Genomic DNA, 144,179 nt, shown 5'->3' with positions numbered 1-144,179 from the left:
AAGGAATTACTTGTATATCAACAGAGGCGAAGGGTAACGTAAGGGGTTTTAACATTAAACAACGATACATAAGTGGAGGAATAAACAACGTATATTTCAGTTGTTTCTCCATGATTGGAATTTCTGGTGGACAACAGGAAGTGTCACTTGGACCTGGGTGTGTTTACGTTGGCGTCGTGGTTCATGAACTCATGCACGCTACTGGTTTCTTTCATGAACAGTCGAGAGCTGACCGAGACGATTACGTAGTAGTTAACTGGGGGAATATCATTGATGGTATTAAAGCTAAATGACACGTGGAGCATAATTCTTTCTTAACTAATTTTAATCGCATCGCAGGAATGCAGTTTAACTTTCTCAAAATGTCCCTTGACGTCATGAATCATCTCAATACTAAGTACGACTATTCCTCGATCATGCATTACGGTCCAACTTCGTTTTCTAAGGACGATGTCCAGCCTACCATTTTGCCCAAACAAAGAGGGGCAGTTATTGGTCAACGTGAAGGTTTTAGTCCGACTGATATTATTAAAATCAACAAGTTATACAAATGCAGCACCGCTCCTGGTGAAATAACCAAGGAAACGGACATCGACAATGAAATACCTGATGGTTAGTGTAAAAGAAACAGTTTCCTTGAAATATATCTTGAATTCATATTGATGTTGGGTTCAAGGCGTTTCCTGTTCCGATTCGGACAAGCATTGCGCAGCGTGGGCGTCAATGGGGGAATGCGCGAAAAATCCGGAATGGATGTTATCACATTGCGTTAAATCTTGCAAACAATGCGGTATGTTTGAATCATACCGATTAAGCTTTGACATGAATATTGAGAAAGATACTCAATTTCAGGAGGTACTTGCTTGGACGATAATCCATACTGCGGATATTGGGCTGAAAAAAATGAATGTTCAGCAAATCCCAGCTACATGCTGATAAATTGCCAGAAATCTTGCGGTACCTGTAAAAGTAAGTTTTAAAAATGACTTAAGGATAATGATTTACTTATAATAATATTTTTATAAGAAAAATCTGGTAGCTGCAAGGACACAAACTCCAATTGCCAAGAATGGGCATCGAAAGGAAAATGTCAAACACAAGCACCGTATATGCGCGAGTTTTGTTCCAGATCTTGCAAGATGTGCTGAAATGAAATTGGAAATTTACTGAAAATAAAGTCTTTTTTAAAAACAAGTTTCCTAACAACGCTTTATTTACACATACTATCATTGCCTAGCGTCTCTTTTACTACTACTTAAGCTCGTTGGGTCAGTTTTTCTTTGGTCAACTGGTAGCAAAAAATTAACGTCTTGAGGAGCGATGCTTAACTTTTTAGGTTTACTACGACTAACTCCGAACATTTCACCAAATATATTTTCGAGTCGACAGTCGCAAGTACCGTTTATTTCTTCAGGTAAGCTTCTGCGCGGAGTTACGTACCGAGACGAAATAAGTGGACTCATTGAGGAATCCAGAGACAAACCTCGTCGTCGCCTACGTTTTGCGGAAAAAGAACAGCAGAAGGTGGTTTGCGGTGGACTGAAGATCATAATCGGTGCTTTAGTTGAGGAAGCACTCTGGTCCGGTTTGAACGGACAAGACGGGAAGAACGTTCTAGGACTTGGTAAGTCGTCCGTGGGACTCGGACTCGCTGGATGTACAACGCACGTCGGGGTTATGGATAAGGGAGTAGGTACCATTGACTGACACATATCTGGGATTTCTTCGCCAGAATCGTATCGTTCTAGAGTACTGGGACGGCGGTGGTAGGGACTGGAAGCGTGCTCGGAAAAGAAACCGAACTCGGAGTTAAGTGTAGGTGACAATTGAAACCTTTGTCGAACGCACTCGTCCGACGATGAAGAACTCGATGATTTCGCGTCAAAATATCTGGATGAATTCTATAGTAACAAAAGACCCAAGTTTAATGATAGTTGTTTTGAATATTTAAACACTCGTTAACACTTACCACATCTAATTCGGCGTTGTGAGATTCGCTGGATAACGGAGATCGAGGTTCTTCGCCGTCCAAATCGCGCGAACCCTCACCACCAACGCGAGTAGCGGGAGAACCCGTTGGAGAACGGAAATGTCCACCGGAAGTGTTTAAAATAGGAAGCACAACGCGTAAGTAGTCGGTCAAGTCAGTGTCCACCAAAGAACTCACTAAGAAACTTTTAACCGATAATAATTCCGAAGACGGGTGATCTTCGAAAACGAACTTCCCCGTTCTTAAGTGACTGCGAATAAGTTTAGGTTCCAGTTTATTTATAATTCGAGAATTCTTGAATAATTCATTACCTTTTTGTTATTTCGCTGATAGTGACTCGTCCCGGAAGACTGTGTGTTTCGAGTAAATTGGTAATGTTAACTGTGCTGCCAAAAAGACAGTACCTCGGCATTTTAACTCCGACAACTCCAGCTATAACGGGTCCTGTATGAATTCCAATGCGAATCTGGAATAAATGTTTACCATACGCGATTAACGAGCCAGTTTTCCGAGTGACTTTTTTCATAAATAACTAATGCGCTCCTTTGGGAAATGAATTTTGGTGGCTAAAAAGTAAATGTCTAGGGAAATTGAACAAAGAGAGCTTATTTCTACGCTTTATTTTAAAAAACCAAATCCAATAAATTTAAAATTCTCAGAACTAGTCTTTTTCTACAATATTCGATTTCAGCTCAAACAAAGACAACAGAAAGAAAAGCGCTTACAGAATAAATAAAAAGGGCAAAACGTACGTCGCTTTAGGACAAACTTCAAATATATTCTTCAATTATTTATGATTCCTACTTTATTGGCCCATACCACTTATTTATGCAAATAGATAAATCTTACCTGAATAGGTTGAGAGTCCACGGGTGAATGTACATGCTTAGTTACACCAATCATACCAAGCCCCTAAATGTTACATTAATTAGTAACCAGAAACCTTTGTTGCTCGACGAGATTCTCAATCGTCAGAAAAATGCTTTACCATTTCAACCATTCTGTCAGCGTGGTCCTCGATGTAATTAGGTATGCCCGCTACGGCGATATAGGCGTCTCCGATTGTTTCCAACTGATTACGTTGAAGCATTAGAAAGAAAAATCAATGACGGAAATCACTTTGTTTCTAGAATGGAATTTCGTTTATTGTTCGTCCGCGGAGAGTCAGTGAATAAAGCAGAAACGACCAATAGAAAATTCGCTTCTATTTCTAGACAATTACTATTATCATACGTTTATAAGAGACGTTCCATAAGTATACTTCGATTGCTAGAGACTAACTGTGAGCTTAATCGAGTACGACAAGCGAGAATTGACTACACCAGGCGTCGCTTTACTAGAATCTATGATGAAAAGTTCTCAGTAACCAGTGACAAACTTATGGAACATATCTTATGAACTTATGCTATTATTATCATCGGGTTCTAGTGGTATTCATCGTACCTTCGCGGATGACGCAAATGCAATTTGAGATAAAGGAAGAACAATATGTGGGTGGTATAGCGCCAAGACATTGTTCGTACCTTAAACATTACCACACCTTTTCAAGTGTTTTAGATACTGACAACTCAAACGGTACAACGGTTGTCACTTGTCACTGGCGAGAGACACATTTTCCTTCGGTTTACTAGGCTTATTAAACTAGAAAACTTGACACGATGAACATAAAGGCTTAAAACGTCTCCGCTTCATAATGGTATATTGTTTTCTTTGCCCGACGCAAATTTTAATGAACCAATAATGAGGAGTATCCGCTTTCTTTTAGCTGGTCGGAGTGCTTTATAGCAACTGCCCTTTTTCAAGTACCATTTTAAAGTGCCATGGACAAGAGCCCACTCAAAACCAGTATTAAATCCAATAAACTATTCTATGAAAACCGTTTTTAGACGTAGTCAAGTAAAAGTGCGACAGTAAAAACTACAAAGGAACTATAGAAATGATGATAAAAAGTATAATTACCTTATAAACTTCGTGAAAATTGCACAGAGCGTCAAACTGTATGTAAAGTCTATTGAGTAATCTCACAATATCCATAGGATAAACGTTTTCATTCCCGCACATAGCCGTAAACCCGACAATGTCCGAATATAGGCACGTTACTAATTCAAAGTGTTCCGTATCAACCGGTATATCCTTACATAGACACCGAGCAACTTTGGGTGGAAATATGGAGGCCAAGACGGCTTCCGTCCGTCTCTTATCCTCGCGCCGTTTTGCTTCTAAAACTTTCAAGTTATTCGACGTTTCATCCAACTTTTGAAGCAAGGCTCTTTCCCCCTTTCGCTGATGGGTCATCAATAGAAGATCTCTGGTACGGTCGTACAGAGGAAAATCGCTCAAATGTAGACCGAGTTGTTCCATTTCGTCAAAGTCCGCCACGCGAGGAGAACCCAAAAACAGTAAAGAGTCCGATTCGGACATGTAAATCATTTGACCTTTTAAACGTAGGCAGGGTTTGATGTCCTGTAAAGAATTAAAAAAAAAACGAAATCTGGCTATTATTTATAACTTAAAATAATACGGATTTGAGAAGATTTTGAGGGCAAAGTTCGAAACCTTAAACTTGTAATTGAATCAAAACCTTTCGCTTGACTAACTGAAAAAAAGATCTCAGGTTTCCTCGAGCGTTAAACTCTGTACTTTCTTAAATCGACGAAGTTTTGGGAAACATTTCCAGTGTCAAGAACCTTGTTAGACTTATAACCTAAAGGGTAGACTGAGACGATTGTCTTTAAAATAATAGCTTCCTCATTTAATGGGAGCTAGCAGCTAGCCACTGTGGCTGTCTTTGGCGCCACCACAAATTGGAGGGAGAAACCGAGAGAGAACCCTAACCTCGCAATGGACAGTTTCGCTATCCTATATAACCCTTAATTGGACTTACGGCGTCGAGGCCGAAGAAAAATCGATCTTACCGCTTGCTCCTCGTATCTTAGCACCCCGTCTTTCGTTCGGAGGACAAAAACCATATTGCTTAGTTGTTGATAGGCCTGAAAATAAAGTTTAAGAAATTATACGGATATAAAGCTATAATCAAAACTAGTTTGGACAACGAAGTTACCTCGAAGCTACACTCCACTATGGGTCGGCTATTAAGGAAAACGCTATTAAATAAGACGCCACCTTCTTCGGTCTTTTGTTCTTTCCACAAATGACCGACGAAGCGAGCCAGGCCTCGTCCGAGCTGAGTTATAACGAAGTTACTGTTAATGACAAAATGGAAAGGAAAGGCCGTCGCCAAGGTCGAGACGCTGAGTGGCAAATCATCCGGCGAGGTGCTTATATCCACCCCTAGGGTCAAAGGGGTGATGGACTGTCTTCGCCGACGCACTTTGGAGCCTTGGAGAAATTGACACGGACGGATTTCTAAAATAACATGTTCCCGTTCGCATTGACGAGAAAATTCTATGGCCTTTATCGTTATAGGAGTATCGAACAAGTCCAAAGCGACGGCTCGTACCTGTTAACCGAAGAAAACGAGACACGTTACAAAGACAACCAGGGTAATATCTTCTTTTCTCGAGTCTTCTACCGAGACGAAACTTAACTTTCCATTAGGGTTAAATATATTTTAGTATATGTTCGAGCTTAATATAGTTCCAAATCTTTTATACTGTAAGGCTTACGGTAGATTGTCCTAAATTTCAAATCAGACTTTACGTATTTTTAGCGCTATTGATTTACCTAAAACCATTGATTTATAAGCGTATAAGGCAATACTCGAATGACAGCTCCTAATTTTGGTTGTCTGGCTTAACCCTAACAAATAAACACCGTATAATCACGTAATTGTTAGAAAGATAATCGATTGAGGATTTAAGCAGAATTTTGGTAAGTTGAGGGACGTTCCGGGAGAAGACGCTTTGGAGAAATGAACGTTGAAAGATAATTCGCTCACTAAACCGCGCACTATGGGGTGTAATCCTTTCCGACTACTATAATAGTGCAGGTGAAGGAGGTCCTCGCCAACGGCGTTGACACGGAAAGACGGAGCATTCATTCCGGGATACAGCGACGCTAAATGATCGTGTAGGTTGTCCAAATTCATTAGGAAATCATACAAGTTGCTACCCAGAGCCTTCAGCAACTGATCGAATCCATTTTGGCTGCAGTAAGTTAAAAAATGACTGCCAAATTCCTCCAAACACTTGTCCAAATCGACACCTAAGCAAATAGAGTAATTCGAATCCAATGATTAAAGTCTTAGAGATTTTTTAATGTCTATTTATTTTAATTCCATTATGTCCTGTTATTATATACCTTAAAATATTCACTATTATGTTTTACGTAACGGTACTGTGAAACGATTCCACAAATAAAGGCAATGAGAATCATTTCTTTTTCGAAAGTTATTACTTGTTATCTGTGCCTTCTTCTTATAATTTCACCTAAGAATGTCACAAACCCTACAGCTTGGACCCAATCACAGTTTGTTAATTATCATCTAATTTCACGTATAGGCTGCTGGGATTTATTAAACTCGATTGATAACGTTCACGAAAATCATAAAAATACGATCAAGGGATCCGGGATTACTTAGATTCTAGGCAGTAAGAAAATGGCTCACGGTCCCCGTTTTCATTTAACACGCTTGACCAGATGAAATTTATGAGCAAAGCCTAATTCGGACCCTTTTTTTCCGGAAGACTGGACGCGAACCGATAGCCACTCGCGTCGCTGGACATAAATCAGACATTAATACCTTACCTAGAGTTTCCCTGGTAGATTCGAAGAGTTTCATCGAAAGCTCGTCGCTGTAGACACGGTGAATCAAGAAAGAACCTCCACGTAGTTTGATACCGCATTGGTTTCTAACAAAATAAGAACGAAGATAGCAAAACTACGTTCATTAAATCTCACTTTCTGAGATGAAGACAATCAAAAATGCTGAACTTCGTTAAAGTCAACTTTGTTAAAGTGTGTATAGAAAATCGATTTCTGTTTGTCGTAATTACTTATCAATGGTTTTTCGGGATGTTCAGAATCTTTCAAAAAGTAATTTATTTGTAGTTGTAATCTATTTTGTTTCGCTCTAAAGTTAGGTATTTACTTTGAAAACTAACTATATATAACATTACCCAAACTTTATTAATAAAATTGTCCAAAACTTTATTTTATATTATTAAATATTTTGTTGCTTGTTCAAAACCATAGTACTTTCCAAAAAACAATTGCTTTTGTAGAAAATATAGTTTTTACAAAAGCAATCTCTAAAAGGATTCTACCCTAATTCAAGGATGTAGTCCAACAAGTTCAGTCTAAAACAAACCTTACACGATTTTTTGCCAAGCCTCCACTCCGTACTTCTTGACAACCAGGTCTTCGAGAGCGCAGTGCAGAAAACCGTACTGTCAGAAAAGAAGAAGAGAGAGTAGAAACAAGAGAATTACTTTGCTTCGTTGTATTATACATAAGTTAAGCTCATTTCACGGAAAGTCTAGCGTGTTTTCCTCCGAAGCGACACGTGTTACGGTATATATACATTTTCTTCTACAAAACTGTATACTAATTTGTAAGAAAACCCCAAAACGAAAAGTACACGGAAAGAAATTGAAAAAAGACCAATTGAATAGGTTAGACTCATAACAAGAGTGGATTAAAAAGACAGAGTACGTCTTGATGCAATTATTTTCCTGCAACAATACGTCTACTATAGCAACGAATTTAACAACCCTAAAGCCAATATTATTATTAACATTGCAATAAAACCCAGTTAATTAGAGTTATTAATGACATAATAATTGCTAGTGATACAACGTTTTGCTCATTTAGATGAGTCAACTTGAGTTGAGTAAACTACTTGGGTCGTGTGAACAGAAGTTGGACAAGTTGAACGACCAAATTATAAATTGATCACCGACAAATTTTTGCGTACTCAACTTTTTAACCCAACTAGTTAAGTCAAAAGTTGTATCGTCTGAAAAGGCCTTTAGCTTGCCATTTAAAAAAAAACTCGACAAACGTGGTCGGTCGTTCATTAATTATCTTTTTTAATCCCAAGATCGACTTAGCAATTAGCAGGATTCCAATTTTAGCTAAAAAAGGGGAATAAATCCCTCAGATGAAAGGCGATAACCTTATTAAAAGAGTGCCAAAAAGCGGGTCGGGTCATTTGGGGAGGTTTTCGTAGTACCCTAAAAAAACCCGAAGTGATGCAGATTCTTTTAGAACGTCCATCTAATCCAAAAAGAAAGAGAACGAAAGTCTAGTACCGAGAGAAAAGCGTAGAGTAAGCAAAGGTTAAGAATTTGATGACAAAATATCCAATGAAAAGAAACTTTGAAACTGTCTAGTCATCGTTTTACCGTATGGTACGTCGCGGTTGAAAGGAAAGTTAACTGGAAAACCCTGATACGAGAAAACGGGCTTAAAGCGAGGCCCAAAACGAAAAAAAAATACTCTTGTGTTGATTATTTATAAATGTCGTACGCGTTTAGATACCAATAATTATCAAAATTTGGTTATCATCTCTCTTGTCTATAAAGGATTATGGAAACCAGATACATCTAATCAAATTCAGGGATTTTAAATGGGTAATTTGATAAGTAACGCTGAATATTTATTGAGCAGTTTTATTTAGTATACAGGGTGTTTCTGAATAACTTTGACACAAATTATGGGAAGGGGGCTGTTCTTTGGGCGATACCGAGTCGAAAATGTAACTTCTAAGACATTTTGTCCTAAGTTAAGATTGAAGTGTTTTAAGGATGACCCCTTAATTAGATTAAGAACTGATAGTAAATGCTGAATAAATTGAAAGCTATCATACGAATAATACCCCAATCATAACTTGAAAACAGTAACCCGGACAACAAAATGTCAAGGAAAATTTTCGACACCCCGCATTTTTGACAGACGTTTCACAAACACCCTGTGTATATCGCGTGCATTTTTATAAAATAAAGTGTAGCGTATCATACTTTATATACAGTAAAGTATCATGGCTTTTATTATATAACATAATCTCTCGTGATTTACTCTCTTCTAGCTACTTTAGTGAAGGAATGGAGTTACTAAGTTCTAAAGATAAAGAAGGAAGTAGTTTATCTAAGGGATTTAAAAGAGGGTTAAAAATATTTCAAAAGTCCTCATTGACTGAACGCTGGTTTTGATTGAAAATGAGTGATTGAGGGCTCAAGAGTGACTCGTGATGGATACGGAATAAACTTAAGTGACTTCGTATGTCTTGACCTTGAACTTGGGGTTTCAGGAAGTATGTAACTTTCAACAATACTCTCATGTTAATCTGTAATCGTCAACATTTTTCCCCATTGAAGAAAAAATCGGTCCATTTGAATATAGGTGCAATATTTGTTTCCAATACACAATTTAATTTTTGAAATAAAACATGCATTTGCGTCAAAATTTGAAAAATATCTGTCTCATCGCAAACCTAAACATATCTATAGTGAAAATTTCTTAACAAACTATCCTTGTGCAACCATCCCAATGCTCTAACCATCTGAGCTACAAAGACTCAGATGGTTATAGCAACAGTTCACCTCACGGTTATATAAAGAAAACTAATAATGAAGGACATCTATGTTAAGTAACTCTTGATATGAATGCAAAAGCCAATACCGGACAAATAACCAGGTGCTCACTTAACCTGAGATGATAAGGCTAACCTTGTGGTATCTCAATGATGTTAATGTTGATGCTTCATAATAAATCTCAGTAGATAAGATGGTTAGAGCGTTGGAAAGGTGACCTAAGTGGTTAAAATCTACTGTGGGGTGTTGATTAATTTTCACCTCAGGTTTGTGTAAACAAAACTACTAATGGCGGGTATTTATGTCTAGTAACTCTTGACTTGAGCTAAAAGTATCTGCATTTAATTAATATACCAATTAAAAATAAATAATAATAAATTTCAACTCCTGTAATATTCTAACAGTGATCGTTATAATATTTCATAACTTCTCCCAAAACATTAACTTTCATAATCCATTACTTTCACAGTATATACCATCATTTTTAATACACTTGAAGGGAATCAATAAGCCATTATCTGATACGAGCACAAGCCACCACAAATGGCATTACCGAGATCAAGAGTAGGTTTTAAGGAGATAGACCGAGATTGTCATTTATAGACAACTCTAAAAAGAAAATGATTTTTTTATTACCTATCATAATATAGACGTTGGGACCGACCCATATAAATAATGATTTTGATTCCACTATTTTTAGTGAGTGACCCTTTACGCGATTATTGATCTTAACAGGAAGTGACCAGCGTCCAGTGGGATTACAAGTTTGTTTTTCTAAGAATTTTGGGCTAAAATATCAGAGGTTGTTCTAAAATAAAAATTGGACGAGATAAAAATCTTAAAATGCTCGTTACGCGATGTTAGTCCGCAATTTACCAACTACTACCCATTTATTTTATCTTTTATTTCGCATAAGCACTTCAAACTGTGTTACTATAGTGTTTTTAGAGAAACTTTACTTCAAAGTGGATATACTTAGTAGGATAAGGTAAATTTCACTTTTTAATGTATGTTGGGGAAAGCCAACATTTAGGGTTTATGAAGCTAATGTATTTCCAATACGCGCCTGTAGAAATGTTTACACTGCTGAACTCCGCTGCTCAGGGAAAAGCGCACCTACAGGGGTCATAACAAAAGTTTAGTTTTATTTCCATAGAATGTATTTTAATTAAGAATTCTTTCCACATCAGCGTAATATTTTTGTACCTGTTAGTGAACTTATTTTAGATTTATGCTCGTACTGTTTTGTTACCTGTTGTCTTTAAGGGACTAAAAGTTTTGACAGTTCTATCTGGGCTATCACAGTACAACGATTTTGGGTTAAAGAAAACGTGCAGACAATACCTTATGTAACATATAAATTAATCAATAAATTTAAATCGAGTAATTCTTAAAACGAAGTGTTTAAACCGACGCGACACTTCGCGTCAAATATGAAGAGAAAAATATTTTGGTTGTCAAGACGTTATAGTCAAGATAAATCTGGGGGAGAAGTAAATTGTTTCGCGACAATATAAAATCATACCGAGTAAAGAAATGAAAAAAGAAAAAGGAATTCAATCATCAACTCACCATTTCGTTCACCGTGGTGAAAACGAGAGACAAAAATAGGCCGCGAAATTTTCGCGCGCTGACTTTTCTTAACGTTCATCCGAGTCTAAAAGGACTCACTCCTGCCTGGCAAGCCAGCGTGTGTTTACCACGGGAACCCCAATCCTGTCTCTTAACGTCCGTTCGTATAGTTCCCAGTCTCTCTCTCTCTCGAAACTCCCCTAGCGGTGAGAAGCGGAAACATGGGGAATCACGAGTAGGATTACGACCTAGGGACCCCGAATCCGTCACTGACGGGTTACGCACGTGCGACTCTCTTTCGTCCTAGCTACCTAGCTAGGTATATATTTTTAGAATACTCCTATCCACAGCGAGGCTGGCAAAGGAAAAAGAAAGAAAAAAGAAACGAAACGAAAACTGTATGAGAAAACAATTTTTGAAATATCGTTTTGCGGTTACGCGGAGCCCCAATAGAAAGGGGTGACACACCTATCAAAATATTGGCAAACTTTCTACGGAATATCATCACAAATCATTAACTTCAACATCGTAATAGTATCCTACTCCTCCGTTCCTTTTTGGCCCCCTTCATTCTCAAGAGTCATTTTCTTTACGGTGATTTACAACGTATAGTAGCAGAAGCTTCTATCTGAAGGGGCCCCCTAACCTTTTATCGACATAAAAAATATATATACAGGTTAGATTCTTCATTCTGTTTTCTTTTCCAAAATTGAACTTTTTAAGGTCGACGTAAAATTTATATTTCATATTTATTTTATATTCTTCTTTTATTGGTCTGCGAAAATGGTGGAAAGAAGAACGTGCAATTGAATATCAATGTTTATTGAAGAAATGATAAAATATTGGTCACCGTGATGCGATTCTGATAGGAATTTTGGTTAAGGGCATGAAATAGGTTGAAAGCTGCCCTGAAAGTAAAATACAGTTTGTTTTGTAGGAAAAAAATTAAATTACAAACATATCCAGTTCTCAAATAATTGGAATAAATTTCCACTTAGAGACGACCATCACAAAACCATGAGCTATAGGTTCATAAGATATGTTCCATAAGTTTGTCACTGGTTACTGAGAGTTTGTCATGAAGTGACGTAAGTCATAGATTCTCGTAAAGCGACGCCTGGTGAGGCGCCGTTCAAGGCTTAATATAGACTAAATAGAAAGATGAACTGCAAAACCGAATGTAGTCAATTCTCGCGTCGTAAGTCTCTAGCATTACAAAGTATAGGTAGTTTCATACTTATGGAACATATCTTATAAACTTAAAAGCATGAAATAAACCCATCAATAAATGCCACCCAAAAATGCGTAAATTCCTATCCTGAAATCTGAAGAAATAAATATTCATGCAGGGATTCTAGTTTTAATATTAAAAGTCGATGATGACAAAAAATGAATTCGAAGAAAGAAAAAGATTTTCATTTTCGAATAAATTTTTTTTATCAAATTACGAAGGGGGTAAAGAATTACGAGTGTTTTTAATAAGGAAGAATGGAAGGGACATTCTTCGTTGAAAGGTTTAAAATAAAAAAGAGAATACAGCACGGAGCTGTACCCCTGCAGGATCTGGCGGGAAGAAAAGGGCGCTTAGCGAACTACGCGTACTAGGAAAAGTGAAGAGGGTGCATGGGATGAGCTCTTTTAGGTTATACGTTGGAAGGAGCGAAGGAATCCTTTGAAAAGCTAGTCAATAGGCATTTTCTTGGCCAGCTAGGCCTTATGTAAAAATCACTCTCTCGGAGCTGAGCTGCCGCGGGCTGCCTTTATTGAAAATTCCACGTTCCGAGCCTCGAACGCGCGTTTTTGCTTCTCCCACCCGATTAAGGGATAGCGCTGGAACAACGGGGGTTCCGTGGAAATTCAGTTTATCTTGATCGAGTGCTCGAGCGACTGGGTGAATAAGAATAGGTAGAGAACCATATATATCTATACGCATACCCGTTATACCGAGCCTTAGGGTATCTCGGCTCGTCTATTGACGTGTGGTGGTGGTGCAAAACAATTCTAACTACAACAATCCGTAGATCTTTTTTGTTGGGGTAGGTATCGACGATGTAACCTCCTGCTTGGTGTGTCTGAAGAGTTAGATAAGTTTAAATTTCATATGAAGTTCAACGAGTTAAGCCTAATTTAAATGACAATTGAAAAACACGTGTGGCCTTTCTTGGAGTAAACCCGGAAGATCAAGAAGAAGTTCTAGACTTTTCTTTGGTCAATTTATATAGCTCGAAGGATAAGGGTTAAGTCAAAACTCTTCATTGATTGGATGGTGTATGGAGGCGTTTGTCATGGAATGAAAGGGTCAAAGGTTATAAATGGGAGAGGAGGCACAGTGAGTGGTTACTTTGAAAGAAAAAACCACCAGCTTCATTCCATAGTCGGTTATTGTATGATATAAAATTCAAAAAATTGGAATTATTACAATTTGGGTCCAAGTATCCCTTACTTTAAAAAATACTTGGCGAACCGCTAGAAATAAATCCATCGAGACTATATCTACACCTATAGAAGAATGAAATTTCATCTCAATTTGTAAAGAGGGGAAAAATGTTCTTGCACATATCTGAACGTATACTTCGAATTTACCTTCAAAAATAACCCTTTTCTCTTAAACTAAAGCCAGATAAAGTTCTTTTTCTCATCTTTTTCTTCTATCTAGAAGCACTTTGGAAAATATATCTCTTTCGATTATTGGTTATCGAGGCTAAAAAAGGCGCGGGAATTCCAGGGAATCGTGATATCAATCCAAAATGAAATTCGCTTATAATGTTGTACGTTCCGCATTCTTATGGTTCTCCTAAACTATATAAGTACTCGGAGTGATTGGCCATGATTGCGATTGTAATTCCGGATCAAAGACCGTACTATATACCAAGATGTAATCTACAGACCACGATCTCTAAATGGAATTGCCATTAGGGAACGTGGTACAAAAGTTGCATTAAGGCTCTCTGAAGTCAATATATTAAACTGTAATTGAATTGGGTGCATGGGTACTTTGGGGTATTAGTCTGGATTGAAAATGTAGTGTTATTGTAGGTCAGAGTTCAAGGACAGTGATTTATTTTAAAAGACTTGTTAAAGCAAACCACTTGTTTGTAAATCCATTCCCTTTAGAAATAAATTTGCAAAGGCTTAAACGTAGCTAAGACTCTAGACGTCTTTGCTTGACATATTGACACTTTTCAAGGTCTGGCGTGTAACCACGGTGTTATTCCGGACGTTGACTTAATTTACTAAAGTATCACTTCGAATTTAGACGAGGAATAAGTTGAAATACTTCTCGGTTTTTCAGGAAAACGTGTGGGTAGTTTAACAAGATTAAAATATCCATAGTACGAAAATACATTAATTTAAATGCAGTGGATAGAATTTTAAATGGCTTCCAAAAATAACACCTCTACTTGTAACCCCGCTTAACCTTTAATTCAAAACCACTAGACTATAATTTAAATCTAAATTAAACCTGGAAAGGCTTTCGATTATGGTTTCGGGCTTAAAAGGCTATCCATGTTTCTCCTTTTAAGAGAATCCACCGCACTCGTGAGGATGCTGTTTAATTATTCACAAAGATGAGGCGATAGGACTTGACGATCGAAGTTCAAAAACTTTCCTCTCAGCTCAAAGTACCCAAAGTCCTTTAAATTTTCAGGGCCATTGGTTTTATTATATACTTTGAACAATCATTTCGCTAAACATAACGTACCTAACACCCTGGAAAAATCTGACACCCATTTGCGAGAGAAAAGGTGAACTAAACGTATTCTTTCGAATGTGTGAGGACGGACACTTTTCCGTCGAAGATATTTCAGAAACGAAAATAAAACGAGGCCCTTGGAAGATCTCGGAAAGGGTGATGTCGGCTTAGAGAACAGACTTTTATGAATTATTCATGAACAAAGAGAGAAAGATAGAGAAGAAGGCTGAGAGAATACCGTTTTCCTAACACGAAGAGACTAAAATTAAATCCTTAAAAGCTCTTTCCTGTTCAGAGGATACCCCCACGTCTAATTAGACTCGTCAAACTGGCAACTGCACCCTTATCTATGAAAGAAACGTCTATACTCTGCCGTTCAAAGGAACTTCCAAAGGCCCATAACCACAGTCTATTACCAAGTCCGAATTGGCTTAACCTTAAAGGATTTATACGCGCTATTTAACAAAGCTTTGGCATTGGCCTCGTTGAATAGTCATACTGAAATGCACCATCCGACTGAGAGATAAGACCATTACCTGACACAGAAATACCCAGCCGTAGTTAATTGACGTTTGCAGGAAATTATTAGATTAATGACGTTTGCTAAATAATAATTTCATAGTCGACCAGTTCAACCAAACCTTGTTCCAAATTATCATGGATGACCTCGTTTTTCTTTGAGAATTATGGTCCCTTCTTAGAATGAATCTGATTGGATCATGTAACAAGGGGAAACAATTTAAGTATTCATAAGGGTTCCTAATTGATTTTTACTAAAAATTAAAAATAAATTCATTAACAAAAAATCTCCGATATCAAAATTTTCCCAGAAACTGAACTTAGGACTTCCGATAACTCTTCAATCAATCATTCTCGCTATCAGGACGTTTAGAAGTACTGCACTTAAGATTACTAGAGTTATAAACACTGTTTTAAAGTTCAGTTATTTTCTTATCTGTTTTTCACTCCATATTTAGCCTCGCTACAATTTAGTCGTCTAATTTTAGTACGCGGTTTATTTCAAAACATGCGTCTAGCACCCAGAGAAGTTGACGCTTTGCTGACACACCAAGTTGGATTTGTAAGTCAGAAGCGACTTGCGCGTGGATTACGTCTAAATTACCCGGAAACCGTAGCTCTTATCGCCACTCAAGTAAGTCGTATACACGTTTTCCGATTATGTAAATAGTTTTCGCTTTGGAAATTGTTCTAAGGTTCAAGAACTAGCCAGGGATGGAGAGAGCGTGGCTAGACTTATGGATTTGGGCAGACAACTACTTGGTAAGTGAGAGAATTTCGTGGAATCAATTACTGTACAACTTAAGCTCTCCTAGTACAGAATGATTAAAATTCCACGACTCGTTTTTAAATTTATTAAATATATTAAATAATTTGTAAATGGGTTCTCTCTGAGGGATTCAAATTTATTGCAATCCCGTATGATAATTTTCTAGAATTAAAAATAATCATTTCCCTGCATGTCCTGTTTAATTCAGGTAGGAGACAAGTTATGGCTGGAATAGCGGAAACGATAGAGGAAGTACAAGTAGAGGCGACATTTACTGATGGAACGAAATTAGTGAGTGAAATTTTAAATTACTTCCTAAACTCTAGTCTATATTTACTTAACAGAACGTTTCTCACTCAATTCCTTAAAGGTAACGGTTCACAGTCCAATCTCAAGGGAAAACGGAGATTTGAAACTGGCCCTGCACGGGAGTTTTCTGCCAATACCTGATCTCTCACTCTTCGATAAATACGTGAGTTTGATTACAGATATAATGGGGGTAATATTATTGGGCAAACAACCATTTCGGAGTAGTCTCGATTTCGTCGAGCAGCTGTTATCGGTTTGTTTTATTTTCTTTGCCCTTTCTCACCCTCATCCTTCCAAAAAAATAAAAAATAAAAAACCGAATCGCATGGCATCGAAAAGGATCGAACTTGGGATAAAAGAGAACAAGATTCGTTCAATGACCTAGTTCACAAAGATTCTTCCCCTCCGGGAGATCTATTTCCGAGTTCCTCCGGACCAATCACCCTGAACCAAGGACGCCGGACTCTTACTTTGGACGTTACCAGTATTTGCGACAGACCAATTCAGGTTAGCTCGAAAAATCTTTTCTTTTAAGTTCCAGGAAGTTGAATGATTCTTTCGGGGTTAAATAAGAGTTTTAAAACTTAAGTTCTTTCGATTGGAAAATACTATTAGATTCTGATAAACATCCAAGTAATTGGACAAGGGATTTAATCATCGTCTTATAGCTTTAATGAAAAGATTTCCAGGAAATTACTTTCTTTAGAAGTTCTAATTTATAAATAAAGGCGTTTTATATTTGGGATTAGCCCCTTCTCTAAGCACCATTCTGGTGTTTTCCACAGAGCGTAACGATAGACATACGTTGCAACGTATACTCGAAAACTTAAACAGAGGCCCTGAAATTTGTTTAAATCGTACTTTAATTAAACCAACGCTTTCTAACAAATATGGTTTGAAATTGAACAAAAACAATATAAAATAAATACTCTTTTTAACGACAAAACAAGAGATATTAAGGCACTTCATCACTGATAAATGAGACCCGAATAGGACCAGATCTAGTATATTACCAGCTGCGGTATTCGTTCATTTCGCTTTTGATTAAGAGGGAGTTTGGGGGTGACGAGAGAAAATATCTGGATTGAATCTAGGGGAAAAATTTCCATCCATGTACTCTGTGTTCCCTAGTGTCTCCATCGATTCGTGAAAGCATTTTTAATCAAGCCAAATGAAAGTTCGCCTCCCAAAACGTAGCTTTGGGAGGTACTGCGTGAAGGTTGGGCCCATAGGGAGGGATAAACTTAGTTGTATATTTTAACGGTACTCGATACATATATACTTCTACCTTTTATTACAGGTCGGTAGTCATTATCACTTTATAGAGACGAACAAGGCATTAATCTTCGACAGGGAAAAGGCTTACGGCACGAGATTAGTAAGAGATCTTTCCATATATTCGTTTATGTTAAGGTTAAGGTTCGGGGGCCCAATATTATATGGCCTGGAAACTCCCAAAAATTTATACTGGACTATTTTAATAATAAATACGTCTTTCAGAACATTCCGGCGGGGATGGCAATTCGACTAGAACCAGGGGAAACAAAAAGGGTTCCGCTTGTAGAAATATCGGGAAATAGGTAACGATATATTGCTTTATTTTTCCGTATCTAGTTTGTTGCATTCCTAAACATGAGGGGTAGAAACTTTTGAAATACATCTCTAGATGATCGCTTTGAGAGCTAAGTATAGCACCTCCGATGTACCCAAGTTGTCTGGTCAATTCTCCTACTTCCAATAAAGTTTTTTTTAAGGAATGTTCTTTCTTTTATATTTGTAAAAGTCAATAAAAGCTAGGCAGAGATGAGGGTAACGTTATGGAATTGACCATCTCGTTCTCATCTTTTTTCCCGCCCTACAACTTTCTATTTGACCTACAGGGCAGCGTACAATATAACAGGCCTTTATCCACCCCTCCACCCCTCCACACCTCCAGTATCGTCTCTCGCGGGAAATCAATAAAATTCTTAGTTTTCTTTTTCCTTCCGAAAAACAGAAAAGTGTTTGGAGGAAATGGCCTATGCGACGGAGCCATCAATAATACAAATCTGACCCTAGCCATGGAAAAAATCCGGGCAAAAGGCTTCGGACACAAACGCCAAGAAGTAAAATAAGGGCATATCTCTCTTAAAATATTTCCCAGACACCGTTCTCCCTTAACTTACGAGCTCAACCGACTAAGCTAACTTTAAAATTTATCGCAGGAAGTTCCGGAAGGATCGCCCTACTTAATGCAACGGTTCTTGTACGCTAGAAGTTACGGACCCACTGTGGGTGATAGGGTAGGTTTTGTGGCTTCCTTAAGCTCTAAGTCCACGAACCAGATTGGCCTTAATAACCAAATATTTTTTATTAACATTACTTTCTTGTTTCCTATCATTTATCATAACGAAGGAAGGACATTTAATCTTTAACATCTTAGTTTGATCCAATTAAGAGACCTAATTTCTTTTACGGAACATAAAATTATAGATTTATAACAAAATATCTCCATTTTTATTTTACTTTTAAAGGTTAGATTGGGTGATACTTCGCTAATAATAGAAGTTGAAAAGGACTTCAGTATTTACGGAGATGAGTGCAAATTTGGTGGAGGAAAGGTAAGAGTTAATATTGTTAACTTTTGAAAAGGTTTCGGTCGGAGTGCGTGCTTAGGCTTTGGGAAGGGTCCTCTTGGGGAAATCTATCCTGGAACTCGGCTGAGTTAATCGAATTTCAGGTAATAAGAGAAGGGATGGGTCAACAAAGCCAAGTATCTTGCCACGATGCTTTGGACACGGTCATCACGAACGCCCTCATCGTGGACGCCGTTTTGGGCATCGTTAAAGCTGACGTTGGAATTAAAGTAAAGTGCACTTTTCCACTAATCGAAAGGCAAGACGTAAGAGGGCGACCTTTTCATTCCTCATCGTGTAATTAAAAGGGAAACAAAATTGCTGGTATTGGCAAAGCGGGGAATCCTGACGTCATGGATGGTGTTGACCCTAACTTGGTAGTGGGAGCTGGAACGGAGGTTATCGCCGGCGAAAATATGATATTGACTGCGGGAGCCATCGACGCCCATGTCCATTTTATCTGCCCGCAGTTAGCGAGAGAAGCCATCACTTCGGGTATCACCACTATGTTTGGCGGGGGAACGGGACCGGCAGTGGGTACTTGCGCGACTACTTGTTCTCCAGGACCGAATCATATCAAGTAATTTGACGATTTCTCATACGATATTTAGATACAAAACTAACCGTTAAACTCCTCCCAATTTTTGAACTACTTTATCCTAACACGTAGAAGGGAAATGAATCGTTAAAATAAAAAACCCTTGCCGTAAATTGCGCATAATCTAATTCAGTTCCATTAATCCAAATTATTTAGGTACATGATACAAAGCACGGACGCATTTCCTCTGAACTTTGCCTTTACCGGTAAGATGCGTTTGGAAAATAATCCTAAAAGGCATACCAGGCGTTAAGGAAAAAAAAATAAAAATATTTTAGCCTTAAGGCCTCGGGCAAGGCGGCCAGGTCTTAAAAACTTTTTCTTTTACTCACGGAAAAGATCTTAACCGTCTATCCTCTTCCCTTACCAATTTCAGTGAATAAGCTAGAATTCGAAATTGATTTCAGGTAAAGGGAACACGTCTCAGTCCAGCGGACTCAGCCGCGAATTGGTTGAACAAATAGAAGCCGGCGCTATTGGGTTCGTATATTCCCTCTTTGATATAACCCGAGCCCCTTTTAACTTTTGATTAAACTTTTCCAAATCTTGAGATATGGATATAGAGTTCAAATGGAGAAAACTTTCGTCTGAAAGTTTTGAAGGACGTAAAACAAAAACCGAATTAAGTTTCATATATACTGATTTCTTTTTTTAAGAAACGTGCCAGCGGAAGTAATGGTCACGAAGAATTTAAATTCAGCTTAATTCTATTTAAATGAATATGTGTTTCGTCGGATTTCTAGTTTGTTATGTAGTTATTTCTTTGAAGTATATTCTAAAATAATATTCGAGGAAAGTCCTTGACAGTCCAATAAGTTCGGCACAAGAAAATTTTAGGAAATATGTCTAATCTTGTTAAGATGCCCGAAATACTAACCTTAACCATGATATTTTTCTGGATCATATTCTCGGAATTTAAAAACTATTTTGTCACAGGTTAAAATTGCACGAGGACTGGGGAACTACACCAGCGGCGATCGATTGCGCTTTGAGAGTAGCCGACGAGCACGACGTTCAGGTAATACCGCGGGATTAAATAATATTAACGCTTCCCACTACTTCCTCCATCACAACTCTATACATACCTTCCGCTCGAATCTCATCCGGCGAACCGAGAATCTCTTCACAGTCCCAAATTACGCGTTTCATCTTCCAAGGACCATGAGTGAGTTTTGAGCTTCATTTCCACGCTGTCCCTTTATGGTAGTCGGAACGTATATCGCCTTTATTTCTACCTCATTTTCGAGGAAAGCAATTTATGAGCAAATTTTCCAAATATATATGGGGAATCTTAAATTACGCACACGTTTCACTGTAATTTTGATTTTAAATACCATTAAATTAAATTGGGTGATTTATCTAAAGACGCTAGCCATTCTCAAACTAAAGCGTGTAACCTTATCAATGAAGGCATACTGCTAGCGATCATTTTCCTAGATTGAAAATAGCTTCAATTTGACCCTTATCGCGTTGACCTTTTGTGGTTTTCTAAGACTTACATAAAAACCACGCCTAGGATAGTAAAACTTTACCGCCAGTAATTTCTATCTAAGAGCTGGCTAGGACGGGCTAAGAATAACTTTGGCAACCCAACCAAATTACCGGGTGGGATCTCTTCAAAGGGTGCTAAACCTAGGGACCAACGACCAATCTATTATAGGTAATGATTCACACGGACACGTTAAACGAATCTGGTTGCGTGGAGGAAACGGTAGAAGCCATAGCGGGAAGGACATTACACACCTACCACACAGAAGGGGCCGGAGGTGGTCACGCGCCCGATATACTAAAGATATGCGGCGAATCTAACGTACTTCCTTCATCCACAAACCCGACAAGACCCTACACTTATAACACCGTCGAGGAACACGTGGATATGCTGATGGTCTGCCATCATTTAGATAAGTAAGGGGAAACATTTGATTTTTGTAAAAGTTGAAGATGTTCATTGTTTAAAAATAAGGGGTCCAAACACGCGATGGGCTTGTCCAAGACTATAAATAGCCATTAAATTACGTACTATGGATTGACAATATCGTAAATATTAATGCACCTGGTGTAGTCACAAGAAATATATTGAACCAAAAAAACCCTTAATAACATCATAAGATTATAAGATATGTTCCATAAGTACGACCAAAGGCTTACTGAGAGCTAGTTCGAGAATTGACTACACTCGGTTTTCCAGTCCATATTCCTATTTAGTCTGTACTAAGCCTTTGACAGCGCCTCACCAGGCGTTGTTTTACAAGAATCTGGGACGTTTCACTAACGTCACTTCATGGCAAGCTCACAATAACTAGTGACACACTTATGGAACATATCTTACGAACTTATGATAACATCGATGTATCTGTAACATGTCAACAGGAATCTTAAAGAAGACGTTGCTTTTGCGGAGTCCAGAATACGGGCAGAAACTATATCGGCTGAAGATATCTTACATGATATGGGTGCTATTAGTATGATCGCGTCTGATTCTCAGGTAAGCAATCGATATACGCCTAGAACCCAGGGACCAAACCATCCATCCTGTCTCAGAAAAAGGAAATAAATCTATATACTTATTTTGGGCTTCGATAAACTCTGCAAACGCCGCCGCACCGCGGACATGTAGGGTTAAGGCAGCCTCAAGGGGTGTATCAACGTAAAGGCAATGTCACTTACTATGTTACTACATACGGAGATGAATTAGTTTAACCCTCTCACGAATATTTTCGACCACATACCGCTGTTTACCCATGATTGTCAAGGATGGTTTTATCAGAAGCATATGCACTGTACAATATTAATTGGTGAAATGAAAACATTCTTGACTAAAGGTACACACAAGGTATCCAAGTATAGCATCGGCTAATAAATCTGGAGTCTCTCAACCGTCGAACGAACTTGGATAAAAAAGATAAGGTCTACTACTCCGTAACCATTAGGAGAGTGGCGTGCTTCCGCTCAATAAAGAAACACGAAAGAGAAACTCTCTCTTTCTCCCTCCTTTTTGTTTCCCCTTAGGGTTCCTCCATCATTTAAAACTAAGGGATCATATCTTTAGCGAAAGGAACCACACCAAAAAAATCGACAGTTGATAGAATGGAGTCCCGTTTTACAAACTAAAATCATCGCGCTAGCATTTCGCCCCAACCGTCCTCCCAGTTTAATTCCGGGGCTTTTACCTTTTACCTTTTGTTTTAAAACGTACTTTCAACTTTTCATTTCTTTTTTTTCCAATCCCATTTTCTTTTTCTTACCTTCCATCAAAAAAAACCAAGGCAATGGGTAGAATTGGAGAAGTAATAACTAGAACGTGGCAAACCGCCGATAAAATGAAAAAGGTCAGAGGTCAACTTCCAGAAGAGAATGGTCAGAATGACAATTTAAGGGTACGACGTTACGTGGCTAAGTACACCGTCAACGTAGCAATTAGCAATGGGATGTCCGATCTAATTGGATCAGTAAACGTAAGATATAAGATCTTTCTATTATTATTTCATATTTGCTCGCGCCTCTTATAATAACGAAGGACCTTGCGTTAAATTCTATGCTAGTCTGTTTGTTAGTCCAACTTCCTATACTTCGTAATGCTACTAAGAGACTTACTGAGAGCTAGTTCGAGAACGACATGCGAGAATTGACTACACTCGGTTTTGTTGTCCATCTTAATATTCAGTCTGTACTTACCCTTTGACAGCGCCTCACCAGGCGTCGCTTTACGAGATTCTATGAGCTACGTTTTCACTTCATGACAAGCTCCAGTTTGTAACCAGTGACAAACTTATGGAACATATCTAATTAACTTATGGTTTCTTAGATTTATCTGCACTGCTCCAAATAAATTCACGTTATACGTACCAAATAAGTGTAAATGTTTAATTTAACATAGTGCAAGGCTTTCTAATCTTAACATGGCCTACAACATGTGAGAGTAGATTGCCTACATCTTATCTAAAATCCTGATTGGTTTTATGCTGTTATAGCTTTTGATCTAGGTTTCTCTCACCTTTCCCCGCTCTAATATGTTATGTACTTCAATCTCTTGAATTGAACAGTAAATTAATGCACTTTAAAATCACTTAAATACAGACAGGGAAGATGGCCGACTTAGTTTTATGGAAACCAGCGTTCTTCGGAGCCAAACCGGAACTAGTCATTAAAGGAGGACAAATTGCCTGGTCTCAGATGGGTACGTATATATCCATCCATAAAAATAACCATATTTCACGATAACAAGCTTTGGGGGAGTGTAATTCAGTTTCAAATACCATGTACGGCTAAAAAATTCGATTTTTAGTAATATTTCTTTCAAAATTGCCTGGACTTTTACCCGATCTGATAAATTGAATATTCGAAAGTTGGTTTCGAAATTGTGCAAGTTTGACAGTTTTCTCGCGAATATAAATCGGACACGGATTTAAATGGCAATATTTGATATTTATCTAACGCCTATATTAGTTAGAATTTCAAATCTAATTTCTCAAGTGACCCTTACAACCTCTCCATTATTTCGTAAACTTAGTACCACCTTTTGTTAGATGGGTTGTGTTATTCGATACCTAAGCTATACACTAAGCGCTACCTGTAATATTTATCGTCTTAAGGAAAGCTGGTTTCCAGTTCCCAGTGACCTTTTCTCCCCTTTAAACCCGAGCTCTCTCTCTCTATCGATTAGGTAATAAAAGTTGTATTTTTCTTTTCTTACCACTTACGGTTTGATCCTCTTTGGCACTCGATGGTACTTGGACGCTGTTAGGTATGGCCAACGCGTCTGTTCCAACTCCTCAACCGGTGAAACAGCGCAAAATGTTCGGAGCCTACGGGAAATGCGTCGGCAACAATTCCGTCATTTTCGTCTCTAAAGTAACTAAGTTGAAACGAACCGAAAAATTTACTCTTTTTGGGGGTTTCTTTTTGTACCGCACTACAATCCGGACTTCATTCTATTTCCGTTTTTTCTTTTGCTCTTGTTACAGTTAGCGGTTGAGAAAAAGACCGTCGAAACGTATGGAATCTCTAAAAGGATAGTGCCCGTTACCGGATGTCGGAATATTACAAAAAAGGATATGATTCTCAACGATTTCTTGCCTAAACTGCACGGTACGGAGGCTTACATTCAACTGATTTTAATTGGTTATAAAAAATAGGCCTAATTTTTTAGTAAGAGACTATAAAACGTTCAAAGTCTACTAAAACCATGAGCAGGTGGGAGGGGGCTGTAGGAACTTTAATAGCGGAACATTTATGCCGTTTTCCATTGGCTGCCAGAAATATTACGGGAGCCATAGACAAATTTAATGCAATTTTAAAAGGAACTTTCCTTCACACTTCGTGAAAATTTCTCCATGGAAAATGCCAATGGATTATAAGAGACTGCGGTCCATTAATAACAAAAACTAATCCCCTCTCTAAAAACAAACTACAAGATGGCGTAGCTTAATACTTGATATAAACGTAAGGGTGGAATCGCGTAAAACCATGAGGGTAATTAAGCATACCTCCTACGTAAAACATCTTTTGTCATCTTTCAATAACAATGGTTCCGGCAAAGCGTTTTATCTTAAAAAGCCTAGGCTAAATCGTTCGAAAACCTTTTTCAATATGTCTTGGTCCTAAACGAGGCTTAAAAGAATTTCTCTTGGTTAATTAGGAACATCTCCGAATACCCAGAAGGTGGCGCCTAAAATCCGATTAACTAGTTTGGCGTAATTAATTTTTTTTTTCGTTCATCAACTCCCCATTTTCAATTTCTAGTCGATCCGGAAACGTACCGTGTAACAATCGAACGAGTCAAAGAGGATGGGCAAAAGGAAGAAATTCATTTGACGTGCCCTCCAGCCAAGTGTCTTTCGTTGGCTCAACGTTACTTTCTTTTTTAATATAATATAATAATAATTTAATAAAGTTTGTTTGAATTATGGAAAGTAAACTGAGTAATTTATTTATAAATTAAATTGTGACGTTAAGTCCCAACCAAGACCGAGGCTTAATTCTGTTAAATTTAAAGTGTTTTGAATGCAACTAATTAAGAGTTGTTAAATATTAATTTTTCTGTTACGTTCACTTCATTATATCTCACGTGGGCCTGGCGAATCACGTGGTGCTATGTTCTCATTCAATGAAGACTGGAAACCTAACCCATCTTTTTTGATCTAGCATGAGATCAAACATTGCTGTACCGTTCAAGCCGGTAATTAAATTCATTTTTAATACAACTTATTAAAGAAATAATAGAAATATTTTAATACATATAAATGGACGCTTATTTACAACACTTTTTCCTTGATGTAAAAAAACTAACAAAAAAAAATTATAAAACGTTCGGTTAGCTTAATTTTTGTTTGAAATCTCGCAACACTCGCGAAATTTAATGGTAGTCTTGTGTCCATAGTGGGAACTTTGTGCCCATTGCTACCTACCATAACACGTATAGTTAATTAATTTTTAATTCATAAAAACACTCTAAAATTAATTGTCTCTTCAGTTGAATGCAAAAACATTTTTCTTTGTGGGTTGGTTTTTTTTTTTCAATTGGCGATTGAGCAATTCCGAGAACTGGTTTAACTATTTACGTTCTTTTTCGCATTTGTAACGTAAGTAATGACGATAGTAGTTCTTGAGATAATGATAAAATAACAGAAACGTGGCCACTTGATTAAATTATTATATAGAAAAAGAGGCTCTCACGCACACACCGGGATTATGGGGAATCTAGATTCCTATCGTCTTTGTTAATTAAGTTAATTATTTAGGGAATAAAATGTCTTATTTCTCCTGGGGGCTGAGGGAATGGGGGTTTTCTAAAACAAAATTAAGGAGGCTCATGTTGATTAAAGCTCCGTGACTGGTTTCCTTCTGGAATGACGCGATGACCAACTGGTGAAAGCGGAACTCTTGGAAAATCCAGTTCCACTGTTCATATGAAAATGTTTATTAAGTATCATAAACCGATTGTGTCATACAACTTCCACAGTACATCCATAATTGATATGGACATAGTTTTACTTACATGGAGTCGACTCCATCCCGCATATCGTACCAATTATTGGTCTCGTTTTTATTGTACCTCTCAAACTGCGAAGCTCTGGAAGCGTTGATGGATGAAGCACCATCAGGTGCCATCATATGACGAGCTTTCTTATTGTTCTTCTTCAAAGAACCGTCATCATTCAGACTATCGCTATATTCCCCACTACTGTTAGGGGTAATTATTGTTAATTTGTAAGAAGATCAACTTAATTAACCGAGTACTTACCCAGGGACTTCTCCATTGGCGTACGTGGCGCTAATATGAGATATGGAACCATTTTGTTTTCGACTTCCATAAGGGTTGCCCACGGTTTTACCCATTAAGGGATTTTTAATGTTGTAAAGACGTTGTTGTTCCCAAGTCTTTTGGTGACGTCTTTGTCTCCTGCAATGAAATCGAGGCATTAAAAATGAATTCTAATTTCGAACTGTTTTTTTGTGTGCAACAAGTACCTCTTCTTGCAAGTAGTGCACAGTAATGTGATACCCAAAACAGCGCCTAGGAAGATGACACTACTAAGGGCGATGATAGCCATTTCAGTGGCACCCATTTGGCTGATTTTTTCTTGGACGGAAACGCCTTGTATACGAAGGATACGGAAGGCTTCGAGTTTTTCAACGATGACTTGCGAGTTTTCACGGAACATGCTGAGCAATACTTCTGTGTCGACTATTTCGTTAGTGTCTTCATCAACAGCGTAAAGGAACAAATCGGTTCTGAAACAATTTCATTTTACGTTTATGATATGTTTCATTCACAGTTGTCAATTGATAAAGAAGCTTACGATTCAGGATCCTCGGAGTCCCCTTCATGATGAGGTTCCAATTTGGCAGCCATAACTTTGTATCCTGTTAAAGTACTTAAAAACCCGACAATTTCTTTGATGTGGCGTTCGATTATAAGTGGTTCGCGACCAGCTACGAAAAGGACTAAGCGAGTTTCTGGCAGGACGTAAACCTAAAGAGGAACTCGTTTTAATTTCCCTCACAAGAAATACTGTACTTTAAAAAATACTTACGAAAACATTCGATACTGCAGTATTGCCATTATCGCTTCCCTCCCTATCTGTAGCCTTGACATCGAAACTGTACACGTGACCACCATCCAAAGAGAAGGTGATCATGGATCTAATAACACCATTAACTGGATCAATATGGAACTTAGATGAAGCGTCGTCGTCTTTGCGGATAATGTCGTATCTCAAAGCGGCGTTCAAACCAATGTCCGAATCGGCCGCGCTAACCTTGGATACCCTGTAACCGAAAGTCGCTTCCAAGGGGACTGCAGCTACAACAGGTTTTCCATGATTCTCAAATACAGGTGGATTATCATTTTCATCCGCGACATTTATAAGAACCAAGGCTTCATCAAAGGCCAATGGTTGGTCGGTAAGGTTACGTTTGGCTTGCTCAAGATCGCGACCATATCGTTTCCTGCTCAGGTTTTCTACGCGAACCTTGAGGGAATATTTGTCTTTCTTTTCACGGTCTAAACTAGCGGTGACGGAGATGCGTCCGCTTTCCGGTTCAACAATGAAAAGACCATTATAATCAGATCCAACAATGCTGTAAGCCACTCTACGATGGGCTGTCTCATCAGTCGCATTCAAGTCCAAAACTACCAATGGAGCAAGTTGGTTTTCGGCTACGTTGACCTCGTACATTCGTACAGGGAATAATCGAACTCCATGTCCAGTTCCGATAAGGATATTAACTTCGGCAGTATCGGACCTCGGAGGATCACTATCGTCGACGGCTTTCACCATCAAACGGTAATGACTCTTTTGTAAACTGTCCAATGGTTTTATTAACCTGACTTGACCGGTACCCCGTTCAATTTCGAAAGTGTCTACTTGATCTGTGTCTAAAAAATTGAAAGTTAAGTTTAGTAAAACGTCAATAAAACGGTTTGAACTTTGGTACTTACTGGTTAAGAAGTATTTGAAGTTTCCTTCTCCTGCGTCTAATGTGTACACAGATTCACCAACATGGGTATTTTCAGCTAGCTCAATGGTATATACTGATTTTGGGAAATCAGGTAAAGCGTCGTTGGTATCAGCTACAGTAACCCATAGTTTGGCTGTAGCACTGAGACTCGGAGAGCCGTGATCGTAAGCTATTACAGTCATATTGTAGAAAGCTTGTTCTTCATAATCCAACGTGGATAGAGTCCAAACAGTTCCGTCTTTACTATCAATATAGAATTTGTTTTGATGTCCGTTTCCTAATCGGTAAAACACTTGTCCATTTGCTCCGGAATCGGGGTCAAAGGCCGTAATTTGAGTAACTTTGTGTCCAGGGTCAAGATTTTCAGGGACATGAGCCAAATAAGGATCGGTGAAGAACTTTGGTACTTCGTCATTAATGTCCTCAACATCAATTCGAACCTCAACTGTCGAATTCAAAGGCGGTTCGCCATTATCCAAAGCCATAACCTTAAACCTAAATGCTGCGAATTTTTCTCTATCTACAACCCCTGTTGCAAATAGCTCTCCAGTATGGACATCAATGCTGAATGGGAATTCTGTAAGTAACGAAAAATTATGGCCACTGTCATTTAAATAAAATAAATATAGCTTTGGTCATACTTTTGTCCGAGGCGGATGTTACGATAGTGGCGTAGTCAATCTTTCCATTACGTCCAGTATCTTCATCAATGGCATGGACTACACCAACTTTGTATCTTCCACCTTGCGAATAATTTCCTTCTTGAACGCTGAACCTATAGTCAGCCCGTTCAAACTTGGGTCTATGGTCGTTTATATCAACAACTGTGACGTTTACGGATGTAAAACTAGCCAATCCGTGTCCATCAACAGCCGATATGTTAAGCAAATGCCAGATACTGGGTTGTAATGTCGCCACAACAAAGATTTCACCAGTTTCTCTGTCTATTCTGATGTCTCCTGTACGTCTACCCACAATATTATATTGAATCTTCGAATTTGGTCCCGGTGCGTCACGATCAATGGCTTTAACTTCCGCTATCCTTGTTCCGGGTCGTGCCGTCTCTGGCAACAATACGTGTAGAGGTCCGTGTTGGAACAAAGGCGCGTTATCATTTTCGTCTTCAATAGTAATGGTTAAATCGGCAGTCGAACTGAGGTTTCCTCTATCGGTAGCTACAACCTATGGAGAAACACATAAAAAATAGATCTTAATTTAACTCATTTTGTAATATGAATTTTTAAAACATACCTTTAGTTTGTAAGTTTCTTTAGATTCTCTGTCTAAAATTAGAGAAGGTTCTCGCGGGGTATAGACTACAACACCCGAGTCGAAAACGGAGAAAATTTCGCTACCGGGTCCTATAAGCGAATATCGAATAATCGAATTATTTCCGCTGTCGTTGTCGACGGCCGAGACAGCCGGAACCTAAAGGGGAAGACCAAGTTTCCTAAGAATTTGACACTTTCTACAAAGTATAACGCCAGACAATTTTTTTAAAGAAAAATCTATCTTACAACTGTCACTGCTGATCCTGATGGTGAATTTTCCTTAATGTTGCCTTTAAAGTTTTGCATAAATTTAGGGATTTCATCGTTAACGTCCAAAACTTCGACTGTCACTTCGCTAACGCTCTGTAAAAAGGGAATGTCTTAGTTCGCAGGCCTCGAGGCCTTAAAATAATAAAAAGAGAAGTTTCTTGGTTGGATGCACTTACCACTCTAGTTGAGGGTCGTTTCTCTTCAAGCATGACAGTAAATGTATGAGAGCTACGGTTTTCTCTGTCTAGACCAGTCTTTGTGTAAATAATTCCATCCTAAAAGCAAATGATATAATAGAGTTACTACTTAAAGAAGCAAGCTCTAGGTTTGAGCTTAGAAAATTAATCGGAAAATTGCGTACTCGAGTGATGTTGAACAGGTTCCTGACATCGGTGTTCACGATGGTATATCTCATTTGACTGTTAGCACGCGTGCGACGAGGTTTAAGTTCAACTTGACCTACAACGGCTCCAGCTACATTCTCAGGTACTTGGAATTTGTACGTTAGTTTGTTGAATCTTGGGTCCCTTTCTTCGGCTTCGCGGACAAATACTTTCAATATGGCCTGTTGAATAAAGTTAAGCTCAGTGAAATAAATCGTATGAGACTTATTATTTCTGTAAAATTTATACTTACAGTGTTCTTCCAAAGACCGTCAAAAGCTTCAATCGGCACTGTAAATTCCTGATTAACAGAGATATCTAATTGTCTGGTCACATTTACGGATCCGGTGATAGGGTCCAAAGAAAATGGAACTGAAAGAAATAATAGTTTAATTAATATGTCCGAATTATTTTCAAATCAGTTCATTTTAACTTACTGTTTCCAGATCGTCGACCAAAACCGTAAGTCAAGTTGGTCTTAGCAGCTGTGTCTGGGTCAGTTGCTTTCACAGTATCAATGATGGTACCAATTGGTACGCTTTCAGAAACAATAGAATAGTACTCTTCTTTTTCGAATTTTGGTGGACTGTCGTTAATATCGTGAATAACAACAGCTACTGTTGCTGATCCAGTCTTAGCTGGAGAGCCCATGTCTCTGGCAGCAACAACTACAACGTGAATTGGCGAGTTTGGAACATTGTACTTCTCACGATCCAATTCTTTGGAGATCGTCAATATAGCTTGCTACAATTAAAAAAAAAAGAGTATAAATATATCATACTTATACCTTACCATTTTATTTTATATGTTATCTTACTCCGTGTTTATCCACTCCCAACTTAAACTGTCGGTCGGAGTTACCATCGGCGATATAAACTTCAAGTTGCCTATTTACTCCTTCGTCATTATCCACAATGGGTAAATGAATAGAAGCTCCAACACTCGAAGGACCTAAATACAGACAATTTTAGCGACAATTTTTTTTATCGATTTTTGGTATATTTATTCTTACCTTCCGTTACGTTAAGAATGAATGTCTTATTTAAGAAGGTTGGTTTCCAATCATTTTCATCCAAAATTATCACATGAACATTAGCCAAACCCTTTAGAGGACAAAATTAGTTGTGGTTAAAATAACGCACATATTTATAATAATTTTACAAACGACTTACGGTATTATTGGCACTGTCCACAGCTATGACTTGAAGTCTAAATGCTGGTGTCTTTTCACGATCAGGTGAGATGTTCACGGACAATATGCCAGTTTTTTCTTCAAGGATAAATTGCTGGTTATCGTTTCCAAGTACAATGAAATACTTGAGCTTCATATTATCAAGTTCATCCTTATCAGTGGCTTTCATATGAAGAACTACATGTCCCACAGGGGAGTTCTAAAGGATAACATTTTTTTCAGTCATCAGTACGTTAAGAGACAATTATAAAGTAAGTACTTACCTCTTTAAGTTCCACAACATAGTCGTTCTTTTCAAAGATAGGCGAGTTATCATTTACATCCTCAACGTAAACTCGCACCCGCGTACTACCGGTACATCGGCCATTGGAAGCCGTGACAGTAATAGTGTAAAATCCTTGAAGAACTGGGGACATTGCATCACGGTCTAAAGGATTTTTAATCCTCATAGATACATTCACAGTACGATGGTCAATAACAAAATTATCGTTCGAGTTGTCTTCGGTTATTTGGTAATTGAGCTGTAACATTTTTTTCTTTAATTCGTGTTCTTAAATCTTTACTTGTTAACCGTAATTACTTACGCTAGTAAATTGGTGAGGCTCATCAACCGCGATATTGTGAAGGACAATTGCATCCGGAGGTGTATTTTCCTTTACCATAGCATAGTACTCGGTAAAGGGGAATTTTGGACATCTACTATTCGTGTCCTTTAGCTTGATAACAACTCCAGCAGTAGTTCTACGTCTCGGATCAATTCTATTATAGGCAGTGACTAGAAAATGTTGTAGAGGTTCAGCAGCGGCAGTAATTTTCGAGGTAGCCGTAATCTTTCCGGAACTTAAATCAACGGCAAATTTCTGAACAGGATACCCGTATGCGTCAGATATGTTATAAGCTACTGGACTTCCATTGGGGACTGTGGCTCTAGTTTCTAATATTGTTGAACCAGCTTCGATCAAACCATCCATATTGATGTGATATTGCGGTGCGCTAAACACGGGAGTTGGTTCGTCAATGCTATCTTTGTACACTTCAACAGCCACATCCATGGTGCTTGACAATGGAGGGTTACCGCCATCAGAGGCAACAATATGGAGCGTTTCAATTATCGGGCTCAAAGGTTGCGACGCAAAGATTTGTCCAGTTTTGGGGTTAATTGCGAAGAGGTCGCTCGGAGGTACGAGACTATACGTGACGTCGTTATGACCATTCGCGGGGCTGTCCTTATCCATGGCTTGAATGGTGTAAATGACTTCACTCTGAGATGTTGACTGAGGTACTCTAAGGACTGATGGAGTTGCCAAAAACTCGGGTGCATTATCATTACGGTCAATAACGGTAACTTGGACTAGAGCCGTTGAGAATTGCGTATCTCTGGCTTCATCACGGGCTTCTACTACCAATTCTAAGTACTTCGTCGTTTCATAATCCAAGGGAGTGACTAGGGTTATTTTTCCCTTGGATGGATCAATTCTGAAGGCCTCACGATTAGTCGCCCTGGCTATTCTATAAACAACCTTTCCATTTTTGCCACTATCGGGATCCGAAGCTTTGACGGTTACTAAACCAATGTTTGATTTGTTTTCATCCACGAATACGGAGTAAACGAAGGCGTTGAATTTTGGTGGTTGGTTCTCGGTACTCGAAACCCTGACTACAAGCATGGTCTTTGCGATGTTTGACACTGATCCATGATCTTGCGCAAACACTTCCATTTCGAAGGTCTTATTTAAACTAAAGTTGTCCGGTAGGGTAGAGGCCAATCTAACCAACCCAGTTTTAGCGTCGATTTCAAAGGCACCGTGTGTATTTTTTATCCAGTAAGTAACGTCTCCGTTGTTGCTCGAATCTGGATCGGCGGCGTGGATTTGAATGATGGATCTTCCCGGTTGGGAAGTATGAGGGATACTGACTACGTAGCGGTTGTTCTCGAATTTAGGAGGGTTATCGTTTTCGTCTAGAACATCGATGCTGACAGAAGCCAGGGTTTCGAATTTTCCATCAGAAGCTAATATCGTAAAGTCATATTTGTCTTTTTGTTCCCTGTCGAGAACGGTTTTGGTACAAACATCGCCGGTTTTTGAATCAACCAGGAATGGTAGGTTTCCATCGGTAAAGTATTTAATGACATCATTTGTGTCACCACTATCAGCTACCACCTATTTTAATTATTTATTTCGTTTAAATATAAAATATCCTTGATCCTTAATATTAAACTACGATTTTTTAACACCATCACTAAAGTATAACGTTTCTGTTTAACGTTTTACGATAAAACATTCTTTTGGACGTTCACCTATCTATAATCTAAGCCCAAAACGGGTCAGCTCTCTTGTGGGATAAACCCCGCTCTTTCAGAGAAAAAAATCGTTGCAAATTGAAACACGTATCTCTTAGAATGACTAAAAAACTCTCCCATATTCCCAGCCACTAACGCTTTTTTTATGGAAGCAAGGTAAAAATCCCGAAAAAAATGTAGAAAAGAGACACCAAAAATGACCTACTTTCAAAAAGCAATGGCCCGCCGGAAGATTTTCTATCAGAGACGCCGAGTAGACGGATTTTTGGAACATGGGTGCGTGATCGTTAGTATCCAATACATCCACCTGCACTAAGGATATCCCAGATAGAGGATTGTGATGGGCTTAGGATAAAAAAGGAAAGAAAAAAATTTTGTTCTTTTTATGAGCTTTCACTAAAACGTGACTCTTTCAGTCTTTCCCTAAAAGAAAAAAGATACTAAACAAAATATAAGCTTACAGTCTCGGGCTTGCACAACCAAGACGTATTTCTTTTTCTTGTCGTAGTCAATTTTGGAACCCATGCCAGGAGTAACTCGGATCTCCCCCGTGACGTTGTTGATGGTAAAAACTCCATCGTCGTTACCATTGGAGATGCTATAAGCTATAATATTCTCTTGAAGATCCAAGTCCGTAGCCGCAACCTATGGCAAAAGAAAAAAAGGCGAAAGAAGATATTTTTATCCCATGTTTTGGTTCCCGGTTAAGATTTTTTTCCACTTTTTCTTATGAGATTTGAAGAGGGCTGGAAAAAGAGAAAGATTACCTTCACGATGACTTTACTGCTTTCTTCTTTTTCCCTTACGACTCCTTTATATTCGGAATTAGTAAAGCTAGGGGCATAGTCGTTAGTCTCTCGTACGCGAACTGTCACTTGTACGCCCAAACTATTATTCTGGGGCAAGCCGTCATCCGTGGCTCGCACTACGAATTTGTATTGCAACTTAGCTGGTAAATCCTTCTTGACGTAAAGCCGACCAGTCGTTTCTTCTATGGCGAAGAAGTCTAATAATAAAGAATGGCCGTGAGTTAATACCGTCTTAAAATGCATTATGTTGTAAAGCCATTCGCGGATTAACCATGAATGCTAGGGATATGGTCTTCGCGTATTTAACTACCGTTACTGCAGTCCTGGTGTCATTCATGGGTGCAAGGCGAATGAGCTTAAAGAAATGGGAAATGGTTTAAGTATTTTACCAGCATCATCTCCAGTTATGCTGTAAAAAACATTATTTCCGTCGGCATCGAAAGCTTTGACTTCTCCAACACGTGTATTACGGATGGCGCTTTCTTGTACCCAAAATGAGTAAGGTAACCCTACAAACTCTGGACTATACTCGTTGATATTCTGTACCTTGATTTTCACAGTGGCCGACCTAGAAATAGTAAATTCTTAATCTTTGTTTATATCGCTAAGTCTACTTTTCGAGATAATCGCCTTATCCACCAAGAACTATAGGACAACTTTGCGGAAAAAAATTACGTTAAACCCTACCCAGTTCTTTGAGGATTTCCTTTGTCAGTCGCCATGACGACGAAGATGTGCTCATTTCTTTTCTCGTAATCCAAAGGGCTCAAGAGAGTTAACGCCCCTGACGTCCCATTGACTTGGAAAGCCGTCTACAAATAACCAAAGTAATTGTATTATCCATAACTGGATTAAGCGGGATGAACTGTTGCGTGCAGCTAGAGTTCGGGGGGGCTAATCCTTACATTTGTTGTATTTATGTAGTATCTGTCGATTCTTCCATTATTCCCAAAATCGATGTCACGAGCTCGGAAGAAAGCTGGAAGTTCTGTTCCTACTGGTAGAGATTCTGGCAACTCCAAAGCGTATTCTTCTGCAATGTTTTTAATCGGTGATTATTAGAGTTATGTTTACGTCAAGATTTGTGTTTACTTACGTTCGTCAAAAACGGGGATGTTGTCGTTAACGTCTTCAATGTCAACAATGATGGGTACACTCGAGTTGTACGAGTTTATAGAAAGGTTGTCTCTAGCGTAAGCCTAAACACAAAACAGTTTGTTGAGTTAACTAACGTATATATCGCCTGATAAAAGAAGGCATACCTTCATCCTAAAAGATGTCTGGTTGGCGGGATAATCTCTATCGACTGTGTCCATCAACACCAACTCCCCTGACTTAGGATTCATCCAGAATTTTTTTAATTCATTTCCTTCACCGATCCAGAAGTTTACATCTTGTTCTTTGGAGCCTCTATGAGGATTAGTAGCGTTGAGGATACCAACAGTGATACTTCGTGGTGCGTTTTCCGGGATGCGGAAGTGATAGGTTTGTCGTTCGAACACAACTCGTTCGTCGTTGATGTCTTCAACACGGACCAATAGAGTGACAACGGGATTGGATAACTGAGCTGCATCTGGGCCTTGGAAGAGACGAACGTTGCGAGCGGCAACGTGCAAGATGTATTGCTTGCGAATTTCGTAGTCCAGGCGACTAGTTGTGAAAACAATTCCACTGTTTTCATCAACTCCAAAGAGTTTATCTTCGTTTCCTCCAACAATGGCGTACTTGACGATGGCGTTCTCACCAGCGTCGAAATCGTTTGCCTATTAGAAAAATATACACATTTTTAGAAACATTAAAGAGGCTTTTAAAAAATATTCAACTTACTTTGAGTTGGAAAACTTTGAACGGCGGTTCTTTTTCTTCAGGGACACTGGCATTGAATGTGTCCGATTGAAAAACGGGAACATTATCGTTGATATCTTCAACGTTTATGACAACCGAAGCAGTACCACTGAGCTGAGGAATACCACTATCGAAGGCAACCACTATCAAGTTAAGTTTGGCTTCTTGTTCGCGATCTAGTCTCCTTCTTGTAATGATGTTCCCTCGTTCATCGATAAGTACTGCGTCATTCGCTTGATCTCCCACAAGAGTATACCTAACCACCGAGTTTTTACCCGAGTCTCTATCTTTGGCTAAGACTGTTCCAATTGTCAAGTTTTCCTTCATTTCTTCAACAACCGAGAAATTGTAAAGTTGTTGGGAGAACCTTGGTCTGTTGTCGTTAATATCGACAACACGGACTGTCAATGGTGAAACAGCGGTCTAAGAAAGGCAAAAATTCACAAATCATACAGATTTAGTAAGTATATTTTCATATAATTATTCTTGATCTTCTTTGATGATTACCGCCAAAACTTACATTAACTCCATCGGAAGCTTGTATCAACAAATCGTAGGAATTCCTAACTTCGTAATCCAATACCGCGGCAGTTAAAACCATACCCCTGTTTTAAATATATAAAAAATACATTCAAAAAACCTTAATAACAACTGATAACGAAACTAGCATTAATTATAGGGCGGTTTTTGGTAAAAATGATGCCAATATTTATCTTATTTCCTCAATTTAAAATTTTAAAATCTTTTACCAAAGTAAATCTGTAAAGAGATTCAACCTACACCCGCCAGGTAAAAATATTATATTTTTTTCCTAAAAGAGATACATCTTTAAAGAGGCAATTTATTTAGAAAATAGTTTTAAACCATCTATTAAACATTAATGCCTTAAAGGCAAGTTCCGTTTTAAAAAGGGTTCATCATTAAATTAGTTTTATAAAGAAAATAAAACATTTTCTACACTTACGTGACATTATTCATGTAAAATAGTTTCTCGTCATTTCCAGCTACGATGGAATAATCCAATACGGTATCGGAATCGGGATCTTTAGCCTGAAGACATAAACCCATAAATACAATTTTTTTTTCATTAAACGATAAAACATTTATCTTAATTATATTTATTATAAGTGTCGGCTAACGGGTTTTGAGAGTTTTTCTCCCCAGTTTTAAACTAATTGACAGAGCATCCTTACCGTTATCTGATAGACTTGCGCTCCAGGTGGTAAAGATTCGCCGACATAAGCGATGAATGGAGGATTCAAAAATTGAGGTGGATTATTATTGACGTCTGTCACGTTAACGTGAACAACAGCCACGGATGTTCTGAAAAGGAAGAATTATCTATCACCTTAGGGTTTGTTTCAAATCTTCAATTTCAATCTATTGTTCGAATCAGTGGATGACAACTTAAACCAATATTACTTTACAACACAACACAATACAATACAATACAATACCAGATGAAAGTTAAATTTAATCATACCTTCTTTCGGATGGAATTTCAGCCATATCAGTTGCTTTGACGAAGAAAGTGTAATTCGCCGGCTTAACCCGCATATTTGAGAATGATTCCGCGATGAAAACCGCACCATCCTGAGGCGATATGTCAAAAGGAGCCGTTTGACTTAAAGAATCGTTTTGTTTGAAGTATTGCACACGACCATTGTCGCCCAAATCGGGATCAACAGCATTTAACTGCAATGATATAATTAATTATAATTTGAAAATGGTTAGAGGTACTTGTTGTACTTACCCTTCCAATAACTGTTCCTGGAAGATCAGTTTCAATTACTCTGAAGGTGTAGACGCTGTTGGGTTGAAATTCGGGATTGTTGTCATTAGCGTCAAGTAAATGAATCTCAACCGTGGTTATACTCGATTTCGCATTGGGATTTACGTTGGGTCGACGTTCAAGGGCACGAACCTAAGACGAACATATTTAAAAAAAGTAAATACCTGGTCTACTGAATAGTAATTTCGAACTAGTACTGTTTTGCCTGATACTAGGAACGGTTGATGTACAGTAGAAAATGCATACTAATGTACGTTTTAACCCAGAGTTAATCTATAAATCATACCCCTTACCCTTTAAACAATTAACCAACTAGGGTCAAACTTTCTTCATAACCACATTCCTGAATTAAAAAAGGTTAAAACCTGTACACGTGTTAAGAATCTGCTTAAATAGCACAGCCATGTTCTTTGTAAACCTCGAAGCCAAGCTAATTTACATATCCCCATTCTGTAAAAGGATTACATGTACCCGGCTATAATATATTGTATAAGAAACGAGTTTTGAAAAAAAAAGATAGCCATGATGAAATATCTTTATGGAGTAAAAATGGAGAGTTCAAAAAAGCGAGTTGTACGTTGACTGATAACGATCCATTTATCGGTTCAAGAAAGAGAAAAAAAATTATTTAAAGAAGCCAGCTCAACTACAAGCACGTTTCTTCCACGTTAAAGAGGTTACGCAAAAGCCACTTATTGTTCCCATAGTGCGTTCTATATTGCTATATATTTCTCGTCTGGAGTTTTCTTACACCCACTTATTTGCTGACCAATAACAATTACAGGCCAACCATAGACATACTGTATATCCCCTACCTTGTACGCTATCGGGAATTTGGGATATTTATTAAATCTCGATAAATCGTTCCATTCAATAGAACGGAGATAAAATATTTATAAATCACTAAAGCTGTGTGGTTGCTAGGATATATTTTTTAAGATTGAATTTGGGTTATAAATTTATCGATTGTTTTAAATTTACGTTGATATTGTAGGTCATGGCTATAGAGGAATAAGGATGTGTTGTGGTAAGCATACTACAAATTTATACGTCGTTATGTTTGGAAGGAAGGATGTTTGTAATTATAACCCTGTTTGGATCTGTCGTATGAACCTACAATGTTATGATCTCAAGTTCCCCCCAACGATGAGGTCATGATCTTAAAATTTAGGCCTAAATATGTGTTGAAATGTTTTGTGTCATTGATGTTTACCTTCATGGAAATATAATCTTTCGTCTCTCGATCCAACTTGTTGGGGTCTTTGACACTAATCCAGCCTCCGGTTGGGTCTATCTTGAAGGCGCCGGTACTGTCGTCCAGTTGATAGACGAATTTAGAGTTATCACCCTAAAAATAGTAATTGCGAGACAGTTTGTCAAAGATAAGTATAGAGGAAACGCAAACGCGAACGTAAAAAAAATAAATAAATAAAAATATGTAGAAAGATAATAAAAAGGAGTGTGGATTTGAGGAATGGTATGTAATAATTTCCGTGAAATAGACGTCAAACAGTCATCAACTCACTTGATCAGCGTCCACGGCGAAAACTTGTACAACCGTAAAACCCGGCGGCAAGTTTTCCATGACAGTTATGTTATACGTATCGAATTCGAATTGGGGCATATTGTCGTTGATATCTTGAATATTAACATGAATACGAGCCAGAGCGTAACGAAGAGGATTGTCCATTTGCGTCGCCTTGTTTAAGCGTAAAGAAAAAAGAGAAAAAAAATACGTTTTGCTAAAATTAGATATACAGCGACAAATTTATTCCCAACATCATTAACGTTTCAGTAGACATCTTCGATAAGGTAATAGAATTTCTACCTGTACAAACTTTCCCCTAAAATCCTTCAATCGTGAGAATCTATTGAAATTCCAGACACACATCGCTTTGTTTTTACCCAGTTATACAAAAGATTTAGGATGGCACTAATAGGTTTAATGCTAATATTATTATGGAAGGAAACTTTGGTAGTATTTGTAATGGGAAAATAATGAAATTGGGATAAACGAGACGGTCTCGCAGAGAACTTCTAATATTTTTTTTATCTTGTTAAATGATAAGATCTTCATTTTCCCTAATTATATAAGGAAAATTATTAGATGATATCGAATCAACAGATAAAATTGTACACTTAAATAAAGTTGTCTTCTTAACTAGTATTTTTCTGATTCATTTAATTTAACTATGAATCATTTCAAACTTTCTTTAAAGATACGCCTACGATAAAAATTTAAAAACAACTTTCTTTTCTTTAATAGCTTAACAGTCCCTTCGTGTATTTGACATTAAGTTATAAATAAACAAGCGTTTAATATGAATGAAACTAAGGTGTGTTCGCACTATATGAACCCTTTCAATACCTGCATAATAAACTCCATTGGAATTTAAGCTAACTGCATGATTAAAACAAGGCCGAAATTGATGAACCGCTGCGAATCTGCCTCAAGGTATCTTAGGGTTTTAAAATTTCTAAGATTGTGGAATTAGAAATGAAAGAATGAATAAAAAAACTGGCAAATCCGGACGGGTGATGACCAAAGTTAAAAGAATTCTTCGAGAAGCACGAAATAGGAAGGAGAAGGTGGGAGGTGGTAAAGGGACTTTAGTGGAGAAATTCTCGGATATAACGTCTTTGACCCACTTTAGGTTCTAGCCAGATCTGTACGCCTATAAGAGAAGTGGGAAGAATCTAGTATACCATCGCGGCAAATAAATGCCAAAGCATTATGAGGCTTTCATTTCAATCCTTCGTGGGGTCACAAAGGTTATCCCGGAATGAAAGTGCCACCCTAAGAATTCATGCTGCGAAAACATTACTATTTCCTTTGATACAGTGTAGGAAAAAAATGTTAATGTGCTTAAATCGGAATGCGGTGCTTCTTTTCACGTCACATAATAGTGTGTTAAATCTATGTAAAACTTGACTTGTATGGTAAGAGATTGCAGAACGAAAGTTTACATCAATTTTTTTACTTTGAAAGACGTTTTGATTTTCTTTTCAAAATGAAGCACGTTTTTGACGGAAAAGTGTTTTTTCTTAGGTGTTTTTATGGCACTTTTTGAACACCAGATTAACAGGTGATCTCTATGGTAGGTATAGATTACGGATAGGGCTCACCTAATGATATATGATTTGACAGTCTTCCAAGGTTTCTCTACAAGGACAGATAACTAATCTCAGGCTCAAACTTTCTCCCACTTAATCTTCATGGGGTAACTAACAATTAAGAAGTTAGTACTTATAAAGAAACCCTGGTTAACTAGCGGAGCAACAACTCAATTTCGTTGTTTTCTTCATTGCATCATCAAAATAATAAACAATAACAGTTACTCTTTCTCAGCGTTGCGAAAGTCCTTGCCCTTCACATTTCTTATCTCGAAACTAACCTAGACGAGTATCATAACACTAATATCAAACCAAATGAGCCCACAGGAGATGGGAATGTGAACTGCAACCCCGCAATTTACCAAATTATTGATATGAAAAACGTGTCTGTCAACGAGGCACGCAACGTTACGGGTCAAATTTAATCGGCGAAAGCTTTTGGTGGGAAAATTAAAAAGTGGGCGAATGTACCGTTATTTTTCCAAGTGAAATAAAAAACCCAGGCAAGATTGATTTATAACGCGTAATGTCTGGGATTTAGGTCGTTTAGCATTAACTGTTCATGAGACTCGCCCATTCACTTTAAATGCCTCAATTTTATAATCACCTACGTACTAGGCAAAATATGGGATGAATTTACATCCTAAACCGCCAAAAACCACGGCCTTCGTATTGCCATAAGTTTATAAGACATGTTCCATTTCATAAGTATATAAATATATGTTATGCTATAGAGACTTACTGAGAGCTTTTTTGAGAACGACGCGAGAATTCACTACAATCCATCTAAGTCCTATTTAGTCTGTACTAAGCCTTTGACAGCGCCTCACCAGGCGTCGCTTTACCTCGAATCTATGACCTACCTTCCTCACTTCATGACAAACTCTCAGTAACCAGTGACAAACTTATGGAACATATCTTATTAACTTATGGTATCGCCCATGAAGTGTCTCGTATAGGAAAAATTTTAAAACCGTTATTGATACAAATCTTTAGTTTTTCAACCCAAATACGTAGGTGATAAAGATAAAACCAACCTGAATTTGTAGGATGATAGTTGGGCTGGGCAAAGCCTCCAAATCCAATTCCTTAACCAAGTACAGTTCTCCTGTCTGTTCGTGGAGTTCGAAGATACCTTTATCATTTCCTAGTATGATGTTGTATCTCAAACGGGCGTTGATGCCAGTGTCCTGGTCAAATGCGTGGATTTTGGGTAGAGTTTGTACTTTTTGCCTGATTGTCGCTCCCTAAATATGAATGACATTGAAAACAGAACTTTGTTAATAAAACTTAAATATAGGTAATTTTAATACAGCCCCTGGTATTTTTTTGAAGCCTGAGGCGATATTAAATTTAAAATTTCAAGATTAAAAATTATTCAAAGTTAATTTTGGGACGATTTCCCAGTAGGTCATTTCAAAGACAACCCAATGTTTTCATAAACAAACTTGTAACCCACACAATACCATCATTTTTACACGCGTAATTACATGTTATTCTCACACAAAAATAACATAATAATACAAAACGTAGGATGTGTTTTAAGAGCCCGGAAGAAATTCTTTTTATTCGGGTGTTTACACAGAATTTTTAATTTCCTCTTTTTTCCAGGACCCCCCTGCCTCAAGTTGTTCGTCTTCTTTTTCATTATTTCGTTAAAAGGTTACTAGTTAATACGAGGCCGACCACTACAGTATAGGGCGTTACCGGTTAATCTTGATATTACCAGAGCTAAGTCACTTTCCATTTTGAATTTTTATAAAGAGTAGGACTAATATCGAGGTCGAATTACGAACATTAAGGAGTTTTTTTAGGCGAATTTTTGCTTGGCGAAGTAGCTCTTACAGAAATCAACCCAACTATGAAAAAGGAAAAAAATTACGATCGTAGTCTACCATAAAAGGATAATGAAACAAGTTGGCTGATAAGTGACGTTAGAAGTTTCGCATTTTTTCAATTAACGTCGCTTCTTAAATAGACTTTGAAGAAGGGATCAACAGGTAAGTGAAATGTATTTTAAAACACGTTACGACCACCACGTGACGCCCAAGATAGAAAGACTCTACATAGGATAATGGGACTGGACACCTAGTCCTTGTTTTTCTCTAGAATGCAGTGCCAGTTCCCTGAGCCCAAAGTGGGTAGGGTAGTTTTCGAATTAAAACGAACTGAGTTTCTTATAACCCCGTCTGTCCTCAACCACGTGCCTATGACGTATTTCAAATAATTTTACCCATAACTGTCCCTTTAATCTGCAATATTACAACGTCTGTAATATAATACCATCGTAACCCACCCAGAAAACGAACCCAAAAACTCATTTTGAATAAATGAAAGAAAAACTTGGTATAGTCGCTTATCGGTAAACGTGATCAGTTTACATAATGAAGGTATTATAATTTTATCCCTTTCTTTTAAGTTAGCGTCTTATTTCAGTTATTCTAGAACTTCTGAAAGTAAGTTATCTATAAAAACACAGACACTAGAATTTTTTAGAAGTACGAAAGGTTAAAGGGCATGAAAACAATTTTTTTTTGTGTGTGTGTGGTAAATTAGTTTCGAACCCAGATTTTTGTTTTGATTCATAACTGAAGTTGTAAATAATAAAAACATAAACATAAATAAGAAAATAAACTAACCGAGACAACCAGTGATTCGGAAACATTGGCCTTGTACACTTCGCTTGTAAATAAAGGGTTCTGGTCATCCGCGTCACGTACTCGAATGGTCATTTTGGTGACCGATGACAAAACTGGAGCTCCATGATCCTGTCAGACAAAAAATTAAGAAAATAAATATACGTAAACCAATTATAAATAAATTCAGTGAAAAGATGTTTTAGAAAACATCTTTAAATGGGTAAAAACACTCTAAAATTGGTTTTATCTTAAATTTTCTTTGGAAAAATCTTTCAAAGGAACCTTAGTTAATAGACTCATTCAAATGGATACACGGAAACAGTTAAAAAGGCACTCAGCCAGAAACATTTCCTTTCCATTGCTTCCGTCATGCAACAATTACTAAAATCTAAAACCCTTGTTGATGGGATAGACTTAAGCATTAAGATAATCGAATTCGCTTTAAATATAGGTTAGAATCTAAAGAAAACAATGAAAACGATTGAAGACCAAGAAAGCTATTAAAAAAATGCTTAAGATAAAGTTAATTACGCCCCAGGGATTTTAGAGGGAGTAACATTGTCAAACGGATTATACTTTCGATTTCAACGTATTGTGTGAATTAATATTTATGTTGGGTACAGCCTTGACCAATTTCGAAATACAAACTAAATTGAATTGAATTAAGCAAACATTTAATAAGAGGGGATTGGATGTACCAACTTAAATTCTTTTGTAATAATGATTAAAATTATGATTAATACCGTAATTTATTTTTCTTTCATTTAATTAATTAACTAAAAGAGCTATAATCTCAAAAAACAATGGAATTTCGTGATGATCTCGCTAACCTCATCGTGGTTAAACGTTAAATTAACGACCTTGGTTTTTAATTTCGGTTTCTTTTTCTAACGTAGTATTAAATTTAAAAAAAATGAGTATTATTTCACATTTTAACCATTGCGCATGACAACTTCGAAGGTATGCACGCGCAGTTCATTTCAATTTAAAGTTACATTTGCGTTAAAGCTAGCTCCCATATATTTAAACATAATGGGAATAATATTGGCTTCGTCGTAACCTTAAGCTGTAATGAACCATACGGTATAAAAACTGGAACGCACGAGGCTAAGTGGGCGTCGAAAACCTTAATTTTAATCTAGCTTTTTCAATGCCAAAAAGAGGGGCTTTAAAACGCGATTTTAATTGGGTAGAAAAGTCGACTTGGAGACAGAGATAAGCGTATATTATTAAAATGAAGAAATGTTTTTAATTTTTTCGTATCTTACTTTGGCTTGAAGTTGTAGTTGAAATTCTCGAACGCCGTGGTCATAGTCCAATGGTTTATTAACGACCAGGATACCATCAATTGGATCCGATAGGACGAAGGAGTTGTTTCCATTGCCTCCCTAAGGATATAGAAGGAGACACGTACGGGTTTTAATTGGGAACTGTTACGTAATTGATTGATGAGGATCGTTAGGCCTAATGCTTCTTCAATTGATTAAAGACCCTTGAATGCTTATGAACCAATTTGGAGTCGCGTATAGCTAACTTTGTACTTAAAAGCCGGTATACCTGCAGTTTAATTACACTTTGTAGTGGTTAAAACAACTTATCAAAGCCTACATTGCTATTAAATGTTAATGATGGAATCCTAATGATTAAAGTTTAGGCTTAACCTTTTGAATCTTGTTAAGTCTTTTGGGAACTGACCCCGTATGGAAATTAACCTAGACACAGGTAAACCATATTAATCTATGTCTATACGTACAATCATAAGTTTCACAAGTATGACACTACCTATACATCGTAATGCTAGAGGCTTGCTGAGAGCTAGTTCGAGAACGACTACACTCAGTTTTGCAATCCATCTTCCTATTTAGTCGGTACTAAGCCTTTTACAGCGCCTCACCAGGCGTCGCTTCACGAGAATCTATGACCTACGTCACTTCATGATACGCTCTCAGTAACCAGTGACACACTTATGGAATATATCTTATGAAGGCTCATAGACTTACAATGTTTCATCTTTGGTTAAAAAACAGTTCAAAGTAACTGGTACTTACAACAATAGAATAAGTAACATCGGAGTTGGCTGTATTAGGCTTATCACGATCTAGGGCTCTGATACCACGGAATACTGTTAAACCAACGGGAGTTAACTGCGTAAAAAATAAAATAGATAAAAAATTAATTATGATGGATTAGATATAAATTAAATAATGCACTGTAAAATTGCTCAGGTATAAAAATTACCTCGTCTACATCAAGGTGATACGGCGTATTTTGAAATTCTGGAGCATGATCGTTTATATCCTGAATATAGACTGTTACCGGAAGAAAGGCTTCTTCCTGCAAATAAAAACAAAGGGGGTTTCTATAAATTACCTTGATTATAAAATATAATTTTGTATTTTTAGGAAAATACTAAAAACTTACCGTCCCACTTCCACCTCGACATGTCAGCTTAAATTTCAAGACGCTTTGAGGATCGTGCTGTTAAGGGAGTTAAGAGATTAAATACTCTGATGTACTTACGTTAAATTATTTGACACGACTTACAGAGTCCACTAAATCCTCTAAAGATTTGGCAATTCTAATGGCAACAGTTTTCTCGTCGACATCTTGAAATTTAAAGTAATTGATGTCGCTAAGACTGTTGTCAACAGCCTCAAGTTTGAACTCGTTGCGAGGATATACTTGGACTTTAAATACCTCGTCGTCTGGAATATCATCGGACATCGTGAGATTATGAACGCGATTATTTAAAATTATCTAAATATACATACCGACTTTGATGTTTTCGGCTACTCTTTCAAACCTTCGGTTTTCACCCAATGGATAGAAATGGCACGCTGTAATGATACAAAGGTCAAAGGTTATCATAAGTCAGAATTAAGTATCATTAATATTGTGGTACGCCTTTATTATAAGCATCTATATTTGAATAAAAATATAAATTCTAACATAGCTAATAAAAATTAAAAGTTTCTATCTTGATGTTGTACATCAAAACATTTTTACATATATATTAGAATAAATTTAGATCTGTAAACAAACAAACATTATCAGAGCATCAAAGGACATAGCTTGAATGATTATTTAGAGTAAAGAAAACACGCGTAAACTCTAAATACCTACATATTAAATTTGTCCCTGTGAATAAATTATACACTTAATAGAGAATTATTTTCAGATAAAAGTTTTGATTTTCGGGTCAAAAAAAAAATGTTATCAAAACGGTGTTTTTTAAAAGGAAAAAAGAATTTAAAATAAAACCTCAATGAGACGATAGGAAATACCGATTATCCATCGCTTAAATGTAAAGGGTAGTAAGCGAAATGTTTTATCAAAAAAAAAAAAAAATTAAAATTGGTATCATTTTTTTTTTAACTTTTTTTATCGTTTTGTAAGAAAAAGTACACGCTACTAAGTTGGTGGCGGAAACATTTAATCTCAACTCGAGATCGGCCTCAATTTTACTCCGAAATGGGATCTAAAGTAAGGTAGCGGACGACCGGCCACTTAATCTTTTGAAGTAGTAGGATCTCTTCAATGGGTTACTAGGCTTCTTTTTATAACTTTTAAAGCCTGAAAGAGCTTTTTTCTTTTTTTCATTCGATTCGAAGGATTCGAGGATCAAAAAATGAGCAAACATCGGAAACCATCGATATTCGAAAGCACGAATACCAAATTTTTAAGGGAGTTTGGTTTTTCTTCCAAAAAAATAATACGGAAGGATTTAATACGAAATACTTCATCTTCGAATGATGATTTTAAACTTTTAAACTCGTTCTGTATTTTTAAAACCACCCGCGTTTCGTGTTGCTTAAGCCTAAACTTAAACTTAAAATTGATTTTATTGAAACACGAGGATGCATGGCATGGTTGGTGTCGAATTGTTTGTTAAATTTTAATTGGATTGTGTTACTAATAATAACATTTTACTGGGCTTGGGCTTAAGATGTAGGAAAGAGTTTCTAAGAAAGATAATCAAATTAAGTTCAATTAAATTAATTTTAAGTTGTTAATGAGTTTAGAGGTACACGTACCTAACGTTGTTTTAATGATTTTGTAAATAAACTTAATCGTTCCTTTGGTGGTCTTAAAATGACCAAGTAAGATGCTTTCCCACACAATTAACTAGGCCTAATGCACTTGTGAAGTTGTGAATTTCAATTTAGTTAATTTTGAGAAGCGCCTTGCAAAATCGTTAATTAAGGTTCTTAAATAAAGGGTGCAATTTAAGTAAGCCTTAAAAACGTTTTCGATAAAATTGGTGTACTATTTTAGCTACAGTATGATCTTCCACTTAATTTTTATTCAAATAACTTTAAATTTGCATATCTTGTTTTAGATTTTCAACAAAAGAAATAAAACATTCGACGCGATAATTACTTTTTCTCACCACTGTCTCGTATGGAGAATAAAATAAAACGTTATGAATAAATTATAGACCGTATTGGATCGGTATGTTGTTGATAATCAAGTCTCACCGGTACTTAACCGATACTGCCAGTTTTTGTAGAAATTTATAAGACGCGTGTATAAGTCTATCTGTATAAAATGGTTTCGTTCTTGAGGGTCATTTAGAAAAATAATTATAATCTGATAAATCTACAGAACATTCTCGTTTGAAACCCTTCCGGCCATATTCGATTTATTTTTTTTAAAAGTTTAACTCTTTCTGATTTATTCCGACCCTGATATATCAATAATAAATATCTCATTCCAGTTTATACGGTATTGTTCAAGGGTTTTAAATATTATTGTATTTAATTTAAAGTGAAATTAAAATTCCATCTTAATTGATTTAACTCTAATTGATATTTGATCGATTAAGCTGAATTGTTTGAAGTTTATTTCTTAAACGTATATTTCGAAATTAAGTTTAATCGTAAGTGAGAAAATATTTAATTTTTAAACTGCTTTAATCATAAAAATATTTAAGATTTAACTTTAATTGTGACCTTCTTTAAAGTTTAAATGCGAGATAGAAAAGAATTTGCAGTATCCTTGACAATACTAACACCATAAGTTCATAAGATATGTTTCATAAGTTTGTCAATGGTTACTGAGAGCTTTTCATGAAGTTATTCTTGTAAAGCGACGCCTGGTGAGACGCTGTCGAAGGCTTATTACAGACTAAATATAAAGATGGACTGCGAAACCACGTGTAGTCAATTCTCGCTTGTCGTTCTCGAACTAGCTCGAGCTGTAAAAGTCTCTAGCATTACGAAGTACATCATACTTATGGATCATATCTTATAAACTCATGCTAACACTAAGAAAACCACAAGTCACGAAAGCCGCAGTAAGAAATTGAAAATATATAGCTAATACTACTAAAAACATTAGCAAAATCAATCAAACACGTTCTAATAAGTCACATTTTAATCCGTTGGAAGTGAGAATTAGAAATTCCATTAGACCTAGTTATAATCTATATTTCCATTTCAATCGAGTTCTTTTTTTCTTGTCATCTGAATTTCATAATTCATTAATGACTATTTAGATCAAACAACTTGAAAATGGATCTTATCCAAATATATTAAAGAAACCTTCAAGGGCTCCGTAAATGTTAAAATCACGAGCGATGTATTTCCACGTGGCATTTGATGAAATAAGAAATATAAAAAAATTCCCATCATTGAGGTCAGAGCGTGTGCGGCGAGAAATTTTTTATTTTCAAATTCCTTTGTTCAACCAAGGCGATAATGCGTTTATCGAGTTTCATTTCTTTTTTCCAAAGAAAGGACGTTTTTGTACACAACGGGTTAATTATAGTACAAAGCTTGATACCGTTAACGTGATAGAAAAATTATCAAAGGAAAATCCTCAGGTAAGAACATCAAACAACAAACTGATGAAGCGTTTCTTTACTAGACTAAACTTTACAAACTTTTCTGGCCAGCCTCACAAAAAACTTGCACTAATAACTGTTATTATACTATCAAGGCGTTTTGTACGATGTTTTCGATGTACACTTTTAAAAATACCTTATTTATATTACTATTTTCTTTACTAAAATAGAAATTCCCAAGACTGTTATGGTCGAATTTTCACAGGTAAAATTATTGTCGACTGTGAGCAGTGACCTATTAATCTAGTTATTGAAACAATATTTACCTGGAGGATAATTTAAGGGTCAAATTCTGACTGACCTTAGGGCAACCTACACATTTAAGAACAAGAGGAAAATTGGTCGTAATTACGAGACGCAACGTTTGTTTGTTGCTTTCTTTGTGCTCGTGAGATGTTGTTAAATGGTTCAGGCTAAGATTCTAAAACCACGTGACTCTCATTTAGTTTCGAATAAGTTATTTATGTTTAAGTACAAGCGTGATTAGGTCAAGATGTTTGGATTGTTCGGGTTCATTAATGGTTTAGAGAAAGTAAGTACTTCAAAACTCACCAGGGGGTCGCTTGAAATGAAATGAAATTTAATTTAATTGAACAAATCTATTAATGTGTTAGAGTACGTCATTAATTTTAAATTGGGCAACACCTCAAATTAAAATAATATAAGAAGTTCTTCTGTTTAGGTTTAAAAAAGGAAGTTAAAATAAAACTATAAGTTAACCGAGAGCGTGTGAAAATATAGAGTAACACCAACGCAAAAATTACCCAACGATATTAAAAAAAAAATAATAACTTCTTAAAGCACTAACACTTAAACATTTTTTATTATATAAAGAATGACGCAATGTGTTTAACCTCAAGAGTTTTAATGGATATATATTTTCGCTACTATTTTGCAACACTTAATTTGAAATCGAAAGTGAAAGGGGAAGGAGGGTGTACGATTGAATTTCTATTATTAATGATTGAATTTTCGCTCTTAGGCGTATAAAGTAAACAATTTGGTCGCAAAAGGCCTTAAATTACACCTTTCCTTTCCGAAAAGGGTAGATTGAAATTAATTATTCAGAAGGAAAATTAACCAGGGAACTATTTTAATTATTGCAACGAAGCGGGGAGAGACTTCGGGGCAATTATTGATCTACGACAGCTAGCGACCAAACGTCCGTATCCCACCCGGATGGCTTTCCAGAATATTTAAATGAAGGTATAAATATTGAATAAATTGGAAAACGATTATATATCTAACGGAATATTTCAAACAATCATTTCCTTGTATATTGTATATGCTATTTTTAGGGGAATTTATAATTATTAATTGATTTAAAATTTAAATTGGGTTTATAATTATACACTGTCTTGTTAATTTGTAATTTATATTAAGGAATTTGTTCGATAACAAGCATAAGGTTATTATTACAGCCCTGGGTTAAAAATATTCAGTTTTGTTTAAATTTGAACTAAATTTAAATCATATGCTTTGTTTTTAAACTATTTCTATTATTATTAGCGGGGTATTGACTTATTCAAAATTTAAGTATAAATACAGATATTTATTTAAATAATTCGTGAGAAATAACGCTTTCCTTCAAAACAAAATGACAAAAAAGAGTCGATATAAGAAATTAGAATAATCATATTGGAAGCAAAATTCCATTCCTTGGGGTCTTTTTAGGAACTATCCTCCACTGAAGCGTTTAGAACCATCGCCAAGTAACAAAGAAACGCAGTAGGCCTATCTCACCCACCACAAGTAAGTAGAAATTTGTCTTTTCCTGGTTAGGCTTAATTCATATAGTTCCTGTTTCTGTCATGCGTGTAGAAAACCGTTACACTTTAAAAAGGTCTATTTACTTTTCCGTGCAGATAACTTTCTCTCCTCGAAATTTTTAGTTTTAAATTCCCAAACGTTAAACTAAAGTTGGTTTTAATATATTAGTGGTTGATTAGCAGCTACGTTCATAGATTTTGGTCTAATTTTCCTCTATACGTTTTTCTAACACATCAATCTATCATAATTGAAGCCATGCTTATGTGACAGGATTTATCATATTTGGGGAAGTTATTTTATTAATAAAGGGTAACTTAATTTCATAATTTTGAGAGATGGTCCTGTGTAAAAGCTAAGAAAGATTTCCTAATCTAGTGGTGTTATTGAAATGCTATTGTCAGTGAGTTCAGATTTACCTTGAATGGTCTCGTATGAATTTAAAACCTATCCTATTACTATTGGAAATATCTCAGAAATCATCTATCAATGTCATACATTCCAATACAATTCACAATACTTGAAATTGTTTGAGGTAACTTCAGTTTCTTTTGAGTAGGTACAAAATGAGACTTATGAAACAACTTATAAACATTAATTTATAGTGTTTGGGCATGTATTACCACTGACTAACAGCAAAAACCTGCATGCATGCCCAAAACGTCTAAAAATCTAACTCGGATAATGCATGAAATTAATTACATATTATTGCCTAAATATGTTTGTGAATTCGCATAAATTTCAATAGGTAGCAAATAAAGCGTACAATTTACACTTCAATAGTCGGGTAACCGGATATATTATAATAAAATTTAATAGAGCTAAGTATTCCAACTTAAAACAACCGCATTCTTTCAATTAGACACGAACGACCACCAAGTACTTCAGTATTTGGTCAATGGGGCGAAACAAGCTCAGGGAATTCGATCTACATCCGAGGAAGTTTCGCTCTCGAGTTAAATTAGGAACACGTAGGAAGCGTAATATGTTGACAGGTCAATACTTTTACTTTAAAGGGAACTCTAGCTAGCTAGACTCACTGTTAGCCAGTTTCTCAAATACATTATTTAAAATATTCTCGTTGCAAAACCAGCATAGCTCGAGGCAATCCTTTCTTGGACCGGCCGCGGCGGCACTCCCTTGTAAAAATGCAAGATATGGCTTTAAATTCAATAGGTAATATTTTTTTTTATTTTCTATGGATTGAAAAGTTCCTTCAAAGTCGGTCAAATGTTGAACACAAAGACATTTTGGCAAATACCTTTCGTTAATTTCGTTTTCAGTTGCGAGGGAAATTAAAGGGTAGTTGAAATTGGTTTTAATATAAGTTTATAAGATATATTCCATAAGTTTGTCACTGCATACTGAGAGCTTGTTATGTTGTAACGTAGGTGAAACGTCATACACTCTCGTATGCGAGAGGCGCTGTCAAAAGCTTAGTACATAATAAATAGGAATTGATGGAAGTCCTGCAAAATTAAAATTAACCGAGTGTGGGACTTCAATTCTCGCTTGTCGTTCTCGAACTAGCTCGAGCTGTAAAGTCTCTAGCATTACTTATGGAACATATAAACTTATGGTTATAATAATAATAATTGTCTAAAAATACGTTATATAACGGGTCTTAAAATAACAAAATTGTTTACAAAATACTTTAAAAGGGAAATTTTTCACTAGGAAACAAAAATAAACACGAATTACCATTTCAGTTTCTCTTTATACATATTTATGATTGAATATTTGTGCCATACGCTTTACGAAAACACAAAATTATACCATAAATCTTAAAATATCTTTTTCTTTCTAGCTAAATGATTTGTACTGTAACAATTTGTATTTTCATAAGGAAAGTAAAACAGCAGAGATCCCCGAAGCGAATGTAAAATTACATTGAAGTCAACTCCTTCCTTCCTTCCTTTTTGGTAACATATGACGCGTGGACGTCCGCCGGCGTGTTATGGTTACGCTCTAAAATTAGTCTTTTCAATTTGATTTAATTTCGCTATTTTATCTTGGCCACTACCGGTAGCTAGCTAGCTTTTATAGATTTTTCATGCCCTTAAGGGTTGGGTTATGACTTCTAAATTTATTATATAAAAAAGACTTGGTTTGCCCAAGCCTTAAAAACAAAACGATAAGAGTTTTTCCAGTTGACTGAAGCGTGGATATTATTTTTTTTCTCTTGAATTTTAAAGACAATCCGTATTTTACTACTCTTTAGAATTTAATTCAATCACCTGATTTTACTGCTAATGGATTAGTTTCCTACAAATTAATTGAAATAAAAAATTACTTATCTCAGATTTTTCAACAACAATTCCATTTTCCTGAATTTTTTTTTCTTTTCAAGGGAGAACGTACTTTAATTTTCAAATAATACTCTCATTAATAATGTGTTATATGCGGTCTTTTCGAATGCAAAAGGAGGCTGTTATCACCTTTCTTATATTTGATAAAGGGGTCCGTTTCTTTAAGCACAGTGACAATTATTAAACTGTGTATATCAGTACTTGTGGGGAAGATTTTAGAAGTGTTGCTTGAGTTGCTGTTTAGTTGACAACATTATGAAAAATTGATGTGTTTAAAACCTTTTGAAAGGAAAATTCCCTTTAATTAAAAAAGAAAGCGTCAATTTGATTAACTTTACACGATATCCTTCAAAATAATAGCTGCATGATAAAATGTTTCAGGAAAATGGAATTGTTGTTGAAAAATCTGAGATAAGTAATTTTTTATTTCAATTAATTTGTAGGAAACTAATCCATTAGCAGTAAAATCAGGTGATTGAATTAAATTCTAAAGAGTAGTAAAATACGGATTGTCTTTAAAATTCAAGAGAAAAAAAATAATATCCACGCTTCAGTCAACTGGAAAAACTCTTATCGTTTTGTTTTTAAGGCTTGGGCAAACCAAGTCTTTTTTATATAATATCTGTTCCTTCAGCCTTAATTTGTATTAATTACATTTTATTTTTCACGCGATGCTTTCCATCACTGGTAGCCAGGTGGCGCTAGTATCTACTTGTCTACTTTTTAGTATAGGGAGTTGCACATCCTATAGAGCGACGAATGTTTTTCACGCGCATCCTTTATCAATGGTCAAGCCATCAAAACTTCGGAAAAATTTACTGATCAACCGTCCGGTGACCCCTTTAGTTTTAAATAAAAATTATGGAACATTTTAAATATTTATTGGACAATGTCCAGTGTCCTGTGCTTATTTACGGCCCTGAGATAGTTTCACCTATCCTAACCTGGGCCGGAAATAAAAACAGCACACTAAACTTAGTCCAATAAAATTTTTAAATGACCCATAATTTAGAAAATCGCGTCAGGGATTTTCTATTTATAATCAATCCTAACTCTTATTGTTAATCTCTACGGAGCTTAACATTACGACGTGAAGAGAATTTTCAGAGTTAGACCCAAGGTTTCGCCACCAAGGGTGTGCACTTTTTTCACAACAAACCTTTACAGCAATAGTCTAGCAAAGGCACATCTCTCAGTGTAAAGTTTAGTTGACCTTTTTAACTTTAAAAAAAGTTATTTCTAAACCATGCGCCAGCACGCGCACATTTCATTGAAAGTTTGTTATTTAAGAATTTTTCCTTCTATATACTCGAATCTTTATCAAAAATTGACAACGAGCTTTCCAAGACTCGAACTTGCAATGTTTTGCCTCGAATGCAAACGCGTTATCCATTACGCCACATGCACGTATTTGTAACAACGAAAAAAAATTATCCAAACATTGTATTTATAGGATTATTTCTTTTATAATGTATAAAAGATCCGCAAAAATAAACACCGAGCTTGTCAGGACTTGAACCTGCAACCTTCTGCTCCCTAGGCAGAAGCGTTATCGTTTTCGCCACAAACCCGTTGGAGGCAGAACAAAATGCTATGCAAACAGTGTAATATATGTAACGGTTTTACCATGATTTATAAATTAATTAAAATAAAATACTTAGGCTTAATTGTTCTTAATCAAACTTCAGAAGTTCAACATTCCATAGTTGCTTGATAGTTCAAAAGTGTTCCGAACCTTAACTTCGCAGTAGTTTCTGAGTTATTCGATGGAGTGGAACACCAAAAATCCCATGCTTTTTCTATGGGACGCTAAGCCTAAAATCTGTGAATTATTTCTTCAACATTACGGGAGGGTGTGGGTTCTTATCTAGAAGGGCCTACCGGCCCTCTAGAATTGCAATGTAAACTTTGTTCCGTTAATGCCTCAAACACGAGAAATAAAGCAGGGGCGGTTCCGGATTCATGTCATATTTCAAGTTATTTTTAAACTTCATTTTTGGAATCTTCTGTTAAATATATATTTAAAGCTTTTAGTTTTTAATTTTTAAGCGGAATGTCAAAGAGATATTAGAGATAAATATTTGAAAATAAGGGTATGGCGCCTTAGTTTTCCTGCATCTTGTCTTTGAGAGACGTTAATCTAAATTCCATTTCTATATACAGAGCACAAATTGCTGTGTGAGTTAGTTTTCTAATAGTTCATGCCGCTATCAGACGTGATTGAGCACAATAAATTGGTAACATTACTGATACTTCAAATATAATAATATTGACCACTTAATTCATATATAGTTATTTTGTTTACGTTTTATGTTATGTAACATTCCATAACATTTTTTTCAACGTTACAAAAACAAACTTGACCATTTTCTAATACACTCTTTACATATAATTTGAGTTGTGTATACCCAAGCATGTGTTTCGTTTTTTTGAGGGCATTATACTCTAAATACCTTATGAAAGCATTCTTCATCAAAAATTAAATGAACTGTTCACGATTTGTTTCTCTAAAAAGTGAAAAACAACCGTTGCAAATTCACGAAGTTAAACCAACCTAGATATAAACGTAAACTCAACCTAGGAATCTCAAGCCTGAAGCGAGTAAGAAAAAATTAGACCTAGAAAATCTTTATAGAGTGTGAAAGGTTGTGTGGGTGTGTCAGCTAGATAAAAAATGTGAATTATAAAAGCAAATTTCGCAAATTTTATGCCCATAGTTTTTGTTCATTACCGCGTAACGCGTCGCGAGTCGCGAGTCGGGATACTCTGTTACCGACACCTTACTTACAGCTTCATTGTTTTTTTGTATCAGTTTTACTGACCGGAACCAAGAATGTATCAAATATCACCCACGATTGGTCAACCAATATTAAATTTTAATTACAATTAACCGTTAAAAAACCGGGAAGAAACTATTACTTGCGTTGTAGTTAATAAGTCATTGAACCTTAATAACAATTATTTTTTTTCCATGCCTAATCGTTTTATAAGTTTATAGCAGAAATTTTCATGACAACACCCTGATAGTTTTCGATTTGAACTCAAATCTACAACTATATTATTTATATAGTTCATTAGGGACTAAAGTTATGATGAGAGTAAAAAATTTTAAGTGACCAAAAATCGTTTTGTTGATATTTGAAACCATTTACGACTTTAAGGATATGTTAAAGTACTTCTGTTACCCGCGTGGCACGCCTAGTATTTTGGGGATCATTTACAGAAATTAAGGAAAATATATGTGCTCTTAAAGGTAGCTCAAACCAAAACGATTGCTCAATAATGTTAACGCGAACTTAATTTAGGCCAAAACTGAAATAACTAGTTTTTCAAACTGAAAAAGTTTCGTCCAAGTAATCATGACCATACTTAAAACCTCCCCCTCTGTAATATATTGGCATCCCCTGACCTATAAGCGATATTCCATGGATTATTATATTCACTTTTACTAACACCAATTTATAACGCCGGGCCACTAGAAGTTAAACAAAAGGAAATAGCAAAAAAAAATAATAAGCACTCTAAAAAAATTCTTCAAAGAATTTATCAAGTAGCCCTGAGTATGATAGAAGAAAGGCCAATTAGTTGAGAAAAATGTGTCATAGAGAAGACTTATATTTTATAATGAAAGGAACGGTGTCCGAAATTTTTGAAGATTGAATAGACCCTCAAGAAAACAATCGTAATAATTTTGGAAATCTTTTGAGAAATTCTAGCGCGAGTCTCTATCCTTTTTACTTTACTTTCTGTTAGTTAGAAGCTTGGTACGCTTTACTTAAAACCAAGTAACTCAAATATTACGGTACGGTGTACCATGGGTGTACAAAGATACGACATTATTGCTTTTAAGTCTAAATAGTCCTTGAGTTTATGGTAAATAGTTTTGAGAAAGCGAAATTTAAATCATTTCCGGTCGATGCGTTTTGCAAAATTTGACGCACATGTTCCAAGGGATATTAAAATATATACAAAGTTAAAACGAAGACTGATCTACAGGGTGTTTCTGATGCATAAGTCTGCCATAAATTAATTAAACGGTGCGTTCTTTGAGTAAAATTGAGTGAAAAGTGTCAGAGAAAATGGGCTAACAAACATGGATTGCCCCCCCAAACAGGAAATAGTCACTACATGTGGAGTTCGACGTACACATCAGCCTTCAACAGTTTTCAATCTAAAAACCTTTATCTAGCAGAAGTGTATTATAAAATCGTTAGGGTATAATGTAACTAATCACTCCACCATGTTACTACTATTTCCTTGTTTAAGGGCCCAATCAATGTCCTTTGAAACTTTCCACTCAGTTTGACACAAAGATGACCCTTTAATTTATGGCAGACTTACCAGAAACATTCTGTATAATAAATCCCCGACATCTTAGAGGCGTTATCTTCCCTTTGGTTTTAATTTCGTAATCCTTTTTAATTTAGAGAAGGGGCTACATTTAAGCCTTTAAACTTGATAGGCTTCCTCTAGATTTAAGGATGTGAGGTTTTTTGGGGCGGATACACGTGTTGTAAAAGATCATCTCTTTATGAAAAATTATACCGAAAAAAGATACGATAGCTACCCCAAAGCAGCTTGAGTAGCATCTTTCGTATAGTACCGACCCATTTGTAAACTTGTGTATTTTATAAATCTAGGGCCTCTCATAAAAGATTAAATAAGAATAACATCAAATATAAAACCAATTATAAGTCGTTCGTCTCGGTTATATCAGAAAAGTATGAAAAATTGTTCCATCAGACGAAGCAAAACGCTTTTTATGGGCGAAACTAGAACTAGGGTTATAAATAACGATTTTTTTTAGTTCCTTTTCGGATTGGGGTTCATATGTTAAGTGACCCTTACGATGCGTCGTAAAAAGAATCCGTATCGACCTTGGTATGTTAAAAGAACATCCCGTGGAGCCATTGGGTAATATGGCCTATAACTAACTTAAAAATATAAACTGAATTTATAACAGCAATCTGCATATATTATGGTTTAGTTTTAGATATAAATAACAAAATTTAAAGCCTGGCTTTGTTTAAAATATTCGTTATATTTTAAACTTAAGAAAATATTAACGAAGTGGTTAAAGCTTAAGTATTTCATTATCAAATTGTATTTCAAGAATTAAAAGTACGCTCTAGAAATAAGAGGCATCATAAATTTCACTCTTGTGAACTTTTCCTTTTTTCAAAGTCGTAAAGACGTTTTTACTATGGTTAAATCGATCACTAATGTAGAGTAGATTTGATAATTGATAATACCTCAAGCCAAAAAAATAAGTGACATTTTCACCTTCCCATAAAATTAAGTGGATCACACTAACTTAGTATTCTTAAAATGGGACAGATCTCTCTTGATAAAAAGTTTTCCTTTAACATATAAAATCGTTTTAAAATCCATTATTTAAATTAGAATGTTATGGCTTATTATAAAAATATAAAAATCAAGTTTCTATATCGGGGTATTATAAACGTTTTATCTGGAGAAAAATTTGGTTAAAACAATGGGCTTTTTTTAAAAGAAAAAAAAATATTAATTTCATAAAATCTTTCCTTCTATTTTGTTTAAAACAAAACACGGCACGCCATTATGAGAGCGCTTCTTCGTTTAAACCGGATACCTTAATTGGATTTTCCTTAAACACACGATTTAAAAATGAAAATATAATTTCTTTTTACAGAATTATCTTAATTGATAATCTCTTTGCTCCAATTATACGATGAGCGGAGAACGCGATCTGACATCCTTTCTGTATCAAGTACTAGTACTTGGGTATCAATGGGTAATTACGTTTCTATGAAACAATAGCCAAAATTCGAATAATTTCAATTCAAATCTACATACACTTAAACCTAATTACACAGACTAAGAAATCCGACCATACACGAAAGCAATTTAATTTTATGTCTCGAAGAGATTCAGGAAATGTTTATTGTACAGTATCTTAGTGTTTAAAGACATTGTTCATGGCTTTTTACAAGCAGACGACGATCGCACTGCATATTATTAATGTCAGTCTTTTGACAAGGTACGTAAATAAACATTTCCATCGAAAGATCTCTTCAGTGTTAAGAAAAAACGAAGACTTACCTTGGCAGTTGACATTGGCTACGAATGTCGCTAGTAAGACTAAAGCAGAGGTGACCAGCACCCCTTGTCGCTCCATGTTAGAGCTAATTTTGGTTGATTTTAACCCAGGCTCATCAGCTGCTTTGATACCTCCTCATCGCTCTACAAAATAAAAAAAAATCATAAAAAATTAAACAATGCAATTAAAAATAACTATACACAAACGAATACCGCGTGGCTAATTACTTTATATGGGTAATAGATTAGTAGTTAATTGAAGCGTAACACCTTCCTAGTAGCGATACTGTAATACGATGAAGGCAGGGACTCCGGTAATATTTAGCGAAAAGGTACACGATTATCCAAGCATTTTATCCTATTTGTCACCACTCGCGTGTTATGGTAAACCATGAATATAGACAGAACCTTTCCCGCTTCCCATAGATTATCAACTGAGGAAAAAAAATTCTGGGTGAATGCGACCACGAAACTCGATGGTACGAAACACCATACAGTGTCTACCAGAGGGGCTGAACTTGCGTAGCACGAATCTGAGAGAGAGTATACTTTCTAAATGAGGACACAAAAACTACCAATAGCACCCCCGGCCGTCAGTTATGTGCACCCTCCCTTTAAACGGTGAAACTCCGTTAACTCCCGACAACTCGCTTAATAAACTGAGTCACCACCGATATTCAATATCGTCATCGCAAAAGATAGACGTACGATAGTATGCTCATGATGATGATTTCGGGTCCCCATACAGTCCCGACGGAGTGTCTATGGGTACGACCCTCTCTCGTTCCGTCTGGTGTGTCCGAAATCAAGAAGAGATGGGGCAGTCCCCAACCAACACATTTTTTGGGTCTAAATTTGGAGTACGGTTGATGATACTGCAGAAAATACTCTAAATATTTTCAGTCTTAAGTAATGATAGATTATGACTATGACGTAATGGTATTGGACAGGTCAAACTAAGTGATAATGAAGTGTTTGAAACTTCTCCAGGGAATTACTTCATCGTTGTAATGTAATGAAATTCATCGAAAACCAAACCTTAAACAACTAGTTTCACCAACCGCATTTGGATTCTTATCACTTTACATTATCTTGTTCTGTTAAAAAAAATTCTCTATGGATTTTTAGGTCTAATTTAACTTAAGGGTGGTTTAAAGCGACGCCTATTTCATACGTCATAAGTGTTAGAGAAAAAAATTAAGGGTGTTAACTTATGGTTTTTTTAAAACATTTTCATATACTTTGTGGCCTTGTAGAGGTATACTAACCAAAGTGAAACTCCCCTTTTAAAACAAACGCGTGAAAATATTGCGTGGCGAAATTAACAAGCATTATTTATCTGTTAATTAGCCAGTCATTAATTAATCCAGCTGGATATACTTGTTTACCGTAGGGTATATAACAAGCATTATTTACACCCGGTGTGCCCCCATTGCGAGACTGGCTTAGAAAACTCGGTTCGTTAACTTTTGGGAATGGGAATTTTAGAGAGTAGAGGCTTGGCAATAGCAATCGAGCCGAATAAGACACATTTTCTATCGCCTTACAATATAGGCCTACAAGAGTTTTGAAAGATTAGGTGTAAAAATAATGGCGGAAGTTGTGTGGGAGCAGAGGCCCGAACCCTTAATGCGTTAAGATTTTGAGGAATTCCTTAATCTGACTCCCGTTTATAAAACTAATGCCATGCTCACAAAAACGTTTTAAGTGTGTACAATATTTATAGTAGTGAAACTAATTCCAAACGCTATTTCTTGAAGTTGAACCAACTTAAAGCGTTTTTGGGAAGCCAGTTTGTATTTTTCAGGGTTATTTCACATGGGATGAGACTGGCCTTAGGGTATTTTCACTGACCTTAGCGGACAAGCGCCTTAAAGTGTGAACCGAGGCTATTGAAATGAAGAGAACTTCAAAACTATAGTTGGACAAGCCATTTATTAACCGATTCCCTTTCAAATGTGTGAACATAGCTTAAATGTCTTCAAATTCTTCGTAAAAGAATTATAATATAATGGTACTATTTTAACCCAGAGAAAATATAGTATATTTTATTATTCAAACCACCATAATTACGAATTAGGCCTAAAGTTCATTTTAATACCAAACTAAGGCATTTCGGTCATATTTTTTTAAATTTAAAAGCACTAATATAAAACAACAATATCCAGAAGCGAAAATAAAAAGCTATTGTAATATCATCAAATCTCAATTTAATAAAGATAAAAAACCTTGAGGTTCCTGGTACCCACTAATATAAAGCAAGCCGTAGTATAATTTCATATCATTCCGCAGCGTCGCATAAACTAGCTTAAAAAACAATATTATTTTCTTTTCATTTTTTTCTTTTCAAAATGGCACACTAAACAATGTACATGTTTTTTACATGACAGTTCAAACCTGAACTTCCAATATTTATTGCATAAATGAACTTCAAAAAGGGGTTTACAATTGCAATAAAAACAAATTATACTCATGTAAAAAACTATTTTTCACGGATCATTTAAACACCAGGTGTAATAAATAACCGTGTGTATATCACCATCCATTATACGATTTGTACACCTAAATTGATTTTCACACTTTAAAGTAAATATATAGTATCTCTAAGTTAATTTTAAATAAGCCTTACTACATTTTGTACTTAGCGGGTCCGTGTAACGTTTTAAAGTTACGCTCCACTTGCCACAGATCTTACAGACTGAAGAAATTCAGAGTTAAGCTTAGCTTATTCTAACGTTGAAATCGGAACACGGTTTGTTCAAAGTGATTTGAAAGTAGCAAACTTATAATTGATACTGAACTCTATGATATTAAACACACTGGCCTATTATTATTCCACTATATGGGTCATCAAATTCTTTATAAACCGAGCGGTTTCTAAAAGATACGGGGGAGACGCGAGCATGACTTAATATCAATTCGTGATTTAATATTTAATAACAAAACGTTTAAATTGCAATTTTCAAAAGAAAAATAAGGGGTATCTATGAGTTTCTTCGGCGTAATACTATAATTAATGGTCTGTAACGTAAAATAATCGTTCGATAATAAGGTACTGCGAAACGGAAGCGGGTATACTATTCGATAAATGTCGATTGAAAATAAATAATCGATAATAATTTTTATTTAATGATTTATGAATTATTTTAATAAATATTTTTCGAACAATACCTTCGATTTATTTACGACTTCGATAACGATTAGTAAATCTGGGAAATAAAGGTTGGTTTGGAATTTGTAAGGCTTATTTAGGTTATCTTTAGGTATATATGTGTGTATACACGTTGTTTTTGGAGCGAAAACATGATGATTGAACAAACAGTAGCCCGCGGGGTTGAAGTCACGAATGAAATTTCGGCTGCTGTTAATAATTGTTGGATAAAAATGGAAGAAAAACTTCTTTATATCCGTGCGAAGCTAATATTTGGGGCTATTTCAGGACGGCCGATGTGAAAAGTGAAATTTCTCGTAAGTAACCACGAATTTGAACTTTGCTCCGAAAGGATGGAAAGAACAAACACGTGATGGTATCCCGAAATAACCTTTTTTTCACGAAATTGTGAAGATGAAATATTTAGCAATTTTAGACCAACTCCCCCTAAGCTTCAAGTTGCGGCTGGTACTTAGGGAAGTACTTATACTGGATGGTACCTACTACTTAAGAGATGTTTTTCGTTCAGGTTTTCTACGACAAAAATTTATTAGTGGATTCAATAAGCATCGTATGATTTCTGTTCCGTTATTTTTGAAATGCAGTTAGAAAATATTTTTGATTGTATTTCTGGGTGGGTGGTCTAAAATTGAATTCATCACGAGATAGTGTTAGATTATGACGTATTAGATGGATGGTTCACCTTTAATCAAACTTTCCTTTGAAAAATGTTTGATAAAGGGTTAAAAAACCGCCCAAAGTGACGCCATTGTTTAAAATAAAAAGAAATAATTTTCTTTCATGTACACTTACAAGTGTGAATTAGACAACGCCTTATCTTTAATTCAATGTCAATGTTATCCGGGTATCTTACGTGTTTTTTGATGTTGAGCAAACGCTATTTTTAATCCCTAATTAAAAAATTCATCACGTATCTCTGCGTTTCAAACATCTTTCCCCAAAAATACGGGGAAATTCCCAGAACGAAAGTAAGTTCTTCAAATTATATTCCTCATTGCATGTACTGAAAAACAACACTGAAGTCTTCGTTTTAACGATCAACCTAACGAAATCCTCAACCGCAAAAATATGACATCGCATACCTTTATAGTGTTTATTACATTTAACATCAAAATCCAAGGCTGTCCAGGAAAAAAATTCACCAGTATAAAACAATCTCACCTAAATAGAGTCCAAACCGGTTTATGTTATTGCTTCAAGGTTATTATAACTGTACGTAAGACTATAAAAAAAACTAGATGAGAAGAAATATTTCCCGAGCTCATTTAGTTTTCAAGAGAAAGCGTACGTGAAATTCGAGCTAAATTCAATCTCAAAATGGAAATATTTACTATAAGCCATTTGGAAAACATTATTATCAAAGCTATTGCTACTATACCAATGTTCGTGGTAGCGCTAATGTTCATTAAACCTTCGGTATAATACTCATATTTCTCCTACGACCTAAGCTATAATAGCCTGGGAAACCGAAACCTTAACAATCTAGCTACTTAATCATAGTAATATCGTAAGTATCATAAGACATACTGCATGCTTATGGAAACTCGATAAACTTTAAGGTTATAATTTACCGTATTCTTCAATTAATAAACGTATATGGGTCATATCGTATAGGGCTAGTATGTAATATGTATTTTGTGAAGAAACTGTTAACTTAGGTTATGCAATAGGTAAAAGAATTAGTAAAGTAGCCCGTTAAAGTCGTGACTATTTTTTCCCATCAGTGGAATTGCTTCATACTAGGCCTAATATAAGATGGTGAAGGAATTACTCTGGTAAATTAAGTTAACACTTCTACAAACATAGTGAAGAGAAGATTCACTATACGGATGATTGGCCATTTAGAGTAATATCTTTCAAGAAATTTTTGGGGAAACGAAATACATTCAATCAAATTTTTTATCAAAAGGATTTGACCATCAAGAATAAATTATTTAATTAAATTTGAATACCTAGGGAAATTGAAATTAATTAATTTGGTTTAGACTATACATTATGATTGATTAAGTGTATAAATGGCCTAAATTCCATTAAGAACAATACCGAAAATTTTAATTCCATGTAATTATTCTTAATTCAATTCAATTCAATTTTCATTTTTATTTTTCAGGAATTCACGATTAAGGATTTCTAACTGTTTCATCTCACAAACCGTCGATTAAAATATATTTTTTTTATTAAAAACTATAATTTCGTTATACGATATAGATAATTTTTGAAATTAAGACCTTTTTCGTGATGAAAAAATGGGCTGATTACACGCTTGCCTGAAATTCCTAAAACGTTTATTATTTTTCTTTTTAATCTAGCCCAACCAAACTGAAATGATAATTAGAGACAAACTTTGAAAGCTCTTAAAAGGGGTTTTACCACCTGACACAGAAAATAGATGAGCCGGTATTTATCCGTAACACTCTATACATCCAATTAGCGCGAGAAAGAAAAAAATATCATTTAAGTATCATATTTATTTCCTCCAGAGCCCTACATTCATAATTATAATTAAATGTAATTAATTCCTAAATGGCTTAAGCATCGTATTCAAATCTTCAGGATTTTAAATCTAGGATATATTTAGTGTCTTCAAAACAGAAAGACGAGTGAACTTAGCGGAGGTCGGATTACAAAAAAAGAAACCATCTTCAAAATCCCGCTGTGAATATCATTACCACATAATTTGGAACAGCAAGGGGATTTTTGAATTTGGGCCGCAATCATATTTAATGCCAATTAGTCGAAAATCTCAACATAGGAGTGGAATAAATCGTAATGGTATTATTCTTTAACTTATGAAATAAACAAAGATGTGATAGATGCGGCGGTTAATTCCAACTAATTTGCATAAACGCGTTTATAAGATGATTTTTTTTTATTCAGTATACATAAAAAATAGGGCCAGCTTTAGTTTTGACTCATGGATATGACACGGCCAGCGGGGAGGATTTAAAATTATGGCCCTAAGGGTAATGGAGTAGTATCTTCGTGATTTAAATTATAGTACTATAATGTAATTCGTGTCGTTGTTCTTTCTTTGTTTAACTAGACGTTTGATTTGTAAATCTTGTAGAAATGTTTCTGGTAAGTCTGCCATAAATTAAGGGGGATTTTGAGTAAATCTTTGAACAGATTAGCAAATTTAGAGAAGATAAGCATGATCAAGAATGAAAATTACTAAAGTATATTTGATTAATTTCTTACAATATTTAAAACATTTGTTCCGAATAAGTTCCAAATCCAAAATCCTTAAAGCTATTGATACAAATCCTACACTCCAGCTCATCTTAAATCACAGGACTTAATTTGGCTTACTTATCAATATATTGTTTCAAGGTCTTAATCTGAACTTTCCTCATAAATCTATTGGGGCTATAAATTAAATTTCTCTAAACTGATGCTCTTGTAGGTCTAGGCAACCTAAACCAGGAACTAAACACTACTAATTCGTAAGCAAAGGTCAAAATATCGAAGTCTATTTTCCGTGAACTATTTTTTTTCCTGAGATGTACCGTACCTCCCTGTCCTCTAAAATCTTAATTATTAAAACATTACTCATAATGAACAAAGAAACCAAAATTAGTAAAATTATTTTTATCCTACAAAACATTAATTTATAACCTGTTTAATAATTAATGAAATTAAAATAGAATCATATCTACAAGTTGTAATTAAACAATTACTAAATTAGACTTTTCCTTTTAGCTCGAGTAATTACATAAGTAATTAAATCGAAGTTTAATTACAAGGAACATAACGCATAATTCTTAGTTACTCCAATTAAAAACTAAAATTTATGCTTAACATCTCGAACTCATTATGTTTTGAACGAATTTTTAAATATTTTATAAAAAGCTGGAGGCGATGAACTAAGATCTAATCATTCTCTTTATAAACTTGCTTTTAAACTAATTAATTTTTAATTTACTTTATTACCCCGGTTAATTTTTAAATATTTTTGCAGATAATGCTAAACAGATTCATAAACACTATTAGTACTTCTTAAATATCTAACTGGAATAAGCATATAAGCCTTTTAAAGCGAATTCAGGTTATATATCTAATCTATACTTTGTTGTTAAATGTTAATTCCATTATATTAAGGTCTACCACCCTCAGTTAAGACACTAACTCACGTTCTTCCTTATGGGTACATTAGAAATCTCGCATAGAAATTAAAACTAGTTCCGAAAAAGGGGTCTGACGGGTCGGCGACCTTAATTGTCTTTGGTTTGGATATAAAAATTGGTATTGTTCCATTCAAATCTTAACCTTTAAGATGAAATAAAAAAAAAACCCGTACGCTCGAACTATATTCCTTTATCCATTAAGAAGAGTCAACTAATGGACCCACATTTTACTTTTAATTGCAAGGGTTCGCTTGAAAAATCGCACTCAGAATTGAACCCAAGTGTTGTGATATTATATTAATAAATGGCAAAATTCAATGTGGAATATTTTTTAGACATGCACTTCATGACGTCAGAGTGTGTTAGAGGTCATTTAAACTTTACTAAGGTAATTGCCAGAAATAGGACAAGACATCGCTAGCCGACTTCTGAATACATGCAAGCAATTTTCAAGTCCTAAATTTATGTTTTGCTTAAATTTGGTAACTTAGGTGTGGTTCATTTTTAAAAAAAATAGTTTTTGGAGATAATTAAATAATAAATATGTTTCATCTCAATTAATTAACGTCACTCAAATATTAATAATATCCTAAGGCGTGTTTATGTGTCGTTCCGCTGATAAACAGCAATATTACATAACTATATAGGTATGTACAGTACTGTACAGTACAGTACATCTCGGTCAATTTGTAAGTTACAATTAAGTAAAGGTTTGTGTTTATAGCAATTAAAAAAATAAATGTTTAGACCCGAATTCTGCTAACACTCAATAGATTTCGTTTCGTAATATGTTTCACTAATTAATCCGTGTATATTTTAATTTACACATGGTGGCGTATGAACATTAGATTTAAGAGAATTGAACAAGCTTAGTGGGTCATTGTTTCTGTAGGTATCAGCGTCTCCCGCGAACCGTGTATAGTTAATATATCAAACAACATTCTTAAGACTCTGTGATCCCAGACTTACGCCCTCGATATTTTGCTAGCGCTTGCGGAGAAGGTCATTTTGAGTAGAAGCTGTTTGTAAGACATAAACAAAACCCATGGGTCTTACTTCAATACCGAAAGGCGTAGGGTTTAAGGAGCTAGTGAGCTGTGTGCCTTAATAATTAACTAGGTGCGTTAGCCTGCCCTTAACCGGACGGAGTGGGTTGATGCAATAGGAGTTGTATGATAACTTTCAAAGAAGGCACAACGCCCCAGACAAGGGCAATTGTGTAGGCGAGAGTTGGCTTCCTAACCCTTTTCATATTTGTATAACTCAAAATTTGCAATTCAGAAACCTTTTTATTTATTTTTTTACGTATTTTTGAATTTCTGTTTTGACCTCTTATATTTCAAGTAAAAGTGAACGCCTATCATTGGATTGCGCAAGTTTTATTTGAAGCTTAAGCATTGCTTGTTAATTGTTGATTTAAATTGATTGCGGAGCAGTTTTAATTACAATTTCATTACAGCTGATGTAGATTCACTTTATATATATATACTTAACTAACTAAAGTTGTTATAAGCTCTAATGTTTAGACGCTAGAACACACAAAATCAATGAAATTAAACAAAGCCCAGTTCTAATTTAACGTACAATGCATCTAATTTATTCTACAAAGCCTTGTTAAATTTTATAGCATCAACTCAAACATAAATATAGTTCAAATGATGTTTCTGGTAAGTCTGCCGTAAGGGTATCTATCATCTTTAGATCAAACTGAATGGAAAATGTCAAATGAGATGGGTTCTATAACATTTAGTTACTTATTGATACACTGATTGACCCCTAAAACACCGAAATAATCTTCAATGTAATCACTTTACTGAACCTTTATCTAACAAAAGTGTATTATTAAATGGGTAGAAGTGTGCTTACGCTGATAAACTAAAACTAATGACTCCAGATGAGTGAATATTTCCTTGTTGTTGGTGCCAATCAATGTTCGGTAACTCATATCTATAAGTAACTAAATGTATGTTCTTTGTCAATTTAAACTCAGAATAAACCTTAATTTAAATTATGGCAGACTTATCAAAAACACCCTGTCTATAGCAAAGTCGCCCTACCGTAAAACGCAAGATATAATTAATGAAGGCACTTTAGAAACTGTAATTAAAATTTACTTGTTCAATAAAGTATACCAAAGGGCGGCGAGATACTTCATCAGATTATTAAATTGCAAAACCAAGTGACATTGGATTTTCCCCCAAAAGAAAAATGCTTTAATTTGAATTGACTCTTGAATTTGCGACGGTTTCTAAAGCCGAGCGACAAATTAACATAAAGGTTAAAGCTGGAATGCAAGTGACACGTGAACGTCAAAATGCTTTTTGGCGCGCCAGTTGAAATGGAGGTAAAGAGAGAATTTAGAGAAGGTCGAATGGAAACCGACGACGACATACCCAAGCTCATTATACCACTGATTATGTCGGGCAAAAAAAATGGAACGAAATTTATACGAAGGATGGGACTCAGTAGGATGAAACCCTTGTGGGACATAGAGACATATCTTATTAAAACATATCCTTTTAAGACTTTTAAATTATGTTTTTATTTAAAGATGGTGGTTACCTTTTGATCTACATAAAGGATGATTGAACTCAATACCCCACGCAAACTTCAGGAAGTTCGATTTATTAATGAATCTCTAATTCATTTAATAAAATTAAAATTTCGGTCATAAAACTTTAGGAGTAAATGGTCGCAATGATATAAGATCATTTTCACGATAAAAATGATTTGTATTAAATGATACTCCATATACTAATCTTTGAAATTTAATGGTCCTTAACTCGGAAAGGAAGTGGTACGTACTACGCTTTTTACAACCAACTCTTTTGTACCGAATTTAGTTCATTTGGAAAGATTCTTAGAAAAGTGGAAAACGCATCTTAAAAATTTAATGAAATGTATAAAGAAAGAAATTTCGAGATTTAGTTCTTTTATGTAATGAAACTCTCTTTAGTTTCAAACTCGGACTTAATATTTTTAAGTACGTAAAACCTTTTGATTTCATTGATTTTGGGGATGTAAATCGATGGAATCATTTAGATTTTTACCTTCTTATCTTTGAAGAAGCTTATTTCTAAGCAGATTAAATAATGGCTTTCATTTCTTTCAAAAACCCTGAGGGCCTTACAGTTCAATCCTAAGTTTACAAGATATGTTCCATAAGTATAATACTTCTTCGCAATACTAGAGACTTACAGCTTGAGCTAGTTCGAGAGAGAACGATAAGCGAGAATTGATTAACTACACTCGGTTAATTTGCAGTTCATCTTCCTATTTAGTCTGTACTAAGCCTTTGATAGCGCCTCTATCACCAGGCGTCGCTATACCTCGAATCTATGACCCACGTCAGCGACTTCATGACAAGCTCCAGTTTGTAACCAGTGGCAAACTTATGGAGCAAGATATCTTATAAACTTATGGTTCAATCAATATAAACCTTTAAACTTATTCGGGATCAATATTAAATTTAATTTTAGTTAACCCCAAACCACGTTCAACACCGAGTAGCTTAGACTAGTTCATTATAATCCAAATATAAATATCCACGAATAAATAAATAAATAAAATAATTATAATTTCACTTCAACGTAGAGGTTATATAATAGAAAAGGGTTTACGCATAGTACCAGCAGCAACAATATGTTGTTTTTCTTTTTTAATAATTTTAATTTCGGCAGCATGCATTTCGCCGGACGAAACTGGTCCTCAGTGGCCTCAATAATGTATAACGGTCTTTGGATAATAAGAAGAAAATATCTAAAAGCCCTACAGGAAATAAAAGGGAAAATATTTCAAAAGAAAAGATTCTTAGCGCGAGAAAGCTAAAGAAAAACGCGCGCTTCAACTTATATCAGAAAAAATAAGGTACGGCCTGAAAATAAGAAATTAACGTAAAAATATTTGAATTTAAAACGCCTTCAGGGTATTGGAAAAAATCCCTAATAAACCTTGCAACTTTGCGATCATTTTTCTTAAATGAAAAGAAAAAAATCAGTGTCAATGGCTTTGAAAGCTCGCAGACCCTAGAGGTGAGATGAAACGGCGTTAAAAAAGGATGTTTATAATTAACCTCGTTTATTAGAAGATTTCGCAACCTTTAAAAACGTTTAAGAGATAAAATATCACCATCACCATCACGGAAAAATTCCTTTTTTTAAAGAAATTAGTTTAAATACTCCGAACTGTTAATTGCTAATTTTTAAATTATATTTATGAACGGTACGCTGCGTCACTTATTGTTAAGGAAATACTTGGAAATATTGAATATTATAAAAAAAAACAATTTGCTTTTGTTTAATAGATTTAACTAGTGAAGCGTACGGTTAAATATAATTCTGAAAGGACATGATGTATTTTTAAACTTGCAAACTTTCATTTTAAGAAATTGATATTTTTGTTTGTTAAGGAATAAGAAGAAACAATAGTTGCTACTTTTATTTTTCTGCAGAATTTGGTTATATGAATGCGGAACTATAATTGAATATTAAGAACTGGTTGAACCCTTGTACAGCCTTGTGCCAATTCATTAATAACCAGATATGTATTTTTGGCATCTTTTCAATGTTATATAATGATAATAAGATGAAGCGGAAATGTCAAGCAAACTACTGTTCATGGTTGAATAATATGGAAATCAGGAATCAGGTTCTGAGTATAGCCTTGTGCCATTTTAAATCATCCACAGATATTGAACTCTACTTGACCCCTGGTTTCATTAACTAGTCCTAAAAACAGGTCTAACTTATCCATTGGACTTAACTATAATTACAAGTCGAACGCACGCTGTTAACTTTAGAACACTACCACAAACATCTCAAACTAAAAAGTTGTCGATGCTGCATGTTAAGGAACACAGAAAATATATACACAGATTTGAAATGAACTTTAACCTTAACCAAATATACTAGTTTTGAAAAACCTTGAGCCAAATTACCTCAGCTTCTTACATAAATATTATCATAGAAAAAATTCCAATTACACGTCGAACTAGTACATACTTTAAAAACTTCACCCCTAAAATTGTCTTTGCAGTAGCCTTGTAATACAATTGGTTAAAGTTAAATTCACTAATATTTCTGCAAGTACAAGGCATCAGTTTGGACTAATCTACTGTCTCTCAACTACCCAAGATACCCAACTGACATGACAGAACTAAAACCCAATCCGTCAGGAAAACTTGGCGATAACAAAGGATACTCTTTCTAACTCCCAGATAACCAATATTTCTTCATACCTAAGCTGTACTTCATTAATCAGAGCCTCTAATAAGACAGGACTTTGTAGAGAAAATATCAATCCATGCAAACTGTTCTGTACAGCTTTATCATTAATTCTAGTTTATTGATAACTTAACTTGACGCGGCAGCTAGTAGGCCTCCTTCATGGGGAAATTTTAAGAAACGGGCTGGGTATTAGCGGTTGATACCTTACCTATACCAAGGTAGTTAAAAACTTAAAAAGCAGGACCAGTTTAACCAGATAGTGTAATAATTTTTTTTTCGGAAACTTAGGAGAACATTTATGTCAAGGCCGGATCGTTAAAATACCTGGACGACCTCTTTCCAAGAAAAAAGTTATAGTTTAAAAAAGTCGTATAATACCCTTTTCCACTAGAGTTAAAAACTTAATTAAAAAGTTTGTCGAAATGACAAAAACGTTAGGCCTAACTTTCGTCGCGAGCCAAAGTTCTTTATTATTGTCCCATAGAATAGAATAAACTATTGAATAAAATAGAAATTCTTCAAGGCTGTGCCATTAATTTAAAAGACAATTTCACTACAGGGGGCCAAAATGTTTTATCTATTTACCGTACGTTTTAATAAGAAAGATGGAGCTCTTCTTAAGATTGCGGTTAGGTTTTATAACTCCCACGTTCAAGAGATTTATCTTTAAGATTTAAGGCTTCGAGAAGTTAGCTTTGGGCGTTGTTTTAACTCTAGGTCGCTGTTGGGCTTCTGAAGTTACAAGTTGAGAGAGAAAGAGAAAGAGAGGGAGAGAGAGAGAGAGAGAGAAATGAAAATATGAAGAAATTCTTCAGGGGTTTGACAAGTTGCTCATGAATTTAAGGTGTGGACTAAAAATAGGGTCATAATATTATCATACTTTCATGGTGATTTTTAAAAAGTGTTTTTTTTAGCTTTTGCTTGCGGGCTTTAGTTTATTGTGATACAGATATCGGTAAGAGTTAATAAGGTAAAATACCTTTTATATTCAAAGGATTTAAGTGAAAGCTCTTGATTTAAACTTCAGGAATTAGGGTCAAAGGTGTGGCAACTACCTCCAAATCTCTCTGAAAATACCGCCTTAAATCAAGCGGATTTTAATTATATAAAAATACATGTCTTCATACGGAAAAAGGAAGACATTTATCTATTATAAATTTACATTGTTATAAAGAATTTCTTTTTATATATGTATATAAAATTATGTCAAAAACTAACTGATAAGACTTAACCTTATTTTATAAAGGCTAAAATAAAGTTTTGAAGTTTGGGGGGGGGAGGGAGTTAGTACGAGGAACATCACAATTATAGAAACAAAGGGATCCGGTATGTGTAAAAGACAATGGAAATTATTGTATGTGTAAGGATTAAAATATCAAGAAAAAGTTAAAAAAATATGATACATATTTTATACCGCATTCTTTCAGATTTTCTATCCGATGCAGAAGTGGAAAATTTCTAAGCCTAATGCACTAAGCCTAAATTGAATGAATTGGTTTTTTAAACTCTAAGCCTTGGCTTTCAAACTAAAGGAATCTTTTCAATTTCAGCTTGTATCTAAATTGATTATTTCTCGCTTACAAATTGTATTTCCTTCTAGAAATCTTTTACAAATCCATAACCATTATATACCATAAAACCTTAACCATACAATTTACAACGTAAACACGAATAAGTAATGATAAACCATGCATGCATTAGTGTGAGCTATTTATTACCCCCCAGTGGTATGTGGTGGCAGTATGTCGATGGTCTTGCATGGTTAAGAGTTCGTTAAACGTAAACGGAAACACCAGATCGAACATTATGGAGCAGTAGTAACTTAAGATACGAAAACCGAGGGGTCCTATATTCCCAAGAAAGCGCACGGGATTTCGTGAGAAGCGTAGAGGATTTCATGTAAATGTCGGACCCCTCGTACAAAACCATCTGCCAGAACTTCACTAAGAAATTAAGAGTAGCTTTACAAAAAAAAACAGTGAACTCAAATTGAAAATTGAACCCTAATCCGGCAACCAAAATAATTTGGAAGACAAAATAATATACAATAAATATATGAATAAATAAAAAAATAAATTAATAAATAAGTAAAAATTGAAGGATTTGAGGTCCGCTAACCTAGAAAAATCTTTTGCGAGGTTTCATTGTTAACTCAAAAAAATTTTGGAAAAAATTGAAAAATTTCTTTTTGTCTAGAAGTTTTATTTCTTTTTCTTGGTAAGAAATTATTAAAATATATATAGGTCATCATTAATAAAAGCAACCGATTAAAACGGTTTCTAGGGTTAAAAATAAGAACGGACGCGACGCGGTCCTCTATCATGAAATCGGAACAATTAAAGAGGGAGAGCTTAAGGATTTTTTATTTAGCAAAACGGGTTTATTTCGCATTTTCTCTACAGCTAAATATTAAGAGGGATTGGTCTCATTGTCCTAATTGAAGCACTAATGTCAAATTCCACATTTTTTTACGCTACTGTCATTATCGAGGGATACTAGAAGGTCTTGACGTAGTCTCTTTTTCGTTTTCTTTATAACTAACCTTCAGTTATTTAAATTGCGTAGACTTTCAACGTGTTTCGGCTTCACGAATCAGTTTCTACTCAATTGTGGAAAAATTTAAAATACATTTAGAAGGGGATTGTAGATTTTAACTAGGTTTTTGGGAGGAATTAATTTGTTTTGAAAAGAAGGACGTTTCCGTTAAAGTTTACCTAAGTTAAATGATAACAATAATTAATGATATTTAAACGGTTTTAGAAACTTAATTGGGTGTGTTTCTAATTAGCGCTGGTTTCAAGTATATATTAATACTTAATATTGTTCAATTATAATTGTAAATTTAAAATAATTATAAAATCGATTTTCTGTACTTATATTGCAACGTAGATTTCAATATTAACTGGCGTAGATTGAACTATGAACTAGTTTCAAGAAGAATTGGATTAAATTATATTTAATATGTTCAACACTAGACCACCCCAAATTCTAAATATATCTATGGTTTATTTTCATAACTTTTAACTATACACTACAATAAAATTATTATTCTATTCACACACATAATATCACTTCGTACAAGTTACAACCCTTAAAATCATCGTGATATCATTTCCATGAACTGTATTTAAATGCGTGTAACACAACATTTTATATCCGGTATACATAACTTAACATAAAAATCATTATTTTATAGCGTTGAGATGTGATATCAACTATTTGAAACAATACAGTACATATACTGAGCTACAGGTTAGTTTTAATTTCAAGATACAAGGGACACGATACGGTCCATTTCTTACGTAAAATTCGAAATAGATCAGGCGAAAAATCTAGGAAGCTCGAATGTAAGTTCATCATCTATCACACCTGTTAAACGTTTCGAAGCTATTTGGTATTATAATAAAACTTTAGTCACGATCTATAGGGTTAATTACAGTTTATTTTGAGACAAAATATACGTTGAAAAACAGGTTTATCGCACCTTAAATTCATTCAATCTAAGAATGTAATAAAGTGACGGCGTATTTTAATATGGAAACTGTACTAAAATGGATGGAGGAACTACATACTATTTCACGCTTGGTTATACCTTTGTCTTTGGTACGCTTTCACATTCTAACTAACCGGTATAACAATGAAGGGAATGAACTAACACTTTTCCCATCACACATTTTTAAAAAGAGAACTTAGGGAAGAGCTTTTAAGAGAAAATTTTTCACTTTGATAAAAAACAGACTGCGTCAGAAAAATGTTAAGCAAGTCTTCATCCCTGGATCTTTTGTGTGAAAAATAATTCACTAATAATAGAAGTTTATAGTTATTTCTCGATGCTGACAGGACTAAGAGGCTTTTTATGGGGTAAATGGAGTATGCTAGTGTCGTGGTTCATTTGTTGGGGTCTTATTGAAAGAAAGAAAGAAAGAAGGCTTAATAGTTCTGAAGAAGAAAATAAGACACACTAAAGCGGCAGTGTGCTTTGAGAGCATTGACTCTTTAAAGACAGTTATTCAATTGCAAGGGACGAAGAGTTAATGGAATATAATGAGATGGAACTATGAGTAATCCCAAACTAGATAGATTATCAAAATGAAGAACTTGGATTGCTAAAATAACACTTGTTCTACAGATAATATTAGATATTTTTTTTACTGTTTATGTATAATTTAGTTAGAGCTAAAAGGAAATGTTTTGATATGCAAGTTCGGGAAATCCATAAAAATGTTTCATGATTTTTGCCATCGGTTTCACCTAAGTCTGTCCGATCATTTGGCACATGCATAACGCTCATATAATTAGGATTTAATTTTAATTGCACTATAACAACCCTTCTTGCAAGTTAAAAGCAAATTCAACTGATACTGCTGATACCAATATCTCATGCAATAGCTCAGATCTACATGCAACATTATAATTGTCAGAAGCCGACAAATATTTAAGTACTTAAATGCAAACTGAAAAATAAACAACAAATATAACACTTACAGTTTATAGTAAATCCTGTAGTTATCCCAATAATAAACACTCCAAGTCAGAAAACAAACTTTCTCGTGAAAGAACTGGAATTATAGAAAGTTTGGGTCTTTCTTTGAGAGTTACCTCGTCGAACGGCGAACAAAATCGAGTCACAATCGTTAATACACCAAAATCCCTCAAAAAACCGGCTCGCAATAACCCGCAGCACAATTTACTATAAACCTTAAAAGAGTTCTTTCACGCGCCAGCGACTTACGGACTAACCTACTACCACGCGCAATGTAGGCTCGAATATACCGTTAGAAAATTTGGCTAACGTCAAGTCTATCTAAAAAAATTAGAAATTAAACCACCAAACTCGAAATCGGGGCTGATATTTCGAGGTTCCTATTGGCTGAGAATTAATCGTGACGTCACGCGTAACTGGTATTAAGGAAAGAGACTGGAACCACGATACTGGAACTTCTTTCTCCACTGACCCGCTTTTCCTAGTTAAGACACCCTCGCGTCTTTGGGGGTATTTTATTAAAAATATTCAAAATGTGGAAATGTAAAACATTTTTATCCTGTTTTAAATATTTAAATTTTACCACTTGCTATCGTTTAAACAACAACATCTTCATTTTCCGTTTATTGTCATCGAAAACAAACACCGTGAAATTTTCGACAACTAGTTTACGGTTACATATTTATCGAAACGTTCTAAACAGGTTGGGCAAGAATTTACTGAATTTCATGATGAATATTGAATGCTTATAAAAGAAGTTTTCATCATCCAGGAATACATAAACCTAATAGGAATCTTTGTGCTTCATAAAGCCCATGTTGATTTCTATGCGGGATTTGTGGGCTGGGCTTGAGTCACGAGTAAAGATTTGACGTCTTTCTTACTGTAATTTAATTGGTCGGATGTAACGCGATATCATCCAAGCTTCAAGATGCACCAGACAGCTATATAAATTATTCACGAATTGAAATTATTAATTCATAATTATTAGTCTTGATATGCTGAGAAAATGGCTATTCACAATCATTCATTATTCACACATCATCTCATGAAAGGGACATAATCTCTGTGAACGAATAATATTCCTTGGTTAACTGTATGCATTCACTGTCTCGGTATTAGGGGTTAAAAAAGGAAAGACAAGCCATATTTTTACTTGGACGACACTTTTATCAGTTGTTCCAGAAAGTGATGGAAATCGGTTTGTTGTTTTAGTCAATGTATGTAAGTATGGTCTAGTTCATCTTACCCGCTCTTATTTTGACGACATTTCAACCTAAACGACCTTCAGCCCATTTTCGATAAAAATACAAGATCGTATAATTGTAACATGTTGTTATTACCTTGAATTAAATATAGGTTATACATTTAAAGGATTGGTATGGTATATATCTAAATACGCCATCTTGAATAACGACTTAAGAAAAGTGTACAAGGATGCGTATTGAATTTAAACTATACGGGGTCATCATCATCTTTACCTTTTTACTTTTTGCGGATAATTGAAAGGCAGGTGTATAGCGTAGATAATCGTTCGTTTAGGGGTCGTGTTAAGTGGGTGTTACGAAATGAAAGTTTTTATTAAGGGTAGAAGGTAAATACGAAAAGGAAAAAGTTTAAGGGTTAATGAATTTTTAAGAAATTTTGTCTTTGCTTTCACTATAACATAAGTTTATAAGTTATGGTCCATAAGTGTAATGTACACTACCCATCCTTCGTAATGCTAGTGACTTACTGAGAGGTAGCTCGAGAATTGAATACACTCGGTTAATTTTGCATTCCATCTTCTTATTTAGTCTGTAATAAGTCTTTGATAGCGCTTCGCCAGGTGTCGCTTTACGAGAATCTATGACCTACGTCACTTCATGACAAGCTCCAGTTTGTAACCAGTGACAAACTTATGGGACTTATCGAAATGGTTATTTTCGAACTGTGTTGAACTACAACTAAAGGTTCTCAAAAGGTTAAGAATTTTCACACAATAGGCACGCTGTCCAAATTCTTTCACGATAACAGCAAAGGTGCAGTCTACTAAATTACTTTTGAATATCCTCGATGATATTAGATGCACGAAATTTGTTATTTTATTCTTCTGTTTTCCCATTTTTCAATAAACATCTTGTCAAATGAACTCTTACTTACAGCTGCACTGCAATTCAATTTGTTTAAATTAAATTAACCAGGGACAAAAATTGAATACAAGATGTGATATGACCTTTCAAAATCATCTGTAAACTATTTCTAATTCCAGAGTTCAATAAATCCATCCTAAGTCTTTAAAATTCTTAATAAAATTCATTAATAAATTGGAATTTAAAAGGTCAAATTATGTTAATGAATAAGGCGTATAAAGTTTGCATCCTCAAAGGAAGACCCAAATATTAGTTGGGTTCGTTAACTTTGAAACCTTAAAAGTTCTCGGTATTCCACAATATTTGCATAGAGGTTAAATCTCACTAAGAACTTAGTTTAAGAAATGACATTTTTTTTCTCGATCACTAACTTCGTTAAAATCGTCGCGCTGCTGGATTCCGGAATTCCTTCAATAACATCGGCCTTATTCTTTTTTAATTCTCGTTTATTTAAATCGGGGGAAAACTATTTTTGAATAAAATTTAATCAAAATACCAGCTTATTTGCTGAAACAGAATCCTGAACGTGTCCGGAACGAGAAGAGGGAGACAGAATAAAAAACAATATTTTAATTTTTGCCACAAACGCAAATTAATTCGAAACGGTTTTTGTTCAACAAAAAATTTCCAAGGAAGTCTGAATAGATTCAGAAGGGGATAAGGGAGGAAGTATGACACTCTGTAAGCTGTTAATACTTTAGTTATGTAACATGATTCTTCCCTGGCTCATGCACCCTCTTTGTTTGCTCTACCGCTCATCAAACTTCAGATGGGAATCACACAGTGCTAGGGTGAATTCTATAACTGTTCGGTATTAAATCCTCAGCAATCAAATAAACAAACCTTGATTGTCTTGACGTGGGACTTGGCAAATATTTAAGTGCTAATAGAGTAATTGTGAGGGAACTTTTCATCGCGTATGAGATTCGGTTTAGTAACCTGGAGCACTCCAAATGTAAAATGATGCTGGGAATAATCATGTTACAATTACCTTCCCGATTTGTGGATGGTACACTTCTCTCGAAGAGAAGTATTATATACTTCAGATAGTATATATGTTCCGCCATTTAAAATACTAATTTTTTTTACGATTTTTAAAAATGCTGGACGGTATTGTATCTCGCACGTTTTTTTAATAAGAGAAGTCTCATTCTATTGAAGGGATTGTTTTCAAAATGACAGGAAACCATTTTTGACGATTGTTATTTCACGCTAGACGAGAGCGTAACAAGACGTTTAAATTTTTGACTGTAATTAAACCCTATTTCAATAAACCACGCGTCACGGTTATAAATAAAATAGGGTAATTTGCAACGACGAGAGAATTATTAAGGAAGAACTGATTTCCGTTTTATCGCTTAAATATTAATTGAAAAGGAGAATAAAATCAAGGAACAAAACTATATCTAATAAAATTATGTGCTCTTTCCTACTGAAAATAAGAGGCCTCTACCTATCTTGCGCGAAATGTATTGTAGCATTGATAAAAGTTAGATGTATATACGTTGTACAACCTTTGGGAGTGGTTAAAAATTGAAAGTACAGTCGTGGGATGAAAGATGAGTCGAATGAAATTTTAAAACTACACCCATACAATAGAAAACAATGGAATCGTATATGTTTTGATTTCCTCTATGGTACAACCGCCCTCGAGTAGGTTAGAATAACCTTTAACCCTAAAAAAATTGGTAGTTTAAAATGTATGTATAAGTCTTAGGATAAATTTATTTTAGTATCGATATGATACAAAATTAATTAGCGTCTTGGTATTACCGTGCTTTTGAGAGTAAACCTCCAAAATTCAAGACTTGCCATGGAAACTAAGGCTGATTCAATTCATCTCCCCTAGTTCTTCCATGATTCAACCAACGTTCTTCTTACATTAATCAGTTTTGATAGATATCATCTTATAAAGCGACCGACTTCGCTGCGGATTTAGATGCGAACTAGACATCCGCTTCGCGAATTAAGAAACCTAGTTAATAATACAACGAATCCTTATACTCAAGTGAACAAAGAAAAGCCTATGTAACTTGAAAGGGATGTTAATTTAAGCCTAACCCCATAATTAAAGATATAGTTGGAAATTTACAAGGCGGGTACTAAGCCTAGTTATTGCCAAAATTCAAAACCTTTAAAAAATTTAAAGTTAAACGACGTAGAAAGAAAACAAACGCAATTAACATTTTTTGCTATAAAACTGAATGATGTTATAGAGGTTGTTCATTATCCTTGTAAGTATGTTTGTTCGTTTGTTTGTTTGTACCAATTATCTGACTTAAGTCAAAAGAATTTAGCAGGTGAAAGGAAAGGTATTATATTATGGTTTCCCAACTTGTTTACTAAATATTTTGGCAAATAATAAATGTTTTAAAGGAATTTTAAGCATATATTGTTCGTTTCCAACAAACAACAAGTAATGAAATAAATTTTTACCCATTTTTCTAACAAAATTCTCAATTTCTTTTTTAAACTAGGTAGTTAAGAACTTGAGATTAAAATTTTAACAGTTATTATGGGGATAAAAGCGTGTTAGATTTCGGGCGTTGTTCGATATTCTTGGCAATTTCTTACAAGTAGCCCTCATCAACTGCCCCTCCCAGATTTAAGAACTTTAGCTATTACTATATATTTTTTGGAAATGGTTCCTTTTAAGTATATTCGTAATCACAAATAATGCGATCTTATAGTTTTGTTCGTATTAAATTACTGCAGGCAAAAGTCTCTGTCTGCTCATTTCATTGAAATTTCTTATCCATATTAATTGAAGGTCATTTAAAAGTACAGTAAAATTGTTTGGGATTTGGATTAAAAAAATTTTAATCGTGACTTTAAAGCTCAGTAGGCAATATTACCTTTATTTGTTTTATGCAAATTAGTAATCAGTCTTAACCATTAATATATATTTGAATGCGGTGTATAGCCCTGAATAGAGTTGTAGCTTATAGGAAAGAGGTGCCTTTGTACGACAACAAAGTTCTCCCAGCATCTTCGGCGTTTCGGGGTCATTTCAGTAGCCAAGTCGGCATACTACAGCCAAGACACTACCTAAATATGGGAGACTTCAATTTCTGAAGAGAGCCTATCATAATTTTAACTCCATCACACCTCTTTCCTCCAAGATTGTTGGTGCTTGACCTGCCTAGTATGAAAGCCACCGCCATCTATGTTTCAATATTCACATTAATTAAATAAATCATAAAATAGAAAATTATGTATTAAATTGTTTTTGTAATAAATTTAAACGTAATTTTATAGTTAATTCATAAAATTTAATATATAAAAATTAAACTTATAAACCACCCTAAATTTTTAATAGATGTCGCTTTAATCGTAAAATAACTGTAATAGCTTGTTTTTAAAATTTTAAAAAGATTTAGTTGTAAGTGCTGTCATCTGTGTGTGAAAATTTACAGTAATTAAATTAAAAACTTTTCACTAAATTAAATTTAAAAATGATTTCTATAATAACTTTTAACGTATTTTAATTGTATATTTATAATATTAAATGTATCCCAATTTAACTTATAGATCATTGTTAACTTTTAACTGATGTCGCCTCAGTCGTAACATTTTTATCCTACCCTATACAAATTTTAAAATCAGCATTGTGTTATTACTCCATGGTGTTTATAATAAATATCCTGTTGAAATAATTTTGAAGGACTGAAAATAACCTATCACTAACCACTGTAATATGTTTTTAATTAAAAAAACAGTATAACTGTTGATAAGAAAATTATGTTGAATGATTTTTGAGGCATATTAAATTTCACCTTATTTTTAAAATTATGCATTATAATCTTAAATAACCAAAGGAAGATTAGAAAGCTGCAAAGTTATGTTGAAAAGAGATTTAAGAATTGAAGAAACGTGTTTGTTTGCTTTTTTCTTAAGTCACAAATGGAAAAGTCAATCACGACGAAATATAAACAAAATTAATTAAGGGGTTCGCTGCATAAAACAAAATGTAAAAGTATGCCAAAGATAAATTTCATCGTGCGTGATGATTGAATTTATCGAAATAAAAGGGGATTATAATAATAGAGTTGCATCTTTTCACCAACACCACCACTATAATTGAGAAAAACAAAGCCCCCAAAGGGTTAAAAAAAATAGTTATTACATTACATATATGATACGGAAGTGAAAATATCGATCAAAAACTACTAAGTAAAGAATCTATAATTGCCCCTGGAAGTGTTCGATAAACACATAACTTTGCAGTTTCCTTATATTTAAGTATAGTTCTAAGAAAGTTTAACGCAGTCCTCTTTTGATCTATATTTAGTAATAACACTCTTATTCTCAACAACTAGCGAGAAAATATATAGCCATTTTTAATAACACGTGGTGTCAAAAGTCGACACGCATAATTAACTTTCTTAGACTTGAAGATGGTATTTGTAAAGCGATTCGAATTCAACACAGCCTGAATTCAAGATAAACTGAATTTCAGTATTTTATATTTCAATAAAATGAAATGAGAGTTTGTTTACCTCAAACATCTTGTATTTGTTTCAAGGTGTTTGCTAGTATACCTATACTTAATTAACTTCCAGGGTAAAAACACTTTTAAATAATACGTAGTTTTAAGACAAGGAGGATTGATACCATTTACACTACAGGAGGAGAGGCTACTTGGCTAAAAAAAAGTGCAGTTCAAGCAGCCTGTTCTCCTGGTGTAAATAGTATTAATAATTCTAGTCTGAAAACTATGTATTGTAAAGGTATATCGTGAGTTATGCTACATTGCAATTAAAATCGGTATTGTTTTAAAATATATATTATATTGAATTTATAAATTTTAAAAGAGTTGATGGGAATAAATTTTATTAAAATCCAGTTTTTGGATAAAATCTATTTATTAGAGATTTTTCTCTGTCGTCTCGAAAGGAATTTTGGGTAGCGCTATTTACACAGGGGTGAGAGCTGCCTGGTGCAAAGCAAGTGGAGGGCGTTTGCAGCAAAAAATATGAAATATTTTTCTTGAAACTTCAATCAAAATTGCATTAACGAAAATATTCCCCCCACTGAAATATATTTTAAGATGAATGTTTACTAAAGTCAAGGCTGGTGCCATACCCTTTTAAAGCATCATTGAAGCGTACATAACAAGGCCTTAAATACTGTAACAATCTCCAATTGAAAATAGCCCCCTAAGAAAATTCGCTTCTCAAAAACTACCGTTACACAAAATGTGCAAAAAATTTATAAAAGTACTATATAAACATTAAACAATATTTTTTCTACTTGTACCTATTCTTAGCAGCGGATAAATACGGCTCCCGTTTTTTAAAGAGATAAAAATAATCCGCCAGATTTATTTATTGAATTAATTAAAACGGAAACGCCCAAAATATTCAATAAATATTAGAATTATCGGAAGCTATTTTTGTGTTCTAACGCTTCTAATAATACCCTGGGTTTTTTTTCTATCCAGGGGCTAATTTTCTATCAGGTAAAAAAAAGTGATAATTAAATATATATTAAGTAAAATTAATTTAATGCGGAAGTCTTCTTCTGTCTCGTCTAGTGATGTTAAGGTTATTTAAAATATTTATTTGGAGTTTGAGTCCAAAAATTATTTTTATTTTTATTGGCCTAATATGTTTTGGAATGTTATGGGCGTGCTAACTGCTAATTAACTAACATAAAATTATTTAGTTATTTACCGAAATTATTAAGTGAGCTTTGTTCTAAAATTTTAATGATAATTTGACGAGATTAGTAGGCCAATTTTGTTTAGTTTTCATTTTGGGCGAAACGCGTATCGAAGCCAAAATATTTATGTGATAGACTAACCAGCATTTTTAAATGGCAGTTAATTACTAAAAGGTGTTTAAATGAGAAGTTGTCATTAAATAACCAAGAAATATAGCTTTGTGTTAAAATGTTTGGTGTTGTTAATGATAATTTTTGCGAGATTTTAAGACCAATTTTAGATAAAGGCGAAACGTGTATTGAAGCCAAAATATTTATGTGATAGAATAACCAGCATTTTTAAATAGCAATGAACTACAAAAAGGTGTGTGTTTTAAATACCAATTTGTCATTAAACAACAAAGAAATATATAGCTTTTGTTGGAAAATTTTGTTTGCCCATTTCATTTGTATCAATAAGAGTTCACGGGGTAATTTTAACTCGATATAAGCTGATGCAATCGGCAAGCACAATATTTGTTTACCTAGTAACATAATGAAAGGTATCAAAATGATGTTGCAAAGCCATCCTCTTTAATTATCAAAACATTGTCCAATCTCCATTTAAGATAAACAACACAGAAATCTTTAAGAAGACCCATACACCTTTCTTTCATTCTCTTAGTTAATTCCTTCAAGTTTACTTAAATTCTTTAGATACCGTTCCGTCCTGACCCGAAATACAAACGAATACCTGTTGAACCTATGACACAGCCGGTTCCCCTACCTATCTTTCCCTAATAAACCTCATTAGACCCCGTGCGATACCCCAATTCCTCCCCTTCAAGTGTAGGAAACTCGCAATATCCTTCATACAATTTGATCTCGCTTTACAACAAATTTTGATAGGGGTTTTATAATCGCACTGAGTCAAATACGCTTAGGGAGGCGGATATCTCAGGGGTTTCTTGTATAAATCCCAGGTGAGACGACAGTGCGCCAAATACCATGATATCATGGTAAGAAAGTCTATCTTATAGACAATACACCTGGTTTAATGAATATAGAAAAGGTACAGCTTTCAGAAAGTAAAACCGGTTTCATTGAAGGGCATCGACTCGTTTTAGCGTCATTTTTCCAAACAGGTAGACAAGCTTTACGTAGTACCTTCGCCGCGAGCTGATGGTTGGTGTCTTTGGTGGTGGAAGTTAAAACTTTAGTTCGGTTTGTTCTAAGTTGGTGGGTGATTCGCTCCAAGGGGTCCGCGACGATCATACCCCGGAATCGCGCTTTTTGAGACGCTTCACGTGGCCCCTTCCCTTATTGTATTGTCTATTTCAAATCTACTCTCGATTTTCATCATAGACATGAATTGGACTTTTCAATAATGGCACCGATTGATGTACGGTAAGTGCAAACATTTTGGGTTTCTGAACGCGGCCTCTTCTCTCTATCTAGTCTTCTTAAGACATTTACAAAGGCTTACTTTTTATACATCTGAGCCGGAATTATAATCTGACGTCAAGTTTCAAATTTTCAATGGAATTTGTTTCACTTTAACCGCGCCTGTGGGTTGTTTTAAATTGTGTGGGTATTGTTTTCGATTAAAACCAAGTACGATTTAAGCGAGTGTCTAACTTTCTCGATAACCATTTTCTTCAAGATTAACAAACAATTAATTAACTACGTTCAAGAACTAACTTAACTTAATTAGCGGGGCGTGGTAACCTTACTCGTTATAGTCTTTTTTTATTCCTTTTTAATTAGACTATAATTACTAATTTAATATTAAAGTTACCACCATAGTTAAATTTGAGGGTCTGAATTGTGGTTTCACGGGTGGGTTTCGAGTTTCTGACCGTGAGATTAATTTTAGATTAAATACAGCTCTATATTTGAAGGTAATGACCCTATTTTCAAATTAAATGTGATAAATTTATTTACCCAAATGTCTTCAGTGGAATTTTTAAAATCGGATGTTTTATCGCGACCCTGTTTAGTAAAGTATAAGTATGAATTTAAATTATTAACTCATAGCGATGCTCTAGAAATGAAATTCCCTTGACATAAGATTTAAGTCTTTCAACGTAGAGGCATATTGTTTTTCAAAGATTTATCGTGGTAATCTTTATGGGCATTGAATCAGGTTTTCAAAGTAAAACCATTGTTTAAAATAATTCACATTATCCATTAAAGTCTTGGTAATATATTTATATTTTTTTTGTCTTATGAACAGTTTTATTTTCGTCCGTTCAAATATTTTGCAGATCATAAATCTGAACCAATTTTTATACGTAAAAATTTGCATAAATTTAAGTTTTAAATCCAAATGATCTAACACCTGCCAGAAATTTAGTACAGAGCCTCATATCGCTAGACTTATAGTCTAAATTTAGAACTTAATCTGAATTATAATCAAAATAGACAACTTGATTTCTGTTTTTAAAATTATATTGCTAAGTTTTGCAAAATCGCAAAGTAATTAATCATAACTTAAATTGTTTACTATTATTACATCTGAAGTAAACAATCAAAACTTTTGAAACAAAACCTAAATAAATAAAATGAGGAATAATAGCTTAAGGAAATAATTAAATTTAATTCAATTTAAGGAAAACACGTCCTACTGAATTTAAGAAGAATATAAATTGTGGTGAAGAGATAAAACTTTAAAATTATTCACCGAAATTTTAAAAGTTTTGCGACATCGCTATTTGACCCGATTCTTACCTACCTCATCCAATAAAACATGGAAGGCACATACACGCGTGTAGCGATTCTCAAAGATGGTCAAACGAGATCGTGCAACCACAATAATTATAATTATTTTTTCTCATTACTTAAATTCTTATTGTTATCAAGATGGTACGGAAACTAGACATCTTTCCGCTTAATTTTAATTGAACAAATATTAGGAAATAAAACTTAAACCGGTTCATTTAGGTGTTTCAAAAGCGTGCAACTAAAGGAGTCTACAACTTTTGGGTTTTGCACGTGGAGGCGAAATATGTGACACAAGGGCTCAAGTTCTTTAGAAATTTTATATTCAAAAGATTTTTTTCTTTCTTAAAGAGGGTTTGACCCTTTTTCATGACGGGAGTTAAAATAGGTCTGCGATTCTATAAATGACCAGGTTTTAAATTTTTGAGGGTGACGCGACCCTTTGAAAACTTAAATTGTCTATTAAACTTCAATACATTTAGTTAATGACTTGTATATTGCAAAATTTATCCTATTCTTTCCTTACGTATTTTGGGAAAGTTCAAGTATAGGTCAAAATAATTTTAACAAATTTATAACGAAGATATTGGTTCTAGAAGGAATACATAGAGCTAATGGGAATATAATTGTGCACCATAAATATATCCCATGCTAATTCCAATGCAGGTTTTGTGGGCTGGTCTTGAGTACAATATTTCCAATTAGCTATATGAATTCGTGGTTCTAGGGCTAGTAATTCTAAAATCCCTGAATTAGAATATATTACGGATTATGCCTAAACATTTTAGCACTGTTTAGTGAAAGGATTTTAAATTTCACATTAAATGCAATCACAGGTACACCGTTCCTTCGAATTGTTTAACTTAACTATACCAACTTTTAGAAAATATAATCAAACTTCAGGAACAGATATTTTTTAAAAAGAATAAATGCATTAGTTATAGGAAGAGTTGTTACCGCTTTTAATGTTTGATAGCAGTGTATTATGCCTGTCCTGTCTATAATTTTAACTTAATTCAAGGTAGCTCTACGCGTTTCAAACGTGCTTAGCAAATTGAAACCGTAAGGGTGGAACTTAAGCAGGAAATTCAATAGCACAAAATCAGATATCTTTTAATGAACTATTTCATTTCCACCAAGGCTTAAGTAATATCAAATAACCCATAATTAAATATAAAATTTTGAGATAACGGTTCCTACACAAGAGGAAATTCATTAAAACTTCTCTTAATTGTTTTTTTAAAATACGTAATATCTGATAAAGGTAACATATGGCCTCGAAATAAGTTATCCATACATAACATTAAATATGTTATATATAGCATATTTGCTAAGTTAACCATATATAAAAATGAATTCGTACCACCATAACCGCAATATGTGAAAATCATTTAAGTGATAAAATACCCTACAGCAATCATATTATTATCACCATAGAAACAGAATTATCATTTGAGGCGAGAAAAATAGGCATCTTAAAATTTTCCTCGCACAGTTAAGTAACAATATAACCATTACTATAGTAAAAACGATATAAACCACCCTAATTTAATACATAGGCGTTGGCGCTCTAGTCACTTTGCTCTAGACGCAAGGTCGAACCATTATATTGGTACTTAATATTGACCTCAGATTTATTTTTATCAAAATATCTTATATTTATTTTTCCTTCTGAAATAAAAAATGTCATTTTCCTACGTTTAATGATATACTATGGGAGAGGACATCGTACTGGTCAAGGATGGTTGAATTTTTATTCGTTTATGGGCGGGTCAAAATCATTTTCGACGCGTTTTCGTTATGAATCCTTGGATAAACTCTCGCTGCATGGGGAACTAACACCAAGTGTCTCCCATAAATTTTAATTTTTTTTTCTTCTAGCTTAAAAACAATTTTTCCTGGAAGTTGGTGAAGCTAATCCCGGTACCAACTTCCCATCCTTAAAACAGATACAGTTCTTTTTTTCCTAAGTAAATTATCCAATAGGGAAAATATGATATGAACTAATAACATTATAAGAATTCTGGTCCCTAATTCCTTTGCACGCTACATTACCTTCGGGCAAAGTATATACTTGATTAATATATATATGTTGTTTCAAGCATTCTTAAGTTGATTTAATTCGTGATATCACTTGCAAATAAGCTGCATGGGGTGGACAACCAAGGTGTGTACGGTACTTGATATGATCGAATTTGGTTTTGTTTAGTTTAACAAATAGACAATTGACGAGGTGAAAGTGATAGGCCTAATAGATCAATTTTACGATTTCATTGCTGAAATTGCAGTGTTTTTCAACTTCAAGTAGTTATTTGAAGTGTTTAGTTTAATTTATAACAATAGGGGCGTTATCGGGAGCGAATAACCTTTGGTTTTACTTCACTGAACAATCTCAATTTAGTTCGTTTAGGCCTACTTTAAAATTCAAAAAATCTATTTTATATTATTTTAAAGTTAAGAATATATTTGCCATTGATTTACTTGACCGTGCGCCAGGATTTCAATTTATAAATTCAAGACGGAATGTCACCTTTTAAGTGTCAACGATTTAAGACTCCGTTCGACAACCCTTTTCCGAGTCGAGTTTAAAAATATATAGGAACTGAACTGATGCTGAGAATATTTTTATTTAAAATTAACGAGAGAGGGGTTCTATTTTCTTTCACGGTTCATCGCGGAGCGTTACAAGAAACGGGAAACCGCACACACTGAGTTGCCAGTGGGAGCTATAGCTAAGTCGTATATAGCTTTTTCTTTTTAATTTAACTTTGACAACTTCCTCGACTCGAACCAGTAGTTTTCAATCTCCTTTGTTCAACGAAGCCATATGAGTACGTCACGACGACGCCGCCACTTTTTGTTTTAAACCAGGGTTCACAAGTTTATGTTTTAAATAGAGAAACATTGTATAATAATATTCCCTTGAAAAGATACAAAATATACTGGGTTTTATCAGGGACAGATTTAATTTTAGAAGTAGGAATGGAGAACGGTTAGTATTTACCTCAGTCCGACTCATAGCCCAGTATACAGCCCCTCCCTCCAACACGTAACGAAAAGTTTAAATTATCTCATTGGCTCACTTAAACTACGTTTTGATGACGTTGCTGCCGGGGATGGCGAAAAATACGTAACGTAATTCATTTTTACCTCTGTCGCTCGCTATGACACTCCTCTTCTTTCATACCCCTCCGTCCCGAGGAAGGGGGTCCGGGACTTTGACGCGCGCCCACGTTACTCTGTTCTCCATTCCTACTTCTAAGATTAAATCCATCTCTGGTTTAATCGATGGTGTTGAGCGTTGTTAGGGCTAAATTGTTTTATGACATTTCGACCTATTGTTATGATTGTAGTATTTTACTTTCTAATCAGCTGAATTAAGCTATAAAGGATTTTAAAATTGGTGTAAAAGTCATTTTACGTCGTAAATAAATTTAATGAAATAGGTCTGTCCAATTCCATCAATGTGGTTTAAACATTTATACATATCACACCAAAAAAACTTATCGTCACTACATACTTATTTCATACAGTGTATAAAAATAATTTAAATTAAATGACCGGATGTCTCTCCGGTTGGACAATTTTCAAGTATAAATCTCTGCCTACGCTGAGTGACTGTGGTATTTTCTTTTTGGATCCGATACAATTTCAAAATATTCGACCCAATTTTCATATAACAAAATCACACAGAAAAAACTTGTAAATTCTCACGCTATATCACGTTTAAAGACAATTTTTTATATCTATTTTGTTCCCATGTAAGTTATAACGGAAAATAATGAAAGGTTGTGGTGGTTAAAGAATGTAATAGGTTCAAGGATACTGGTACATTATGTTTCGGCTTCTGAAAAAGGGGGAATATGAAGGAGTTGCGAGTACCAGAAAAAAATGAACAATATATTATATAAAACTTCGAAGGATACGAATAGTTATTTGAAATTTAGTTATATTAGTCATGCAATCAAAGCCGGGTCCGATTCAATGAAGTTCAAGTTATAAGGACCATATCTTGGCTAACGAGGTTTTTATAAAACACTGTTGATAAAATAAATACGCCCTCTCTTTCTGATTCATTAAATTTACCGGCCTTAAACTCGTTGGTTGAAGTTTTGAACACAATGGGTCTTTATATTTTATATTTCGTTCACAGCTTACCCCCAAAAGATAACGATATAAGTTCTCATTTTAATGTCCTACTTTGCATGCTTAAATTCATGGTTAATTGAGAGCAATTGCTTGATGTAACAGATCAGATTTATATCTGCGGTTACGTCTATTAACAGACATTATTTATAAATTTATTCTTAACTAGGTTCCTTGAAATTTTTCCGAAGTTATAAATTATTTAGGTCCCCTGAAATCACCGTTTTCAATGCCTTTCAAATTTGAATACACACTGATTCTGATTTATAAGTGTTACTTGACGAACAATTTCTAAATCAACTTCCTAACATAATACTCAAGGACGTTTGAATAATATAATAACTGTAAAAACAACTTCCAAACATTACATGGATCTATTCACGTGATTATTCAACACTCGCGTGTACAACACGTGAAAACAAACGCGATAATTCACGTGGCACACAACGTTGTCTTAACTCGTTCATCAAATAAAATAAATTGCCATAAATGACACACGAGATATAATTAACTATATATAAAGAAATTTCTTAACCAGTTTCACCCTTAACCTTTGCCTGAATAAAATAGAAGAAACGGTCTCAGAAGCCAATAAAACAAGTTGTTTGAAATCATCCGAAAATTTCTTTTACATTTTAATTTTGACAAGACACGATTCGATATTGAACGATGTCTCTCGTTCAACTTGAAAAGCGAAATTCGTCCGGGGGAATATAGGCCCGGCCGGTTTACCAAGTTTTGTAAATATGGGACAGACCCTAATTGAAAACGTGAAGATTATTAAGCTTAAATATATTTATTAAACAGTTGTTAAACCATACCCTAAGCGATCAGTTAATTTCCCCAAATGTCGACACAGAAGAGCGGCTACCGTTAACTAGTTCTGTCTGGATAATTGTATTCCTTTAAGCCTCATTTTCATTGAAGCGGGTAGCGTTAAAATTTCAAGCGAAAGCGGTAACGCTCGCGAAAAAACCCGCTTTCGCTATAGCGTGAATATTTTCATTGAAGCTACAACTACTATATTAAGCGAGAAAATTCATTGCTAAAGCGGTAAATTTGCGCTACAATCGTATCAGCTTTGAACAGATATTTCTATCTCAAGAGAAGCGAGCACGCGTCTAGTGGGTCACGTGGTTTCAAATTTGACCAATCATCGACTAACAATTCATCTAAAATGAAATATTAAAATTCAGTTTCTTTTAAACCGATAAGCCTTGGTCTATGCTGCGTTTGAAATTAATAAATAATCTTACCATGGTTTCGAAATAGCCCTCTTTTTTCCTATTTATTAAAATGGGATGAATCCACCATCTTTTAGTTCTATATCTACGTCTTCTTTTGTATTTTAAATACACCCAGTTCATTATAAAATCGCGAATGACGTTGTACTACCAAGCGGGGGGAAATTCGTCGAATGATCAAAAAATTCGCGAATTTGCCCACCACTGTTATAAATACTTTCCTCGGAAGAAGATCTCGTCTTGCCTTCGATTGAGCGGCCATTTTTATTTTACCGTGCAACAACGTCACAACTGGGACGTTGCTATGGTAACGGCAAGTTCACGCTTCTATGAAAAAGAGTACGCTAAAGCGGCAAGCGAACGCTAAACGCGACATCTAGCCAGCGGGCGTTTTTACTTTCCTCGCGCGCTTTCAAAAACCCGCAGCTAGACTTTTTCTAGCTTTAATGAAAATGAGGCTTTAGAATGAAAAGTTAAATATCGACCCATTTTAAAGTTGAAAGTTTTGTTAATTTTATTTTGATTCGGTGACGGTTTAATTATTTCGATAAGTTGTTGAAAAGTCATCGATACTAAACACTACTCTACAATAAAACTTTATTGTAAATAGATTAAAAGAACGTTTCAAAGAAGTTAGGTATAAAACGTTTTTTTTCTATTTATATGGTACGCTTGAATTAAGACCGCATTCACGCTTGATTTGAAAATGTTAACCCTCCTCTCCCCAAATTTAAGTTATTTCATCCTAAACTCGTACTAAAGTTAAGGCTATATTGAGAAATTATATTGGCCTCTGAGCTTTATTCAGTAGCATTTCACGGTGATAAAAGGAACTTACTTAACGAGATAGACCGTTTAATAACGATTATCCTGTAGACTTTCACGCGTTGAAAAGGAAAGCACCTCGTTTATTTGTCATTGAAACTTAAATTAGAGTTATCGAAAGTTCATTTAGAATTTTGTGGTTATTATAGGAATTTTGAGTGAGAGGCGAGATGACGTGAAATTTTACTGTGGCAAAATTTTTCAAGACTAAAATGGTTTCTTCAGTTAATTCAACGATAATGTGGCTTCTATTGTGTTTAATTCCGTTATGTTCCTATGGTATGTTTAAATTAAATTAATTTTTGGTGGATGGTAACTGCGAAATATCTTATCTAAATATGTAAACATACCTATAGTTGAGGGACAAATAAATCGTCAGCCAGTTTTTGTAACTGGTGGTGATTTAAAGGGATTCAAAATTAAAGAAGATACTGTTGTTGGTAAGTGTTAGTTAGTTAGTCAGTCTAGTAAGTTAAGTTGACAATAATTAAATATAACTCGTCGTGTCATGCATAGGCACTCCGGTGTACACTTTACGTGGTAGAGATCCGGAAAACACTAGGGTTACGTACTACATTAGTGGTGACTCTTTTTCCGTCAATAAGGACACGGGAGTGGTCACTCTTATTAAACCACTTGATAGGGAAAGGGAAGCGACGATCGACGTGATCGCTAGTGTTTCCGATCAAGCCTTCCAGGGAAAAGAATCAAATACAGTTTCCGTCAAACGAGAGATCACAATCGTGGATGTGAACGACAACCCACCCGTTTTTCAAAATGTTCCTTACGCCTTTTCATTACCAGAAGTAATAATATCGGAAGCTAAAATTAAAACTGATCGGAAATAGAATTTTCTTCTTTCCTTTTTAGAACACTACCGCCGGCTCCGTCATCTACACGGGAATTTTAGTTAGCGACGCGGATGAGGGACTTAATTCCGATATTAAACTAATGTGCCTGAGAGAAGCGGTATTTATGATAGAAAATAATTACTTTCCGTCTAATTAGATACGGATCTCCCCGCTTAATAAAAAAACAACATTGTAATATTATTATTTAATATAGTCACCGGAGGCGTGTGACAAGTTCAACGTTCATTTAGTAAAGCTATTTCGAGGAAGGTACCGAGGTGAAATTATCCTTAAAGAAAAACTGGATTATGAAGAAAAAACCAGTTACACTATGGTTTTGTACGCGGAGGTATATACGTATATATTAATTCTCGAATTGATTAGGAAATATATTTTGACAGTAAAAATATCTATTTTTAAATATTTTTCTTTAATATTTTATTATGTAGGATATGGCTGATTATAAACGACTTAACCAAACGGCTAGAGTTGTAATTACGGTAAAAGACGTGCAAGATCAACCGCCTGTTTTTACAAACGCCCCATTTTCGGCAACGGTGCAAGAAAATTCAGCTACGGTATATTTATAAATAACGAATACTTATTTTTATCTCTAATTAAAGTACCTAATATTTTATATCTCCTGATGATTTAATGACAGGGTACGCAAATATTGAAAGTTTTTGCCAAAGACGGAGATACGGGGGAATATAGACCATTGGAAATTACTACTGAAAATGGTAAACAGGATAGCACATCGAATAAATAGAAATTAGAATTTAACGAAATTAAATTAATCAGTCCGAATTATTAGACATAACATTAAGCCTATTTTCCTTCATCTATTTATATACAATGGAGCTGATAACAAACCGTAAAACTAAATATCATATCGCACAATTAATTTTCAGACCACAAAGGATACATATCCCTATCAAGCACCACCTATAACGGAAAGGGTGTTTACTCAGCCATTTTAGAAACTTCAGACGTTCCTTTTGATCGAGAGGACCCCGAAATTTTAAACAATGGTGGCCTATACTTATTTCAAATTAAGGCTACCGAATTGGTAGATGGCAAGCCAACTGGGTCTTCAACCCTTGCCAATGTTACCATAGTAGTAGGGGACGTTAACGATCAACCACCCATATTTAACCAAGACGAATTTAACCTAACCGTATCTGAGGACATTGGTAATAACACTCCATTACCGGGACTTGAAATTTCAGTCAGTGACGGGGACGTGGTACGTGTACAGAAAATGATATGATTCCGCCTAAAGCTACTGGGTGCCATGCCAATGGTTAAAACCATTAATCCTTTAATATCTTATCTTTCGCTTATAATCAGGGAGACAACGCCAAATTTGCACTGTCCATCGAAAACGTTCACAATTCCGAAGGTGTATTTTCAATATTCCCAAGTATGGCTGTGGGCCGTACACCAGTAGTTGTCAAAGTGATCGATGCGTCCATGTTGGACTACGAGGACCCTTCCAAGAGATTTTTCCAGTTCAGGGTAAGTCCACCCCTTTTTTTAATTTCTTGACGCAATCTAGCAATTTTATCGTCCGAAATGTAATTGATTGTCATGAGAACGGTAGAAAGAAAAAAAACGAACATTAAAAATAACGAAAATTCAGTATTTAAAGATTGGTTTTACGATAAGGTTAACAATATCTCCTAATGAATTATGGATATTGATTTAATGCTCACTGCGTACGGAGTTTGCTTTTGAAGAGTTAATAAATCATAATGGTTTCACGTCACATATTCTTCGATTAGACACCCTTCACATAAGTGAACATAAATTTTGTTTTAGGAAACTATAAATATTTAATACTTTGCAAGTAATTTATAACATTCATTGCAAAATACAGGACACGCTGTTAAAATAACCCAGAATAGCTAATCGAAATAAGAACAATTTTTAAAACAATTTCGGCAATCTTTGCAAAGTTTCTCACCCTTAATCCTAACAATTTATACTTACAAAAAACCACATTTTTTAGCAAACTATGACGGGCGATGATATATTTTTTTTTCTTATTAAAACTAAATGGGAGTACGGTTTCATGTCACTAAAATAAATGAAATAATAAACAGCACGGGGGCCCAACCCAATTAGAATCGATTCGATAAACACCCTATTTCGTATAGAGTATAGGGTGCTTTTCGTGATATCCCTTTGAATCCTGAACGAATTCTTTCCCCGCGATCCTTACCAATAGATAAAAGCGGAACAGGAGAATATGACCACGACGTACGCCGATGTAACCATCAATTTATTTGACGCCAATGACAATGCTCCGATTTTTAATCGTCGACAATACCAAGTGGAAGTTCCCGAAAATACCCCTTCGGGTACGCCCGTTTTCACCCTACGAGTAAGTTTCACCCCTTTTATCCGCAAAAATATCGACTTGTCGCCTTTCCTTCATGCACGTTCCTTCCCTATTGTCAACGCGAGGATTAATGTACCACGGGAGGGAACGCGGACTGGTGCTGATTATTTAATTATCCACAATTTACATTTAAAATTCGCTTTAGGCAACCGACGCCGATAGTGGAAGTTACGGACGTATCACTTATTCCTTGAAAGGATCTGATAAGTACGTTTCTATAGAGTATAATCAGAAATATATAATACTTCTCTTGGAGAGAAGTGTACCACAAAGGGAGGGGTATTTGTAACATGATTCTTCCCAACATCATTTTACATTTGGAGCAAGGCTACTAAACCTAATCACATACGCGATAAAAAGTTCCCTCATCATTACTCTATTAGTGCTTAACTATTTGCCAAGGCGCATGCACTTGTGGATTTTTGTCCACGTCGGTTGATTGCTGAGGATTTAATACCAACAATTATATAATTCACCCCATGGTGTGATGCCCATCTGATGTTTGATGAGCGGGACTGCAAACAAAAAGGGCCAACGTGGGAAGAATCATGTTACATAACTAAAGTATTAAGAGGAAACATACAGAGTTTCATCCTTCTTCTATTATCCCCTTCTGGTATAATTTATAGGAGGCATTACATTTGCACAAAAAGAAATATTTTAAATGATGGGTCGACTTGTCATACAATTTCAGGTTTACCGTTGATCCAGAAAGCGGGGTGATAACAGTTGCCGAATGTTCTGATAAGTCCTGCTTGGACTACGAAGTACAACAGGGTTATTCACTAACCTACGACGCTCAGGATGGAGATGGAAAAATCTCATCCGTTAACATATTCGTCCAAATATTGGACTTGAATGATAATTACCCCGTTTTCCAAAATGAGGAGTACATAAGAGAGATTCAAGAGAAGCTTTACAATTTCACTCCCCCGTTATTCATCAAGGTAACAAGAAATGAAGCCAAACTATAGGGACAATATTGAACTTTAACATTATATGCATAGGCAACGGACATCGATGGTCCAACTCAAGGGGGTGGTGAAGTTACGTACACCATTCAAAATTCGGGAGAAATATATGAACCAACCCCTATAAGAATTCATCCTAGAACAGGGGAGGTTACCTTAACCAATTACTTGAAATATGACGAAACTCCTGGAAAATCGGGTCAAATAACTTTAATAATTGAAGGCACCGATTCTGGAAACCCACCACTTACATCGGAAACAAAACTAATCATCAAAGTTCGAGTAAGAAATTAAGTTCAATACGTAGCTCTTAAAAGAAACTTAAACATAGCAACATTTTAGAAAGAAAATTACGGAGCACCCGAGTTTTTTGGTGAACCTTATAAAGCAACTGTTAAAGAAGACGCGTCTCCTGGTACCAAAGTATTTAAAGTCTCCGCTACTGATCCTGATGGTCCCGATTCCGCCATAAGATTCTACACAGCCAGTGGATCCAGGGATAATTTTGTTGTGGATGAACAATCTGGGTTAGTTCAAGTCTCAACTACCGCCCAATTAGACAGGGACCTATTCGGAGACAGTTTCAAAGTAGTAGTTTACGCGGTGGATATGGGCGCACCAGTACAACAGACAGCTACAGCTACTGTCACAGTAATGGTGGAAGATGTAAATAATAAACCACCCATTTTTACCCAAGAGTCCTATGTTCAGTACATATCCGAAGGTAGGCTATATAGTTAATAACGTCAAAGATGAATTTTTTAATGGGTTTCACTGTTGAATTTAGGTTTAAAACCTGGAGACCCAGTTATCACTATAAACGCCAAGGATCCTGATGAGAACGCCAAACTTAAGTATTCTATTGTTGAACCAATAACAGCTAGGGATAAGACTGGAACTGTAGTTGCACCTAATACTCAACAAACTTATAAGGTAAGTTGATTTTAAAACTGAAATTCGCGGAGAAGTTACTTACAATTAATTTTCAGACCGGATTTGCAATTAACGGTACGAGTGGTCAAGTAATTGTCAACAAGCCATTAGATTACAACGCGGCCGCTGTAATTTCCTTAACAATTATGGCTGAAGACTTAAACGCGATACCTAGCACGAAAGGTTCAAAACAAGAGGCAACAGGTATAAAAAAATACTTATTCTTGCGTGACGGTAAACAATTTCGCTATGGTAATTAATCGATCGTGGTTTTTCCAGCTGATTTGACTATCTATATTCAATCTTTGACCGAGACAAAACCAATATTTCCATCCCCCTGGTCATTGTCCAATCCTAAAATTGAGGTCACTGTTCCGGAAGAAGGAACTCTGGGTTCAGTTCTTCTATCTTTGTCGGCCTATGATCCGGTGAAACACGAACCTGTTACAAACTTTCAAATAACACCTAGTTCGGATATAGGTGGATATGTAAAAATTAATCCTAGATCTGGAAGCGTTACATTAAACCGAAGACTGGATTACGAAGTCATGAATGACAAGTCAATAACATTTCAAATTATCGCACGTGCTGAGGACCGTAGTAGTGTTGCTAACGTTATGATCAATGTCACAGATATCAATGATAATAGCCCGGTTTTCTCCAAAGACGTAAGTTACCAATCTTTAAAAATCGTTAACAGCGAGAGGTACAAATGTTCTTTAATTACTAGGCTTACGAAACATCAGTTTCGGAAACGGTTAAGTACCCAGCAGTTCTAATTACCGTCAACGCAACCGATTTGGATTCCGAGAAGAAATATGGTAGCATCCGATATTCACTCTCGGGTGATGGAAGTGATGTTTTTATAATCGACGAACGAAAGGGGTCGATTCAAGTCAAGAATGGTTCCAGTTTAGACCGTGAAAAACAAGCGGTCTACAATTTATTAGTAACTGCTAGTGATAGTCCCGATGATAGTGATAGCCAAAGAAAGACATCAGTATTGGTTATGATAAGACTACTGGATGAAAACGACAATGCGCCACTCTTCAACAAACCTATGTACACTGCTGTCGTTCCTGAAAATGTTCCTACTGGTTTTAGCGTTCTAACTGTGGGTGCTACAGATCCTGATGACGGAAGAAATGGAGAGATCCATTATTCCGTTGTCTATGATGATAATGAAGGACCAGCACGTATGTATACTCGTTCTTAATTTTGTTCGTTAATTCAATTGACACTAACAATTCATAACCTTAGGTTTCTTCACAATTGATTCGAATACGGGAATGTTATCGGTTGTAAGACCTTTAACTGGAAAGGGTAGAAAAGAACCGTATATGATTAGCGTCAGAGCTACTGATAATGGTAGCCCTCCACTACACACTGACGTTGCAGCTATGATTATAGTAGGTGATGTGTCATCCAACGATGGAGTTCCCCAATTTGTCAAACCTGTGGCTGGAGAGTCCGCACATATTCATGAAGTGAGTTCAATTCAAGAAAGTGTTCACAAGTATATTAACTAACCTTTCCTCGCAGAATGCCACCATAGGCTCTGTAGTGTTTAACGTCATTGCTTTCGACCCTGACACAGTGGACACAACTAAGGGACGCGTTGGATACCGTTTCCTTGATGATGAACATTCCACTAATGGTGACTTTATCATCGACGCAGTGTCTGGTGTCATAACAACAAGTGCCAAATTGGACCGAGAACGAAAGGAAAACTATACGGTAAGAATAGCACGAAATTATTGAATGAAAAAGGACTAACAAAACATGTACGTAGATGATTGTGGTGGCGCAAGACTTCGGAGTACCACCCCAAGAAGCTCATCAAGTTCTGTACATTCATGTATTGGATGTTGATGATAATGAACCAAAATTTAAACGACCTGAAGTAAGTCTTTATAAACCTGACTAACAGTTGCTATAACGAATAACAACATATTATGTTATAGAACTCAGTTCCAATTGATATCGTTGTGAAAGAAGAAACAGCCATTAACACTGTAATTGGTAAAGTACAAGCCTACGATCCTGATAAAGGAGACAACGCTATCATTGACTATCACATAGTTGGTAAGCATGGTGTCTACTATAAAAATTTCTTTGAACTGTTCATTGAAATATATTTTATCGTTAGATGGAAACGCAAACGATGTCTTTGACGTGAGAAGAACATTCACAAATGAAGGTGAACTCTTCATCAAAAATCGTTTGGACAGAGAACAAAATGGAGATTACTTGTTAACAATAAAAGTAAACAAACCATCTAAGACCAATCGGGAAAATGCGAAAAAATACGATCCAAGTGATTTATCAGAAATTCAAGTTAAAATAAAAGTGGACGATATTGATGATAATCCACCAGTGTTTGAACAAAACATGTATGACATTGGTAAGTGATGTAAAATTTTAACCACAGGAGGAAAGAGCGAAGAGTCAAATTTCAATAATTGTTATAGGTGTACGACTAACGGCCGAAGTTGGAACAGAAATCATTACTGTCAAGGCTGTTGACCCAGACTCGTCATCTGGTGATGTCACGTATAGCATTAAGAGTACTTCTTATTCACAGGTAAACTATGCATGTTAATTATTTTATAGTATTTAAATACTAACTGGATTTACGAACAGTTTGCATCTAAGGAGTCTAAAGACATAATGGGTTTCTTTGAGATTAATCCCAAAGCGGGTGTTATAAAAGTTAGCCAATCTCTTGGTAAATTTGCTGGAGGATTTTTTAACATAAAGGTTGAAGCCCAAAGCTCGGCAAGTAAACTAAACATAGCTGTTGCTAACATTAAGGTAAGGATAAAATTCCTACTAGTTTTGCACGTCCTTAATATACAATAACTTACTGACAGGTTTATGTGTTGCACGACCGAGACCTTATGAAATTCGTCTTTGGTAAACAACCCAATGAGGTTCAAGAAAGTTTGCCTAAGTTCCAAAGGTAATTCTATCATCGCATCACTGCCATGTATCATAATACTAAAAACGGGTTAATTAATTTTGCAGGGAGCTTAGGGCAGCGCTACCTCAACCCGCTATGGTTAATATTTATGATACTCAATACTATAGTCGGAAAGATGGTAGTTTAGATTTTGAAAGGTATGTTTCGTTTGTCTAAGTCATTACCCAGCATTATGTTAATAAGTACTTTTTCAGTACTGGTTCCTGCTTTCAAGTAATTCAAAATGACGCTGTACTTCCAACTGATAAAGTACTCAAGGTTTTAGACAGCAAGTCTTCGCCAAAATTGGATGTCTTATTTAAAAACTACAGTGTGGTCAAAATAGAGGTAATTATGATGCATATTGAAATATTTTTGCATATTTTTATCAACCCAATCATAATTTTAACCCTAACCTAGTCATGCGCATCAGGAAAGTCCCCGTATTCAATTAGTTGGGCCGAACTATTCATCATCATTTTAGCTGCCATGATTGCAGTTGTGGCAACTGCTGTAACATTTTTGGTTTGTTGGCTGTTTTCGAGATTCAAAAGGAAAACTGCCAGACTTCAAAAGTGTAAGTATTTTTAACAAGTAGTTTGAAACTGGGCTATATTAATTCGCACTACACGCACAATGCTTATAACTGCACATAAATTTGCAGATAACACAATGGGAGCACCAATGCCTTCGTAAGTAATCGCTAGCGTCATTAAAATTCTAAAGCCTAAATTGCACCATAGCTTTGCACAACGAAAACCTAACTGTGGTCTGTACTTTTACCAAACAGTAACTAAAACTTTAAACGCTTTGTTCTTTTTTTTTCAGCACTGCGTCCGTAATCATGAGTCATTCTCCGTAAGTAATATAACTCATATACGTGTGATGTGTCGTCGTATTCAAATTTGGACTCAACCCAAAAGGATAAAAAGTAAAATTGACTCACCTTTTTGACTCGATTAAAAATTTCCAACAGGCACCAAAGAATCTTTGACTGGCAAGAAACAAACACCATTCCTCCAGACGCCCAGTCTTACAGGAGTTTTCCAACTCTTCGATAGACGCATCATTCTTTAACATAGTCATTGGGTGCCAAGGAGTGCCTACGCAATTAAGGAGGCCCTTGTTTTATAAACTGTTTTAAAATTAATACCAGAATTTTCGTTTTCGTCATTGTGCTACTTAAATAAAACTATAAACCGGTACCGCGAGTGTAAAACTGAAGAAATGGACTATTTATTAAATTTAATACAATTCTTCACGAGATAAGAATCGCGATGCTTGAAGGAACCAACGTAGCCGCTACACTCCCCCTTTCTTGTACAGATGTAATTAAGTAACGTTTTCAACTCTTAACAATAAAAACATTTTATCCTTGTTAATATGAAGTGTGTTTCTATTGAGCGGCGTTTAAGCTAGGTCATAGGTCAAGAACCAATAAAAGAGGTCTCATTTATTTACAGACATTTCCTTACTCCTACAATTTTACGCGGGTTAAGGAATTAAAGCTTCTTCACATAAAGTATATTTTTATTTACACTATGGGAACATTTATCTTTGTATATATTCATATCTCTAAAGAAAATAGGCATTGATTTGTACCATCATACGTTCATAAGTCTTCAGCTAACAATTTTACCTATTGGATTCCGATTCAGTATGCAAACCATCAACGTTAATATGTTCTTTACAGTCCAAACCGAAATTAGACCGGGGCGAAGAAGAAAGGTCCGCGTGGTCCGAGTAGGTCGGTGAAGGGATAGGCGACTGTCCTAATTTGTACCTCAAGTGGTTTGTCACCGTTTCCGCCGCGTTATGATGGAAGTTGTCAGTTTTTACCCGAGATTGTTCCGCGTGAAGATAACTAGTCCCTGATAAGGGTGGCAAGGTCGCGTGATGTGACGGCATTGTAGCGCCAATGAAATGGCCACCGCTGCTCGAAGTTGGACAGCTTTCCACAAAACAGTATGGATAGAAAGAAGGATTGCAAAGAGCGGGAGGGGGAAGAAAGTAACCGTATGGTTGAAGTGGATGGGGTGGTAATAGAACCGATGTTACACCTGCTATAAAATTAGTATTTCATTGTTAGTAAAGGTAAAGGTTAGTCAGTAAGGCAAAGCGCCATATGTTACATAAAATTACGCCCTCAATTAGAAGCTAGTAAAATTGAGATGCATAGTTCATTGTATCAGTTACGTATTTATCGACATTCAAAACTTAAATGCAGGGCATTTGCAACTCAAATTAATAAAAAGCAAAGCAGTACAGAAATCAATGTGGTTGCAAATTTTGACGTGATGCAATAGAGTATGCCTATTCTGCGAGAGTCAAAAACGAACTAATCACGAAACATACGTTCGAGTAGCACAATGCGCGTGAGAAAGCATACACAAGTACAAATCAAAAAAGTATGCGAGAAAAAGAACTTACCAGAAAAATTAAAGTGTGGCCTTCCGGCTAACATCCGACTAGATTCGTACTGGTCATTTTCGTCCCTAAATAAAAATAAAACATATTGATATTTTGACATCAGTTAAAATTATGAGCTTATTTCAAGTGTTTCACATAGCCCTCTTTGCTAATATTTCATTATCGATTATAGGTAGCGGTTGTATTATAAACACTGACACTCGTTATCTTAAATAAGTCGATAGGAAAGTTTAAAATATCGATATGCCAGCAAATAGGTTCTTCAGTGAATTTAGGGGTCGGCTGAATACAACTTTCTTCTTTTCTTCCCCCTAACTAGTACCACGTGGTTATGGTAAAGGAGGAGAAGTGTATTTTTTTCCTTTGATATTTTGTCGTCACGTCTTTTTCCTAATCAGTTTCTTGCCTTGTTAAATAGAAATTATCGATTCTAATATGTTTTTCTACATCTCGACTTTCTGTTCGAAGAAGCTAACACTTCGATAGCGAAAATGCTGTTCCCACCGATTACAAGAGCTCTTTACCCCGCTCTCCATCTTATTGCCGGTTCTATCCGCACTTCAACTATAAAGCTTTTGTTTCTCTTAAAAGATAGACCTATTGTTTTAAATGTAGCCCATACATTTCGAAAAATAAGTCTGTCCTAGGAAACCAAGAACCGCAACATGATTTGAAAACGTATGAATTGACGCATTAGGTTTTTATGACCTGCTACTTTTGCTTTGATGAGAAACTGGACAGCAGTTTGCAATAGGCGTCAAGGAACTATGAAGGTTTAGATCTTCCATGCTGTAGTTCATTATTATAGCCAATTGCTTTTATCATAAGTGTCCAACTGAACACTAATCCCCGCAACCATCGCACTGAGGTTACAGGTCGCGCAGTGTTGGTGCCACGTTATGGAACAACTTATTTTTGGGCATGTCAATGGTGTAGGTATAATCACCCCAAAAAATCTTCCGTTCACGGCTTCTAGCGCGAGACAGATAACGTTTGTCGAATACAATCGGCCAGCGGCTTACTGATAGGACGCAGACGACGCCAGAGGCTGGCGACACATTGGCGCCAACGAATTTCTATCCCCCCTCCCACGCCATCACTTATGTGGCTACGAAAAATTGAAAGCCCTTGTTCACTGTTATTGTCGCTTAACTCGGCAACCACTTCAAAGGCGAAAATAATATTGGTTTTAACGTTTATCGATATCCAAGGTGAATAAATAACAATTATACGAATTTTTGATCATACACAGCTAAAAAGTACTTTCGTGGTTGATTAGCGAGTGATACATTGGCCCCATACTTAATATTAATATTATATAGATATGACGCCACTAATGGATCAGAAAAAAAAGAGCTACGGTACAAAATCTAACGATGCAACAACATCATTGCGCATCCTAACCCTAACACCAAAGTCAACGTTCACTGTTTACGTCACTAACCCTAACATTGAAGTCAACGTTCACTGTTTACATCACTAACCCAAACATTGAAGTCAACGTTCACTGTTTACGTCATTAACCCTAACACCAAAGCCAATGTTAACTGTTTACGTCACTAACCCTAACACCAAAGCCAATGTTAACTGTTTACGTCACTAACCCTAACACCAAAGCCAATGTTAACTGTTTACGTCACTAACCCTAACACCAAAGCCAATGTTCACTGGTTACGTTACTAACCCCTGTTTCTCTAACGTTCACCAAACCATATAAAACCACAGTTGAAGAATTAAGTCAAATTAGTTTGGTGCATTGTATAAATAAGTGATTCACCATATAGTTTCACCAACGGCCCCCAGGCACCAACCTTCGTCCCACAACGGAAATCTTCCAGATAGGGGAGAGGGGAAATACTTATAAATCGGAGATCGAAGTTTAATTATAAAAAGGTCAACTTTCTATTGGTAAAGTCAAAGCCGCCAGGGCTTTCAACAAGTTGAAGTGGCTCTAGGCGCCCGAATGTCGTCTGCGCGTTTTCGTTGATGGGGCGAAGAGTGAGAAATGTGGCGCCTACTCGAAAACGGGTCGCCAGTCTCTGTTTACTTTGAACCAATTATCATGCCAACTGTCAAGCGACAAGGGAACCAAACTCTCTCTCTTTTTTTTTATCAAATCCAGCGTTTTGTTATTTGAAAATAGACGATGCCACCCCAGCGACCCCCGTAATAGGTTGTACAATCAAAAGCGATAAAAATATTGAGGTGCGCTTTTATAAATCGAACGAAATCGAACGCTTTTTCAAGATTATTCCAGGAAATAAATACTTCCAACCAATAATCTTTCCAATAAATAATATATAATTCCCCAGTAGACAACGTTCTATAACTGGCTAGCTACACGACCCCAGTTCATACGTTTTAAAAAGGTCAATGAAGCAACCTTAAGCCTTTGCGAAAATTAACACTCTTAAAGGTTTAATTAAAGTGTTTCCATTTATACCCAGATTAATTATTAAATTATTCCCACAACTGATTTTGATTAAAACGTAGTGAATAATTAAATATCTTACCTAGATCTGACTGTTTCTCTGAATCCCTTTGCAAACGGGTTACTAGCAATTTTAAGCCGCGTTATCTGTAAAGAATAAACTATTAATGAACAAAGAAAGACGACCCCGGCAAAGGGGGAGGCACATTTTTCTACCCCGAGGCCAAAGTATCACTTTGCTGAAGCAGTTTTTTAACCGGCAGTAAAATTATTGAAAAAGAAATAAATTATAAAATCACGAAACTAAAATTTGGTAAATCCGAGCAGAGGACTGTCAAATTTATAATATTGACCTTCATATACTAGAATCCTTATCTAGGGGTTCCATACCAATAAATCGTTAAAAATTCATGTGTGTCCACACCACTACATAACCATTATCATAATTGAACCCGTGATGGGTCTCTTGCGCCGGGAGGTCATATGGGTTTATCAAATACCGGACCTTGACTCCCTCAAGAAAACAGTTAATATTTCTTACATACCTGTTGGTTTTGATAGGCTGTAACTGTAATAAAGGCCGTTTCGGGGAACACAAACGTCAAAGACTTCTTCTCGTCAATTTGAAGTTCGGGGTCCGTCTGTAGATCATTTGTTTTTTGCACATGGATTCGTGGCTGGTACTTGTGCATCGAATGCAAGGCGATTTGACCCTTAATGGAAGGTTGCTTGTTATTGGTCAACTTTAGTCTATCGAAACTGATGAACTGCATCATCCAATGGCGTCCAACTGAGGGACAATCGGGGTGGATGTATTGGTTAAAAGGCATCGGAGGGTCACCGGTTCCAGCTACCATCCATTGAGAGCTGTTTACACAATGAAAAGCGGGATTAACTAACAGTATAGGAAAGTCAAACATTATGTCCCCTATTGCGTGTTTACCTTGGATATACGTAGCGATATCTGTTATCGTCTAAAGATACAACATCAACCCAGAATATATAATGGGCATCAGGGTCCAATCCAATTACTTTGATTTTCAAAGCGGGAAACATTCTCCTAATGGAAATCAAATTAGAATTTACGTTTATCCTGGCTTAAAAGATTTATAAAATTAATCTATCTTATCAAAAACTTTAGTCATATTGAAATAAATTACAGTGATTGGGGTTTTCCATACACGCAGTCTAATCTATAATGCAACTAATTAGTTATTTATCTACAATCATAACACAACGTTTCGTCATTTCAATTTGTAATACTCGAGTTTTTCTTTGGATATCTAATAAATCTAATTAAACATAGCTTCTAAATTTTCTTATATTAATTATTTAATTAATGTCTTTTTAAGGGTCTGTAGTTAAAGGAGTCGCGCTGTGTCTGGTCAAAGGTAAGTTTAAAATGGAAAATAATTTACCTTCCAGCTTTGGTGATTATCATTTCATTTTCCAAGCGGTGAAACTGCGTCCATAATTCTTTACCACACAACTCTAATTGAATATCTTCATTCTTGTAAGTGAGATTCGTAATGTTACGCGCGAAATTTGCAGGATGGTGCGTTAAATTCGTTAACGAATTAGCTGTGTAAAGTGAAGTAGCTGAAAAGAAACATCCAAATCCGTATTGAGAATATATGCATTGAATTATAAATTCATAGAAAATTTTCTATAAGCGAACAACTCTCTAGAATTGACTACAATAGGATTTGCAAATCCACCTTAATATTTAGCCGGAACTAAGTCATTGACAGCACTACAACAGTAGAATCTATTATGTTTCACCTCATATATATACTCAAAATCTGGTATTTCTTATAAACTCAAAGCGAGAAAAATAAAATAAATCTCCTATCTAGAAAAATGTATAAAAATGAAACAAAATAAGCTTTTCCCTGCGAGGTTTTTGGATACAAAAATCAGCTTCCTTTTTGCATGAACGGACGAAGACGATATAAAAACGAAAGAAAGAAAGAGCGTTTAGAAAATTTAGGAGAGGGTTAGGGTTACACCAGGAAAGGAAAAGTACTCGTTGAAGAACACGGTTTTGCTATTAGCTTTCCTATAAAGGGACACAAGCGGGGATCCAAACCTAATCTCTCGCTCTTCCTTCTTTTCCGGATGTCAAAGCTTACGGAGCTACGTATGCTAGGCAATCGATTCAAACATCAGTTGAAACCGTGATGAAAGACCCTCTAACTTACATAGCAGTACTCTACTCCCAATGTTCGATACTCTTTTAAAAATCAAACCTAAATAAATACTGTCTCAACAATTGCTCAAGGAAGGTTCAATATCTGAGTAATATCATTGATAAGACTAACGAGAAAGTTAGTTTGAGATTATGAAAACCTATTTCAGTATACCATCTTAGAACATTGGAAAAAATTAATAAACAAATACGAAATAAGTAATTGATCACAGCCAACCTACTGCCTAGCTCATACATTGAAAATATCACATCGATATCCTAACCTTGAATAGTTTTCGGGGAAAACCCATGAAGGCATTTTTGATTTTAGTAAAAACATAAAATTACATACCATCATTGTTAAAAGGAGGCATCATGCACGGATTCCATTTTGAAAGAATATGGTTCTCTTGATCCGGTTCGGTCCCAATTTGCTTGGCCTTTGGCTTGTGTCCCAAAAGGGCATCGACGGAAAAGGCTAAAACGTTTCGGGTCATACGAGGTGGTCCTTCGGTTTCCGACGCGTTCATATCAAATGCGAGTAACCCCAGCGTTACGACGCTAATTTTTAAACGTCTTTTAACAAGCGACTTTACGGGAGTTACCGGGGCCGAACGCGATTAAAAGCCGCAACCTCAAAAGAGCGAATTGCCGATAATATAAGACAGGATCCTGTCGGCATTAATAAGTGGAGACCAAAAAAGGAGGAAAAAAATTGATATTGAGAAATATAACGCGTTTTGGAAACCACTTGAAACCCAAAGATAAGAGTCTTCTTGGCGTATGGTGGATTTTCGAGTTGCCATTATCTACATCGAATCGCCAGGTTTTGGTAGATCGCGAGGAATTAGCGACGAAGGCGTGATCGAGTAATAAGCCACGATTTCCCCGCCTCTTTTTTTCCATTTTCATCCATGGTGGCGTCTTTAAAACTCGGAAATAATGTATCTGACAGAATATCTCTAAAATCGACCCGGGCTATAGAAAAATCATCGCTCAAATAATCAATCTAAGAATTGTTAAGTTTCGATTCCGGGGGTTTTCTCGCGCTAGTGTCCACTACGGGTGGTGGTATCCCCATCTCAGGATCTAAGCTGACTCAGCGTGGTTACTCGGTTAAAGTTGCAAATAATGCGCGAAAGAGTTGAGAAAATCATCTTGAACGAACGATTGGGAATACGATTAACTCTTCTTTCGAGCAATGTCACGTCGCGAGCAAAAGTAATGGACTTGTTAATTGAAAACACATACCAAATAATGTATCAAAAGTGTCAAAAAGTGTACGCGAAGTTATCGGGGTACGTTATGTCTTCGCCGTTTTAAGGATTGATGGTATTCTCCGCTGAACATTTTCTTAAACGCAATTTGCCATAGTTTCCTTTCACAAGGCCGAGTTGCTGCGTTGTTGTTTTGTGTCGATTTACGATGGCGATGTTTCTTGAAGAGATTTAACATTCTCGGTGCCAAAATTTCGACCAAAAACGCGGCGATTGAAATCGTGATTCCGACAGCCCATATTGTCAATAATGGTAAGAACTCTTTGTAAGCTATGGGTGAATTTACAAAGTTCGAGGAATCGTCTTTCCAAACGCAAATAGTCATGTTATGACTTTGTTGGCGTTCGAATCTCGACATCTGTTTCGTTTCAGCATACTGAAGTAATCTGAAATAATAATTAAGAAGGTAGACTTTAAAAAAATTTCTATAATGATTGCATATTTAGCGAAACAACTTTGGAAGTGACCTAAAGTATCATTGAAACATAAATTCTAGAATGTTGAAAGAGGTCACTTCCAAAATCGATGTTTTTCATGCTAAATATCTTATCGAATTTATCATAAGATAGTCAACTCCAATTTTTCGACCTTAGTATAACCTCACCTGACATTCATAAATTCAAGGGTTTGTCTGTTGAACTTCTTGGACACCGCGAAGGTATTAGCTTGCCATAGAAACTTATCACTTCCAAAATAATACGAATGACTTTCGCAATTCTCGATGGTAATCTTCATCAATTCAGAATAGACATCGATAACCAAACTCTGTCCTGAACGAACTTCGGCCATAATTTCAGGCGAGTAAGACTTGGCTTCTCTTAAAACACCTCCTGTTTGCAAGGCTTGCATCCATATCGACAGGTAAAGTGAACTCTCCGCTGTCTATTTAAAGAATATTAGGCCTAATTTCGATTCATAAACATGACCACTAATGAGAAATTACCCTAAAATAATCAAAGAAAAAATTCATAGACGTCAGAATGGGTTTGACAGTTGGTGTTTCGGTAACTTCCTCAAGGGTATCAATGACGGTGGCAGTACTTAGGACAAATTTCGCTTTCAAATAGCAACCAAGGATGGTAAGAAAAAATAGATTGCTTATCCACCAAAATGAAAAGATAACTTTGATTGGTAGTGATTTAGGCATGTATTGAATTGCTAGAAATATAAATAAGTCAGTATTTAAGTTAAATGTATTTAACCTAATTTAACTGACGTTGGCGTAAGGCATTTGAAAGAAAGTTCATAAACCGACGATGTATATTCCGAAAATACCCTTCATGGTTATATAATTGATCAACGGTGGACACCAAGACCGATAATAGCAATAAAGAGACACCATAAGAAATCAGAACCTTGATTGGAAAATAAGTTTGGGATTAATTAGATTTAGACAGTGAATGCGTAAATGAGTTTGCCTAATCAGAGAGAGCACTTAAGCCTTTTATCGAGTAAATGTGATTACTGTGTATTATACTATATATAGATAGTCATATGTAGGATTAACTATAGGCGCCAAACGGTATTAACATTCAGTTAACGCATTTAATCCCGAGCGATAAAATAATAACAAAGGGTTTTAACTTGGTTACCGACGGATCAAAGTATCGATTATAAAAGTCTGAATTAAATTTTATCTGAAAATGAAGATGCGGGAGATGTTGAAATAAAATAAAAAAAGAAAAATCATTTGAGATTCTTAACGAATCTAACACGAATGAGAATTTTAGCCATTTTTATCGGCTTTTAAATCCTGTTTGATAAAAGTAGGCGATGGTTCGATTTCTGGCGCCAAATGTTCGCAGCTCGGCAATCTTATCAGACAACGGTTAAGCTCCGAGCTACTTTGTGTTATTCGAAAAATTCGAAATGAATAAGGAAATGGGCCATGCACTAATAACCACTTTGTTTAATTTTGACCTTCCCGACCTTGGAAATGAATTTTCTTCTAAAATAAAGCTTACCACTTGAGAGAATTTAAAGAATGAAAAATCAGCACCAATAACCACATTTGGTTTTCCAGATAATATAGCCGTGTAAGTGAAATGAAACGGAGAAGTAAAATCAACAACCAGTGACCTTTCTAATGACGGGAACATCTGCATCACGCACATATCGGCTTCCTACAAGCAAAATAGTTATTTATTTATTCCCATAACCAGTTCGGACGAGTTGGTGAATTATATAACGCACATTTCTTTGCAAAGTCCCTACAACGCCCGTCCAACTTTTATTCTCGTCAATGTAACTACCAAATTCATTCTCCCTGGCTGGTACAAATTCATACCTAGTGATAACAATCATTAAATTATTCTAATAGTTGAAAGAAATACAGATTATTACGGACACAGGGTGTAAGAATATGGGAAAATAAATAATATCAGAAGTATGCCACTCTGTACGCTCTTAATACTTTAGTTATGTAACATGATTCTTCCCCTTTTTGTTTGCTCTCCTGCTCATCGAACTTCAGATGGGCATTGCACCGTGTTAGGGTGAATTATATAACGGTTTGGTACTAAATCCTCAGCAATCAAACCACAAACCTATAGTCTTGATGTGGGACAATAATTCTCAACCGCGCCTTGGCAAATAATTAAGCGCTTTGGAGAAATGATGAGGGAATTATTTATCGCGTATCATGTGATTCGGTTTAGTAACCTTGAGCATGCATTCCAAATGTAAAATGATGTTGGGAAGAACCATGTTACAACTACCCTCCCGCTTTGTGGTACACTTCTCTCGAAGAGGAGTGCTATATACTTCAGATAATATACATTTCACACAATTTCTTAACTCTTCTTTTATATCTAAAATATTACATTTAAATATAATGATGACATAGTACTTACTTCAACTTCAGAGACTTCATTAATGGGTCAAAAACATCAGAAACTATCCCAGAGACGTATATTCGATTTTGTATTTGTTGCACCACAGTCCATGGCTTAAACTATAACACCCATAAACAAATTACTTAGATTAAAAACACAATATAGCCTATTACAATACAAATTCAGCTAAGCCTTTTTCCCAAAGTATCGTATAAAATACCTCAATATAACACACTCTTAGCGTTGAATTCCAAAAAGAGAAAAACGAAGACGATTGAAATCCCGACGCCCTAACCATGATAGAACACGAAACGCAATATCGAACGTCTGAGAATCCTTTCGCGAGCAAGCTATCTCCAGTTATTTCTAATTTCGGTATACACGAACGGTATTAAATATTAATAAACTTGGCTGAAGCCTGTTACTGTCGCGTTCCCTTCTCGAACAACATTGTAATAAAATAACGTGGGAACTAAAACGTACGTAGTTTCAAGTAATTGATCAAGTTATACATATAAACAGAAGGATTGAACTATGAATATTAATATTCAACAGTACGACTCTGATATTTGAAAGTTATGTATAATCTACAGTTTTAACTATATCTTCCCTTACATCTAAAACTACAGAAGTCATCTATTGTTTTAGGTGATACTTCTACATCCTCAGTACAGTTAAAAAAATCATTAGATTATAGGAACAGTTGAGCTCAAATTGCTACGCCACACTTGCAATTAAAGACATAGACTACATGTCAAATCCAAAGGATCGTTTTCCTGGGTCGAGTCCTTCATAAATTTTGTTTGAAGTGATCCAGTTCATTTAGCAAATATTTTTCGGTTTGAACGTGCTACACATAAATGCATTAGGCATGACTATAAATTATTGAAGTTTTAAGTGCAATGAATTTTTAAAGTTTCTAGAAAAAAGTGTTTTCAATGCTATTATCATAAGTTTATAAGATATGTTCCATAAGTATAACACTTCATTTACTTTGCAATGCTAGTTAGAGAACGACAAGCAAGAACTGACTACACTCTGTTTTTGCAGTCCATCTTCCTATTTAGTCTGTAATAAGCCTCACCAGGCGTCGCTTTACGAGAATCTATGACGTTTCACCTACGCTACTTCATGACAAGCTCTAAGTAACCAGTAACAAACTTATGGAACATATCTTATGAACTTACGCTATTACGTATATCCCTATATTTTTACACGTAGGTATTTCATTGTTTTTCATTATCGAATAAGGTTTGTTATTGCAGTAAAAACATAAAAGTAAAATAACTATTGAGCTAAATATTTTGTTTATTCCAACATGCCCGAGTTCAGCTCTATGCAACTTTAGAAAAATATTTTTATCTTAAGAATTATTAGATTTATAGTAGCTATAAGAATATGGGCCATGAAAAATAAATTAATTTAGTTATAGAGAAAATAAAGTTTGTTTGGATTTTACCAGACAGATGAGGGAAATGAAAAATATGAAAACGAAATAAAATAAATGATTCATTGTTCCAAGTTTTAAGCGAGCTCGAGGTACAGCCCTTCACTTTAATTGACGAAATAAACTGAGTGGAAACTTTCCAATTTCCTTGTTGCTCTTGATTTGCCGGAAAAACATTGGGCTAGGCTCTCGCGGAATTAATTAGCCTTGAAAACTTTAACGATTTTCCGTTTCCCCAGAAACTCTAATTAATTCAAGAGCAATCAAAATCTGCCCCAAGAATAAAAACAAAGCCCCGAGCTTTATTCAATTAAAAGATACTTCTTACATTCAAGCCTTACAAAAATTATGACAAGCGTATAGAAAAGGTAAATTAATTTGGAACCATTGGCACCAAAGAGGGTGGATATAGAGAGAAATGTTTATTGCACACCGTCTTGTAAACATAATGCATGGCTTGTCAATTCTAAAAAGGTGCATCTGGTCTTAGATTCCCGGTTTTAAATTAGGATGATTTATATAATAGGATAACACAAATATGTAAACGTGGTTCCCACATTTTTTTAAACCGATTCTAAAGGAAATGCGCAAATGCTGGCTAAGACAGGCAATTTATGTAAGTTTTCCTCTCCTTTTTAAGAAGGAGGATGAAGCTACCTTCGCGAAGAGCAAGGTTCAACATCAGGAGTTAGCGAAGGATTATTATTCTCCACTAAAAAAGACTTAAATTCTCGATTCTCCCCCGTTTTTGGGAGAAGATTCGGAAGAGCGAAGCTCCATTCAGAGCTAGGTCATAACTCGTAACAGCTCGTGGAAGCTTTTCATCGAATCGATTGGAGCAGGAACAATTGCAGCTGATAATCGTATTTACTTACTATAGCGAGAGGTGGAGGGCAAGTTTACTCTTTCTCTATATTATACAAAGACCAGAGCATTTAGCCGGACTACCAACTCGATACACTTGCGCATTCGCTTCTGTTTGCACCATCTTACCCTATTCCTAACGTTATTAAGAGGTGCAGATTCATCGAGGTATCCGCGAACGTAGGCTGAAGGATAACCCTAGATTGGTAGTCCAGTCCGTTAGTTCCCGAGACGGAATAGAACATCGATTTGGGGAAACGCTTATAACTCCCTCTCTCTCTAGCCTGGTCGTACCAGCCTTAAAACAAATTTCGATCCCTTTCTAAGCCTTTTACTCTCGCTCTCTCTTTCTCTCGCGTTATGAAAACCGGCTTAGCGTGAGTCACGTCAAAAGAGGCTTAAATAAAGGCGGGAGCTTGCTAGGTTATCAAGTTTACATTGAGGAATTCCAAGCGAGAAAATCTGTTTATAAATTATGGTTTGATGCGAGTTTTCATTAAGAAATGTTAGGTCTCTCTCCCTTTATGCCGTATATTATGTCTGGTACTAGTCGGAGAGGGGGAGTTCCCCTTACATCGCGCCATCTATCTCCTCCATTTCCGGGGAAGGAGCGGGGATAACTCGCCTAACAATAATCCATACTTTTGTTACGATTTAGGCTTAATATATAGCCTTGACAAATGAAACGTCTATAAACGGTTAAATAATAAGCCTAATGTCCTATAACGATTTAAAGCTCATTCGAGCAAAGGCTGGTGAGCGAAGGAGACTGGTACAGAGGGCCGTTAATCTTCTACCCCCTCTAGCGGTATGGCGATACCGAAAAGGAGATATCATTACAATCGAGCTACATAACGTATTATGTCTAAAACGCCAAGTTCCCCCCTCTTTCTCTTAGTTACTCTATCCTTCATCTAGCTTCACCCCGTGCTCCTAATAGCCATCCATGGCAGGAAAGACGAAATATTACCCCTCTTATTCTCTCCTTTGATGAGGCAAACTCCCACAGCACCACCCCTAACCAGCTAGGACGGTGTTGCCTTGCCTAATGGAAACAGCTTTTTAAAAATTGTTACCTCATTCCATTGGCGTTTAATAATTAACTCGCAAATTTTAACCACTTCCTTACATCTACAAAATTCCTGGAAAATCGTAAATTTCTGATTTTATTTTTCAGAGCATGGTAAAAGTGATAAACACAGTCTAGACTACGTGACATAACAAATTAAACAAAATTGTCAGGTTGTGATATTTAGGAAATCTCGGTAGAATACTTCCAAGAAGCGACCTACCACCTTAAACCTTTACGAGATATAACTAGCTCCCATGATAGAAGAACCGACTCGCTTCAGTTACTCCACCAAATTAAAAAGAGAACAAGATGAGCAAAGGCATGCTTAATATGGTTTCTCTGTATGAAAAAGCAGTCTGCATCGATGTACCGATACCTACCAAAGGAAATTCTCAAAATAGAATCGGAAATCTTTTAATTTTTTGTCGTAGTTCTGGTTAAATTTCATTACTTAAAAAAACTACCATTCCTTCTATTACAGAACTATTGTAAGCACTAGAGGAGCTTCTCTGACGTAAGACAGGATTGCAGTTGGAACTAAAGAAAAAAGAAGACTATACGGCTCGGTTTCGCCGAAAATTTCATCCACATAGATCAAAGCGAGAGGAGAGAGATCTAGAGAGCCAATGGATACGGAATTCTCGGAAAACAGCTCGACTCTGGTAGGCATAAAGGAGTTGGAACACCTCGGCCCACTGGCCTACTCAAACTACCGGAAATATACGATCGACATCGTAAAACAAAATTACGCTCGAATGTTTTCCCAGAAAGGCCGAAACTCGCCTTCTCCATTGGTTTTCCTAGAAACGGGATTTCTCCGGAGCTCTTTTCCAGAATAGACGCCATTTTCCATTCCCGGTAGACGTAAAAAAAATGCGCTATAGCTCGACCCCTTCCAGAGAGATTTATTTCAAATGACTTTCGGCTTATTACTGGCGACGCGGACTTGGTATTTTATCTCTTTGCCATCTGATAGCGTTTAGGACTTTTATTTTCGTGATGGCTCGGGTTTATTTCTTTATTTCAGAGTGTTAGAAAAGAGAGATATCGTTAAAAGCTCGCTGCTAGAAACCGGATGATTTTTAGATCCTCTCTAAAAGGGACACACTCATTAAAAAGACTCAATTCAGTAAAGCAAAAACAGGATTCAGTATTGATTACATTTTTGGCATCACTATACTTATCAAAAGATTGAAAGACTACATGTGCCTGCACGCTTTACGAGGGAACCAATTCTAGCTAGGTATTAATCGGACAGAGTCCCATCCCGATAACAGGGCGGTGAACAGACTATAAACAACTATTCTCGGTTAATGATTAGTACTTTAGTGGCAAACCCAGCCGCTTCATACATTCTATAATGAGCTGGCCGTTTACAATCGCGCCACGCGCACTCCCCTTAACTTTATCGGAGCAAAACATGACCGTCTAACAGTACAATACGGCCAATGTTCGAAATTCGAAATTGAAACTGCGAGCGAGGAGAGTGGGTTAACTACTATGATGAGAACGCGTGGTTTTGCAGCTTTCCGTAGCCCGATTAAACGACTAGAATCTCGTTGATCTTCCAAATTAACTCTAATCATACACAATCTCGCAGTCGCAGCCTGGAATACGAAATCGTCACGAATTCTACCCATCATTATCAAATCCAGCAAATTGTTAGTTGCGAAATTGAATCCCCCTGGGCGGACACCGGTTAATTTCTAGATCTAATATATAACCATAAGTTCATTAGACATGTCCCATAAGTTTGTCACTGGTTACAAAATGGAGCTTTACATGAAGTGACAACGTAGGTCAGAGATTCGAGGTAAAGCAACGCCTGGTGAGGAGCTGTCAAAGGCTTAGTACAGACTAAATAGAACCTAGATGAAGTCCTGCAAAATTAACCAACCGAATGTAGGACTTCAATTCTCGCTTGTCATTCTCGAACTGTAGCTCTAGTTAAGTCTCTAGCATTACGAAGTATAGGTTGTATCATACTTATGGAACATACCTTATGATATAACCCTTAATAATAAATATTGAACGGGTTATTGTTTCTATAGGCACTAAAACGTAACCTGGATATAGTACGACGAAGTTTGCAATTCGACTATAGTTAAAAATATGTCCAATAATTTCAAGGTTGATTGATAAGTGATCCTATATCATTGTCCCCATTTGTAAGTATCATATAGACCAGCCGATGACGAATTGTGCCGGGCATGTAGCTGCTTTGTTCTTCAATTTTTTAAAGAAAAGTTATGGGTGAGAGGAAGCAAAAGAGATTTAGGGGATCTTTTTTTCTGATGTCGGCAAATTAGGGGTTCGGTAAAGCGGCTATGTACGTTAGCCATCTAAGTGATCTAACTTTCAAGGTGAAGTGGTATTTACCAAAGGGCCAAGAGGCTAAGGAAAAAGTGCAATGGGGGTAGGCTACTGATACGTTGAAAGAAAGGAGAGAAGAATAGAAATTGCCGACGTAAGACAGCGGAGCCAAACGAGAAGGGGAGCTAGAGCGTTTTAGGCCTAAATATATATATATAGGCAAGCGATTTTTTTTTGAAACGATCTAGTCGATATATTATAAGCTCCCCTTTGTAGACTTAAGGAAATCCGCCGGGAACTTGAAGCAAGGACGTACTAAGCGAGGAGGGAGATTTTTATACTAAGCTAGGCAAGAGCGATTTAGCCGCAAATTGCCACGATCAACTATTCCCCGGTATTACAGCAGCTTTACGAGAGAGCTGTGTTATTTATTTCCCTGGTGTTTTAAGGGTACAAAAAAATCAAAATAACCAAAAAGAATCATTGCTATTACGTGTTCTTACCCAAGTAGGTCAAATCTACAGGGAAATCTAATCCATTTTAGGAATATCTCTACAATGTGTTGCATGAATGTTAATTGGTAGAGTCATGATTGTCTACGAAATTATATCGAAGAAAATTCTATGGAAACCATGGTGATTATAGATATGGAGGACAAAGCTCGCCTGCGTTTGTCCTCCAGGTGTAAATGGTATGAATCCTCCATGTGTGTAAACTATCTGTACGATGGGGTTGGGAGCAGGGAGGGTTTCTAACGTATCATACAGGAAAATCTTAAATACCTCACTTTGGCAAATTTAGTAACTAATTTTCTCTCGGCCTCAATTAATGAAAGGAAGTTAGCGATTCGTTTCAAACACAGGGTGATGCATTTCTCGAAGGCATCTCGTTACGAAAATGAAACAAAAGATTCGCAAAGTAGCGAATTTGACGTAAAGGAAGTTTTAACTGCGGCTTCATTAGCCCCCGTTTATGAATAGGGCCGGAAAGTTTTGAAAAGAGTAACGCCGCCGACCGGGCTGAGGAGCAAACACAATGGAACAAACACCTGCCCCTTCTAAAAGAGGTCGTTTCGCGTTCAAACCGAAACCGCGAAGACATTTATCAAGGAGGTCCCCTTACTTTGCCACCCTCTAACAAGCCTAATTAAAACCGAACTATTTCCGGAGGAGTCGATTTTCACGAGGAAAAGTAAGCCAATCGATACGGAGGTATTCCGTCGAGCGAGGCTTAATTTCGCGTGGCATTCCTTCTCGTAATACAAAGAGGTGACGCCGCGAACTATCTGGGAGTTCCAAAGACTGCTCGGGTTATTATTAGACTCCCACTCGGAATTAACAAAGACGTTTTGTCTAAGAGTGTCGACTGTAATGAGTCCAAAGAGGGTGCGCTATTTTATAATTTACTCTCTCTCTCACTCTTTCACTCTATCCCCTCTTCACACGTATTCTGAAAACACTATATACGACGCATTCCACCGTAATGTGGAGTTGTTCCAAATTCCTACCTTAACTCAAAACAAAAAATGTGCGCCCAAGTTACAAAATGGTGGGTCATTGCTGAATATACCCTCAATCTCACTCCCCCAATGAAACGTCAAAAAGAAGCCCGAGATAAATGACCAAACTACATGAAGGGGGCGCAACTTCCTCTTTTTTTTCCACGAAACTTTTCATTTCAGGGCGCACCAATGAACTAACAAGGCACCGGATAGACGCGAAGCAGAATTATAATGGGAGAAAGTCGTCAGTGTTTTGAGGGAGACGAAGAGAGCCAGGGAGAAACCGATGCCTAATTATCCAAACTACGAAGAAGGGTTTTAGGCGTTAAAGTCCCTCTTTTGTTTTAGGGAGTTTCGACCTCATCTCTACGCTTTAAACGGAGCGACCGCCGGGGGAGTTGTAGCCTTTCCTGACGTTTTTTTCCTCTTTCGTTTAGGAGCTTTTGTAGGTTTCTCTGAGCCGTCAATGCTAATTGCATCGCCACTGAACCTGAGAGGGGAAAACGAGGAAAAACCCCAGAAACAACCACTACTTTCCATTGATTACCACGCGGGAATGACACAATTAGTTTAGATGTCAAAGAGCACTGCAGAAATGATAGAAATAAGCTATACATTCTCAATTTAATGAGCTATATCTTACGAAAGAGCTTTTCTAGGCGCGTTACGTTTGTCTATTCAAGGTAATGACACATTTTGGAACCCAACCCTAGTCATCCATTAGTAATGACACCTATTGGAAAGAGTCCAACGGCAAAAATAATTATGATGTATCGACCAAAGATGAAATCAAAAACAATAGTGGCGTGCTGACCATTCCCCCAAAGTACGTGCGCGAGTATAACGTCATCGAAGAGAGGTTGACCACAAAAAGAGTCGTTTCACCCACTAAAAAGCAACACCGTGTCGATAGCAATAACGTACGGAAGCACGACCTCAAAACAATATTGCAAAGGCATGAACTCCAGCCTCACTTTATACTCATGAGACGTGGAAATTTTGTTATGCACAAGGTGCGAGAAATACAATACCTTCAAGCCAAGGTACTCTAGAATGTAATGTAAAAGCACAGGAGTGACTCATTTCTTCAGCTACACTGCAGAAAGAACGAGGGGGAGTTGGGGTGAACAATTTGCCTTGGAAGACGCCAGAGTGGCTGGATCGGATGTAGCGCGAGTTAGAACATAGCGCCTTGTCACGACGAATACAAAACCTAGAGAAAGAAGTCATTGCATGTTTCCTTATTGAAATCGCGAGGAAAGGACTATAGCGTGACTGTAATATAGTGTAACGCGATGAAGCCAAAAGAAACACAAAACCAAATCGAAGCAATTAACACTCGCTAGAGCGAGACAAAAGAATTCGATTTTCCTCTACACCCGCCTCCAATTGGTTTCGTGTCTGTAAAGCGTGCTGAACTCGCTCCCACTTCCCAGCCGACTTACTCTACTAGAATAACATTTGATAAAACCGTCTACTACTGAAATAAGAAAAGACTAATTAATTCTAGACACAAATTTTCTTAATTAGTACTTTTAAAATTCCGAAAGAGAAACAATGTTTCGGAGGGTGGCGCGGTGGTCCCTCTAGAATCATCAACGTCCCTTTGTAGCCAGTACAGGCAATTAGATCAACAATTTTTCTAATGAAAAATTTTCCCAAGAGCAAGAGGAAAAGAGAGGGAAAGAGGTATTAAAATATATTCCGACCTTTACCCGTTATCCCCCCAAAATTTGGCTGACTAAGGTTTTGTATTCCAGGCACGGTTATCAAAATAACGCCTCGTAAGGAATAAGGTTAAAATTCATCCTTAGCTTTCAGTGCAGTATATAAAAGGATGCTCTACAACAATACTGGATTTCACTGCATGGTAAGGATGGGTTGAAGACCTCTGTTATTGTTACTGGAATAATTTCGTGAAAGGTCGAAAGTCTAGAATGACTCAATGTTGTGTCGTGAAGAAAATACAGGTTTGGCTGTACCCAGAATTGCAAATTTGGCCGCGCCATTTTGAATTTGACTTTGCTGGTAAGATATAAAAAACAAGGGTTACTTTCATATAAGATTCTGTAAGACAAGTACTTTAGGTTCGCTCACATTTCTCGTCACAACACATCTTCAATTACCCATGAGAATCCACCCTGGTCGCAACTGAGAGCTATAACGTTCCCGTACACATGTACAGAATCATTATATAAAGTTCCATGCTCGGAAGACTCAAGAAAGAAACCGTCCCTGTCAACCTGTCAAGGGCTAAAGGAATATGGCCTGGAAATGTTGACTGCCCAGGCTATGAGACTCAGCGACAAGGCGTATAGCACAAATGAAAAAAATCCCAAGATAAGAAGGAAGATTTTAAAAACTAGATACTTTAATAAGGAGGAAAGCGAGGTTTGGTTCCTGCAAAGTTCCAGAAAACTCAAACGATCCAAGTGACAGCTAAGTCAACCACAAGGTTTGTGTTACACATAGTTTTATTAAAAAACATATTAGGAAATTAAGTTGTAATCTGTTAAGTTCATCTAAGTATGTTAGTTTTTATCACTATAAATTTAAATTAGATTTCTTCTCGTACTAATCCCTAATTCCTAAAAATATGAGCCTTCACGAATTAAGGAAGTGCCCACTAAGCCGCATATACTTAATCCACATACTGCTACAAAAATTCTATAAGCCCGAGGGATGAAAGTAACCAACTAGCTACCAACCCAATTTTCCTTAACAAACCATGGGATTACTAATCCCCGTGTCTTCTTTGGGAGTTATATTTAAAAAAAGGTTCAATTAGCTATCCGAGGTTTGAGTCAGACTGCCACTCAATGTAGGCATAGAGAGTGAACTACTTATAAGTAGTATGGAGTAGAACGGGATGGTGCTAGGCTTTCGAGGGCTCATTATTTTCTAGATCCCCGAATTAATTGTCATCAGGGACTTGGGATAGCGTAGCCGTACATGGCAACGCGACGCTGCTTGGAGGGAGGCAGGACCGTTGTGGATCTCTCGTCTTCTTCAACATCGATAGCCACTTTAATCAACGAGGAATTAGCCGAGGAGACGGCGACAAGAATAAATCTCCCCACTTCACTAATTCTTGGCAAAGTGGAGTAGCACCAGAGCACTAATGGACTCTTCTAGACAACTCTCTTTTCTCTCTTATACCCCTTTCCATGGCATCAGCAATACCAAACTTCTCCATCTTTTCAAAACGACTATTTTAACACGAACCGATTTATATTCGAAACAAACGAGACGAGTGCACACCCTTTTACAATACACGTACTAAAGAGCTTTTTCTCATTTAGAAAGTGATATAGTATAAGTAGAAGGGGCAAATTTTCACAACTTGAATGGTGTGGAATAAGAGACTTGGTGAATGTATTAAAAGCTTGACTGAACTATGATTTAAAATATTTCTCGTTCTGCAAACAGTTATCAAGCAATTAACTTGTAATTAAGAAATATTTCTAAATTAAAGTCAATATTGTAATATTGTCAAACAACGTATTTCTGGATTGGGAATTCGCTTTCCAATATTTGTATTACAAATTCAGACGCGCGGTACAATTGTTAGCGTCTTAAGAAATCTTCAATTTTCAGCGTGCATGCAAGGTGCCAAACCCGACAATTTAGGAATACTTTTTTCTTGCCCAGCAAACCCAGGGCCTCCGTCATCTTTCTCCAACAATCGATTTCAAATTTGGAGTTCCCTTAAGATGGCATTAACGAGCGTGGCCCTGGCGCACCCTTCTTTCCCTAACACTCTCCCTCTTGGCTCTTTCTCAGGCGGGCACTCGCCCCTTCGTAGCTGGGGGTTGAAAACGTTTTGCCCGTTATAATTCACTTATGAATAAGAAATGAACCAATTATGGACATCGTTATAAATTCTCCCCTCTAAGGCAGAGCTCGGACCAGTACCGTCTTGCAACGTCATTATTTTGAGGGAGAAAAGCTCGCGGATGAAAACGCGATCCTAGCGGGACCACCGGGTAGACCTACGGGGATTAGAAGTGAGCCGAAAAAACGGTCCCAAACTCCCCGGGTTTGACGATAACGGGGAAGGAAGTATAATAACGGAAGTTTGCGGAAAGAGTATCACCCAACGGAGTACCCCTAGTATGGATTCAGCTAGCTTCGCTCTCGCTTCGTATTGGCTAAAAGAGCAACTAGTTTAAAACTATCGACTGGAGGAAATAACTTTTCCCTCGGTAACCCGCGTTGCTAATGAAGCGAATTTTTATTCTTGGCCACTCCGTTTCCGTCGTATAACCCTAAGCTAAGTTTCACATCCGGAAATTTCCATCCAGACACCGATGAAAGAAAATCCTTGTTTACGGATTTTGGTTTTTTTTTACGTTAATGATAGCATAAGCTTAAAAGACACGTTCCATAAGTATAACTTTGCTAGAGCCTTTCTGAGAGAGCCAGTTCGAGAACGACGCGAGAATTGACTACACTCGGTTTTGTAGTCCATCTTCCTTTTCAATCTGTACTAAGCCTTTGACATCGCCTAACCAAGCATCTATGACGTTTCACCCACGTCACTTCATGAAAACCTCTCAGTAACCAGTAACAAACATACGGAACATACTTTATGAACTAATGGTGACAGTTATATGAACATGAGCACTATGCGGAAATTTCTTTTGTCTTAAGCTGAAAAGTTTAAGGACTTGTGGGCTATTGCACGCGGTGGAAGTAGTCGATCAGCGTTTGTTGTCGATTCGAAATGGATTGCCAATGTTTTTCTACAATGCCACTCATTCGGACCCACCTTCATATAAGCTTATCGCCTCCTTGATATGTACTACACAAATTACACGCCATTTTCTCCCGTATTTCGTACAATCCTTAATGGTGTTTCTTTGGCTCTAAAAATATATTATAGATATGAGAAAACTTTCGTTCGACACGCGATAGTATTTAGAAATGGAAAAATCATGAAAAGGCGGAGATTATTTAACTAAGAACGACAGGGTCCGCTACCTTTCAATAAGAAATGTTTTAATGGCAAAGTAAGGTAAAGTACTTTGAATATAAAAAGAGGAGCGTAAAATATTTCTTATTTGAAAAATATCTACTACTGGTCTACTGTAGATATAAAAATAACCAGACGACGTATGGATCTTTAAAACCTTCAGCTCACCCACTAAATTAGTTTCGAAACCAAAAATTATCTTTCTAATTAAAAATCCACGTCAAAATGTCACTGAAACTTGTTTGGGATTTAAACCCACACCTCATTTTTGTTCTTTAATAAAAAAGCTCAAACTTTTGAAACCGCTTCTCTTTCAGGGCTGCAGAGTAATCTCATTTCTAGGAAGAAAAGATAGAGAGAGAAAAGAAAAAAAAACCAAAGTGACGCCATTAAAATTCCGAAATAAGTTTAATTGGGGAAACTTTTCCAAAGAACGAAGAGAAAGTTTAACGATTAAAACTTCTTTACGATAGACGTTTGTGAGAATTGGGGCGTCGTAAATGGAGAATGCACGGTAACGATTCCATTCCAGGAAAGGAAAAAACGTTCTAGAAAAAACTTCACCACCAACGCGTAGTCAAAAGAAATTGCACTCTATATTGATTTCAAACTCATTTTGAAGACGCTCGCCAAGTAGAAGAACGGTACAATGTTTTACAGGGGTTTGACGTGAGGCAGTAGATTAGCTAGTATAATAATACCCTCAGTTACGATTCTTCCCCGCAATAATTGAATTTAGTTCCTTCCTCGGGCATCAGGATAGGGTGTAGGGGCGCGACAATACGGTTGGAAAAGACGCCACTCTCAATTAGGATCACCGCCAGCAGTTCTCGATGTGATATTCCTTACACTCTACGTTAGTTACGTGTTGCGTATGTTAGTTATAGGTAAGACTGAAGCAAGCGTGGCTAGATCTCATTGTACACGTCTGTGCTTGGCGTTACGTCGAGCGAACCGTTTGTAAGTTACCCTCTCTCTCTCCCTGTCTAAGTGAGCGAGCAAAAGGCGGGATTTAAAAGGGAACTCTAGAAATAGGAGAAATTACATTAGGTGCGAGAGAAGAAGACGATATCCAGACCAACCCGGGTTTTGATTAAAGGCCTAATAGAAATGAGACGAATGAAAATGGGTAATTCTTAAAAGGATAGGGAATAATAGCGCCCAACTCTTCCAAGTTTCCCTTTTCTATTTACGATCGAAATTACTATTTCGGCGATTACAATCTGTACAGGGTTTTATTGCAGCAAATCGATCATTATCCATACGAAGCTTTGAGTGGCGAATTTTCCTTAACAAAGGCGAGGTCATAGCGGAAATTTAGATATAACTAAAGAAAATTAACAAACCGTTGCAGTTGATGCATGCAGTCACTCACAGATGCCATATAGTTATAAGTATAAGAAGTCCGGCCATCAAGTCCATTTTAAAAAAGACAAAACTTTAAAATATTATGGAACAGAAACGCTAAGTTGAAGCTGGATCTCCGAAAGGTTTTGTTTGGAAAGAAAGTTTGGTAAAACAAAAGTTAAGGCTCGTTAAATCAGAGGATATTAGCAAGTTACGGCGTCTTTTGATTAAACATAGAGAGAGAGAGAGAGAGAGAGAGAGAACCGCTGAGAGTTGAGTCGAGATTTTAATGGCGGAGGAACACTTTTAAGTGACAGTTCGCTTCAGTGGGAGAGTGTGTCGACGACGCGCCGGGTCACTTCATAGTGGAAACGTGATTAATGGACCGAAGGCGAGAAACGGCGTCGCCATTGTGCGCCCGCAGCGGCTCTTACACCTTCTACCCCTTATAGGTATAGACACCGAAATCCATTAATGAAGCGAGTCAAGGCGATCACGTGGTGTACCCCTTTCCCTCCAAAACGCCGGGTTAACCCGTTTCGTATAGCATCCTTCCCCACAACCAACCTCATTTCCCAGCTTAGAGACTGCAGTATCCTTCGATGAATGGGAAGAGAGAGAGAGAGAGAGAGAGAGAGAGAGAGAGAGAGAGAGAGAGAGAGGTAGAGTGATTGAGATAGGCGAACGGGCGATAAAGTTCGACCAAAAATGATTAGTGATTATTAATTATCGCTAATTACCCGAAGCTTTCGAGTGTTTTGAAAGGTTTTAAAAGTATATACGGAACGTGGTGCACTAATAAATGTTGAAATGAAAATTCGTCAAGGATAGATTTGGATTTAATTACGAAGAGGGGGTAAGAGTTAATCTTGAACTCTTTTAGGGCAGACAAAACTTCCAGGGCTAATTTATGAAGACCCTTAAGGGTCGGGTTTATATTTCTTTCCGTCTTGATGCTACTTCGATTGATTCCTACTAATGGTTCTCAAGTTAAATACGAAATAAGGACAGAATATGAAAACTTAAACTCGCACTCGGAACGTTAGTCGTAATAATATTTGACGCAAATATCCAAGGTTCATTACCCTTTCAATCAGGATTTTTTTCTACCATACCCAGAGTCCCAGATGACATTTTAACGCCCAGAACATGTTTACAAGGTGCATATTATAGATAGGCCAATGTCATAAATTTCCTTGTTCTCCTGAGACTTGAAAAAAAATGCTCATTTTTGGGGCATAAACGCGTCGGTAACTTCATTTTCTATTTTCTAGCCCTTGATGGGACCCTCATTTTCTTAACAGCTTTCACTGGGAAAAGTATTACCTGGATGCACTTTCAATAACTAATTCGTGATATTTTAATAAGGTGCTATGATTGTCGAGCTAAATCAAATGACGTAGACCGGAGTTTCTCAGTACCTAGTAAGGATTTCTAAAGACCGTAGTAACATTCCTGGACAAAGAGCATGTTATCCTTGGAAAATAGGATGAAATTAGCATGGGGAGGAATATATACGGTTGGAGACTAGTACGCGTACGGATACGTACGACAAAGATCATAAATCATTCGGTACGGTAAGGCACGCGTACAAGACTGAGGCAGTCGGCCTGCACGGTCACAAACGCATTTGCATATGATAAATGGGTTTCGGCGAATCTTAAAACAGCGTCATTGAGTCGTTTTGCAGAGCTTCAAGAAGTCCTTCTACCCACACAGATTAATAAAAGAAATGAACTCATAGTACAGGAAACCAAAAACTCTGAATAGATGCAATATTAATTTTCATTCTCTTCAGACAGACAGACATTCGGCCAGTTTCTGGTTTTGGGTTTTTTGTAAACTCTGACCTAGTTAAGTCAAGTTGAAGAAAAGTGCGGTTTCATGGATAAGTTTGATAAATTTAAATAGTTCTAGACCAAACAACATTCGTTGGTTCAGAGATGATGCAAGTGTATATTTGAGTTGATCTAGTGTGTTACCAAAGAACGAATTTGTATTTAAATATTACTTGAGTATTATTCACAAATTAATATTCTAAAGTAGTCTTTAGATGATATCTCAGTTTTAATTAATTCGATTAAAGATTACAAATTAGGAGAACCTTGGTTCGGAGCGGATAACATTATACGAATACCCCAAGCAAGTGTTCCGTTGCTAACGTATTGATGTGTAGGACTAAAAGAATTATTAGTTTTTCCGTATTATTTTAATAACCTGAATCAGGGCGTTAATCTCATAAATATAAGACCAAGACGACTACTGAATTTAAATTTGTCCAGGGGTGTTTCGCTGTACCACGACTGAAAGTAAAGCGGGCGAAACTAATCCCCTAATTAAAAGAGTGAAACTAAGACGTGGCATTGGTGGTGGAGGTCCGCGGGCCAAGAAGCCTCGCTTAAAAGGAAATAAAACGGAGATTATAATCCAGGAAGGGATAAGAGTCTGCCAGGGAGATAAGATATTTCACTCGCCATTCTGAATATTTTAGTAGGGAATATAGTGAAACCACAGCCTTCAGTTTTTTAATAAGCAATATGATACATTGGAGGGGTTGAGAAGTATAACTGAAGTAAAACTCTGGTTCCTTAGAAGTGAAACTAATTTAAACAATGCCCGTAATAGAGGTACAGTTACTTTTACACCAATAGCTTGATGCCAAAAAACAAAACCGTGCTAGTTCCACGATTTTGTGCTACTAAATGTCCCGAAAACCTTCAGTTAGCCATGGTTTTCGTGTACCCAATGGTCACTACAAACCCACATTTCCAAGCACAAAGGCATTCGTCCCATAATCTATGTTATCGGTTTAGTGTCCATGCACGTCTAAAAGATGAACAATTGAGGCACAAATCATGGCTACAGAAGTTGTTTTACTTCACACAATGAACGTTCTGCACAAGATATTTACGATATTGAGCGTCCAAAACACGTCGATGAGTCGTAGTTGGTTGTACACTATTATTCAGGTGGGTGTATACCTATATACGCGTAAGGGGGTGGTACGTTGCTGATTATTTTGACGAGTTACGGCGTTTCACCTAATCTCATTACCGTTAGCGTTATAATCCAGCGAAACCGGGCAATTTATTAGTCTCCTTTTGTCTCAACGGACCCTGGCGTATAAGTTTTGAATATTTAATCGGTGCAAATTTCGGCTTTCGGCTATATTCGTTATAATCCAGTTATCCGGGACGGATTAAAGAGCCAGTGACGCTGCGTGAACCCAAGGGTATTCAACGATAGGAATAAAGCGCGGGGAAGCGTCTCCCGGATTTGCCAAGAGCCAAATATTAATTGGAAGCTCGTAGAAAGCTGGCGTTCGTTAGTGATAATCGCTTTAAAAGAGACGAGCCACGTCTTTTCTCGGAATTAAAAGCCAAAACCTAATTTGCGACCGCGGAGACAAAGTTTCCAAAATTTCTCGCGCCCACGACAAGTTACATTTCTGGGTATAGAACTTAGAAGTATCGTCTCAAAACAGTCCCAAACATTCGTCAGGTTTAAGCCCAAGGGAGTTAATTAATTCCAAAGAAACTTTCTACATAATACAATGTAGCTTTCTCTAACTTTCATTTTTGGGTTTGTTGCGAATAGCTGCGGGAAATAGTTGCTATTTCGTTAAAGATACCATCATAAGTTTATAAGATATGTTTAATAAGTTTGTCGCTTTCACTGAGAGCTTGTAATGAAGTGACGTAGATGAAAGCGACGCTTGGTTAGGCGCTGTTAAAGGCTTAGTACAGAATAAATATGAAGATGAACTGCAAAACGACGTGTAGTCACTTCTGGTGTCGTTCTTGAATTAGCTCTTGGTAAGTCTCTAGCATTACGAAGTATAGGTTTTTGTCATAATTATTTAACATACAATCAAATATGAACAAATCCAAAGGATGACATTATAAATTTAACAACCACGTGACCATTTTTCATCGATGGCCGTCTCCCAGTCCCAATATCCAACAACTAAACGCCTTTTTTTTTGGAAAATGGAATTTAAAATGGAAAGACCAACCTGAGGGCCACCCGACAAGTTTTCCCCTCTTAATAGTTGGGAGGGTATATGGTAAAGGCTTAACAGAGCGCGAGGGCTGATGGGAAGAATCGAGGCTTGGATAGTGGATGGGGTTAGTGGCAAAAGCTTATGGGGGGAAACACCGTCAAAGCAGAATCAATCGACACGGCCCTTGCCAATGGACCGAAGCTTTATATTTTCAATTCCGGAGCTCTTTGGCTCCTTTCCAAAGCTCTCATTTTTTCAAATCAAGCGGTAAACGCGATCACCCACCCTCCGGTTTTTATTATACCGCTTTTCCAATACGGTCCACAAAAAATATAAGGAAAAAAACGTACCAGTAAAAATTCGATAAAAAAGTTGTGGAAATATTATAACTATACATCAGAAGGAAGTTGGAAATAATTCTCTGTATAAAACAACGATTTTCCGAGGTCGAAAACTCCCCGTTTATGGAAATACAAATGTCAAAGGTTAAAATATAAAAGGGTTTATTCGAACATCAATGCGAGGAAGGAAAGTTGGGTCGAATTCCAAATAATTCTTCAGTTTCCTACAAACATCAACTTAAGATGGCTGTTTTCCAAAAGTACATTAAAATAAACCATTAAAGAATATTCCTCTTCCAAAGTTGTTCGAATAACTATACTTAGTACCACTAGGAAACCTCCGTAATATCAGTTTATGTGACTAAACGACTTAAACTTTTGATTGCCTATTATTAGTTTTTGAAGTTATTCGGCGAATAACGTAGTTATAACTTGAACTTTTCGGTATGTTTGTAATGAAGCTAGGAACTCGAAATAAACGTTTCCGGGAAATAAAGTTTTAATCAGAAAATTCCACGTACGTAAGTGCAGAAATCAATCGAACACAATGAACCCACATACAGATTGCGTCACCTCAGTTAAGCCTTAGGAAAAGCTGTAGGATTTAGTCGCTTCCGCAACCAAATTATTGGCGTTTGCAACTTAGAAGGCTTATAGCTTCCGACCCTAAAAATCCGCGGATTAACGACGGGAAAGAACATCGGGATACAAAGGCCTAGTTGCTTCAGGAGAGCTAAAAGAGTTTCCCCGAGAAAATCTTTAATTACTCTCCTTTAGAAATACACGCATTAACATCGTAATTAAAACATGGCGGCAACGTTGGCCGCGTATTTTTTTTCTTTCTTTCTTACACCGTTCTTTGATCTTTTGAAAATGAAGTTTGCCGCGACACGTGTGCCGCAAATGAGACGGTAATGAGCTCTTTCACGGTTATGGCGCTCATTAGAAAACTAACCTCTTTCGGTAACTCCTTCGCCCTCCAATACTTCAGATCAGAAGTCTTCAAAATGTTGCGTTTCAAAAGAGGAAGAGTTGGAATTAGGCCTAAACCCGAAAGAGGATGGGTTTAAGAAATCGTTCCTAGCTTCGATGCAGTAGCGTCGCTAGGGTTTGAAATTTGGGGGGGGGGGGGCTAAATTTGGGCAAACTAGTTATTATAAGTACTTAAATTGCATAATGGGTTCATTGGAAAATGTGTAGACCTTTAAAACTATCCGTAAATTTGTGTCAACGTGAAATTATTCGTATTTTAAAGATATACAACCTTTTATTGATAAAGAGTACGGAACCGATTATGAAGGATTTTCACTCGTTTTAAGATTATTTTTAGTTTTGGTTAGCTTTTAGTCCACACTATTGGGACTCCCTTCGAAAGAACGTGAAACATTTTACTTCCACCTGTTTTTTTTTCTTCAAAACTGTACTGTTTGATATTGAAACTCACATCTACTGAGATGAAACTTATAACTTATAATTTTTTATATATTGCTACAGAATTTTAGGTTGCTAACAGCAATTTTTTGGTAGGGTTTACGGAATATTTTGGGGGGTCTAAGTTTGGAATTGGGGGGGGGGCCCCCCCAAAAAAAATAAGGCCTAGCGACGCCACTGTCCATCTCGCTTTTTAGCGCCTGCGCTCTAGACTAAGAGGAATTTTGAGAGTGCGCAGAGACGCCAATGAATTAACCCCCCCCCAACCTTGTACGTCCCGACCCTAAGGGTTGCCCAAGGTTCCCTTTTTTGTTACATCAAAGCTAGTTCAATTCTGCGCCAAATGAGATTTTGTAGAAACGCTAATTGGAAGCCAACAAGGCTCAACGCTAAGCCTAAACCACGTGGTAATACCGGATTGCTAGGGTAAAAATGAAGCCAATACGCGCTAATCACGATACACAATGATCCAAACAGATAACCTTAAATTAGGCGACAACTCACCACTACAACTTAGAATCCTTCCCATAAATAAAACCTTGGGAATTCCGTATTTTATCAACTAATAATTAAGTTAAGTTTACGTAAATCATGGTTTAAATACAAATTAAATTCAAAAAATTGCCCCCAATTTTGATAGAAAAGAACCTTCACATAATAAATACAAATGAAACCTTATGAAAAACAGAATTCCGTATTTTATCAACTAATAATGGGCTAAATAAGTTTACCTTAATCATGGTTTAAACCATTCAAATTAAACTCAAATGACCCTAATTACGATTATAAAATATTGTTGCAAAGAAAGGTTGCTCTTACCACTTCGTTGGAGAAAGAATGAAATCTGAATTTCCATAATGCTTTGAATTGTAGGAGTCGACCGCCAGGGGGAAGGAAGGAAAGGAAAAATAGACCTTAAAAATAGGCCAAAAAAGGCGGGAATGTCATATTTTTTTAAGGGAAGAAGGAATGGCTTGGAACGCGCGTCTTGTTTCCGTCAATTCAAAACCTTCTTGGAGGAAACAGGTGAGATGGAGTTGAAACGAAATCCTCAAAGCGTTACGGTAGGGTCGACCGTTGACGTGTCACCTCTTTGGTGTAATTTTTTGGCCTATAGATAGTTTTCACACATGGAGGATTCATACCATTTACACCAGGAGGCCGGGCTATCTGGCGAAAAACCCGTCTGCTTTTTAAAACACCAAAAACAAAATAAAACAGCATAAAAACACGATAAAAAGCTTTTTGAGAATAGGTTAGAAATAACCATAAGTTCGACACTATAAGCATAAGGTTATATCCATAAGTTCGACACTATAAGCACAAGGTAATATCCATAAGTTCGACACTATAAGCACAAGGTAATATCCATAAGTTCGACACTATGTTATAGTCCTATTTGCTCCCCATCCGTAACTGTGGTTCTACCAGAGATACGGACACAAATGTTCGGATAATTATAAAGGTCTCCACATATCCCAAGCAAAAAAAAAAGAAAACTTCGCGGTACTTAAACGGTTTCGAACCTGTGGCCTTCCCGCTGTAAGGCGGATGTGATAACCACTACACTACAGATATGCTATTATTGTCGATCGAATAAACAGGGGCCGAGTAATTAAGGAAAATGCCTAATTTGGGGTAGCGTTTCACTTATAGTTAGGAAGTTACTTTACACTAAAATTTCGAGGCTCGAAACTCTGGTTCTACACTATTAACGTGCGGAGGGAGGTATTATGAATAATGGTGGTAACACTGCTGAAGTATTTAACTCAAATACTATAACTATGGCAACTGGGAACAGTTTCCTCGATAATGGTGCCAATGAAATGTTTCCGATAACTCATCATCCAACAAGTTCGGATAATAACCGAGACTTTCCCATGAATGCCTTAAATTTAAATGGAAATTTAACAATATTACCAAATCAAAATTTACCCGTAACTTCCTTTAATCATCAAATTATTCCAAATGATAATCAAATGATTTTAACTAATATTGAAATTAATGAAAATAAAACGTTTGTAGAAATTGAAGGTATTATTAATATAGGTTCATATTCCCTTTAAAGGGCAAGTTTATTTTAAAATTCACTTTCAAATACTATTTAATGAGGGAGATTTATCTTTAAAATGAAACAAGTTGCGTTAAAATTGATTAATTTGAAATAATTTAAAAACTAGCACAAATAAAAAATACACAAATATGTTTCATTTACGATTAACATTGAATCAAACATGCACGAAAGTCGATGGGAAAATGCCATTCTTTTGGCTTTTATCGCTGTACAGATATCCTTTCCACCAATCAGAGCTTAATTTCTCAACAATCACAATACGATCTCCTTCTTCAAAAGATAATTCATCAGCGTTCTCGGCTATGAACTGGTACTTGGCAACGCGGATAGATAACTAAAGTATGTTTCAAATGGAAGAGTTGAAAGATAAACGAGAGATAAAAACATAAAAACACCACAATATTTTACATAATTTTGATTCTCCTGGTCATTTTCTTCGGACTTTTGAACAAAATTGTCTGGAAATTGGCCTTCTTTACCGTTAGATTTACCATAAAGCCAATTTTGATTAATTCGGTAAAGTACTTCAATATCATCTCCTTCCTAATGAAGAGTTTAATCGATTAAACTTCCTCTTAAACTTTTTATCAAACAAATCATATATACTTGAAAAGCTAAATCTCCATCTTGTTGAGCTTCAAACGTGTATAAAGCTTTGACAAAGCATCCTTTCACGTTAAAATTAACTTAATTATCATAATTAAACAAAGAGCTTTGCTTCTTAAGGCTAATTAGTAATTACCATCAGTTTTTGAGGTGGATGCTTGAGATAATTGACTAAAATTTTCATCCTGTGACAAAACCTTTACGTAAGTGACTGGGAAAAGACCTTTGTCTCCGTTTAGGGTTCCTAACCACCAATCATCGCTGGGTTTATCAACTAAACCTATTATATCACCAGCTTTGAAGGATAATTCATCACAATCATTAGCAACGAAGTCAAAAAGGGCTTCGCAGTTTGATACTGGCGACATCTTCGAGTAAATTAATAAAGTGTACTAGTTAACTAAGGGTATACCAGTACAATTACTTAGTCATTTACCAATAGGCTTATGTCTTCATCTTCAGCTACCGGTGGAGGAGGAGGCGGTGGAAATTGAGGTTCAGGAAGTGAAAAAACTCTCTTTGTCGCGCTGCTACTATGTTTATGAATGATTATGTTAATTCATCTGAATTAAAACTACTCCAAAACTAATTAATATGACCTTGTATTTGAAGGAGCCAAACTATTACTCAATTCATCGTGTAATTGAGCCAAACTTCGTTTGTAAATACGTTCGGGTTGAGATTCGTATTCGACTGGATCAGATACCTTAACGGAATTAGTCACTTTGCTGTTAGTGATGTCCTTACGCGTGCCGGCATTTTCCATTGAACAAGCGCCACTGCTTTGAAGGTTGTCTTCGTAAGCCATTCTAGTTCTTGAACTCGAACTTTTCAAGTAAAACAACGCATTCAAGAAAGTTCTAGGGATAAAGGAGGTAAAAAGATCACGTCATACCTGATAAGTACTTCTCCGATAGGTGCAGCGGTCAATAAATTTGAAGCATTTCTATCTTTCCTGGTTGCACTTCCGCCTTCTCCACTGGATCTCTGCTCATTCTTTCCTGCAGCGGCGGCAACTGCATTTTGATGTTGCGGCAAAACTTTCTGCAAATTCAAGAATATTCTCGCTATAATTCGACAAATTTCTTCAGGGTGTGATAGGTCAAATTATTAGCACCTACCCTTTTGTTAACACTCCGAGGGCTCGCCTTGCGGTGCGTCTCCAAATGGTGATCTGAAACCTCATACTGGCAAAATATAAAATTTTTTTTTTCCAATTCATTTTTGGCTAGGTCTAGTGCAACTGCAAAATAAAGAACAATTATTATAAATTTCGATTAAATCCCAGCTTTAAATATAAACTTACGGTGTTCATCAACTTCGCGCATGGAACGCTACAATAAAAACCAAAACTTAATCCCTCTTTTATTGACGAGGTAAAATTGAGACTCTTCAAGGCCGAGTTCCAAAACGCGAGCAAACTGAACAGCGAACATCGAAACCTAGGAGGATAGAGGTGAAAATACTGATCCATCCTCCTAGTTGAGACAATGGGGCCCGAACGTGTCCATTTTCGCTCTTCTAGAGAACTGGAGATCGGCCAATAATATTTTTTTGTCGTTTCGAATTTTTGCATCCCTCCAACATTCTATTATCTACCATCAGTTTACCCATTTTGCTGGAACTCTGCCTTTAAGGGACTAGTTCCGGCGGAAAGGATTCCGAACTGAGAAGCAAGCATCGAGACTAACAACCGAGCGACCGTACAGACTTTAGATTCCCTGCTGTGGCTAAATTTGAGAGGTTCTAGCCAACTGAAAGCAGTGCGATTCTAGCGAAATGAAGATAAACAAAAGAGTTTCCTTCAGAGGAATTCAAATATTTGCAAGGAAAAATTTAAACCGCTTTCAATTGTTTTTCTTCAGTTCTCTAGAGGCCGCCCAGCACGGCTTTTATTCAGCTAGAACCCTCATAACTTTCCCTCGCAAAATCTGAGAGGTCGCTCCATTGTTCGTTTCGATGCTCAGTTAGCTAGAATCCTTTTCGCTGGAAGTCTGCCTTTAAACTACAGTTTAACGCAAGAACTCACCATCTTTTTGGACTTTTCACCGAGTTTAGTGGGCGACCAATAATAAACATCCGCTGTGTTTTTTCCTTTTGTTGTTCTATCAACAATTTCGCGTCGATAGCCTTTATATAACGATGAAGAAGCGTTTAGTTAACGTTAAGAAGTTATGTTAGATTATTTTACGTTCTTACCATGTTCCATAGGCTTTCGGAAAAGTGGATCTGTTTTTCGAATTAATTAAATTGGTTTTGAATTGTAAATGAATCGTGTAACAAGAAAGAGAGTTTTACTTACTATTATAATTGGTCGCCATTATTTTTTCTGAAATTAAAGGGAAAGTAAAATGAACACTTTGAAGGATGCGAGTCGAAAAAATGACAAATATATCATTCAAAGCCGAATCTAGTTTGCCTTTTCTTCGCGACTCTAGCATTTCTCTAAATTTCTACCCGAATAGAATATTCCTTTCAAGCGTCATTGGCCGGAACTTAGTCCATCCAATGCTTGGAGATTAGAAGAAATACCCGATTCCCATAATAATCTTATATACTTGAAACAACTCTATATGAAAAATTCAGGCAACATCCCTTAAAAGAACGGCCATTTTCTAAAAACAAAACTTATAAAAGAATATGTCGGCAAAAAATTAATTACCATTCATAGAGAGCTTTCAGATGGGATAGTTGTACGTCACACCCTCCCCAAGTCTTACCGGCGCTGTTCTGGTAGCCATATTGGGTGGTCTCAGCTTCATTCCCGCTTTAAACCCACCAATATGGCAGCGTAAATTATGTCACGAGACTCAGCTCCACCTCCAACTGAAAGCTCTCCATTACTGAACTCGCGAGGCTTGATTCAACTCCTCGTTTTTAAGACTAATTAATCGCTAATTATTTTGTAAAATATTTTTTTATTAATATTTTCCCTTTCATATTTCAATAAAGGCCGTTCTTCAAAGGTATAATGTGTAGAAACTAGAAAGGTGATATTTTCCTTTAACCCAAAATAATATGAAAATAACTTAAACATAAATTAACTCCTTTAATCTATATTAATATTAAATGAACCTGAAAATAAGCCTTAACCCCCCAATAATTTTTCAAGATAGTGGGCAGAATGCGTTAAAGCGGGCAGCGGTCTTGATGGCGGTAATTACACGCAATTTTCCAAAAAAGTTAACTTTTGACAAACTTGCGGCATCTTTAGAATTTTTTCACTATTTTTTCTAACACCCCGTGGTCTAATTAGTCAGAAACCAGTGTTGCTTGGGTTAGTTAGATAAAGCAAAATCCTACCGATAAGCTTATAAACAAGATGGCCCTAGGGCTGGGCCTTAATACTAATTTTACACGGCTCACGTGACCCCCCGTATAGTTGATCTCCAATAAATCGTACAACTAAAAGCATGTCTGAAACACAATCGTGTATCCCCTTAATTTCTAATAACGTCACATTTCAAATAATATTAATGAAACTAAATTGTGCACCCCATTAAAGAATAATTTTTAAAGACCCTACGAATCAAATAATGTATCTAAAACAAAATCCTGGATCCCCTAAACAAGAAATCACTATGACCGTAAACCGTCCCCTCTATTTTACGAAACCTAACCTAACCATCCAGCATAATCTGATGTATCACGCGCACAAAGAGCAGTAGTGCACGAAAATTATCATCTTGTTTCCTTCACCCAAAAAAGCCCGCGAGATTTAAACTACCATTCTTTCCTCTCTCTCCTCTCCGAGCGGGATGCCCCCTCTCCCTCTTCCCTCTCTCACTAATATCAAAAGCGTATAGAAAACCATAAAGTGAAGGTCAGTAACTTATCTTAGGCTTTGGCTTTGGTTAACATGTAAAATGAGAAGCTCGCGGGATCTAAGTAAGCTCCTCCGATTTAACAACCAATCACCTTCCACTTGCATTACCTCATCCGAATCGTAGGCAGACGTCATACTCAAGCAAGAAATAGTTTTGCGACGCTAGCGGCGCCGGCTACTTCAGGGCAAAAATAGAAACACTAAAATATCGTCTGCTTTTTTTAAACAACCCCGGAACGGGAGTCGGGAGCGCTTCGGGTCTTCGCCTCTTCGGTCACCGCGTTAACGCCACGGCACGCTAAGTCAGGCGGCAAGGCCTAAAGTACCCCGACTTTTTTCCTAACTTCCCAAGGTGATAATTTAATTGTTATATAAATATTTAAAGTAGACTAGTTTACTAAGTTTAGTTTAGAATATGTAGTTGTCGTGGTAGTTATTTTAATTATACAAATATTATAAAGCCGTTATTATTATTATTATTCGTTTTTGAAATGCCTCGGAAAAAAAACCACAGAGCAGAATGCAGATTGCTCTTTTAGCTTTAAAGCCAAAAAACCAAAGTACGCAATACAATTTTTATGTGAAAGAATGCCGTACTTTGGGTGTACAAACGATCATAAATATACCCATTCCTAAACTAAATAAGGACATATCAATTCAAACGGAAACCGATAAGAAAGTTGTTTCTCCAACTACCGAAATTGGACGGCACACTCGTCTTTAGGCCTAATAATATAAGCAGCCGACGCAACTCCTACGAAATTTAGTGGAGCTATATTTTGTAGCCAACTCACTCATGTACCTTGTGTAACACTACGCGAATTTAATCTTCCGCCACGAAGAAGCGGCATCGTACCGGCTCTAACGAGGAGGGGGGTCGGAACAACGCGATAGAGAGGGGGCTCCTACTTTTACACGTTCAGCCCAGGCGGTAAAGACCTTCACTTTATGGTTTTCTATACGCTTTTGCTAATATACCAGGCAGGCAGCGGCTGGTTCCCTCTCTCTTCGTATCGCCATCGCGTACGCTAGCGATCTCTCTCTCCCGTCCCCGCACGATTTCGTTTTCCCTCTCTCTCTCCCATCGTAAGCGTTCGTTTCGCGTACGCGAAACCGGTTTCGCGGACGCGTCCAGCACAGGGGTTTTGGTGCCGTTTCTTAAATTTTACCGGAATTAAAATTCCGTGTAAAATTAAAAAGGATTCTTGCCTATTTCCACGTGCCTTTTGCGAAATTTGTCACTGTCCCTATTTACCCCACACTAAAATGTGCACACATTATACATTTTTTTACACTTTTGCGTTTGACTTGAATGACCGCTTGACATTTTTATAGCCCTAGCTCGACATAATAAAAAACAGGCAAAAAAAATTGACATTGATTATCAATGTCAATTTTTTTGCCTGTTCTGAGTAGTATTTATAAATAACCAACAAAAAAATATCTAAATCTTCTACAACCCAGATCAAACTAAAAGCCCATCATATGTATAAAAGTGGCTCAAAAATACCGCAAATATTAATCCTCTAGAAGGTACTCGCGCAAACATTATCGAGAAAAGATGGAATTGCGGAAAAGAACTGCATTTGACAAAGCTAATTGAGAACTAAACGGGATGGAGAGGTTTAGGCTAAGAAGAAAATTAAAAAAAATTTTTAAAAAAAACATCGTATCTAACACCTAACACGCTGCAACCGATCCTCCTCACTACCCCGCTTAGCGACAAAGTTAATATATAGAACGCAACCGAGGAGACAATCCTAGCTAGGCGGCAACAACCAGTATTAAGACGCGCATCGCGGACATATCACTAGCCCGACTCAACTAATGGACAAGAATAAACTCAACCCGTAACCGTTAAAACACGAATAACCTAATATAAATGGCAATTTTAGTGGCATCTCATGGACATTTCTTATATATTTGGCGGATATGTCGTTAAAACCAATATATAACTTAAAATGCTTGCATGGTAAAACCCTACGCACAATACCAGTTTCAGAAGGATTGAGTCCAACGCCAACAAGAGTTCAGGCAGCGTGACGATTCTAGAAGTGAACTGGCATTACGTTTGACGGGTTTGCCATTTATAAATTGATCAACTATATTGCGATTTTTTTTATCGGGATAAGGTGTAGGAGCGCGTGCGCAGTAGGCCAATCGGGACCGCGATAATGTCTAAAAAATAAAGACGTCTACCATGAAAAAAATCTAAATAAAAAATTTGGTTTAATATCTCAAGCGCTTTGAGAGATTTCTTGTAAAATATGATAGGTGTAATTACGCCAAATTATCGTAGTGAATTAGTAATATTGGCTAGCAGTCAGCCTCGAAAGAAATAGGTTAAAAATAGGCATATTAACTTTTTTAATTTTGAAAAAAACTTCTGCCGATTAAACTGGAAAACATTTAAAAGGAGTATTATCTGCCACTCTACAAACGTACAAGCCAGTTCAGCCTCAGCTTTCTGTTTCCCCATAAGCGTTTCTTGGCCAATCTTCGTGCCTTGGGTATAAATAATAATTAATAACATATACTCTTGGATTGAGGCTTATTTATTACGCAGAACCCAATCGGTACGTGTTGGAGCCAGTCTCAGTATCCCCCTCCCTGTTACTAGTGGGGTCCCACAAGGGAGCGTGCTTGGACCACTTTTGTTTTTAATCTTTATTAACGACCTACCCGATAAGCTTTTTTCCCAATTATGTCTATTGGCGGATGATTTAAAGATTTTCCGTGAGATATCCTCCTATAACGATATACTTCTTCTTCAATCTGACCTCACTCGACTTGAGGCTTGGTCAAAGACGAATGGTCTGTCCTTAAACGGGCAAAAGTCGTTGATTTTATCTATTCAACGTTCTGAGGTTAATACTGATATTCCGTCCCCTTATTTTCTAGGTGGCCAAAATATCCGCCACGTTAATGAGTGTCGTGATTTAGGTATACAAATGTCGCGTAATCTTTCCTTTCATGCCCACATCAAGAAAACTTGTAGTCGTGCAAACGGTCTCCTTGCCACAATTAAAGCAAACTTTCCAAAAATCCCTAATACCTTAATGACCCGTCTCTTCAACTGCTATGTCCTTCCCATATTAGAACTTGGTAGCCAAATTTGGAACCCTTATCAGGTCTCTGACACTAAATTACTCGACAATGTTCAAGGTCGTGCGTCGAAAATACCTTTTCACCTTCGTCACCTCCCTCGTCCCCATTCCTTGGTTTGGGCGTCCCTGTCTGCGCGGCGCACTTATCTCGACCCTGTTTCCCTTTTTCGTATAGACCACACCAGTGGTCAAAAGTTTTTTAAACAAGCCCCAAACCATCATGCCACTCGAGGCCATAACCTTAAACTATTTCTCTCCCCTTCCCGCAAAAACCAATTAAAAAACTCCTTTTTTCGAAGAACCATTCCTCTCTGGAACTCTTTACCACCTGATTTGGTCTCCCTGACGTCCCTTTTTCCTTTTAAAATAGGGCTTAAAAAATTCCTTCAAGTGTAGTAAATCTCATTGTATTTTTATTTTTATCTCAGTCAATTTGTATATTTTGTATATTTTGTACATTGTTATTATATTGTTTATTTCGCTCCTGGAGCTGTAAAGGGCACAATACACGCTCAATAATTTGCGCAAAAAACGTGGGGCCCGTTATTTAAGTTACAAAGTATAAATAGAACGTTATCCAGACTAATATTTGTGCAAAGTTCAAATATAATACTACAATATGTTTTAGGAAATGGAAAATAATTTGCGGTAAATTTTGGACAATATTTGCATAAAAAGACTGAACATATATATTGAGTGAGATTTATTGGTCAAAATGTTATTCAAAAAGCCAACAATATTTCGCATTCGAATAAAACTAAAGGCTGTGTATTTAACGATTTATATGTTATGGTTGGTCAATAAAATTGTACATGGTCCATGGACTCAACATAAACTGTTTTATTGTGATAAAATATATTCAGTATAATTGAATAAATTGTGTGCAATATGATCAATTTGTTCAATAAAATTTTAAATTTTTGTTCTACATATTGAGCTTTCAAAATCATGATAGATTTTATTGCACAATTAGTGAAAAGTCTTGGGAATAGTTTATAAGATGAAGAATTTTATAAATGTCCCCCACTTTATTTGTGCAAAACATTGAGCGTGTAAAGGCCGCTTAAGGCGTTAAATAAAGGGAAGGCTGACCCGTAACCAATCACCCTTAGTTCAATGTCATGAGAACTGACCCCGAGCTACCTAGGGATGCACGTGTTTGAAAATAGAGGACGAGATAGTTTTGGAGAGTAGCCTGTGAGTAGACAGTTCGAAGTAGTATACGCGCGCCCCCGTCTTCGCGCTCGCAAGTTCGAAGCGAGAGTTTTTGCAAATATATAAACAAAATATAAACAATTTATTTTTTGGAAAATAACAAAATATAAACAATTTATTTTTTGGAAAATAACAAAATATGAACAAATTGAATAAATAAAACTTAAACTGATATTAATTGTTAGAAAAATTTGCAGAAATTAATTTTGTGGCGGGGTATTTCTGGAATTAATTTTTCGTTCAGCTTCTTCCTTGGTTTCTACTAGTGTTCCAATACTTCAGGGAGAAGAACCTGAGAGGAGACTTATACTATTTTTAAACTCATCTGTCTGTTTAAGTTTGGACTTCTAGTTTTTTTTTCATTATATATATATATATATATATATATATATAAGCTTGTTTTAGTTTTGGTTTGAGTTAAGATGATGATGTCATGGATACCAAGGACTACACCCATTACTACGAGGGCTAGTCCGGGCTTGTTTGGGGTCATTATATAGGCCATACGCCCTTTAATAGTACATTGGAGGGCCGGTAGGTAAAAAAAGGTAAGATTTTTCCAATAAAGTGGAACAATATTTGGGTGGATGATGTCATGGCGGTCATCTTGGATCCATGCGTATCTGTATAGCTATCACTACTGATATGTTCCATAAGTTTGTCACTGGTCAATGAGAGCTTGTCATGAAGTGACGTAGGTCATAGATTCGATGTAAAGCGATGCCTGGTGAGGCGCTGTCAAAGGCTTAGGACAGACTAAATAGAAAGATGGAAGTCTTGCAAAATTAACCGAGTGTAGTCAATCACTACTCGGCACTCGCTCAAGCTGTCTCTAGCATTACGAAGTATAGGTAGTGTCATACTTACGGAACATATCTTATCAACTTATGATAACAAGTTTTGTTTTTATTGAGCAACAATA

The 144,179-nt window shown here is 36.1% G+C and overlaps 8 protein-coding genes and 1 long non-coding RNA gene across 10 annotated transcripts in view; 4 read left to right on the top strand and 5 right to left on the bottom strand.

Moving 5' to 3' along the window:
- LOC149651061 (zinc metalloproteinase nas-4-like) overlaps positions 1-1,148 on the top strand; it is a 2,026-nt gene extending 878 nt beyond the window's left edge. The window contains exons 5-9 of the mRNA XM_089847200.1: positions 1-276; positions 340-612; positions 677-790; positions 853-969; positions 1,027-1,148. The exon at positions 1-276 is cut by the window's left edge and continues 61 nt beyond it. Of these exons, the coding sequence (XP_089703326.1) occupies positions 1-276; positions 340-612; positions 677-790; positions 853-969; positions 1,027-1,148 (902 nt within the window). The remainder of the gene's footprint in view (positions 277-339; positions 613-676; positions 791-852; positions 970-1,026) is intronic.
- A 78-nt stretch (positions 1,149-1,226) lies between these two features.
- On the bottom strand, positions 1,227-11,578 carry LOC149651060 (guanylate cyclase soluble subunit beta-1-like). Its single transcript, XM_089847088.1, has 12 exons — positions 11,056-11,578; positions 7,265-7,338; positions 6,698-6,801; positions 5,889-6,154; positions 5,052-5,450; positions 4,906-4,980; positions 3,950-4,453; positions 2,979-3,062; positions 2,840-2,902; positions 2,302-2,456; positions 1,970-2,240; positions 1,227-1,901 (listed from the first exon to the last, which is right to left on the bottom strand). The coding sequence occupies exons 1-12, from the start codon at positions 11,056-11,058 to the stop codon at positions 1,227-1,229; spliced, it is 2,673 nt and encodes an 890-aa protein (XP_089703214.1). The 5' UTR covers positions 11,059-11,578.
- A 4,142-nt stretch (positions 11,579-15,720) lies between these two features.
- On the top strand, positions 15,721-25,476 carry LOC149651059 (uncharacterized). Its single transcript, XM_089847823.1, has 22 exons — positions 15,721-15,902; positions 15,964-16,030; positions 16,246-16,328; positions 16,408-16,509; positions 16,686-16,853; positions 17,647-17,724; positions 17,847-17,926; positions 18,343-18,451; positions 18,551-18,628; positions 18,860-18,946; positions 19,066-19,191; positions 19,270-19,541; positions 19,716-19,765; positions 19,967-20,039; positions 20,496-20,577; positions 21,220-21,464; positions 21,930-22,044; positions 22,826-23,014; positions 23,637-23,736; positions 24,304-24,410; positions 24,524-24,647; positions 25,302-25,476. Exons 1-22 carry the CDS (start codon positions 15,777-15,779, stop codon positions 25,424-25,426), a joined length of 2,586 nt encoding a protein of 861 aa, XP_089703949.1. The 5' UTR covers positions 15,721-15,776; the 3' UTR covers positions 25,427-25,476.
- Positions 25,477-26,060: 584 nt separating this feature from the next.
- On the bottom strand, positions 26,061-60,917 carry LOC149651058 (protocadherin Fat 4-like). Its single transcript, XM_089847822.1, has 45 exons — positions 60,368-60,917; positions 60,143-60,283; positions 46,912-46,977; positions 46,685-46,845; positions 46,562-46,618; positions 46,379-46,474; positions 46,189-46,284; positions 45,409-45,528; positions 44,141-44,269; positions 42,539-42,748; positions 39,913-40,086; positions 39,601-39,735; positions 38,349-38,519; positions 38,079-38,290; positions 37,789-37,918; positions 37,560-37,645; positions 37,116-37,200; positions 36,578-37,018; positions 36,013-36,513; positions 35,847-35,949; positions 35,656-35,783; positions 35,438-35,562; positions 35,140-35,318; positions 34,709-34,947; positions 34,403-34,586; positions 34,147-34,286; positions 32,224-33,801; positions 31,903-32,160; positions 31,620-31,838; positions 31,460-31,550; positions 31,265-31,398; positions 30,885-31,191; positions 30,701-30,819; positions 30,426-30,629; positions 30,241-30,339; positions 30,041-30,157; positions 29,775-29,951; positions 29,165-29,705; positions 28,504-29,100; positions 27,596-28,440; positions 27,362-27,534; positions 27,030-27,293; positions 26,803-26,961; positions 26,557-26,742; positions 26,061-26,459 (listed from the first exon to the last, which is right to left on the bottom strand). Exons 2-45 carry the CDS (start codon positions 60,216-60,218, stop codon positions 26,378-26,380), a joined length of 10,194 nt encoding a protein of 3,397 aa, XP_089703948.1. The 5' UTR covers positions 60,219-60,283; positions 60,368-60,917; the 3' UTR covers positions 26,061-26,377.
- A 25,155-nt stretch (positions 60,918-86,072) lies between these two features.
- Positions 86,073-103,357, top strand: Cad74A (cadherin 74A). The gene is made up of 33 exons (XM_089847819.1): positions 86,073-86,325; positions 94,004-94,133; positions 94,211-94,294; positions 94,371-94,660; positions 94,725-94,823; positions 94,920-95,054; positions 95,155-95,283; positions 95,367-95,445; positions 95,617-95,951; positions 96,056-96,223; positions 96,936-97,091; positions 97,255-97,316; positions 97,804-98,056; positions 98,117-98,362; positions 98,423-98,804; positions 98,868-99,013; positions 99,070-99,217; positions 99,293-99,681; positions 99,744-100,209; positions 100,274-100,500; positions 100,556-100,750; positions 100,806-100,916; positions 100,978-101,098; positions 101,163-101,417; positions 101,485-101,597; positions 101,657-101,827; positions 101,887-101,975; positions 102,041-102,133; positions 102,191-102,323; positions 102,396-102,552; positions 102,640-102,667; positions 102,804-102,833; positions 102,952-103,357. Exons 2-33 carry the CDS (start codon positions 94,067-94,069, stop codon positions 103,034-103,036), a joined length of 5,442 nt encoding a protein of 1,813 aa, XP_089703945.1. The 5' UTR covers positions 86,073-86,325; positions 94,004-94,066; the 3' UTR covers positions 103,037-103,357.
- On the bottom strand, positions 103,190-109,982 carry LOC149651056 (T-box transcription factor TBX3-like). 2 transcript variants are annotated; one of them, XM_089847821.1, is made up of 7 exons: positions 109,377-109,982; positions 108,255-108,435; positions 107,780-107,896; positions 107,382-107,703; positions 106,919-106,983; positions 104,406-104,470; positions 103,190-104,035 (listed from the first exon to the last, which is right to left on the bottom strand). In XM_089847821.1, the coding sequence occupies exons 1-7, from the start codon at positions 109,552-109,554 to the stop codon at positions 103,611-103,613; spliced, it is 1,353 nt and encodes a 450-aa protein (XP_089703947.1). In that variant the 5' UTR covers positions 109,555-109,982; the 3' UTR covers positions 103,190-103,610. The 2 variants fall into 2 exon arrangements, with proteins under 2 accessions (XP_089703947.1, XP_089703946.1); XM_089847820.1 differs by having other exon boundaries at positions 103,190-104,038; positions 109,377-109,976.
- Positions 109,983-110,314: 332 nt separating this feature from the next.
- Positions 110,315-113,289, bottom strand: LOC149651055 (glutamate receptor ionotropic, kainate glr-3-like). The gene is made up of 7 exons (XM_089847199.1): positions 113,154-113,289; positions 112,495-112,588; positions 112,266-112,424; positions 111,518-111,656; positions 111,245-111,459; positions 110,906-111,183; positions 110,315-110,687 (listed from the first exon to the last, which is right to left on the bottom strand). Exons 1-7 carry the CDS (start codon positions 113,171-113,173, stop codon positions 110,315-110,317), a joined length of 1,278 nt encoding a protein of 425 aa, XP_089703325.1. The 5' UTR covers positions 113,174-113,289.
- Positions 113,290-119,618: 6,329 nt separating this feature from the next.
- Positions 119,619-124,224, top strand: LOC149651054 (uncharacterized). Its single transcript, XR_016370867.1, has 4 exons — positions 119,619-122,021; positions 122,093-122,202; positions 122,294-122,360; positions 122,420-124,224. It is a non-coding gene; the product is annotated as an uncharacterized LOC149651054 (long non-coding RNA).
- A 10,158-nt stretch (positions 124,225-134,382) lies between these two features.
- Positions 134,383-137,430, bottom strand: LOC149651053 (uncharacterized protein B0303.7-like). The gene is made up of 12 exons (XM_089847198.1): positions 137,412-137,430; positions 137,309-137,338; positions 137,139-137,239; positions 136,416-136,443; positions 136,231-136,352; positions 136,005-136,153; positions 135,709-135,936; positions 135,546-135,639; positions 135,246-135,477; positions 135,110-135,171; positions 134,912-135,046; positions 134,383-134,837 (listed from the first exon to the last, which is right to left on the bottom strand). The coding sequence occupies exons 1-12, from the start codon at positions 137,428-137,430 to the stop codon at positions 134,658-134,660; spliced, it is 1,380 nt and encodes a 459-aa protein (XP_089703324.1). The 3' UTR covers positions 134,383-134,657.
- Between the last annotated feature and the right edge of the window lie 6,749 nt (positions 137,431-144,179).

The sequence above is a fragment of the Phalangium opilio genome, unplaced genomic scaffold (genome assembly GCF_054372755.1).
Source record: "Phalangium opilio isolate 3A_F unplaced genomic scaffold, DU_Popi_V2 ptg000082l_1, whole genome shotgun sequence".
NCBI classification, from domain to species: Eukaryota; Metazoa; Arthropoda; class Arachnida; order Opiliones; family Phalangiidae; genus Phalangium; species Phalangium opilio.
This window is presented reverse-complemented; position numbering and strand designations above follow the sequence as displayed.

Bases quoted from the DNA above. Each gene is read 5' to 3' on its own strand.
- LOC149651059 (XM_089847823.1), top strand. From the start codon at position 15,777: ATGCGTCTAGCACCCAGAGAAGTTGACGCTTTGCTGACACACCAAGTT. The intron at 16,854-17,646 runs GTTAGCTCGAAA...CTTTTATTACAG, and splicing joins TTTGCGACAGACCAATTCAG to GTCGGTAGTCATTATCACTT. The intron at 23,015-23,636 runs GTAAGATATAAG...ACTTAAATACAG, and splicing joins ATCTAATTGGATCAGTAAAC to ACAGGGAAGATGGCCGACTT.
- LOC149651058 (XM_089847822.1), bottom strand. From the start codon at position 60,218: ATGGAGCGACAAGGGGTGCTGGTCACCTCTGCTTTAGTCTTACTAGCG. The intron at 37,201-37,559 runs GTAAGTGTAGAA...TATTTAAAACAG, and splicing joins TTTTACATGAATAATGTCAC to GGGTATGGTTTTAACTGCCG. The intron at 31,839-31,902 runs GTAAGTACTTAC...GTTATCCTTTAG, and splicing joins ATGTTGTGGAACTTAAAGAG to AACTCCCCTGTGGGACATGT.
- Cad74A (XM_089847819.1), top strand. From the start codon at position 94,067: ATGGTTTCTTCAGTTAATTCAACGATAATGTGGCTTCTATTGTGTTTA. The intron at 100,210-100,273 runs GTATGTATACTC...TCATAACCTTAG, and splicing joins TGATAATGAAGGACCAGCAC to GTTTCTTCACAATTGATTCG. The intron at 102,834-102,951 runs GTAAGTAATATA...AATTTCCAACAG, and splicing joins GTAATCATGAGTCATTCTCC to GCACCAAAGAATCTTTGACT.
- LOC149651060 (XM_089847088.1), bottom strand. The intron at 4,981-5,051 runs GTAACTTCGTTG...CTTTATTTTCAG, and splicing joins TAGTGGAGTGTAGCTTCGAG to GCCTATCAACAACTAAGCAA. The intron at 1,902-1,969 runs GTAAGTGTTAAC...TTGTTACTATAG, and splicing joins ACAACGCCGAATTAGATGTG to AATTCATCCAGATATTTTGA.
- LOC149651053 (XM_089847198.1), bottom strand. The intron at 136,154-136,230 runs GTAGGTGCTAAT...TTGAATTTGCAG, and splicing joins CTCGGAGTGTTAACAAAAGG to AAAGTTTTGCCGCAACATCA. The intron at 135,937-136,004 runs GTATGACGTGAT...TTACTTGAAAAG, and splicing joins ATCGGAGAAGTACTTATCAG to TTCGAGTTCAAGAACTAGAA.
- LOC149651056 (XM_089847820.1), bottom strand. From the start codon at position 109,554: ATGAACGCGTCGGAAACCGAAGGACCACCTCGTATGACCCGAAACGTT. The intron at 108,436-109,376 runs GTATGTAATTTT...GTTTCTTTTCAG, and splicing joins GCCTCCTTTTAACAATGATG to CTACTTCACTTTACACAGCT. The intron at 107,897-108,254 runs GTAAATTATTTT...GATTTCCATTAG, and splicing joins ATAATCACCAAAGCTGGAAG to GAGAATGTTTCCCGCTTTGA.
- LOC149651055 (XM_089847199.1), bottom strand. From the start codon at position 113,173: ATGAAGTCTCTGAAGTTGAA. The intron at 112,425-112,494 runs GTGCGTTATATA...TTTTGCTTGTAG, and splicing joins TAGGGACTTTGCAAAGAAAT to GAAGCCGATATGTGCGTGAT. The intron at 111,184-111,244 runs GTAATTTCTCAT...TTCTTTAAATAG, and splicing joins TTTTCTTTGATTATTTTAGG to ACAGCGGAGAGTTCACTTTA.